At 46.3% G+C, this 120,254-nt stretch overlaps 1 protein-coding gene across 1 annotated transcript; it reads left to right on the forward strand.

The window, feature by feature from the left end:
- Nucleotides 1-24,188: 24,188 nt before the first annotated feature.
- Nucleotides 24,189-75,542, forward strand: LOC115082364 (caveolae-associated protein 1-like). Its single transcript, XM_029586598.1, has 2 exons — nt 24,189-24,795; nt 70,475-75,542. Exons 1-2 carry the CDS (start codon nt 24,337-24,339, stop codon nt 71,129-71,131), a joined length of 1,116 nt encoding a protein of 371 aa, XP_029442458.1. The 5' UTR covers nt 24,189-24,336; the 3' UTR covers nt 71,132-75,542.
- Nucleotides 75,543-120,254: the final 44,712 nt, after the last annotated feature.

Below are 120,254 nucleotides of genomic sequence, written 5' to 3' on the forward strand. Positions count from 1 at the left end.
CAAAAAAATGGTTACACACCATGCTAACAGATTAAAAGTATCAACATAGTATCAACAGCTGAGCAGAAACTTCAGAAAAAGAACATATGAAAAAATTGTGAATAAAGATTTTTAAATGGGGAATACAGAAAAGGGGCCTAAATTAAAAACCATGAAAAGGGTAGCATAGTCAAGAAATGTGAGTTGATAATTTGGCCACTGCAAGCAGAACACATGCTTTAACATACATCTGTACAATTATCAATTACTTTTTAGTTCACACTAGCATCCTGTTCAGAAATATTTCTTTTCAGTCTTGCGAGCAGAAAGAATCACACAGGAAAAAGGTGTCATTGCTGGTTAGACTAAAAGAAGTGGTTGTTAGTAATGCAACACTTTTAGAAATTAAGAATTATTAGTTCTCTTTTCAGATTAAACAGAAACATAAAACATGAAAAATAAAGACCATCAAACCCATCCAGTCTGCCTGTTCACACCTTCCACTTAGCTTTATAATCCCTCAGAGATCCCCTGTGCTTATTCCATGCTTTCTTGAATTCTGATATTGTCCCTCTCTACACCACCTCCACTGGGAGGTTGTTCCATGCATTCAATATCTTCTCAGTAAAGAAAGCTTTCTATATTTCCCTCCTTTCCTTCAGGGTATACATATTTAGATCTTTAAGTCTGCCCTCATAAGCTTTATGATTAAGACCACTGACCATTTAATAGCACCCCTCTGGACTGACTTCTCTGATTTATCTCTTTTAGAAGATGCAATCTCCAAAACTGTACACATTATGCCAAGTCACCAGAAACTTATACAAAGGCAATAGGATCTCCTTTTTCCTAATGGTTATTTCTCTTCCTATGCACCCAAGAGAACATCAAAAGCAAAGATATTTATACTCCTGTTTACCAGTATCCTGTTACCTCCCATTCAACTAAGAGGGAAAATGTCTGAGAATTAAAAATTAAAATCCCCAAAAGATTAAAATGATTTAATAAATAAAAAAATAAAAGAACACACACTGATTTTGTGGATCCCTGTGCTAACAAACAACTACTAGAACTGTTGTCAGCAAAACCTGGGACAAAGGTGAACGTAAAAAACACAACTAAAGAAAACGAGTGAAAGTCCAGACTGAGACGTTTCTGTGATGTTAAGGATCTACTGAAAGGGAAAACTGTTTAGCCAAAAACACTGCGACCTGTTTTAGAAGTCTGCATCTTTCCAAATCAGCCCCTTGAGGAGAGACCCTCTTTAAAGTGGTCACTTTTCTCGTATATTTATGACCCAAGTAATGACATTTCTCTTTCCCAATTGTCAGCTTTGTTGGAGGATGTGCCTTTAAACCACGAAATCTGTCACTGAGGAGTGCGCGGAATTAAGCCTCTACTCAGCATCGCCACGTTAAAAAAAAACAAAAACCCAAACCCCCCCCACACATTCTTCATTGGAGCCTGCAAATGCTGTAAATAATAAATACCACAAATAGTCTCATTTCAGGAAACAATACTATCCCAAGATGAATGGCCCTTCCTCAGCCGTTTTTTGTTCTCACAGTCTAGGGCTCAGATACATTATTTTTCCAAGATTTAAAAAGCATAGTCATAGTTGTAAAAGTATATATTTTACCACTTAGTAACCCACAATAAAAAAAAAAGGCATTGAAAAAGAAGAAAGCCTAATAAGAAATCATTTATCCGTGGGGACTTTTGAGAACATCTGGAGGAAAATATGAAAACCCTCCGAGAACTAACTGGAGGGGTGAGGGCAGGGGGTCCCCGGTTTCCCCAGTCATCAGCCATCAGCAAAAGGCCCCGCACCTGATGCAACGTTTCATCTCCACACGGAGAAAAGCTCCGGGGTCTGGCTTATCAAATATACAGTAATGAAGTGGGAAATTTTTAATTCCTCCCCCACGGCAAGTCAAAATGAATATCCATAAATAAATAAACCGTCCCCAGTGCAGGCTCCCCGTACTCCTCTTACCTGTCCCCCAGCTCTCTACACACACATCAGCTGCTCTGACTCGGCCCAGCTGACGTCAGCAATGACGCGACATCTTCTGAGCCGGGAGAGGGCGGCGAGCAGCACACGCGCAGGACAACCTCCGAGCGGAGGCCGAGCTCGGAGGCAAAGGGTGGGATCTGCTGTCGTGATCACGTGATCTCTCCCTCGGCGCTTCCCACCCTCGTTGCCGCCATTTTTAATTTATTAATGCTTTACCTCAGCAAGGAGAAGGAGGGGTCGTATCGAGTTTCTGTTATTGTGCTCAAAAGGCCGGTTGCACGAAAGGGCTTTTTTCTGTTTTGTGTCGCGCGGTAAAAATATTTACTACGCAGCGCTCAAAAGTTGCTGGGCAGGGAGGCGAAAAGTAAGCAATATTCAATTAGGGTTGTCAACTGGCTCCAGTTTTTCAGGTCAGGTTGATCCGGTCCTGGTTTTACCCCATTGCATGCAGGGACTAGGCACTGCAGTAGGGAAGTCTTACAAGTCCCTTGCATGCCGTAGGATAAAAACAGGACTGGATGATTATGAAGCCAGTTGGCAACCCTACAATATTCAGAGCATTTGAAAGCAACCGCCAACACAGAGAAGGGTTGAGGTTAGGCGATGGTGACTCACAACTGAGAGGCTACAAAGGGAGATTTCCAGCCAAAATCCCCCCTCCCTTCTGTGCTTTTCCTAGTATTTTTTTTTTCAGTATGTTTTCCCTTTGGTGAAATTCCTAAGATGTCAAAGGGAGGGCATTATGCTTCTGCCCAAGCTAATATATGTTAAAAGCGTGATTGTTCACAACCAGTTTTGCTTCCTACTCGCAGATTTTGTTCTAGCTTTCCTTACCTACTTTGCAGAGAACCCTAGGTGCCAGCTTCATGGGTGCTTGAGCTCCCCCAGTATTGAGGGGAGAGGGAGCTGAGCCAATCTTTTCACAAGTCTTTCCCCCGATCTCCCATCCCCTTCACTGATTAGATCCAGGAGGAAAGCCCTCCTGCCATCACTGCTGCTCATCTCTGAATGGTACTGACTATCAGCACTTCAACTCTTGCATTCCTTATGACATGAAGACAGGAACCTCCTAAATCATAAGTGCAGATTTTGGAGAGGCTGGGAAGGGGGTTTTCTTTTGAACATCAAGTGATTGGATGGGAGGAAGCAGGGCCAGCACTGATGCTGAGGCTGTGGAGAAGAATCAAATGGAGATCAGAGAAGGGATATATTTGGCTAATCCTGAGATGCACAGATACCAACCTAGATTTAAGCACCTAAACTTAGCCTGCTAATACTGAAAATCAATGTCACTGGCCAATTCGTCCATTAATCCCAGAAACCTTTTTTTTAAGATAGTCACTGCAGGAGTGGAGAAAACGTCCCACATCAGGATTCTTCCATTGGCAGTTAGCAAAAACTCTAAGGTCTAAGTAGACGCAAGCACTAGACAAAAAACAAAACAGTTATCTACACCCGAGTTGTGTTCCAAAAAAAAGAAATAGTTAAAGTCCAACAATAAGAAATTAGGTAGACAAAATAATCAAGTCACAAGAGGCCAACTTCTTAGTTCAAAATTTCAACTTGGTTACTTGCTCTCATACAGTTTGAGTCACCAAATTAGGAGAATTTTCCTAAAAATCCACCTCAGAACCTCATCCTTCCTCAGGTCCCAAAGACAGGGAACCCTCACCTCTTCTTTCCACATAATAGCAGCAGAATTCCCCAGAAAAATAAATGATGCCCCTGGACTAGGGGACAGTTCCCTCCGAATGGTCTGTGCATTGCCAGAGTGAGAGATGACAGTTCCCTAGCAGATCAGCGAAGCACCAAGGATAGGCAACATACTGGGGTGCCATCCCTGAGCTCCACATTAGGCGTCTTACTCTCACAAAACTTCTCAGAATTCCAAGAGCATCCCCCAGTGTCTCAAAAAGCACTTTTATATTCCATCACAAAATCCATCTCCTTTGGGCAAAGGGACCTCCTATCCATGCCTCTTTTACTCACAGTTCCCTGTACCTACCATTGCTGAAAAGTTCTCAGTTCTATGAATAGCACATATTCTAGTGGCCTAATAGGGGCCACACCAGGAATGCCACTGGGACTACTCAACTTGTCAGCAGCTAAATTTAGCCACTCGATATTTGTAAATTTTGAAAACAGCTAATATATTCTCCTAACTTTCAAAGTAACTGATTCACTAAGGGTTTTTCCCATAGACACAAAATGGGAGAAAAGCCTTAATGAATATGGCCCAAAGTTAGGAAGCTAGACCCTTTAAGAACATAAGTGCCATGCTGGGTCAGACCAACGGTCCATCAAGCCTAGCAACCTGTCTCCAACAGTGAAAAGTCTGATCAGATCCTAAATAGAAAAGCCAATTCCATGCTGTTCATTCCCAGAACCACAAGGTAGAGAGATCTAAGATTTTTCTAGCTAAATAATGGTTAATGGAGCTGCCCTCTAGAATCTTATCCAAACTTTTTAAAACTCAGCTATGCAACTGTCTTTGTGCACAATTTCTGGCAGCAAATTCTATAGTTATGTGTTGACTGAAAAAGTACTTTTTCCTGTCAATAAACAGGCTGAATTAGCCATGCTGTCTGGGACGTCCTTTGGCGGCCCAGGGCGGAGCCTCTTTCAATGATCACAGAGTTTCGGCTCTGTGCAACTGCATGTCTTCCCATGTGATTGCTATCTCTCCTCAGTTTTTTTCTTCCCCACTACATGGAGGGCATTCTCTCTCTTCTCAATAGGTTGGTTTTCTTCCTCTCGGAGTTCAACAAAAAGCACTTTTCAGTGCTGCCATAGCACCAAAGCCTCCAGTCTTCAAATACTGCCAATATGGAAAAATTATGTCCATAACCGACGGACATAATTACTGCTACATGTGCCTCAGGCCCGAACACGACCAATCCTCTTGCTGAGACTGTGGTCGGTTGTCCCCCAGGGCCCAGAAGCAGAGAGCTCAAAAGATTGCTTGTTTGAGGGAGGACGGCATGGGATCCTATGCTAGAATGTTGGAGCAGCTTTCCTCACATTCCTCCCTGGGGCTGAAGACCAACCGCCTGGAAAAAACGGAGAGCCTACTCCCTGGGCCCAGTTATTGCACACAAGGACAAGAGACAGGTGGGTCCTACTCCCATTGTGCCTGAAACCCATGCCCCAAACAAACTCCTGGGTTCGAGGGATGCGCCGCCAAAATCTCCGCTGAAATCGGCACCAAAAACCACCAGCATCGTTGACAAACCGACGCAGGCGTCAAAATGGACACACAACACTCGAGGCAAAGGTGATCTGACGCATGCGTCGAAGGTGAGAGACTACAACATGATGCAAAGATGCGACGCATCAAAGCGAAGCCCACCGATGCATAAAGTTACATCGACACAACAGATTGCCACAGAGCGCCTATCGATGACGCATCCGATGCACCTGGAGCATGCGTCGATCCCAGCATAAGGAGGGGCACCAGCTAAGTATAGGTCCCCCCGAACAGGGTCACCCCATTGTTCCCAGAGGAAGAAAGATCCTCAAGTGGGTTTTTTTTTCGCCTCAAAAGCTCCGGAAGATGGGTTTCTCTGATGTGGACCCTTTATCTTTCTGTGGGATCCTTGGGCTCCTCCCCAAAAGTATTCTCGGACATGTCTTCAGTATCGAGAAGCAGAAGGCACTCACCTCAGCTGCAGGAGCCTCTGGTGAAGAAGCATAAGCCACCTCGCCAAGATGAACTTCCCTGGCACAGGAACAAGGGACCGGATTCAACCATCCCGTTAGCCCAGTCCTTCCCCCATCCAAGAACAACAGGGACCATGACAGGTCGGGCCCAGCTGACAGGAAACAGTCACATCAGATCCCTAAAGATGGGGGAGGACTAGCTTCCCAGGCAATGTCCCAGATATCTGAGATCCTAATTTCTTCACTTCCCTAGAAAATAGCAAACAGGAATATCCATCGAATATCCATTGAGTCCCTTGCAAGAGGAGCTATCCCCTGAAAGGGAGTCTCCGTCTCCACACAACGATTCTGGACCGTCTGAGGTGGCAGTGAACCCCCATCAGCGATTCTCTCCACAACCTGACTTGGACCCCAAGGACTCCCCTCCGTCTTCCCCGGTTTTCCACAGGTATTCCGTCGGACCCACAAGAGAAACCTCCAGAGCTATCCTCGCCACCTGAAGACCTCTCATATTGTAAATTTATTGAGAAGGTAGGATCACTTCTCAATATTGAAACAAGGTGCCAGACCCAAGACCTGTGGTTTTTGGAATTCTAAAAATTTTGGAGGTCCCGGCTGAGCCTACGGCCTTGCCTTCCTACACGGTCCTGGACACGGGGATGGACAAGGCTTGGGAGTCACCTTTCAAAGCTGAAGAGACCTAACCTGTGTAGCTTCTCATGATAGGAAAACCATTCCATTCAATTCTACTATGGAACCCATTAATATATACTTATAGTTTGGATTTTTTCCCCATGTGCATCACTTTGCTCCTATCTGCATTACATTTCTGCTACCATTTTGTTGCGCCATTCGGCCAAGACTATCGTGGCTGATCGAGCTTACCTTCCCCGGCAGCAGGCCGCTTCCTCTGGGGTTGGTTCCAGCGTCGAGAGGCTTCGTTCGGCAGCAAGGCCGCCACCGCCGCTGAAGCTCTGCCCCCGACATCAGCTAGGGCGCACCAGCAGGACCGGCCCCTTTCTTAAAGGGGACAGCATGGGAAACCTTGGGCAGTACCCAGGGAGGACTCCACCCCTGGATACTGTATTTCAGTCAAGATGTTTAATGCTTGTAATGGTATTGTAAGAAGGTATGATGCTCCCAATTCTGTCACTCTAGGTTTTAATAGCAGAAATTGCTTTCTTCATTTTTGTGTCACTCTGGTCAAATCGGGGAAAACACTGACCTTTAAGTTCAGAAAAGTAACAGATCGATATCTGAAATACATTCTTAGTATCCATTGTTTATCTTCCTCCAAGAGAAAGGATACCACCAAAGTAGCTGGTGTAATCAATTTCTATTGTGATGTTTCCAAAATTTCAGTCACATTTAGCAATGATGGTTCAGTTGGTACCAGAATCTGAGCTCCCTTCTGATTTTTTATATCTTTCTTTTTAAATGGCGGTATATAAAATACCCGTGATATAAGAGGGAGGGCCTGCTCAGGTATTTTCAAAATTTCAAGCATATATTTTTTCAGCATTTCCTTAGGGGGTATAAATTGATCCCTGGGAAAATGTATGAATCTTAAATTTTTGGCTCGACTCTGGTTTTCCAACTGTTCCATCTTTGATGTTAACATTTGATTTTCTTTTATTAGGGAAACATACCTGCCTGCCTGCCGCCTGCCTTGATCCCGGTTTGCTTCAGCACTCTACCTGCCTGCCTGCCTCGATCCCGGTTTGCTTCAGCACTCTACCTGCCTGCCTGCCGCCTGCCTCGATCCCGGTTTGCTTCAGCACTCTACCTGCCTGCCTGCCGCCTGCCTCGATCCCGGTTTGTTTCAGTACTCTGCCTGCTTACTTGCAGCCTGCCTTGATCCAGGCCTGCTTCAGTACTCTGCCTGCTTACCTGCAGCCTGCCTTGACCCGGGGTTGCTTCAGCACTCTACCCGCCTGTCGGCCGTCAGCCCCAGTTACGCCTTACCTCTGTTCCCGGCTTGACTGCCAGCTGCCGGCCTAGACCCCCCTTGCTACTGGACTCTCCCCTTGGACGCTTGCCCTGACCTTGCCCACGGACATTTGGCCTTATCCCTGCTCAGTATCGAACTTCTCCTCGCAGCCTAAGTCCCAAGGGCCTGGGTCCCTACGGGCTCCTCCCAGGGGGATTCCGGGTCCCGGGTGAAGTCATACCTGGCCTCAGACTCCGCCTCCCGGCCTGCCAGTCTGTCTACCCTGGCAGACCGGCCCAAGGGTCCACTAACTGACTAGCACTCTGCTTGAACGCCAACACTTGGAGCAGAGAAAATCGATAGGAATTTAACAAGGAGAAAGAATAATTTCGGAATAAGGAATAAGATATAATTGCGATGGAAAGAATAATTTCGGAATAAGGAATAAGATATAATTGCGATGGAGAAGGTACAGAGAAAGGCTACCAAAATGATAAGGGGAATGGAACAGCTCCCCTATGAGGAAAGACTAAAGAGGTTAGGACTTTTTCAGCTTGGAGATGAGACGGCTGAGGAGGGATATGATAGAGATGTTTAAAATTGTGAGAGGTCTAGAATGAGTAGATGTGAATCGGTTATTTACTCTTTCGGATAGTAGAAAAACTAGGGGGCACTCCATGAAGTTAGCATGGGGCAGATTTAAAACTAATCGGAGAAAGTTCTTTTATACTCAACGCATAATTAAACTCTGGAATTTGTTGCCAGAGGATGTGGTTAGTGCAGTTAGTATAGCGGTGTTTAAAAAAGGATTGGATAAGTTCTTGGAGGAGAAGTCCATTACCTGCTATTAAGTTCACTTAGGGGTAGATTTTAAAAAATTGCGCGATCGTGTACTTTTGTTCGCACACCAGGCGCGAACAAAAGTACGCTGGATTTTATAAGATACGCGAGTAGCCACGCGTATCTTATAAAATCCGGGGTCGGCACGTGCAAGGGGGTGCACATTTGTGCAACCTGCGCGCGCCAAGCCCAGCGCACGCTGCCTGTTCCCTCCGAGGCCGCTCCGATTTCGGAGCGGCCTCAGAGGGAACTTTCCTTCGCCCTCCCCCCACCTTCCCCTACCTAACCCACCCCCCCCCGGCCTTATCTAAACCCCCCCCTAACTTTGCGCGCGCCGGCCGGCAGCCCCGCTCCGTGTTCTGGTCCCAGGGGCTGGTCCGGAGGCCGCGGCCACGCCCCCAGAACACCCCCGGGCCGAAACCACCACGCCCACGTCGCCACCCCCGAAACTACTATACGAACTGTGCTAAGGATCCTACGCAGTGTACCCCATATCTCGGGCCACTACCACCTTTCCTTCGATAAAAGTCATTCGGCTTCCTGCACTACAGAATATCTGCACACCAACTTCGGGAGCTACTTCAGGGTTCTGGCATCTCTGCCAGTGCTTCAACATCTACTATACCGACAGTATCAGCATACCCCACTCCGCGGGCCACTACCGGATCTTCTCATCTGTGGTCTCACTCTGGGCATTCCACATTGCTCAGAACTATACTATTACATCTGCTATTCTGTGGACATTATTGTTTTCTCCATGTATAATAAAGTCTCTACTTCTTCTAGCTGTGTTCCACGCCACTGAGTCTGCGCCTGCTGACGGCGAGGCTCACAGGGCTCCTCCCTGTGGGCGGAGACACCTCTCATCTCACCCTAGGGTTCACATTCTTCCATAAACATAACACTTGTAAAATACCATTATTACATTTTTTTCACAATTTTAATCTTTACTTACTGCATCAGTGAGAAATCTGGGTCTGATATGCATATGCAGCACAAGGTTTATTGATACAGACAAACTCTCATGCATTTCACTGTCAACCTCAGGAAGTTCTGACCTCTTCTGGAGTTTATACAGAGCAGGGCTGGGAAATTTCCCCTTTCAACTCACCATACAAAAAATATTCAAATTCTGGTATCCCCTCAGTAATAGTACTTCAAAATCCCTTCCCTGCCAGGCACTTTGTGAAATAACATGAAAACCTGCTAAAAATACATGTAGAAGTTATATAGCATAGCAGCCATACGATAAGAGTACTAACACCCAGGACTTGAGCAGCAACAGCCTTACCTATGAAAAAGCAAGACTGCAAATATAAAACAAAGCAAGCCAGACTGCTCTAGATCCCTACACAGAATCTACATCCTAGTTAGCAGAGTCCCTCAGCTCTGTCAAACATGCAGAATGCAGACGGACCCTTATCTAATATAGAATAAAAGACCATAAATTAAAAACAAGCATACAGAGAAAATCTGCAACTCCAAGATAGCCGGGGGGGGGGGGGGGTCATGCCTGCAACATTTCTAGCTTGGATTGGTGGTGGCAATGATGGCCAGGGGTGAGGGGAAAAGCAGGAACAGGGAGCAGTGATGGGGAATTTTAAGTACCCAGCTCCTTATTCTGCACCCTCCTCAAGCAGCAAGCACATGTGGCTGTTATAGAAAGCAGAGGCTTGCTATTAGGGATGTGAATCGTGTCCTCGATCGTCTTAACGATCGATTTCGGCTGGGAGGGGGAGGGAATCGTATTGTTGCCGTTTGGGGGGGTAAAATATCATGAAAAATCGTTAAAAAATCGAAAAATCGAAAAACCGGCACATTAAAACCCCCTAAACCCACCCCCGACCCTTTAAATTAAATCCCCCCCCCAAATAACTTAAATAACCTGCGGGTCCAGCGGCGGTCCGGAACGGCAGCGGTCCGGAACCGGCTCCTCGGGGCGCCTCGCTGAACGACCTCCTGCAGTCGATCTCCTGCCGGCGCCATTTTCCGTACGAAAACGATTCGCGGCGGGAAATCGCTCCCTGACCCCCGCTGGACCTCCAGGAACTTTGGCCAGCTTGTGGGGGCCTCCTGACCCCCACGAGACTTGCCAAAAGTCCAGCGGGGGTCCGGAAGGACCTCCTGCCGTCCAATCTTTTCATCTATGGCCGCCGCCATTTTTCGGCGCCATTTTGGAAAATGGCGCCGGCCGAAGACGACAAGATGCAGGAGCAGAGCCCGTTCCGGACCGCTGCCGTTCCGGACCGCCGCTGGACCCGCAGGTTATTTAAGTTATTTGGGGGGGGTTCGGGAGGGTGGGGATTTAATTTAAAGGGTCGGGGGTGGGTTTTAGGGGGTTTTAGTGTGCCGGCTCACGATTCTAACGATTTATAACGATAAATCGTTAGAATCTGTATTGTATTGTGTTCCATAACGGTTTAAGACGATATTAAAATTATCGGACGATAATTTTAATCGTCCTAAAACGATTCACATCCCTACTTGCTATGTCGAATGTTGGTGACGCACCTTCCGCCCCCTGGTGACACACCAGTGTGACCCGACACGCTGGTTGAGAACGACTGATCTAGAGAAACTGAATGTTTCCCAACCTGTATGTGGGTAAAAGTATGCAAGGGGATCAACAATGTGCATAATTTACCTGCCGGAAAAGTAGCTGGGCTCAGAGATGGGGTTAGGTCAGGGAAGGCAACAATGCCCGTAGGTTTGCATTTTCCACACCCTGCGCATTGTTTACCAGGGAAAAAGCATCTGCAGAAAAGCTGACACAAATGCGCATGTACTTTTCTCCTTGAAAACTGGTGCTAAGCCCATGGGAGAATCGTACCCATGGACTTAGGAACAATCCGCATAGTCTTGATTGCCCTGCTACTTATCAGTGAAAATGGCACCATAAAGGACAAAGACTTTCATAAAGAAAATGAAATCAAATTTAAAATAATCTAGCTTTCTGGCAACATCAATGAGCAAGAGATGGGGCAGGAAGCTATCAGGTCAGAATACACCCTGGGCATGCTACGTATTTATGCTGGAACAATGCTGTGCCTATTCTTACACGTCCTAGTGCATGCTGTACTAATCCATTACGGGGGTTATAAGTTAAAAGATTAAAACATCTTCATTAAGATCTTCTTTGTCAGTGTGACTGGAGGACAGGAGACACTTATGGAGAACAATGAACACCTCCAAGGGCATTTGTTACTGACAAACAGAAATCATTCTTTAATGTCTCTGTGATTTAATGTGCCTCCTAATATGAGTACCAGTGTAAATTTTGCTCTTCTTTTTTTTTGTCATTGTTCCTCCATTTTTCTTTTCTTGACAGTCTCTGCTCCCACGTTTCCTCAGCATATGCAAGCAACTTGCTGACCTGAGTCGAGGATTGTAGGGGGTGCCTGCACCCAAGTGCACCATCAACACCATTCATTGGCCTGCGGGAGCTGCCATGTAGTGTCCGCTGTCTCTCCCACTGCCTCTCTAGCCTAAGTGCATCACCTCTGCAATACTCCCAGATCTTATTGGGCTCCCCAGTGGATCGGAGATCCAAACCCGGATCCCCCATGCTGCAGCACTATCGCCTGAGCCACAGAGCCAGCCTGTTTCCATTACAGAGTTTAGAAAAGGCAATGACTTGTCTAGATAACCTCCAGATAAAACTGTCTTCCCAAAGTGAAGATTATCTGAACATGCTCAGGTGTGCAAGGAGGAACCTCAGCACCCCAGCTTCCTCTTTTCTCAACATTTCTCAAAAATGAATGACAAATAGGAAATGCGAACTTAATGGGCCTTGTAGCCTTCTTTTTTCCTATTATTATGTTACTGCAGTTTCTTACATTGTAAGTGCTTCAGAGGAGGAATTATAATATCCTAAACTCTGGCTATGATACAATATGACAAAGTATTTTATCTCTGCATTATGTTTGTATTTTATTTGTGATTTTTTTATCTTGTAATTCTGTGTTTACTGTGTGCACACCTCTTGGATACATTGTATGATACAGAAAGATGGTTTATAAGTACTGAAATTCAAGCCAATTGCTGAACCTGCTTGAATCTGCCTATCCAATCCTACTGTGTCCATTTGTTTTCTGTCTGGCCATTTCAGGCATGTACATCTCTACACAGATTCTGCTCAGTTTTTCATTTATTAAATTTTGTAAAATTTCAGGTATCTAAAAGTATTTATATTCTGTCAAAGGTAATCATTACACTCAGTTTTTCAAGTAAAAACACAGAGGTGAAGAAAAAGGGAAAATAAGAATTCCAGGACATTTTTCTTGAATCCCAAATTAATTTGTTATGCTGGCTTTCTCTTAAACCTCAGATGGGCACAGCAAGTCTGCTCCAATGGAAGAAGTATTATTCAAATGGCCTTATTTATTTATTAAAAGTTCTTATATACCGCCTATAAAAGCAACCATGCTAGGCAGTTTACAGTAATGCATCCATAATTAAACAATTAAAAAAAAACTAATATAGATGCAGATCACTAACCAAGACAAACAAAACAGCCTTCAAGTGAGGGAAACACCCGCGCTTACCGTAGTTTAGTCCAGTTGGTATCACAAATAAAGTACAAAATGCTGGGTTTTTATGTTCCCAATGATTTGATGTCTTCACTTAAAGGCAGATAGCAGATAAGTATTTAGAACAGACTATAGAGTGGCAGCAGGTCTTATCAAGTGCTGAAATGTATCATCCTCTATATTTAGATGCTTGCAAGGGAAGTGTTCTTTGAGTCTTTCTGGGATAGCCTCTCTAACCCAAGAACCTTGTATGCTTTCCACTCTATTCATTACCCACAAAGGCAAGTAGGGATATAGAAGCTTCCAATTGGACTACATGGTGGATCTGCTCAAGCATTGTAACTTGAAGCATCCAGGCATTCAAGGTTCCACCCATGACACTGACCTTAACTCCTCAGCAACCTTGCCAAGTAAATGGTGGTTGGAATGGGTAAACCCTTCTTGTGTAAGAGCAACTTTCCTGCTTTCTGTCTCATTCACTGAGATAATGAATTCAGTCTCCATCAGTTCTGGGGCAAAGTTGGATAGATTTGTAGCAGCTGGGCTCCAACTCACTGACCTGGTGTTGTGACCATCGCTGCCCAACAGCTTCACTCCACCTACTTTCCTTTTCTGCGACTCCTCTTGCTCTTGATGGACTTCTGGCTGCCGTGGCCATCCGTCTGCCGTCCTCTCCGGCGTCCTTGGACCGGCTTGGGTGCTGCTGCTCCCGCTGCTCTCCAGATACCTTAGGGCACACACGCCGCGTGGCCCTCATTCTTATTTCCTCATTGGCTCATTCCTCAGGGGCATTCCTCCTGTGATGACGTCACGCTGCTCGTATATTTAAGCCTACTGTTTATTGCTAGCCGTTGAGTTAGCAAGGGGGAATCTTACGGATAGGATTTGCTCTCCGTACCCAGCTACTCTGCCTTCCAACTTCCACTGGACTCTTTCTGCTAACGAGGTACCCGCTCCTTGGGGGCCTCTCTGCTTCTTTCAGGTTGCTGCCAGGTAACCGGTACTCGCTCCTTGAGGGCCCATGTTCCCTGACCCGCTGCCTGCATCTATCTCCTTCCTACTTGGAGGAATTCGCTACAGATACCATCAGTGAGTACTACTATCATCTACTCCTCAGAGCTGTCTCCCTGGAACCAGGTACTCGCTCCTCGAGGGCCTGCCCCCGTTCCAGCGCCAGTGCCATATCTTACATGGAACTGCTGTGTGAGTACTTTGCCAACAAGTCTCTCTACCTCCAGGGATCTGGTACTCGTTCCTAGAGGGCCAGCTCTTCCTATCTCGGGGCTTCTCCATACTTGGGACTCTGTGAATGTTCTATTGTACTCACTTTCTCAGTTCTCTCCACTACAGCACTGCTACTGGAGAAACAGCTGTTCCAGCGCCCTGGGGAATACTAGCCCAGCCTACATTTTCAACTCACTACTGCCACCTTTGGTGGCTTCTCTAAACTGTCTAAATAAAGAACTATCTGCCAGGCCGATTCAGTAAAGTCCGTGAGAGAGCGGACGAACGCCCGTTCTCCCGCGCACACCGGCCCCTCGCCGGTATGCGCGATGCAGTATTCAAATTAGGTGGCACGGTAGAAACGTGGAAAAGGAGGCGCTAGGGACACTAGCGCGTCCCTAGTGCCTCCTTTTTGACAGGAGCGGCGGCTGTCAGCGGGTTTGACAGCCGACACTCAATTTTGCCGGCATCGGTTCTTGAGCCCGCTGACAGCCATGGGCTCGGAAACCGGATGCCGGCAAAATTGAGTGTCCAGTTTTCGGCCCGACAGCCGCAGGCCGAATTCAAATTTTTTTTTTTACTTTTTTTACTCTTCGGGACCTCCGACTTAATATCGCTATGATATTAAGTCAGAGGGTGCACAGAAAAGCAGTTTTTACTGCTTTTCTGTGCACTTTCCCAGTGCTGGAAGAAATTAGCGCCGACCTTTGGGTCGGTGCTAATTTCTGAACGTAAAATGTGCGGCTTGGCTGCACATTTTACTTTTTGTATCCCGTGCGCATACCTAATAGGGCCCTCAACATGCATTTGCATGTTGAGGGCCCTATTAGGTGCCGCGGGTTGGACGCGCGTTTTCCTCCCCTTACTGAATAAGGGGTAAGGGAAAACACGCGTCCAAGAGCAGGCTAACAGTGCGCTCTGTCAGAGCGCACTGTACTGTATTGGCCTGTGTGTTTGTATGTCCAGAGCTAAGCCTGACCTGTGGCCCCTCATGGGACTTCCCCTCGTGGGCGTGGACAGCTGCCACAGTGTCCAAGGGTCCACCCAAACCTCACTAACTATAACAGATTGCTAACTCCATGAATCCGGCTAAGCTCAATGCCTTGCAGGCCATTCCCAGCCTGGCCCGGCGCATCGCTGAACAACAGGATGCATTGGAGAAACTCACTTCTGCATTTCATCAGCTGCACGCACAGAAGAATCAAAGCGCTGCTTCCAGTAATGAAGTAACTATAAAGACTATGGTACCTCTGGCTACTCCAGTTCATTTCTCTGGAGGGATTCAAAGAACTAGAGGTTTCCTAAATCAGTGCTGCATGCATTTCGCATTACAGCCTTCTCACTTCCCCACAGCCTATGCCAAGACTATTTATATTCTATCTTATCTTGATGGAAGGGCCTTGTCTTGGGCTTCAACGCTGTGGGAATGAAAGGATCCAATTCTGCAGGATATTGACGCTTTCTGGATTTGTTTAAATCCGTTTTTGATGATCCTGCTCGAGTGACTGTTGCTGGTTCTGCTTTGGTGGACCTGAAGCAAGGCAACCGACCACTGGCTGATTTCGCAGTAGAATTCAAGCCTCTTGCTACCGAATTATGCTGGGATTCTAAATGTCTGAAAACCCTCTTCTTCAGAGGACTGGATACTCGCTTGAAAGACAAGCTGGCCACTCGTGACTTGCTGGATGAACTAATGGCTTTGGCTACTAGAATTGACCACCGGCTTCGTGATAAGGTGAAGGAACTCAAGCCTAGTAAAGGACCAGTTCAGAAGGAGGTTCGTGTTAAACCTGCACTTCAGATGATTCCAGCAATACCTGTCGCCAGTGGAGAGGAACCGATGCAACTTGGTCACAGTCACTTGACTGCAAAAGAGAGAAGACTTCGGAAGAGGCATGGCCTGTGTATGTACTGTGGGCAAGCTGGTCACGATGTCCTGACATGCCCAATTCATCTGGGAAACGGATGGGCCTAAGTCCTGCAGGACGACTGTTCTTAGGCCTTACTACACCCTCTCCTCCGCTCTCTCTCTCAGTCTCCCTGATCTGCGGACCGTCCGAAATTCAAACTCTTGCCCTGGTGGATTAAGGGGCAGGAGGCAACTTTATACTTCGACGCCTAGTGGAACATTTGAGGATTCCCCTCGTCACTTTGAAGATTCCACTGCTCTTATCATCTATCCATGGAGAGCCTTTGCCGGGTGATGTGACCCGTCGCACCGAACCGGTAACCCTCCGCACCGAAGCCCTCCATACTCAGTTGATTTCCTTCTCTGTGTTAGAGAAGGCCATGCACCCTATCGTTCTGGGGTTACCCTGGTTGCAATCGCATCAGCCTCAATTCGACTGGACCACCTTGGAACTCTCCTGCTGGGGCCCAGATTGTCATGGCAAGTGCCTTAAGGAGGTTCTCCTGTCCTCTGCATGCCTACAACTCCAGTGATGCCAGGACTGCCGCCTCAATACGCATCATTCGCTGATGTGGTCTCCAAAGAAGCTGCTGACATCCTTCCTCCACACAGATCTTACGACTGTGCCATAAGGCTGAAACCGAACACTGAACATCCTAAAGGACGTGTCTATCCACTCTCTGCAATAGAGAATAAGGCTATGTCCGAATACATCGAGGAGAATTTACAGAAAGGATTCATTAGACCATCAAAGTCTCCAGCTGGCGCAGGCTTCTTCTTTGTGGGAAAGAAGGACGGTACCTTACGTCCTTGTATTGACTGTCGAGGTCTGCACGAGATCACGATCAAAGATCGATACCCCCTGCCTTTAATCTCAGAGCTGTTCAACTGGCTTCAAGCTGCCAAGATATTCTCGAAACTTGACCTGAAGGGGGCCTATAACTTAGTTCACATTTGCAGTGGCGACAAATGGAAAACAGCCTTCAACACTCGAGATGGTCATTTTGAGTACTTAGTAATATCCTTCGGCCTGTGCAACGCAACCGCTGTGTTCCAAAACATGAAGAACAACATCTTGCGGGACCTGTTGTACAAGAGTGTCGTAGTGTACCTAGATGATATCCTGATATTTTCTCAGGACTTGTCTACTCATCTAGAGGACGTCAAACAAGTACTACGAAGACTTTGAGAACATCGGCTCTACGCCAAGCTATCCAAGTGCGAATTTCATAAGGACTCTGTGCCTTTTCTTGGCTACATTGGGTTTAAAGATGGCTTCCAGATGGATCCCCAAAATTAGAGAGTTTAAAAATTGGTCCCAACCTACCAGCCTGAAGGCCCTGAGATGATTTTTGGGGTTTACTAATTACTATAGAAGCTGTATAAAGAACTATTCTTCTTTAATGGTGCCCTTAACTGCAATGACCCGGAAAGGGGCCAATGCTTCTAAATGGTCTGCGGAGGCCATATCCGCGTTTGAGGATTTAAAGACTGCCTTTTCCACTGAACCATGCCTGCATCATCCAGACCCCGACAAGCCATTCATCGTAGAGGTCGATGCTTCTGATGTCGGTGTGGGGGCTGTATTGAGCCAAACCAGAGACTCCAAATCCTTATGTCCCTGCTCCTTTTTCTCATGATGTTTCTCTCTGGCAGAGAACAACTATGGGATGGGAGATAAAGAGCTCATGGCTATTAAGTTGGCATTCAAGGAATGGCGGCCTTGGCTCGAACAAATTACCGTGTTTACGGACCATAAAAATCTAGAGTATCTCTGCCATGCGCAACGTCTTAACCATAGACAAGCCAGATGGTCCTTATTTTTTAACCGTTTTGACTTCGTGCTCAAATATCGTCCCGGAGACAAGAATACCAGAGCTGATGCCCTGTCATGCTCCTTTTCTCAGAGGATGTTCCAGAAGAACCTCAGCATATAATCGACCCAAAGAAAGTCATCTTGCGGCTACTCATACTGTGCTCTGTTGGGCACACGATTCCAAGCTGGCTGGCCATCCTGGTCAATGCCGTACCCTGCTGAAGCTCCAGAAGTATTATTGGTGGCCAACTATCAAGGAAGATACGCTCTCCTACGTAGCATCTTGTGCCAACTGTGCCAAGCACAAACCTACTTCTGGCCAACTGTGGGGATTGCTACAACTGCTTCCAGCTCTGGAACAGCCCTGGATGCATATCGCTACTGACTTTGTAGTTGATCTTCCCCTCTCTGGAGGTATGAATACTATTTGGGTCACAGTCGACTGCTTCAGCAAGATGGTCCATTTCTTGGCGCTGCCTGGCTTACCTTCAGCCTTGGAGCTTGTGAAGCTCTTCATAACCCACATCTTTCGCCTTCATGGCCTACCGAAGCACATAGTCGCGAATCGAGGATCACAGTATATGGCAAAATTCTGGAAGGCCTTGTGCAAACTCTTTGACATCTCTCTAGATTATACATCTGCCTATCATCCTCAATCAAATGGCCAAACAGAAGGATGACTAGGACCCTGAAACAGTTCATTCGGGCCTATGTGAGTTGCCGTCAGAATAACTGGGCCGAACTGTTACCATGAGCTGAATTCGCCATTAATTCTCATCCAGCAACATCCACTGGATCAACACCTTTTGAAGTGGTATATGGACATTCACCATCACCGCCACTTCCACTGAAACTCTCAGTAACGTCCCCAGCAGCTCAATCCACTGCTGATGATATCCATCAATTATGGACTCAGACGAAAGAAATGCTACTCAAAGCGAGTGATCGAGCTTCTGAAATAGTTGAGGGCCAGACCTAACTGGGAGCAAAACTTTGATCCTCCCAGTTCTTGCAGATTTTACAGTCTGCTCCAACCCATCCCCCGAGGAAAATTATATCATGGTTGAGATCTGCTCAAGACCTTCCTAGGCTGTGCCATTGAAATTGAAACATTGGGACCTCTCAAAGTCCTTTGGAACTTGCAACTTTATGGGGGTCACTGTGGTGAACAAAGGGTTTTATAGGCCTTGCAGTAAACTCCTTCATACATCTAGTCTAGGGAGTTTCCATACTCCACATTGTAATCTTAGCACTATCTGGCCATCCTTGACAGCCAGTCAAATCAAGCCTTCAAATCAGTGTGCCATTGCAGTGGTTAGCATCTTGCCAGAAAATAAACACCCACACGTTTCTTCACTCTTTCTTCACTGGATTTTATCCAGTGCTGGACATGGACAACAATCTTCCAACACCCTTCTTGCCTGTGCATGCACTCTATGCTCTTAGCGATCTTCTCACGCACAAGTTGGCTACACTGTAGTGATGCAGACCACACTATATTGGGCATGCTCACATTTTGGCATGCTGAGCTATGCCTCTTTAAAAAATGATGGGGGAAATGGCCATGAGGCATAAAGTCCCAACCTTGCAAAAACAAGGTTATAAAAGTCCTTAGCACTGGATAAGCCCCATGTTGGGCGCCATTTTTATATATCTCTGGTATTCATTTAAACCTCAAAGGGCTGCACACATTCTTGTCCATTAGGGTGGGGATGGGAAGAGTACTATCTTCAAGACCCTCAAGTGAGAGAAACACAATTTTTAGTTATTCCAGTTGATCATATCACAAATAAAGCAACCACCCTGGATTTTTTGGGTTCCCAAGGAGTTGTTCTCTACTCGAAAGCAGATAGCTATTTACATCAGCTGTACTTAGGCTCCTCATGAGGGCAGTTTTTCCAAACAGTCTGTACAAAATTGCAACATGGAAATTACTTGAACAGACATGACCTTCCTCTCTTCCAACACAAACTCCAACTGCTTCCTACTCAGCAGGTTATTTCTAAGAAGATAATGTCCTTTGCCCACCACTGGAATACTGGAGGATTGGGACTCTTTTCCCAAGCACATAAATACTGGCTGCCACAGAACGTGCTTTCTCACATGCAGTTTACTTACATTTTCAGTCCTGGATAAGTCTAGGAGTTTCCTTAATGCTGTCTATAAGCTCACATTGCAGCATATGGAAACATCATTGCAGCATATGGAAACATCATTCCTCTTCTTCAATCTACTAAGAAAGTTCTTAGCACTGTCCCTTTTATTTATTTATTTATGTATTTAAACGTATTAATATCCCGTCCCTCCCAGGTTCGGGTGGAATACAATGTAACATACATAATATCATTTAAAATAAGACATTGTCTTGAGCATCGGTATATTAAAAGAACTTAAATAAATAAACATAATTAAATAATAAACATAAAACATCCTTAAAATGATACAAAACACATATATAACTTGAAAACATAAAATAAACAAGAGATGAACTAAAAAATAAGACTAATTCACGTGACAAGTTTTGCATAGATCAGGAAAGGCTTGTATAAAGAGATAGGGTTTGATGGCTTTCTTGAACAGATTTTTATCTGGAATTAAACGAATTTCTGATGGAATGGAGTTCCAAAGTATGAGTCCGGCTACTGAGAATGCACGCTCTCTCGTGGAAAATAGTCTGGTAGTTTTTGGTGACGGGACTTGAAGTAGGAGTTTGTTTTTACATAAGAACATAAGAACTTGCCATCCTGGGTCAGACCAAGGGTCCATCAAGCCCAGCATCCTGTTTCCAACAGAGGCCAAACCAGGCCACAAGAACCTGGCAAGTACCCAAACACTAAGAAGATCCCATGCTACTGATGCAATTAATAGCAGTGGCTATTCCCTAAGTAAACTTGATTAATAGCCGTCAATGGACTTTTCCTCCAAGAAATTATCCAAACCTTTTTTGAACCCAGCTACACTAACTGCACTAACCACATCCTCTGGCAACAAATTCCAGAGCTTTATTGTGCGTTGAGTGAAAAAGAATTTTCTCTGATTAGTCTTAAATGTGCTACTTGCTAACTTCATGGAATATCCCCTAATCCTTCTATTATTTGAAAGTGTATATTAGTGTATATTATTAGTATAGCTGTGTTTAAAAAAGGATTGGATAAGTTCTTGGAGGAGAAGTCCATTACCTGCTATTAAGTTCACTTAGAGAATAGCCACTGCCATTAGCAATGGTTACATGGAATGGACTTAGTTTTTGGGTACTTGCCAGGTTCTTATGGCCTGGATTGGCCACTGTTGGAAACAGGATGCTGGGCTTGATGGACCCTTGGTCTGACCCAGTATGGCATTTTCTTATGTTCTTATGTTCTTACTCGTTCAAGACCTCTCACGATCTTAAAGACCTCTATCATATCCCCCGTCAGCCGTCTCTTCTCCAAGCTGATCAGCCCTAACCTCTTCAGCCTTTCCTCATAGGGGAGCTGTTCCATCCCCTTTATCATTTTAGTTGCCCTTCTCTGTACCTTCTCCATCGCAACTATTGAACCACTGTACACAGAATTCAAGGTGCGGTCTCACCATGGAGCGATATAGAGGCATTATGACATTTTCCATTTTATTAACCATTCCCTTCCTAATAATTCCTAACATTGTTTGCTTTTTTTGACTGCTGCAGCACACTGAGCCGATGATTTTAAAGTATTATCCACTATGGTGCTTAAATCTTTTTCCTGGGTTGTAGCACCTAATATGGAACCTAACATCGTGTAACTACAGCAAGGGTTATTTTTCCCTATATGCAACACCTTGCACTTGTCCACATTAAATTTCATCTGCCATTTGGATGCCCAATCTTCCAGTCTCGCAAGGTCCTCCTGTAATGTATCACAATCTGCTTGTGATTTAACTACTCTGCATGGGGTGCAAATGTGGGCACCAGACTCCTCTCTCTAGAAGGGTCACTTTCTCACCTCCAGTGGATCAAACTTCAGCTCCTTCTCTCATATAACAAAAGAAATAAATTGCTTCCCAGCTTCAGTGGTGGGGGGATTGGGAAGGAAAGAGCAAACTGCCCTCCCTCTTGCAAGGGAAGGGAAATTCAGCACTAGAACCTTCCACAGCGATTCCCAAACTTTTCACACCCGAAGTACAAAAACGTAGTGTGACACCCCAGCTTCCATGGAACAGGCAGGTCTGATATGAGGAGGACTCATTGCCAGAAGAAGAGCTAGGAAAGTACTGGTACCCCCACCATGCCCTCTTCCAACATTTTAAAACAAAGCGGGGGAAGATGAAATATATACCATGAACCCATCACGACGGAACCCGCTCCCTCTATATACAAAGTGTAGGAGAAGGCAGAATTCGGAGTGGTGTGGGCAGCCGACTCACAGGCTGATGCAATAATACCTGCAGGAGAGCTGGCGCTCAGTTTGAGCGCCCGCTCTCCCGACGCATGCCCAGGCACCTTTCCTGGGCGCGCAATTCTCTATTTAAATTAGGGCCCGCGCTAATAGGAGGCGCTAGGGACACCAAGCGCGTCCCTAGCACCTCCTTATTAGCGGAAGCGCGGCTGTCAGCGGGTCCAACAACTGACGCTTAATTTTACCGGGCGTCGGTTTTCGAACCCGCTGACATCCATGGGTTTGGAAAACGGATGCTGGCAAACCTAGGCATCCGTTTTTGAACTCGTGGACCGCGGACAGATTTTTTTTTTTTTAAGTTTTTTTTTTTTTTTTATTTTTTGGGACCTCCGACTTAATATCGCTATGATATTAAATCAGAGGGTGTACAGAAAAGCAGTTTTTTCTGCTTTTCTGTACACTTTCCTGGTGCTGTCTATGATTACGCCTGCCTTTGGGCAGGTGTTAATTTTTGAGAGTAAAATGTGCAGCTTGGCCGTACATTTTACTTTCAGTATCCCGGGCGAACCAACTAAATAGGCTCATCAACATGCATTTGCATGTAATGAGCGCTATTAGTTTTCACGAGTTCGGACGCACGTTTTCAAGGTGCTATTACCCTTTACAGTATAAGGGGTAATAGACGCGCATCGAAAACACGCAGCCCAATGGCCGCGATGCACCGTACTGAATCGGCCTGTCAGTTACTTACCGCAGCTGCCAGAGCTGCTGTCCTCATAACTGAAAGTGGAGTCCATCCAGTGCTCACTCAGTGCATCTCTCCTTGTCTCACTTATAGCCTGGGGATAGGGCCCAGGCTGGAAGGACTCTGGCTATGAGGTGATGAGAGCACAGCTCAGGCCTGGTCTGGCAGTGATGACTTTTCGGTGGGCACACCTGATCAGGTCTGAAGGCACAACAGGGTGCCAGGGCACATCTGTTGGGAAACATTGCTATTGAGTCTCTGCATGCCCTCTGGCCGATAGAGCACACTCTCTGCAACACTCAAAGGGGTGAACAAAATTGTATACCACGCTAAAATTAAAGAATGTATTTTTTTTTCTTTAGTAGTAAAGGATCTTTACTAATTCTAACTGCATGATTTTTTTTTCCTGAAAATAGGATTCACTCCAGAAAAGGTTTCCTTATTGCTGAAGCACATTTGGATTGTCCCAAAAGTAGGAGAGGTCTGGGTGTCTTTTATTGCAATCAATTTCCAAACTTCAGTATGGACTATATAGTGGGGAAGTTATTCTATAGCCTGGAGCAATCTCCAAACGAAATTAATTGGTAACAAAAATGTCATATGGAACCGAATAAATAGTAACTGTTTTTGCTGAGTGGGGGGGTGGAGGAGAGGGATTTTATTTACTGCAACCGTTTAGGGCTATGTAGGGTAAGGTTCATTCTCTCACTGCAGGGCTGCTGGCTGGGTAACACAGGTATCATTTTCATGGCTCTGGCCCTGCAAGGTACAAAACAGTCACAGTTAGGAGCCCCAAGAACAAGGAAAGCTCTATTTCTAGCTCGCAAAGCATCGTGCTCGCACGGTAAGACTTCAATCCAAGTGGATTTTAGCTTTTGGCTGTGTTTTTTTTTTCCACCAAACAGGGCCCTGGCTATCTCTCTTTTCCTCTTTGCCCTCCTGCACCCCCCCTTGCACATTCTCGGCGATCAGTGCCTGGCTTGCATGTCCTCAGCCTGCAATCGCCTCCCACTCACCCCCACCCAGCAGCTATTTGAATCGTCAGCTCAGAAAGGGTGGGATCGGGCAGAGGGTTTGGGGGGGCTGCGCTTCCCCCAGCCGAGGTGGAGTCAGCCAATGGTCGGGGGAGCCTGGTAAGGATTTTTTTTTCCTCGCAGGGAGGTTCCCAGCACGGAGCGTCCCAGATCCAGGCACGGGGCTGCGCGCCGCACTCCCGCTGGCTCCCGTCCCGGCCGACCCAGCCTTATAGCAGCAGCCTCGGGCCACCGTCGTCTTTTCCCTCCCCGATCCCTCGCGACCGTTACTCGCGCCTCTCTCCCCCCCCCCTGTGCCATGATGACGGACACCGTCCTGCACATCGTCGAGCAGCCGCTGCCCGCGGACGAAGCCGCGGACGAGCCGTCCGCCGCCGCCGCCGCCTCCGGCACCCCGGAGCCGGAGGAGGCGCCCATCAAGCCGGACCAGATCAACGGCGTGATGGTGCTGACCCTGCTGGACAAGATCATCGGCGCCGTGGACCAGATCCAGCTGACGCAGAGCCAGCTGGAGGAGCGGCAGCAGGAGATGGAGAGCGCCGTGAGCGGCATCCAGGGCGAGCTGGGCAAGCTGAGCAAGGCGCACAGCAGCACCAGCAACACGGTGAACAAGCTGCTGGAGAAGGTGCGCAAGGTCAGCGTCAACGTGAAGACGGTGCGGCAGAGCCTGGAGCGCCAGGCCGGCCAGATCAAGAAGCTGGAGGTCAACGAGTCGGAGCTGCTGAAGCGCCGCAACTTCAAAGTCATGATCTACCAGGTGGGTGGGGTGGAGGTGGGGGCCCGCTCGCTGGCTGCCAGCCCTGCTTTTCCTAGCAAACTATGCCAGGGGGGGGGGGGGGGGGTGGAAGAGCCGGCTGCTCTGTGTTGGGAAGCGATAGATTTGTTTTGGGTTTTTTTTTGCTTGCCAAGGGTCTGTAAAGTTACTTTTTTTTTTTTCCTACTCGCCTTACTCTTGTCATAATTTGCCCAGCGTGCCGATCGGGGCGGGGGGAGAGTCTGGGCGACAGCCAGTCTTGCAGCCCTTAGCTGGTCTTCGGGTGCGACCCGCAGAATACGTGTCTTTGCTTGTTAGATCTCCCGATGAAAACTTTGGCACGCCTGGCTGTACTCTCCAGGAGTGTCATCCACCCTGCCAGCCTGACCCGCTTTCTGCAGGTCCTTAAAGCAGAAGCCTATGGCTTGGGCACAGGCGGGCTGAATTAGCCCGAGTTTGAAACTGTTTTGAGCATGGGCTCGTTCTGGTTCTGTCCGCGTGGCTACTGAACGCAGGGATCACCAGGAAGGGTCAAGTTTGCACACTAAGTTGCAACTTGCAAACGATCGGGTCGAAAGCTGGTGTGCACTGTGCAGTAGTATCTGTCAGATGCAGGCAGGACCATCCCTCTCCTGTAGGAAAAGACGAAAAGTAAAGGCAGTTTGAACGCTCAGAGGCAGCGGCTGGAGTTTTACTCTCCTCCTTTATTCTGAAAGGAGATAGCCCGGTGGTGCAAGGCTGAGAGACTGAGCAAGCTGGAACACTAATTTAGTTCACTGATTCAGGGTGCAGCCATTCCTGGTTATATCACGCCTAAGAGGCTGAAGTATGCCTGGGAACATATCAGCCATTCTCCCCATGCTTATCATTCCAGAGTCTTCTTCACATTAAAGAAAAACAAACAAACTCCCGCTCGGATCCCATTTTCCTCATCAGACCATCTTGTCAAGGCTCCTGCCTTTTTATTACTAGACTGGCCCTCCAAGAATGTCTGTTCAAAGGTCTGCTGCAGTTTGTTTCCCTTAGGAATCAAGGAGACCCACAGCTGCCCCACCCGTTTCAAATATGGCGATGGGTGCCCCTGCAGTTACTGGGTACTAGCCCTGGCCACGCCCGATGGCCTCCTGCCACTTTCTCTAAAATGGCCAGGTCTACTGTATATGGAAGAAACGCCTGTTCTTCTAGGAGCACTCTCTCAGAAGGGCTTTTCACAGTCCCCACCCATTTATTCCTGATCCTTCTTCTGTCTAGGGAAAACTTTTCAGAGTCCTGTGTTACTACAGGAGAATATTAATAAAGTAGCACCACCTGTGCAAAAGGGCCCCAAAATATTCTGTATGTTATCAGAATCCAGTCAACCCTAAGCCCCCCCCCCCCCCCACTCAGTGAATACCCCAATTATGGGCGGAGTATAAGATCACAGTCCTAACTACATGTCGTCACCGTGCTAGGCAGTTCATCTGGTTGCAACATCTGTGCACCATTAGTGCAGCTTGAACACAGGGAGGTTAAGCGACTGTCTTAGGGGCCATACAGGGAGCTGTAGATAGGTAACGTTGGGGGTCTTCATTTCTCTGTGCAACACTGCCATTCTGCCTGTAAAGCCCAGGAGGGCCCTCTGTAAGCCACCTTACCTGGTCCTATCAGAGCAGTCTTTTCAGGGTGCGTCATGCTGAGGGCCTCCCAGCACTCTCTAGTTTTCCTAGGATTTTGCTGCAGTGGCATCTGAAGGGAAAAGGTTTTGGAGCCAGTGGCCAAGGGGTCACGAGGTCGCACAGAAGCTGGGGCATGACAGTATTTTCTTTTCCTCTTCTGTTTGAGCTGTCCAAAACCTGGGGAACTATTACCGCTGAATCCTGTTATTTTATCATGTACATTAGGTATTTCATTCTTACTGCAGAAATACCCCACCGTTATTTTATTTGCACAAAACTTTCTTTACTTTGAACGGACAGGGCCTTTTTCGAATTTCCTTTTGTAACAAACATTTCCAGGTGGAAGGCACTAGGAAGCGTAACTGCGCAAATGAGGTCCCAAATCAGTGACAGAAATAATAATCAGAGTTTAAAAAGCTGAATAGAGGAATTGTGCCACTCAGTGTGTAATACTTTGCATTTCTTTCTTTGTAATTCGATGTTTATTGAAAGATACACAAGTCATAAACAACCATAATGACAAAAGCAGAATAAGGAGCAAAACAAGTGTTCTGTACAAATTTTCAGATCTTTGACACCCCCCAGTACTTTGCATTTAAACACTAATTATATACCATTTGAGATAGGTTTGCCAAAAGAATTAGCCAGTATGTCATAATAATATAAATGCCACACTATAGGGGGAATATTCTGATTTTTAGAAACATTATTGGATCTGAGCAGAATAATAATAACGATCCCTTGATAGTGAAAATGTATGCAGAGTAAATACATTCATGTTAAGTATAACGGAATAGCTGGGACAGGACAGAGGAATATAATTTGTTTCACCATGGGTACATCACATCCAGTGGTGGGGGAGAGGGAATAAATTAGATGTTCCTTAGGTCTTTTGGCAAACCAGGGAATGGAAGAGCCTGTGATACAGATGGGAGCTTCCTTCTTCAGCCCATAGTAACATGACACTGCTTAACAGATCTATCTATGGCCCATGTGTAGGAACAGAGCCATTGCTCGTATTTGAACACGAAATGCTTTGCATCACTGAGCACCCTGGCCTGCAGTCTTTTTGATGGCTCTGTAGCTTGGGGACTGGACCTTTACTCCTGGGGGAATTCTGCGCACAAAATTTAAAGTTCTGCAAAATTCTGCATACTTTATATTGGTCAAAATAGCAAAATAAACATGACAGCCTTTGAGTAATTCACTTAAAATGTAATACAGAAAAATGATTACTTAAAGAAGCAGAGGGTTTTTTAAATATTTTGAGCAGAATTTCCCTAGAAGTACAATGTAAGAGTGTCCCTTCTACCCTTTCTCTCTACTCCTCTGGCCAGACCCCTTTCGCTTTGCCCTCTCAGGTCCCAACTCCTACACCCTCCACTATCTCATCCCTTCCATTCTATCTCCACGCCCAGAATTTGACCCCTCTCTTAATAATGCCCCTCAACAAGCTTTTTCTGTCCCTCTCTCTCTCTCTCTCTCACACACACACACACATATCCTCACACAGGCTCTCTCTCGCTCTTGTACACACTCTCATCCAGGTTCCCTCTCTCTCTTGCACACGCCCCTGCATACAGGCTCCCTCTCTCTCACACACACATCCCTTCACACAGACTTGCTCTCTATTTCACACACACACACCCCTTCACACAAGCTCCCTCCCTCACAAACAAAACACACCCTTCACTCCCTCACATATACACACACAATCCCTTTTTCACTATACCAGCTCCCAGTCTCTCACATATATACACACTCCCTCACAATCTCCTCACATAGGATTTCTCTGGCACACATACCCACGCGCCCTCACACAAACTTCCTGTCTCACACATACTCGCCCTTACACACAGGCTGTCATTCACTCTCACTCTCTCACTGGGCCTTTCACATCTTTGCCATGAGCAGGATGGGCTCTGCTAGCGGCACGTCGGGGCCTGTTCCACCTTTGCTAGAAGTGAGATGGGCACAGCTTGTGGCATGCTGGGCCTGCTCCAAATTCTGTGCAAAAAAATGGAAATGCTGTGTAGGAGGGGAAATCTGCGTTATTGTGGAGCTAAGAATTTGTGGAGAATTCCCCAGGAGTATACTTATTTTATTTTATTTTAAAACTACTTCTATTCCGACACTCAAGGTAATACTGCTGTGGTTTCCAAATGTAAAATCACATACATAAAATATCAAGCACAGTACACCATCTCTGGACTGAACACTAGCCTGACATGGAGTACATCTTGTAGTAGTCAGGGCGGGAAGATACGTTTTGTCAATTTTTAATTTGCAGAGACAAACAGAAGTGTGGGGTTCAGGTTTCCTGCTCAATGGGATTTGAGTGCTTTGTAAAAGGGGTGCTGTGCTCAAGTCTGTCGTACCTAAAGTATTTGGCACCCCCCCAAAGGTTCACGCCCCTCCCCTCCAGTGATTTCCAGTGCCCCTTTCCCTCACACAGACTTACTCTCTCTCTTGCACACACTCTCACAACCCCCTGCACAGCAGGCTCCCTCCATTTGTCTTTCCCTCAGACATACACACCCCTTCACATAGGCTCCCCCTCTCACACACAAACACGCACCCTCACTCCCATACACACACACACACTCCCAGTCTCTTACTTACATAGACACACACGTTCCATACACACATGCAAGCTCCCAATCTCTTTCTCACATACACACACATGCACACTCTCTCACTCCCTTCCCATACACACACACACAGGCTCCCAATCTCTTCCTCACATACACACACACACATGCACACTCTCTCACTCCCTTCCCATACACACACACACAGGCTCCCAATCTCTTTCTCACATACACACACATGCACACTCTCTCACTCCCTTCCCATACACACACACACAGGCTCCCAATCTCTTCCTCACATACACACACACACATGCACACTCTCTCACTCCCTTCCCATACACACACACACAGGCTCCCAATCTCTTTCTCACATACACCCACACACACACATATGCACACTCTCTCACTTCCTTCCCATACACACATGCAAGCTCCCAATCTCTTTCTCACATACACACACACACACACATGCACACTCTCTCACTCCCTTCCCATACACACACACACAGGCTCCCAATCTCTTCCTCACATACACACACACACACATGCACACTCTCTCACTTCCTTCCCATACACACATGCGAGCTCCCAATCTCTTTCTCACATACACACACACACACACACACACATGTACACTCTCTCACTCCCTTCCCATACACACATGCAAGCTCCCAATCTCTTCCTCGCATACACACACACACACATGCACACTCTCTCACTCCCTTCCCATACACACATGCAAGCTCCCAATCTCTTCCTCACATACACACACACACACACACATGCACACTCTCTCACTCCCTTCCCATAAACACACAGGCTCCCAATCTCTTCCTCACATACACACACACACACACATGCAAGCTCCCAATCTCTTCCTCACATACACACACACACACATGCACACTCTCTCACTCCCTTCCCATACACACATGCAAGCTCCCAATCTCTTCCTCACATACACACACACACACACACACACATACATGCACACTCTCTCACTCCCTTCCCATACACACATGCAAGCTCCCAATCTCTTTCTCACACACACACACACACACATGCACACTCTCTCACTCCCTTCCCATACACACACACACACACAGGCTCCCAATCTCTTCCTCACATACATACCCAATCTTATACACCCTTCCTTTCTCAATCACATAGGCTCACGGGTGATAATTCTGGCCCTCTGCCTCTTTAGCTGCCTGCAGCTACCTGGCCGCTGTCCTCACTGTCTTACACCACTCGCAGCTGCTGACCTTTCAATGGCAACCTCCTCCTGGCTGTCACCCAGGGCAGACCGCACCCCCACACCCCCCCTTAGTATGCCACTGCTTGGTATAAGGAAGGGGGATTGCTGAGAATTGCAAAAGTGACCCCCCCCCCTTCCTCCTTACCCCCGGAGATAGCACTGAAGGGGGTCTGCCCCAGAGGAAGCGTCGTCTCCAGCCACCTGCCAACATGGGGGCTTGAAGCACAGTAGATAAAAAGGATGGGTATCAAAGGGAGTCATATTTAAAGAAACAAAACAGTTGTCCAAATGTCATCCCTTTATTTGATTCCTGTCTGTTGGCCCAATGAAAGGTGACAGCCCCCAGCTTTCTCCAGGCCCAGTCTGAAAAAGCTGCATCAATTCCAGAAGCATGCAGAACTAAGCAGTGCCATCCACCAGGGCACGTAACGAGCGAAGAAGGATCTGAAACCGTTTCTTTAGGGCATTAAGACCCCCGTGCTGTATGGATAGTGCCAGTCTCCCGCTAGTACTAAGACAGTGTGCAATGGCCCAGTTCAGGAACTGCCACTGTGTTCACAAGCGAACCATGGCACGGGAAGCTCCTGCTTGAGCAGGAATAATTAACCTGGACCTCTTCACTTAAACAGAAAAAAAATGTTGCCCTTTTGGCGTATTTCATCAGTGTGATTCCCAGAGGGGAAGAAACAGGCTCAGCTTCTTTCCGCTTAATCCCAGAGGGGGTGAAACTTCCTTAAACATGAATATATTATAGGCAGGTCCCAGAAAAGTGCCTATGGTTTTTTTTTTAATTTACATTTCTATCCACTTTTCATTGTGGCTCGCATAACATTCAAGAAAGATACAAAGTGTACATAGAACAACATTAACTAGCCAAACTGAATAAAAAGCAAAATGAGACCAAGCCAACATACACAATACAGCATAGTGACTGCCTGAGGGGGCCTCTCCAGGTCTCCCACTCTGTGGTGCTTCCTCTGAGTGTGGAGTGCAATCTCCCACAGACGCAAAGGGACAGGCACAAAAGAGGGAGAAGTGATGGAGACTTAAGATCGCAACACAAAACTGTTCCTAAACTTACAATTTTTAATCAAGACAACAGGGGAATGGACAGGGAGAGCATGTACTGGTTGAGAAAATGTTTTTTTCCCCTTCCCACTGTCTTTCTGTGGAGTAGATCGAACCATCCACGTCCACTCTAGCCTGGTCCATAGAAGCCCAGGCTCTTACAGCTCAGTTGTCCGTACGGTATGTCAGCTGTCTGTCCACTGTACAGGTGGCTTCAGTTTTTATACTGTTTTCATGGCCCTTAAAGTATTCCCTGCCAGGAGAGAAGACGGACCTGGAAAACGTCGCCGACATCTCACGACCTCACAGAGAAGGATGAACTCTTCATGGTGGGAATAACGGAGGCTGGATGTTTAGTCTGTGCAGGAAATGGCATCTTCAGGTCTCAGCCAGAAATGCAAGCGAGCGCTATCCACTCAGTGCAATCTCGGCTTTTATTGGTGCGATGGGCCGAAGTGATTGGGTTAGAAATTAAAAACCCCAACAGAGGTTTCCAGACCCTGCCTGGGGGTTCGGTTTGTACCTTATCCAGTCAGAGGAGACAGAATAAGGTTATTATTAAAGTTATGTTTCTTTGTTTTTTCTCTTGGTTAGTAATTTTCTTTGTGTGGAAACCAATTCTATCCTCAGTCAGTGCCAAGCTAAAAGAGTATTCAGTCAGAACCTGTCCCTACTGCTTCCAAATGGATCCTGGTCCTGCTCCGGTCATGAAGAACACCGGGGCAGCTTCATCAAATTACCTTGAGCTCAGGTTTGGCCAGGGCCAACCTCTTGCCCTGCTGGCAGGCACCAAAAACCAGAATTTGGCGGTGCTTTCCACGGTGACTTCACCACCTACATAGGTAAGTGATGCCAGGGTCCGTGGCTTGTCATGATTTCAGAGGGTTTGCCTAAAGCGGCGGCTCTCTCAAGCCAGTCCTCGCAGCACCCTGACCAGTCAGGTTGCTTCATTTAATTCCACTTTCTTTATCGCATTATCAGCTTCCTGCTGCCCAGTGAAGTCTACCTCTATATACCAATAGAAAATGCTAGACATAGCAACAAAACATAAGAAACCTAAGCACCACTACTCCTACAACAAATCCCCTCTATCCCATGACCAGGCTTCAATATGGCCAGCTTAATCCTAATCGCTGCATATTCCTTGTAGGAGAAGAATCCTAAACACTTATACTGGAAGGATGCATGACCCCATGGCTCTTCAAAAGCCCCGGGATCTTTACATTCCTGCAGCCTCCCAAGGCAAAGAATTCCACCGGCACAGGGACGGCGTTCTCCCTCCTTCCTGCTAGCTTTGCTTCTGCAGGCATCGGCCACCCAACTTAAGAGGAAGGCAAGCAACACGTGGGATTGCAGGGATGGGTGGTTACCGAGTCTGAAGAGCCTTGGTCGGATCGTGCCTTTAGACATCGCTGGTCTGTTTTGCGTTCTGTCCTGGATGTTTCTTCTTGGTACTTCCAGCCCCAGGAGCTCTCATTTTCAACTCTCTGGTGATTTTTTTTCCTCCTTTGATATCCGCTCCCAGCTTGCTTTGGTCCAGTCACTACAGCGATAGTCCTTGGCCGGGGGCCATGCACCAGTGTTCCCTCCAGTGCCCTGCAATCACGGGCATTCGCCATGATTATCTCCTCCTCCATCCGAGAGGCTGTGAATGCTGTCTCTGCGGCATTCCTAGCCCCAGCCAACCCAGGGAGCAGCTCCAACCCAGGAGATCAAACCAGGGACCTTCCACATGGCAGTGCAAGGCAGACCAAACCATGGCTTCATAAGATAATACTAAGATCTTAAATTAGTTTGGGACTAATGTGATCAGTACAGTGACACTTGACCAACGCCCTTGGTGCCATATTTTGCACTGGTTGTAGTTTCTTTAGTTGACTCTATGAAAGACCCACATATAAAGAAGTTACAATAATAATTTCTCAAGATTACTAAATTACTGATATTTGTAGGCTGAATATGAGCTGTCTAATCATTCGGAAATGTACAAATTCTAGCTGGATCACAGAGGTTATTTGTGCTTCCGTAGAGAGCTTTGGGTCCCAGGTCTTACATAATCCAGTTAATAGGAAAGGATGAGTCCTTTATAAACCCTCAGAGCTCTTGCTTTGGTGATTCTGATTTGCCAGCCCAGAAGGTCTCCAATTTATCAGAGTTATGTCTGAGCTTGTCCCCTCTAAACCAATTTGTAATTGCGTTTATGAAGCTGTTTGGTGTAGCAAAGATGGTCTCTATCTCTTTTCCCAAGGGGAAATAAATCTGGCTTTCAGCCACACACAGGAAGAATTTAAGTCCCAGTTGCTTGATGATGTTATAAGATAAAGGCAGAACAGTACAGGAGAAAGCAGGAACCCCTGCAGGACACCACATTCAAAGGGCCAGGAATTCCACAGCAAATATGCAAAAGGAGTATTTGCATGTATGGGATGTCCAGCGTCAATATGTCTCATGCATATCTGTATACATTGGACATGTTATATATGCAAATATCTTGCATGCATAATCATTACGGTGTGACTGTTGCGGTCCTGGGCCGTACCCCGGTCCCTCCTCCTACCTCGGGGCTGATCCGGGACGCTGCAGCGTCGCTGGGGTCTGGTCCGGCCTGCCTGGCTCCTGTCCGTGGCGTCCCTCCTCAAGGGAAACGCCGCCAATGTGCTGCAGCTGGCCTCGCCCCCATAGCGTGCGTGCATGCGTAGGGGCTCAGGATTTAAAGGGGCCAGCGTGGGAGATGTAGGACAGCCCCGAAGATGACGTCAGATGCCCTCAGGGTTTAAAACCATGCAACTAGCTACACTCCTGGCCTTGCAACGAGGTTGACTCCTTGGAGTGTGCTAGTTGCTGTTCCTGCCTTGCTTCATCCACTGGCTTCTGACTTCGGCTCGGCTTCTGACTTCGGCTAGTCTTCTGGTTTCCCCGCTCGCTTGCCTGCCTCGAATTTGGTTCGTCTTCATCTTCTGCTGTCAGCTGCCTGCCCCTGAATCCTGGTTGGTTCCTTCCTTCTGCTGTTCTTCATCTGGACTGCTCCGTCCAGGAGGCTTCGCCTAAGTCCAAGTGGCTCGGGTCCTCAAGGGCTCCTCCTGGGGGGACCTCGGGCTTCCAGTGGTGAAGTTCCGGTTGGCTTCCTGGTTCCATAAGAACATAAGAACATGCCATACTGGGTCAGACCAAGGGTCCATCAAGCCCAGCATCCTGTTTCCAACAGTGGCCAATCCAGGCCATAAGAACCTGGCAAGTACCCAAACACTAAGTCTATTCCATGTTACCATTGCTAATGGCAGTGGTTATTCTCTAAGTGACCTTAATAGCAGGTAATGGACTTCTCCTCCAAGAACTTATCCAATCCTTTTTTTAAACACAGCTATACTAACTGCACTAACCACATCCTCTGGCAACAAATTCCAGAGTTTAATTGTGCGTTGAGTAAAAAAGAACTTTCTCCGATTAGTTTTAAATGTGCCCCATGCTAACTTCATGGAGTGCCCCCTAGTCCTTCTATTATCCGAAAGAGTAAATAACCGATTCACATCTACCCGTTCTAGACCTCTCATGATTTTAAACACCTCTATCATATCCCCCCTCAGCCGTCTCTTCTCCAAGCTGAACAGCCCTAAACTCTTCAGCCTTTCCTCATAGGGGAGCTGTTCCATTCCCTTATCATTTTGGTTGCCCTTCTCTGTGCCATTAAAGGGGGGTAGGTCTAGCCTCAGGGTAAGAGCGGTTTCTGAATGTAAGGTGACCCAGTTGGGGAGGAAGACATTGATCTGGTCTTTGTTTTGGAACTACTCATTGCAGTTTTCATTTTTGGATTTATAATTGGGCCAGCCCTTCCATAAGGCAGATTTACAGTAATTTTGTGGGCAGTGCTTGGGACCACACAAGGCTCTGCCCTGATAGTGCCCCAACCTTAGGCAACAGAGAACAGGCTTCTCCTTCCTGTTCCAGCCCCTCCCCTCCCACACAGTGTGCAGGGAACAGAATGGGGAGGGGTGAGCCTAGAGCAGAGCAAAGAAGAGGGACTCTGCTTCCTAAGCCACCCCTCCCTTCAGTCATTCAGGGATAAGAGGGGAGGGGGTGAACCTTGCATTAGATACTGCAGAGAAGGGGTGGGCAATTCTGGTCCTTGAGGACAGGAGGCCGGTTGGGTTTTCAGGATATCCTTAATGAATATGCATGAAATAGATTTGCATACAAATGAGGCAGTGTGCATGCAAATATCTCATATGCATATTCATTGGGGATATCTTCAAAACCTGACCAGTTTATGGTCCTTGCTGCCCACCCCTGCCGCAGAGCCAAGAATAGCCACTCTGCCTCCTAATCCAGCTCCTCCTTTCCTGTTGTTTTCACTTTCTCTCCTGTGCTGCAGGGATCAGGAGCAGAGGGAGGTGAGGTTGGAGTGGGGAAGAGTTGTGTTTTTGACTGTATACATCTATATATTTATAGTTACTTACTCTGTATTTGGTGAGGGTTTTTCTGCGTTCTGAGTGTGACCAATATGAAGTATTCTGCTAACCTGTAGTTTCTGTGTACTCCAACTCGTTATGTTTTCCCCATAGATTAGCCTGCCATGTCCAATAATGTATTTTTAGAATTCAGGTACAATTAGTCCGTACCTCAATGATCTTACAATCTAAGTGGATACCTGAGGCAATAGGAGATAAAGTACTTGCCCAAGGTGACAAGGAGCAATGGTGGAATTTGAGGCCTGGATTTCCTGGTTCTCAGCCCATTGCATTAAACAGTAGGCCACTCCTTTTTTTTCAGCTGGGAAGAATAGTAATGCTTTTTTTAGGGTCTGCTATAATATTTGCATTGTTGCCTTTTCTTAGGTAGGGTTGTTGCTGTTTGAGTTCTGGGAGTTAGTGCTGTTTTGGTATGGCGGGTTTGCTAGAGAGGCCGAGACCTTTGTTTTCAGGTTTGTGGGGCTGTTTTTTAGAATTTTGTGTTTTTTACAATATGCTTCGTAATGGAGGGAGTTTGTCTCTGTTACTGAGGTGACAAGCAAATCTGACTTTTTTTTTTATGGTGAGTAGTTTAGCCAGCCTTTTCAGAGATTACCTTCAGTCTACTCCCAGAATCACAGATGACACATTCATCAGACACTGTGACATGATTTCTGAAACATATTTATATACACATATATCTACACAAAACAAAGCTTAATATTTCAAATTTAAATATTTTTCAAAACTGTATGTTTTGGTGCGAAATCCACAGTTAAAGTATCAGTTCTCAGAGGGAGAGTATAAGCATGCTTTTGCTTTTTCTGCGTTTGTGTGGTTTTAGGAGACAATGGGGAGAGCAATTTTAAAAAAAAGTCCTTTCCCCAGGTAAATTGGTATTTTGTCTTCCCTATGTCCAATTATACGTTTTTAACCCTTTTGTTCTGGGAGGGATGGGGATAGAGTCATCATGATTGTTGAATTTAATGTCCCTAAGCAAATCTCAACTACAACTGCATGCACTGGGACAAAACCAGAAATGGATCAGCCTGTTTGATTGAATTGGAGGTTAGGTGGTGACCCTACATCCACATTTTCTTTTTTTGCCTGCGAGCATGATCTGTCCAGATGCGTTGATGTCCTGAACTTCTGTCTGTGACTGTAAAGCCTTAGCACAGTGTTTCTCAACCTAGTCGTGTTTCAGGATATTCACAATTATTTATTTGTTTATTTATTTTTATATACCGATGTTCCTGTATAATATACATATCACACCGGTTTACAAGGAACTAAAACTGTCGCCTCGGGGGCGGAATACATTGAAACATAATAACAGTAAATAACTTAAATAACTTAAAGATACATAAAAGGCGAAAAATAACTGAGATATAGTACCTACTCAGAACGTATGTACTAGGGAGATAGGGGATCAGGGACTATGATGTCATTGTATTCCTCGGGTCTTAGGTCTCTGGGAATGCTTGGGTGAACAGCCAAGTCTTTAGCTTCTTTTTGAAGGTCATAGCGCAGGGTTCTTGGCGCAGTCTGGAGGGAGCGAATTCCAGAGTGGGGGACCCGCAGTGGAGAGAGCGCGTTTCCTCAGTGAGGTTTTTGCCGGTTGGGAGAGTAGAGTGTTCTTGTATGCACTTCTAATCTGTCTCCTCTATCATGGTGGCTCCAACCCAGGCCTGCTCGTTATACTGACAGTGATGTTGGGGACTTGCTGCACATCCCACTATTAACGAAATGCTTGGGCCTCCCTCCACATGCTACTGCCACTCCCAGAACACTCAGATCTCCCTCCGTATGCTGCCACTCCCAGAACACTCAGACCTCCCTCCGCATGCTGCCACTCCCGGAACACTCAGACCCCCCTCCGCATGCTGCCACTCCCGGAACACTCAGACCTCCCTCCGCATGCTGCCACTCCCGGAACACTCAGATCTCCCTCCGTATGCTGCCACTCCCGGAACACTCAGACCCCCCCTCCGCATGCTGCCACTCCCGGAACACTCAGATCTCCCTCCGCATGCTGCCACTCCCGGAACACTCAGACCCCCCTCCGCATGCTGCCACTCCCGGAACACTCAGACCTCCCTCCGCATGCTGCCCACTCCCGGAACACTCAGATCTCCCTCCGTATGCTGCCACTCCCGGAACACTCAGACCCCCCTCCGCATGCTGCCACTCCCGGAACACTCAGACCTCCCTCCGCATGCTGCCACTCCCGGAACACTCAGATCTCCCTCCGCATGCTGCCACTCCCGGAACACTCAGACCTCCCTCCGCATGCTGCCACTCCCGGAACACTCAGATCTCCCTCCGTATGCTGCCACTCCCGGAACACTCAGACCCCCCTCCGCATGCTGCCACTCCCGGAACACTCAGATCTCCCTCCGTATGCTGCCACTCCCGGAACACTCAGACCCCCCCTCCGCATGCTGCCACTCCCGGAACACTCAGATCTCCTCCGTATGCTGCCACTCCCGGAACACTCAGACCCCCCTCCGCATGCTGCCACTCCCGGAACACTCAGATCTCCCTCCGTATGCTGCCACTCCCGGAACACTCAGACCTCCCTCCGTATGCTGCCACTCCCGGAACACTCAGACCCCCCCTCCGCATGTTTGCCACTCCCGGAACACTCAGACCCCCCCTCCGCATGCTGCCACTCCCGGAACACTCAGACCTCCCTCCGCATGCTGCCACTCCCGGAACACTCAGATCTCCCTCCGCATGCTGCCACTCCCGGAACACTCAGATCTCCCTCCGCATGCTGCCACTCCCAGAACACTCAGACCTCCCTCCGCATGCTGCCACTCCCGGAACACTCAGATCTCCCTCCGTATGCTGCCACTCCCGGAACACTCAGACCCCCCTCCGCATGCTGCTGCCACTCCCGGAACACTCAGATCTCCCTCCGTATGCTGCCACTCCCGGAACACTCAGACCCCCCTCCGCATGCTGCCACTCCCGGAACACTCAGATCTCCCTCCGTATGCTGCCACTCCCGGAACACTCAGACCTCCCTCCGCATTGCTGCTGCCACTCCCGAAACACTCAGATCTCCCTCCGTATGCTGCCACTCCCGGAACACTCAGACCCCCCTCCGCATGCTGCCACTCCCGGAACACTCAGATCTCCCTCCGTATGCTGCCACTCCCGGAACACTCAGACCTCCCCTCCGCATGCTGCCACTCCCGGAACACTCAGATCTCCCTCCGCATGCTGCCACTCCCGGAACACTCAGACCTCCCTCCGCATGCTGCCACTCCCGGAACACTCAGACCCCCCTCCGCATGCTGCTGCCACTCCCGGAATACTCTGACCTCCCTCCGCATGCTGCTGCCACTCGCGGAACACTCAGATCTCCCTCCGCATGCTGCTGCCACTCCCGGAACACTCAGACCTCCCCCCGCATGCTGCTGCCACTCCCGGAACACTCGGACCTCCCTCCGCATGCTACTGCCACTCCCAGAACACTCAGATCTCCCTCCGTATGCTGCCACTCCCGGAACACTCGGACCTCCCTCCGCATGCTACTGCCACTCCCAGAACACTCGGACCTCCCTCCGCATGCTGCTGCCACTCCCGGAACACTCGGACCTCCCCCCGCATGCAGCTGCCACTCCCAGAACACTCGGACCCCCCTCCGCATGCTGCTGCCACTCCCGGAATACTCTGACCTCCCTCCGCATGCTGCTGCCACTCCCGGAACACTCAGACCTCCCCCCGCATGCTGCTGCCACTCCCGGAACACTCAGATCTCCCTCCGCATGCTGCCACTCCCGGAACACTCGGACCTCCCTCCGCATGCTGCTGCCACTCCCGGAACACTCGGACCCCCCGTCCGCATGCTGCTGCCACTCCCGGAACACTCGGACCTCCCTCCACATGCTGCTGCCACTCCCGGAACACTCGGAACCCCCTCCGCATGCTGCTGCCACTCCCGGAACACTCAGACCTCCCTCCGCCTGCTGCTGCCACTCCCGGAACACTCGGATCTCCCTCCGCATGCTGTCGCCACTCCCGGAACACTCGGACCCCCCTCTGCATGCTGCTGCCACTCCCAGAACACTCGGACCCCCCTCCGCATGCTGCTGCCACTACTCAGGCCCCTGGACCTTCTTCCACATGCTGCCACCACTGCTGGAACACCTAGGACTCCCTTCACTTGCTGCCACCGCCAGAACAGTTGGGCCTCCATCCGTATGCTCTACACATGGCGGTCTCTCCGGTTTTGCACATAACCTAGTGTCCCCCTCTAATGATGCGCAGGTCCTGGTATTCTCCTTACAATGATGTACTCCCATGGGCTCTACATATGTGGGAGTAGTGTTTGTCTAGGAAGTATTGCATCCGACATGCTAACGTTCACATAGCATGCAATAAACCACCTTCCCATCCACCAGTAGATTTTAACACACACACTACAATGGACCAGCATCTGTTAAAACCCATTAGCATACCTGAAACAAAATGGACCCAAATGGATGGCAACCCTCTGCTCCCCCCTCGCAAAATAAAATATTAACTGTCTGATTCACCTAATACTAGCTCCCCACTCCTGCAGGCTCTACTATCACATTAATCCGTGCTCAGGTATGAGTCCTGAAACGAGATCACAGAAGGACGGACAAGATTTACCCATTAGGTCGAGGTTGCAAACTCCAAGAGCCACGGGCAGGCCTGGTTTTTCAGGATATCCACAATGAATATGCATGAGATGGATTTGCATATAATGGGGGCAGGGCATGCAAATCTCTCTCATACATATTAATTATGGCTAGCTGCAAACCAGGCCCGTGTGTGTGGCTCCTGAGGACCGGTGGTGGTCCCCTGTCCATTAGGTGCTAGCTCTTTCACTTCAAAAGACACCCACAAATTCACTAGCCCCGCCCCCTCAAGAACATTTGATCGTAAGAAAACAAACTGTTACAAGCTTTAACATACTTTTAATCCACATTTCTTAAATAAGAATGCCGTTTTAAACTTTGAGATCTGCAGGATGAGATTTTTATTTTTTTTTTAATGTAGAACTGTCACCAAAGAATGCAGCAGTTAAACAAGAAAAGGAAGGGATTTTGGTCCTGTCCAGCTCAGTGTCCGGGAGCATTTACTTTAGAAGTAAAATGTTTTGAAAGTGTTGTAGCAACTGGAGCAGTGTGCGAGCCACCAAATATGGCAGTAATTCAGTGACTCATCAGAAGGGAACGCAAACAGAGAGGTTTCCCATCCCAGTTACTGAGCTTCTGCTCAGATCCTGCATTCTGCGGGCAAATGGTCGTGTAAGCTGGGAACAATCTCTTTGTGTGTTTTTTCAGAGTTTCCGAACAGTGTCAGCGCAAGAAAGTGGTCTTTGTAAAGGCTGTCGGCTAGATTTAGGGATCAGGGCAAACAGCCCCCTGCAAGTTTGTTTTCAGCTTGGGCATATTTTATCCCAAGGTTTTCATTGCTTGCAATTTCAGGAAGGGAAAAATTCCTACAGGGTGAAAAAGTTGGAGTGACCGAGTGCTGTGGCGCAGGCCACTTGAGATGGGAGGGAGGGGATGCACTGGATCCCAGGGGTGGGAGGGAAGATTGCTTTCTTACTGCAGCAGCCCCTGCCGGCCCCAAACATTTCCTGCCAAGTGACCCAGTGCAAAAAAAGGGGGGATTATAAACCAGTCCTGGCTTTCCCCAACCTGATGCATTCTGGCGCACACAGCGCTGATTTAAAAATGGCAGATGCAGAGACTACAAATCCCACAATGCAACGGGATGTAAGTTCAATAACCAGGACTGGCCCAGAACACTCCCTCCTGGATCTTAAGTTGCTTGACAGCTCTGAGAGGGATTTTCTTGGAGGCAATGACCCTCCAGCCTTGGGCTGCTGAGGGGGCCCCATGCTGCCTCGGGTGGGAGGGTCACAAATGGAGGGACAAAGGGAATGGGGACGAAGATAAACTGAGCAAAACATTAAGGGATTTTAGCACCTATGGCCTAACTTTAAGGATCTGTAGCATCTGCAGTTCTTTTCGGTCACAGTTTTTTGCTTATGTAATTTTGTTTTTCCCAGAAGTTGCAGGAAACACTTTGCCTCTTTTTGTAGTAAATACCCTCCCTGCCTCATGCTGGTAAATTTGGTAAGATTTTGGCTTAGTACAGGGATAGGGAAAACTCTGGTCTTTGAGCGCAGCAAACCGGTCGGGTTTTCAAGATATTGACACTGAGTATTCATGAGAAGCAGTTGCATGCCCCACCTCCAGCGCATGATTATGCATCTGTGGACATCTTGAAAACCCGACCAGCCTGCGGCACTCGAGCACTGGATTTGCCTTTTTCCAGGCCGATCTCTCTCATGCATATTCATTGTGGATATCCTGCAAACCTGGCCTGTTTATGGCTCTCGAGAACCGGAACTGGCCACCCCTGATATATTCTATGGTGTGGGAGAAAGATCGCAACTTTTACTGATACTTTCTGGAAAAAGTGCAAGGATTCAATATTCAGAAGGTTTTGTCCAGGTAACTGTTGGAGTGACCCAGACAAAATCCAAGATTTGAATATTTCCCTCTAACCCCCCCCCCCCCCCTTCACAATTTTCTCTGGGCCACTCATTACCCACAGAAAACTGAGCCAGGTAAGAAGAGGCAGTGCTGGAGGCGTCCCGGGCACAGCTATTCAGTGCTCTCTGGATAAAGTTAGCTCAGTAAGGTTGGTCAGAAAAATACCTCCTAAAGCAGGGCTTCCCAAACCTGTCCTGGGGACCCCAGAGCCAGTCGGGTTTTTAGGATACCCATCATGAATATGCATGAGATACATTTGCATATGCACATATTCATGATGAGTATCCTGAAAACCCGACTGGCTGTGGGGTCCCCAGGAAAGGATTGGGAAGCCCTGTCCCAAAGTCACCCAAGATAACCTTATCTGTGAATAAGAACATAAGAAATTGCCATGCTGGGTCAGACCAAGGGTCCATCAAGCCCAGCATCCTGTTTCTAACAGAGGCCAAACCAGGCCACAAGAACCTGGCAATTACCCAAACACTAAGAAGATCCCATGCTACTGATGCCAGTAATAGCAGAGGCCATTCCCTAAGTAAACTTGATTAATAGCCGTTAATGGACTTCTCTTCCAAGAACTTATCCAAACCTTTTTTGAACCCAGCTACACTAAATGCACTAACCATATCCTCTGGCAACAAATTCCAGAGCTTTATTGTGCATTGGGTGAAAAAGAATTTTCTCCGATTAGTCTTAAATGTGCTACTTGCTAACTTCATGGAACGCCCCCTCATCCTTCTATTATTCGAAAGTGTAAATAACCAAGTCACATCTACTCATTCAAGACCTCTCATGATCTTAAAGACCTCTATCATATCCCCCCCTCAGCCGTCTCTTCTCCAAGCTGAACAGCCCTAACCTCTTTAGTCTTTCCTCATAGGGGAGCTGTTCCATCCCCTTTATCATTTTGGTTGCCCTTCTCTGTACCTTCTCCATCGCAACTATATCTTTTTTGAGATGCGGTGACCAGAATATGGCTGACGTATCCCACTAACTTTCCTGCTCACCGGCCCGCCAAATATCTTTCTAACTCAAGGCATTTGAACTGACAGCTAAGTATAGAAGTATATTTATTTTCTTTATGTAATATTTTCCTGAAGCAGCAAGTGGATAACTGTCCTTTGAGTAAAAACGTTAGAGCAGTGCTTCTTAACTCAGTCCAGGGGCACGCCTAGCCAGTCAGGTTTTCTAGATCTCCATAATAAATATGCATACGAGAGATCTACATGTGTAGGCAACTGTCTCCTGCATATTTATTGTGGATGTCCTGAAAATTTGACTGGCTGTTGGGTGGAAGCCTGGCATTATGTTCTGTTTGGGTTTGCCACCTGGCTCCATTTTGTTTCCTGATAGGCTGATCCAGTCCTGGTTTTACCCCCCCCACACACACACACACACACACACGGACACACTCTCTCTGCTGCTTGCATAGAGTCAAGGTTCCTGCAGAACTACAAGTCCATAGATGGCAGCAGGGGTAAACCTGAATTGCAAAAGCCTAATGGCGGGAGGGGGGGGGGGCGGGAGGCAGATTGGGCTGGCAACCTTAGTAGGTTTATCATCTATAGAGCAGATATACTTTGCACAACAGAAAGGAAGCACATTACGAACACCCCCCGCACACCCTCCAGCATAAAAAGAGGAAATTCCACAGTTAGGCTCAACCTTCCTGCGAGTCCCAGCCACAGAGATCGGGAGCTGTGCCTTCGGGGAAGCTTCCATCCATCCAGGCAGTCCGTAAATCTGGACCTTTTATACCAATTGTTTGTTTTAATTCCCTGGGTTTTTCTCCATAAAGTTTTCTGCACTTGCTCCCCTTTCTCCTCACTTAGGGGCCGTTGCAATATGAAATGCATGCATGGCACCCGCAAGGGGGGGGGGGGGCGCCATGCAATAAACAAATTAGGGGGTCGTGCTAGCAAGGAGGCGCTAGGGTCGCTTGCGCGACCTTAGCGCCTCCTTGCTAACTCGACCCTGCAGTTACCGGCAATCTGCCGGTTATGAACACCGATGCTGATAAACTCTGTGTCGGTTTTCATAATGCAGCCGGCCGGGTATGAAAACCCGACGCGGAGCATCTCGGCGTTGGTCTTCAATGTGGCCGGCTGAGGCTATCTCATTCACTCCGCGTCAGACGCGTGTTAAATAGGCGCTAATTCAGCGCCTATTTAACCTGTGTCTGACTGGGGGTTGTGCAGTGCCCTCAGCTGAGCGCACTGTATTGCATCGGCCCCTTAGTGACTGTTCCTGAGCCTGGCCAGGCCTGCCGGGGTGGGTGCAGTGACAGACAAGGGGGGTGGGTTCTAAACCCAGATGCCCAGTGCATAATGGCCTGAACTAGGGGACAGCCCAAAATCTCCTTTTTTTTTAAATAAAAGTAACTTGATTTCTTACAGGGGGTACCATTTTAACAGAGAGAGAAGTGCAGGGAAAGGGAAATTGTGTCCTTTTGCAAAAAAAAAAAAAAAAAAAAAGAATTACATCTTAAGACACAAAGTAGCTGCACATCCCAGCAGAAAAATAAGCAGCTGCTATCAAAAAAAGAATCAATTACAAATAACTCATTTTGTTTCAACACTGCCAGTCTGTCTCAATTAAACTTGTATCATGATAATCTCTATAAAATGGGATTCTTTTTTTTTTTTTTTTACAGATTATTTTTTTAATTTAAAAAACTTCTCCTCTCTTGGAATAGATTGCTAATAAATGCAGTTGGTAGCGAGGGATGTGCTGTATTCATTTTTCAGTTAGGCCTACTTACGCCTCAGATTACAGCAAGGTCCGCCAGGTGAGGTAACTTTACGAAAGCATGCAATGCAGAAATGCATCACACAAAGCAAGCAAACAATATTTACTTAAAAATATTTACTGCTGTCTGCCGCTAAAATCCCAGGCAAGTTACAGGCTGCACACATTAAATGGAGAACATACAAATAAATAAAAAAAATCAGCAAAAAATGCAAAATCCAGGAAATGCTCGTAAAGAAAAATCTGTTTTAACCCCCTTCCTAGTCTGCACAGACTTGGATTTCCAAGGGGAGCAGGTTCCGCATGTGTGTGTGTGTGGGGGGGGGGGGGGGGATCTATCCAGCGAGTCCGCACTGGTGTAATAGCCTTAAAAGAAGGATCCCGAGCATTGCTGCTGGGGAAGATCATAAGAACCAGGAAGGATTATAGGGGGCAAGGCAATCCTTCACTCATCTAGCTCCAGATCTTGAATAGTTTTGAAGGCCAGGCAGGTGATCTTAAAATGCAATAGGGAGCCTTTGTAACGTATGCAGAGTAGGAGCTATCCTATCCCTGTAACTGCAGCTGGATATACCCGGCGTCGGAGGAAGAATAGGACCTGCCTGGCTGTAACAAAGGCATGGACCACCTTGGTTGGATCTTCTTTGCAGAGGAAAGGCCGGCATTCAAGCAGGCGAAGGCAGATAAAACAGGACCTACAGTGCAATTGAATATGAGGTCATCTCTGCAAGCTTGCGGTCAGTGGTCACGCCAGGATTTCAGATGCGCCGGTGACGGGAAAGAGATGCGCAAAGAGGAATCGGGATCACATGTCCCTGGCCTGTTTTGGCCAGCCTGAGCTTCGTGCTTTTAAGGCTACGGCAGCTTTAGAGTTGGTGGAGAGGAGCGTGAAGGGGAGTGACTTTATGGTCACTCGCATGTTTCTCTGAAGTTTTTACATTTTGTGTTCCAAGGCACGGGGAGTGAAACAGTAATGTATCTGACTTTATTCTCACTCACCCACCTCCACAGTCTATGTGTTAACGCGCGTTGATGCCTGGTATTAATAAATAGGCCCCATCACAGTGGTAGCTGCAATCAGTAGCGCACATTACCACACAAAGTTGTTTGATAAGTTGACCTCCATATACTCTTTAGAGGCCTCACTCCTAGCAATCAAAATTGCCCTTTCCTCAATGCCACCTATAACCCACCTGGCTACGTCTTCCCATTTGTGGCCTTGCTATTTTAACTCCAGGCCTCTTGTTTGTTTTGTTACCTTGAGTCTTGTCTGTCTGTCTGTCTTGATTAGATTGTAAGCTCCGGAGAGCAGTGCTGCCTCTTGTGTCTCCATGTACGCTTGAAGGCCTTATAGAAAGTAAGAATAATAAATATTGCACCAGTTGTAACACTGCCCAGTGGCTGAAACTGGCAGAGTGCAGGTAATTATGAACATACCAACAGCCTGAGAGTCTCCTCTGTAGATGTTGTGCTCCCAGGACTCGCTTGCTTGACGTCTCCAGGATGGAGAGCGATGTTCTGTTTGGGCCTTCTAGGCCTTGGATCTTTCCTCTTTCTGTTCTGTCTGCACCCGTTCATTTTCACTCACCTCACAGGCTGGGACTGTCGATTTGAATCATTGTGCAGGAGGCAGCCGCTGTTGGACAACAGATCCCAAACCTGTCTTTGCAAACCCCCCCACCGCCAGCCAGTCAGGGTTTTCAGGATATCCGCAGTGAGTATGCAGGAGACGGCTTTGCCCACACTGGGTCTCCGGTTTACGTACCTCGGAGGGTAGAGAATCGGAGAGGGAGACAATTTGGTGAAGCAGTTGGGCCTGATCTGCTGCCACCTGTTCTGCTACAGTGTCTCACGTACAGCCCAAGGAAGGGAGCGAAGGGGCAAGGAGGCAATTCTCCTGGGCGTGCGTGTCAGAAATTACCCCGGGGATTATAATACGGGCACAGAGCATCTCTGTCAGGAAATGACACTCAGCTGTTGTGTTCAGCTTTTTTATTTCATATTCTGGTGCACAGGAAAAACCCCCTCAAGGCCCCCATCATCATGAAACCTTGAGTAACTTAGTGCACTGAAAAGTTACTTATCTCCATTTCCTTAATCCAGAGCGAGAGTGAGTTTCCTTGTCTGTGGGTTCCAATTGCTTGGTCCTTTGGCAAGGAGTTGAAAGCACTGCGTTACTTAAGTCCACTTGATTTATATTCTAACAATGAGAGGAAAAACAATACAGCACTGAGCAGAATTATTCCTTTGACATACAGTGCTGTCTCCATCAGGATTTATTTCCTTTTTTTTTCCCCTATTAGTTACCTTATTATTCAGTAATTATCACAGAATTCCCAGCCTCTTCCTAAGCACTGCAGTAATTAATAAGCACTTTCTCTGCTCACCCGTTAGGGTGCATTGTGCTGGCCCATTCATGCGAGGGAGCTTCTTTGATCTCTGAAGGAAAGCAGTACTGGCTCTCCAAAGCCTCTAATTCAGCTTCTGCTTGGGCCATCTCAGCAATGGTAAATGTCATCTACCCCTGCCCTGTGTATATCACCAGTAGAAGGTAGCCATCACCCCTCTATTTTTCCAGATGGTCCTTCCCAGTCCAGGGTTTGCCTAACCTCATTGGCACCACTGATGGCAGGCGTTAGCGAGCTCAGGTTGCACACTCCAGAGCTGAGGGCTGCGTCACAATCTTCCAGGTCTGTCTACTTGACTGGAGTCTTCTGCATTTTCCGGCCCTGCATTCTGCTGCGTTGTTTGGTCCCAGGATGACCATCTTTTTCCTCCTGCTCCTGTGGGCTTCCGGCTCAACCAGCACCAGGGCTGGGATCCAGCATCATGAGCCTTTGTTCACTACTACCCAGGGTCTTTCCCTTATTTTTCTCTCTCGTTCCCAACTCACTTTACTCAGTCATTGTAGCAACCTTCCAGAACCTGGCTAAGGTAGGTCCTAAGTCTGGCCACTAGGTGTCACTGTTGTACAATGACTGAGACAATCCCCCCCCCCCCCCCCACCCAAACTCCAGGGGCAATGAATGCAGCATCTGCATCCCTGGCGAGTCTGGGGAGAAGAAGACAAGAGCCAGGAATTGATCCCCAGTCCTTTCGCATGGCAGCATGCAGCACTTGGCACAGAGCCAGCAGGTCGACCACCATTCTGCATAGCTCTGAAGTCTCTCCCTGCATTTTGGTGACTTTTTTTGCATTTTTCAGCCCCTACATTTTGAATTTTTGCTGTCCTCTCTGGACATTTTCAGCCTCTGAGTTTAGCATTTTGCTAGTCTCCAAAGGTTCTTCTGGAAAGCCGTCCTTGAGGCTGTACATATCCACATGCTCTAGGTTGGATGCCCAATGCAAACAACCTCCATTACATCATGCAGGCCCTAAAAAAGTAGAACCTTACATGACACTTTGCCGGCAAGGATGGATGGAAAACACCAGAAAGTGTCCTCCCGAGGAAGGGAGGAGGCAGGCTTGAGGCTTTGGTGACATCTTCACTAAAAAAAAAAGAAGATAACATGAATCAAAATGTGCTTTTAACCTGTGGATTTTTTTAGATTGTGAGCTCTCTCTTTGTCAAGCTGGTCACTTTGCAGTGCGGTCTGTAGCGTTGCAACAGGAAAGGAAACAGGGCAGACCAGATGGGCTGCAGATTCTCTGTCTCTGCACAGTGTAAACACAGAATTCAAACAGGTTAAATTGCTTTGCACAAATAGACCTTCTGGGAGTCGAAAACATGTGGATAAAGGTGAACCGGTAGATGTAGTGTTCTTGGATTTTCAGAAGGCGTTTGACAAAGTCCCTCATGAGAGGCTTCTAGGAAAAGTAAAAAGTTATGGGATAGGAGGCAATGTCCTTTCGTGGATTACAAACTGGCTAAAAGACAGGAAACAGAGAGTAGGATTAAATGGTCAATTTTCTCAGTGGACTTACTTTTCAATATATTTATAAATGATCTGGAAAGAAATACGATGAGTGAGGTAATCAAATTTGTAGATGATACAAAATTGTTCAGAGTAGTTAAATCACAAGCAGATTGTGATAAATTGCAGGAAGATCTTGTGAGACTGGAAAATTAGCATCAAAATGGCAGATGAAATTTAATGTGGATAAGTGCAAGGTGATGCATATAGGGAAAAATAACCCATGCTATAGTTACACAATGTTAGGTTCCATATTAGGTGCTACCACCCAAGAAAGAGATTTAGGTGTCATAGTGGATCACACATTGAAATCGTCGGCTCAGTGTGCTGCAGCAGTCAAAAAAGCAAACAGAATGTTGGGAATCATTAGAAATGGAATGGTGAATAAAACAGAAAATGTCATAATGCCTCTGTATCGCTCCATGGGGAGACCGCACCTTGAATACTGTGTACAATTCTGGTCGCCGCATCTCAAAAAAGATATAGTTGCGATGGAGAAGGTACAGAGAAGGGCGACCAAAATGATAAGGGGAATGGACAGCTCCCCTATGAGGAAAGACTAAAGAGGTTAGGACTTTTCAGCTTGGAGAAGAGACGGCTGAGGAGGGATATGATAGAGATGTTTAAAATCATGAGCGGTCTAGAATGGGTTAATGTGAATCGGTTATTTACTCTTTCAGATAATAGAAAGACTAGGGGGCACTCCATGAAGTTAGCATGTGGCACATTTAAAACTAATCTGAGAAAGTTCTTTTTCACTCAACGCACAATTAAACTCTGGAACTTGTTGCCAGAGGATGTGGTTAGTGCAGATAGTGTAGCTGTGTTTAAAAAAGGATTGGATAAGTTTTTGGAGGAGAAGTCCATTACCTGCTATTAATTAAGTTGACTTAGAAAATAGATACTGCTATTACTAGCAACAGTAACATGGAATAGACTTTTTGGGTACTTGCCAGGTTCTTATGGCCTGGATTGTCCACTGTTGGAAAGAGGATGCTGGGCTTGATGGACCCTTGGTCTGACCCAGTATGGCATGTTCTTATGTTCTTAGTTTTTTTTCCTGTAAAATCATGATCCAGCGAGGAAGGCATTTGCTGGACTCTAAGGGGCCGATGTACTATGTCTGTTAATGGTAATGCAAGTGTTAACACATGTGGTATGTCTGCGCTAATGGAGGCATTTAGTGCATGTTAACTGCATGGTTAATGCCTGTTTGCTAGCTTACATTAATGCTAATGCACAGTCTATGCCAATGAGGCAATGAGATGTAAAAACTGGTTAAATACCTCATTGTCTATTAAGGCAGCGAAAAGTAATATGCTTTTAAAACAGGCAAAATTTTACACAGACAAACGGGCCGATACAGTACAGTGCGCTCCGGTGGAGCGCACTGTTACCCCGCAATTGAATGCGTGTTTTGGACACGCTAGCTTTACCCCTTATTCAGAAAGGGGTAATAGCGTGTCCAAAATGCGCGTCCAACCCCCCCGAACCTAATAGCGCCCGCAACATGCAAATGCATGTTGATGGCCCTATTAGGTATTCCCGTGCGATACAGAAAGTAAAATGTGCAGCCAAGCCGCACATTTTACTTTCAGAAATTAGCGCCTACCTTAATTTCTCCGGGCACCGGGAAAGTGCACAGAAAAGCAGTTTTTACTGCTCCGACTTAATATCATGGCGATATTAAGTCGGAGGTCCCGAAAGTTAAAAAAAATAAGTAAAAAAAAATAGAAAAAAAAATAGAAATAGGCACGCTGCTCCGACTTAATATCATGGCGATATTAAGTCGGAGGTCCCGAAAGTTAAAAAAAATAAGTAAAAAAAAATAGAAAAAAAAATAGAAATAGGCACGCTGCTCACGGGCACCCGCACGGACACCGGCAAAATTGAGCGTCGGCTGTCAAACCCGCTGACAGCCACCGCTCCTGTCAAAAAAGAGGTGCTAGGGACGCGCTAGTGTCCCTAGCACCTCTTTTTACCGCCGGCCCTAATTAAAATAAATTAAAATACTGAATCGCGCGCACAGGAGAGTGGCCTGGGTGCGCGCTGGGAGAGCGGCTGTTCGCCCGCTCTCCCGCGTTTTTACTGTACCGGCCCGTATGTTAGTGCAGAAACGTGATTACATCTCAGGAGGTGCAGTTAACTTTTTGCCCTGACGTTTACATCAGCACGGATACTTTACCAGATACCTCATTTGTATTTCATTAACATTGGCTGCTAACGCATATGGCAGACACCCTGTGAGTGCGCAATAATGGCTGGCGTTGACACACTTTAATATATCGGCCCCTAAGGCAGCCTCTGTGAGCTGGAAAACTGTGATAACCCCCTACCTAATGAGGGAGGGTGTGGTGATAGATCCCACATCTCATGAGGTTCGACTAGTTTTTCCTGGTTTCGTCAAATACCTCTTTTAATCTTGCATGCAGTACAGCAAGATTGCTCAGCACCACCCTGATGTGGGTTGGGTCGTACGACTGAAACATTGGTAAGATAAAGAAATTGAATTTTTACATGTCTCATAAGAATATATGTTCTCTCAATGCAAGTCTGGAGGTTTCTAAGCATCCCAGAGTTTCCCTTTTGGTTATTTTCGGTGGCGTGAAGTACAGCGCAAGCCTGTAAACAGAGTAGCGGGTGGCGCTTGGGGGATGGGCTGGAGCCATACATGGCCGTTGACCCTCTTGAACTCGGTTGTGTGCTTGGGCCTTGGCACGGGCCGGTTTTTTTTGGGTTCCCACGGAGCAATGATCATCTCCGTTTCCAGGATGTGGCTGAATTCCAGCCCTTACCATGGGAGAAGGGGCATCTTTTGTTCTTGCTAGTGCTGTTGATCGAGAGGAAGGAAAGCCACTGGAGTTCCTCTTCCCCCCCCCCCCCCCCCCCCCCCCGTTATTATAGCCGGGAAGCTCGGGAGCAATCTCCGGCAGCCTTAGACTGTACAGAAACAAGGGGAAGGTGAGTACTGACCTCAGTACTTGGGCTGTAGAATGTAAAGCAGGGGTAATTTCCATTGAGAAACTGAGGCTTCCAAAGGTTCGGCTACCCTGCTGCCACAAGTACAGAAGCGTTGCCTTCCACCAGACTACATTTATTTATTTATTTATTTATAACTTTTCTATACCGAAGTTCAAATAACAGCGTTACTTATCACTACGGTTTACATTGCAACCATAAAACAGACAGTAACAATAATTGTCTTACAATGAACAAGGAGGAAATAAACTTGGATACAACATAAGCAAGGGGAAAAGCTAAAAGTGTCAAAACTAGTAAGAACTGGATTATTGGGGTAGTGGCCAACGGGTAGGGAGGTTGACTGCTGGAGGGGGTGAGGGAAGATGGTTATTACAGCTTTATTGGAAATCAGAATTGTACTGCAGGGAAAGTCACGCTTGAGGTGCTAAAAGTGATCCTTCCCTTGCACGGGTGCTGCAGTGTGACCCCACTTCTGAGCACCACAGGGTGGGGGCCTCGGGAGAGCAGCATCCTGTGCGCCTTAGTGGGAAGGGGCACGGATTCCTTCTCACCCATGAGCTCTGGCTTCTGGCTTTCAGGAGAAGCTTATGCCTGGCGGGCTGGAAATTCACCTTTAATTCTTACTACATCTGAAGAAGCTTGAGTACATCATCATCCTTGGATAATTCTTAGGCCACACCCTAGCAGTCATCCTTCCTCCCCTCTTATATATATACGCCAATCCTCTCTACTCTTAGACCACTACACTGTCTCACCATAGCAGCTTCAGCTTCCACCATTCTGCTGTCTCTGCTCTTTCAGGGTCGATGGTCTCCCTGACTATTGTGTTGGCCCCATCTCAGTTGCTGCTGTTTGTAGTACGCAAATCCCCTTGCGCAATCTCCCATTGCCCAGTGAGAAATCTTTGGGCCAGAAGGAAGGCTGAGCCCAGGGCTCCTAGCTCAAAGGAAATAATCAGACAGGGCTTGCTTTCAACTAGAGCTTGCTTCCTGGTAGGGTTCACTTCCCAGCCAGGGCTCACATCTAACCAAAGGGTAGGGCTCACTATGCAGCCAAGCCTCGCTTCTGATTAGTGATTTAATAGGACCCTAAGACTGTGCATGGGATTGTAGGTGTGAAGTGTATGTGTGTGTGTGTGTGTGTGTGTGTGTGTGTGTGTGTGCATGATACACAGGAAGGGCTTAGGAAACTGTAGCTTGGATATAAGCACTAAACAGACGGACTGGAAAGGTTAATGGAACAATGAATCACTGGTTTATAGAGCATTGAGCTGATTGATAGGGCAGTACAGTCTTCCAAATCCTCCTGCCTTAGAGCTGAGAAGGAGCTGAAACGGACGTGCAACTAGAACTGGCTTCCAGGTAGAGTTTGCTTCTAACTAGGGCTCGCTTCAGGTCAGAGCTCACTTCCTACTCATCCAGAGCTAACTCACCTATTACCTCTTGTGCATAACGATGATCTGAAAATACGTTATTTGTTTGTGTAAATTGAGGTTTAGTTTAAAAGGAACTTGAATTAAACCTAGAAAGAGTCACATTTTCTATGGTTTGTACTCACCATCTCACTGGGAAAGGGAGGGGCATCATAGCAGAGCTCTCGGGCCTCCCCCTCTCAGACTGCAGGACATTGAAGACCTGTCCACATTGGCATAGGCCAGCACCTTTGGGTAACATTGGGGTTTTGCCAGCAGCACTGTGAATCCCATCGTTGGTTTTACGATACACAAGGCCCAGCTGTCAATCAGGGAAAGCTGCAGGCAGCGAGCAGAAACTGCCCAGAAGGCAAGGGGAGACTGAGAATGGACGGGAACCCATTCATGCTGATGACCCATGTTGGGTTGGCACTGGACATCTAATGCATTCATCTGGACAGTCGCAAACCCCTCCTTCCTCAGGTCCTCCTGCAGCTAGTGTGGACCAATCAAAGGCACGCATTCCTGGCTTTTCCCTGACTGGAGGGTGGGCGTGAGAGGGTTCCTTGCCCACAGCTGTGTCGCCTCATTTAGGGTCAGTCTATTTCCAGCCTCAGCTGAGAAGAGGCGATCAGTTTCTGAGTGCCGCCAAAGCCGAAAACGTCCCTTCAGCCAGATCAGCGCCTTCTCCCTGCTTTGTGCATTTTTTTTTTTTATGGACAGGGAAACCTGGAGACCCCGGGGGACAACTGTAACTGATAACTGGGCAGATTGGATGGGTCACTTGGGTCTTTCTCTGCCAGCATCTGCTATGTTACCATGGGGAGAGCCTCAATGCAGCCCATCAGCATACTCTAGGTTACGAGGCATTGAAAATGATGTTCTGGGCATCCTGGAACTACCCGGGCCCTGAAGGTCAGCTGAGGTGATAGCGATTAGCAGGAGACATTCGGAGAGATATAACACAAGAAGCAGGTTGACTCATTTAGCTGATTGTCTGCTGCACGTTACTCCCTAGCACTACCGTAGCTTCACTTGTGCCCTGAATTTTTATCACATCTCCTGTTATGGCTGTCAAGGGGACCCATTTACTCGCGGACCATTGCAACTAAGGAGGGAGGACAGAGGGAGGCCACCTCACTCTAGGTCAACCGAACAGCTGATCCAGGCCTGGTTTTACCCCATTGTGTGGCCGGATCTGTGGTTCTAATTTTCTCAGGTAAAAGTAGCACGAAAATGCAGAAACAGAGGTCCCCAAAAAAAATGCGCCAGGTGATCCAGGAAGAATCTGTGTTGACATGATGAAGGGATATAAGGCCCAAAAGCTAGTCAAGAAATATATTAAGTTAGTATGATTAAAAAGGTATCTCCTTTTTTTAAACCTTTATTTCTCTAATTTTCTTAGGAAAATCAATGGAAAAAAACCAGAACTACAAATACCTGCGTGCGGTGGGTGAAAGCCGGGACTGGGTGAGCCGCGGTGAGCTGGCAACCCTAGTTGTTTGCCAAACCCCGACCTCGTCCAATCAGAATGGGCTCTTTGACGGGTTCCATGCTTCCTCGTCCTGGCAGGGATAGGAGAGGTGGGGGAGCTGCCGGGTCCTCCTCTCTGATGTGCTGGAAGAGTGCCTGGGCCTCGCCTCTCAACTCGTCCCCTTGTTCTGTCTGCCCCGGGAACAGCTCACGTTAGCCAGATTCAGAAACACGCTCCTGCTCGTGACTGAGAGAAAACAGCCTGCTTGGTGCATTAGGCAGCCTCTTCCAAAGCTCACGTGGCAGGCAGTGAGAAATCTCTCCCTGGATCCGTTACAGCCCAGCCAGTCTCTCGGATGAGGTTTTTCACTGCTTTCCCAGGCTTGCCAACTGGCTCTGGCTTTTTTTTTTATTTTTCAGGAGAAGCTGATCCAGTCCTGGTTTTTCTCCTTGCATGGACTGACTTCTAGCTCCTGCATTTCTTTGGAGAAAAGAGAAGCTTGAACCTGTGTGCGCACTGGGAGTGAAACCAGAACTGGATCTGCCTATCCCGAAAGCAAAAAATGGAGCCAGTTTTCCACCCTTTAAATGACGGCGCACCGTATTCCTGTATTTCCCCAAATGCCGTCACCTGGCCTTTTCCCGCCTCGGCTGTGCTGGACGCCTTGGGGAATTTTGCTGGAGACAGCTCCTGGTTTTTTTTTGGGAATCTCCCGCTCAGGTCCATAGAGAAGGGATTATATTTGGTGAGGGATTTTTCGTCGCTGCTTCAGTAAAGTTCTTGTTACAATGAGCAATGTTTTGCATACACAGACGTTGTATATGAAGTGTTTTAACATGAGTGTATGTGTCCAGAAAATACAGCCTGTCTGTTTCTTGCGCTGGCTCTGACCTTGTTGGAGCACTGTCCGTTCTCCAGTCGTTACGGATGTCGGTCCCGCCAAGTTCTGGAGTTCTGGGTTCTGTATTACTAAATCAAACCACCCAGTTACAGCCCCCCTGAGAGGAGGATCGGTCCTCCCTTCTAGTTCGATAAAGTACTGGCATGTTCATACTTTCCGCCTTGCCTTTCCTTTGGCCACGGGAGAGTCCCAGGAATGTGCTGTGACTCAGCGCTGGAGTGCGTGGGAAGGAGGCAGCACCTTGAAGAGATTGTCTCCAAGCATTGTTGTAATTCCTGAGCAAATGTTCAGTAATATTTCTGTCCTTCTATGGAGCCTGTAGGAGTCTGCATTACTTGGATATCCATGGCCCAGTATCAAGAGAATTAAAGTGGAGAAAAAAATTCTCTTATTAAATTCAATAACTTTTTTTTTTTTATTTACTGACTAGAGATAAATTAGATTAAGTTGAATGCTTTGTTAACTGGGTGCCAGAGGCAAAGTGACTTGTCTGGGGTCACACTGAGTCGGTGGCAGAACTGGGATTAGAAATGAGACTCAGAGATGAAGTGGTGGGCCTCGAGGTCACACACACAGACCCAGCAGCAGTTTCACTCATCTCCTTAAGCACTATTGGGGCTCTCACCACTAGACCACATTTGCTCCCTGAATTTGAGGGAGCTGTGGTTTAAGATGAGGCTATCAGAACCTCACAATGTGGTCCTCAGCCCAACAGGTCACCGCCAGCTTCTACAGCTAAGTCACAACCTCAAACCATGTCCTTGGGAATTGAGCATACCTTTTTAAAAATGTTATTCCGCCTTTTGTGATGCTTCAGAGCAGATTGCATTCAGGTCCATGAGGTAGTTTCCCTGTCCCCAGAAGGTTTACAATCTTAAAGGCTTGATTTAGGAATCATTTTCCCCATAGATACAGAATGGGAGAAAAGCCGTAGTAAAACAGACCCTGAGGCAATGGAGGTTAAGCGACTTACCCAAGGTCACATAGAGAACAGTGGGATTTGAGCCTAGGCTTTCCTGATTTACAGCCCACTGCTCTAACCTCCAGCTACGTCTCCACTCCATTAAAGTAGAGCACCATCATGTCTGGTTGTAGCCATGTGCCTTGAGAAAAGCAAGAGCAAAACACTTTTGCAAAGAAATTAACATTATTTTCCATTTTTCAAGATCTTTTCAAGGCATGTTGACATGCAGTTCCTTTACCTTGGAGAGCACTTGTGTCTAAGAACTGTGCCACGGGCAATACTGCTGCGTTGTGCCTCCTATAGCCCGTTGAAGCCCCGGCTTCTTACTTTCTCTCCATTGTGCCCATCGGTGGCGAACAGAGAGCCCAAAAGATGCAACAGCGAACCAGAAAAAGATATAAGGGGCTGTTGCTTAATTATTGGAGCAAGACTCATGTCACCAGCGTCTTTGCTGGTGAACAGAAAGGACGCTTCTCTGAGTTAGCGGAATTCGTTAATAAAACCGAAAAACTTCTACGCCTTTCATTTCCTTGCCTAGCGACTTGCGATTGCAGCTGTTGCCCACAGCCCACACATCTGCCGGCTTGAATGGTTGGCATTGTTTTTCTAAACATTGTCCATTTGGTAGTTGGTGCAAGAATGGCTGAGAGGGGTTCTCCGGTGGCTAAAGTTTTGGGGGGAAGCTGTACTGCATGGGACCCAACCAGCTCTTGCAGAGCAATGTCTAGCTTCTCGTTCTTCCCAGCTGCTGCGTTCCTTTTCTGCACAAAGAGTTAGCATGTGGGAACTGCCCATGTGTTTCTTGCCAGCCTCACTACAAGCACCGGGAAGGTTTCCATTGAGTTCTTGACTGAAGTGTTTATTTTTAAATCCTCTGCGTAAATTTGCACTCGATGACTGGTGTTTCCATCCCCCCCCCCGTGGACTGTGTTGTCGGCTCGAGACATGCAAGACTCCGAGCTGTTGGGGGACATCCATGAAGAGGAAGGAGTGCCAGCAAGAGCAAAGGGGGTGGGCAGGTGCCTGGCACAACTGGCAGACATCACGCCTGATCATGGAAAGCTTTTGTGACTGCCCATGGTGACAGATCTGCCCTACAGAGGGGGATGAGGAAGGTCAGATCATCATTTTGCTTTGTCCACTCTGTGCAGATAAAATATTATTACAGTCTGTGGGGTCCATAGAATGGAGCTTGTTTCCAGTGACATTTCAAATAATCAGGGGTGTTTGTAGTAATCTGGCAGCAAATAAGGAACGTTTGTGCCCGTTAAGTCAGCCCCAGTTGCTCCCGCCCTCGGGGACCCCCCCCCTTGCGGGTACAACTAGCCCCTTTATCTCTATATCAGTGCCACCTATGCTGGCATAGGTAGCAGATAACAAAAGACTACCAGGGATTATAACCGCCAGTCCATCCAGCCTCACATTTCACCTAGTCTTCCCTTTCCTCATCTCCCAGACAAACACACAGGCAAGGCTTAGGCGTAAATAAAGTCATGTGCGTGAGTGAGAGCGCCTGGGCCCGGCGCCAGCAACAGAATGGAAAGTTAGCATCAGGGGGCAAAATGGGAGGCAGGCAGCAGAAACCGATTGTTCCAGCAGGGGCTTCCGAACAATGGGAAAATTCTGCCTGGACAGATTGCCGCTGGCAGGAGCAGATGGAGGATCAATTAACTCCAAAAGGGTCAAGCTTATTGTTTTTCTTGCTTGGAACGCTGGCTAACGGCAGCAGGATGGAAAAAGTCTGGCTTGCACGGCAAATGTTAGCTCATGCCTTAGCGCATGGAGGATAAGGGGGTGGAAGGCAGGAAAAAAACAGAAAACGTGGGTCCATGCACTCTAGAGAGTGGACGGGGGCTGCTAAGTTCAGTCCACTCTAAACAAATCCATTTCATGTGGTCATTGACGTTTGGAAGCTGCTCCAGTTCTGGTTTTCCTTAACTCCCCACCGGTAACTCTGCATGCTGGGACTTGAAGTCCTGTGCTAGGGAAAGGGGCAGGACATAGAAGGAGGAGGTTTGGCCCGTCAGGATTAGGTGGCAATGGTTTCATCTTTGAAAGGCTTCAGGCTGGAGAAACCATGTCCTTGATATACATTCTCAGGGACCGGGGAGAGACCACTTTACCAGAGAAAGGCCTGCAATTGTGGGCCAATGTCAGATCTGCTTTCTGGGCATTCTGGGATGTGTAGTTCTGCTTCTCTTAAAGCCTCACAGCCACACCTGCACTTGAAAGCCAGCTCCCCTCTAAATGTAAATTAATGCCATTAGCTGACCCTGCAAAACATTTGCAGTGAAATGAGTGTCTTGAAAAACCCTCCTCCCACTACTCCTCTCCTCTCTTCACCATTTCACCATTTCACTCCTCCCTCCCTTACCCCTCTTCCTCTTAACCCCCTAGCCCCCCCCCTAACCTCAGCTCTTTATCCCCATTCCCAACCCATCCCTCTCCCCCACCTGACGACAGCACTCCGCCTTCCCCCCCCCCCCCTGAGTCCAAACTACAGCACCAGCCCTCTTCCCCCGCCATCCTACCACCGCAGGCCGCCCCTGTTCCTCCTGCGGCCCAGCAGGAGTTCCCTCTAAGCTGAGTGACTGCTCATACATGTCAGAGCGCCACTCACAAGCTTTACCTAGTGCTCACATAAATTTTCCTTTGTGCTGTATACAGAAATGCAGCGCTAATACTGACACTCAAAATTGTTGGCTTAAAAAAACTGTTGCTCGCACGAAACAAAATGTGCACACACCTAGTCATTCTTTGGAGAGAGCATTGCCCAGTACAGTGCCTTCTCTCGTCCATCCTACCTCCGCCTCTTTCCAGTCGCAAGAGCCATGTGTCTGCTATTTCTTTGAAAATGCGCAGACTTTGAATTCATGAAGGCCATATGTTTTGAGTGAGTGCTTGTTTTGTTGACAAGGGATGTCCTTTGCAAACAGTGAACAAGGGGGCGGATGCAATAAGGTGCGCTCTGCCCAATGAGCAGTTTAAACTAGAGTTCTGCACGCATTTTTTTTTTTAACGCACAAACTTTACCGCCAACACAGCAAGGCGTTTTGTTGCATGCAACAATGTGCGTCCTGCTTAGCGCCCCCTCATGCAAATCCCATGCTAACGAAGGCCTTAGCTGTTGCCCCCAGCGCAGAGAGGCGCGCTGGCTCATCTCGGGTTTTCTTAGCACCGGAAACTTAACTCCGAGCCCAAGGTGGACTAAAGTTTCCAGGGCTAATGTTAGTCCATGAGCCACTGACAGACTTTTCTGTGCAGAAATCATGTTTTATGCACACTAAGGGCGCGCGCATGTTATAAAATCCGGGGTTGGCGCACGCAAGGGGGTGCACACTTGTGCACCTTGTGTGTGCCGAGCCACGCAGCTTTCCTCCGTTCCCTCCGCCCCCCCCCCCCCACCTTCCCCTACCTAACCCGCCCCCCAGCCCTAATAAACCCCCCTTTACCTTTAACTTAGAAGTTGCGCCTGCCTCCGGGCAGGTGTAGGTTGCACGCGCTGGCCGATGGGTGGCCCGCGATTCCGGGCACAGCAGCAAATGGCCGCTGTGCCTGGAGGCCCCCGCCCCTGGATCAGACCGCCCATGCCCCGCCCCCTTTTTCAAGCCCCGGGACATACGCGCGTCTCGGGGCTTGCGCACATCGCCGGGCCTATGCAAAATAGGCTCTGCACGCGCAGGAGCGGGTTTAGAAGGGTACGCACATATATTACATGCGTAACCCTTTTAAAATCCGCCCCGCAGCATTTTCTTTCCACATATTTTCTGGTTTGTGAGCATTTTTTAACTTCCCATGCATTAGCATACCATTAGCTCACTGCATTGGGAGTTACAATTTTTTAGCATGTGCATTAAGAAATTGTGCACTGAATTTCTGCACAAACTCTCAGCTTATTACATCAGCCCCACTATTAGCAAAGTCTGCAGGTTGTGAACAAGATAGCATGGGCTAAACCCCTGCTCTACTGGAACATCAGTGACAGACATGTGTACCAGTCCTCAAGCCTGTATAATAAATAGAGAGAGACAGCCAGACCCCAAAGGTTAAAAAGAGACTTGTGTCCATATTTTTAAGGTTCTTGTGCCAACAATTCCATGTCTCAATGGACAGGTTAATTTAGTCCTGGTTTTGCCCCCAGTGCAGGCATGGAGTTGTAGGTCTGAGCTGATCAACATTCAGAAGTGTACTTGTTACATTTAAACCACTCCCAAATGTCTGATGGAACAGGACTGGATGCACATGTAAATATAATGCTCTGCCAGCCTCATGCCATGCATTTTAGGAACCCAACCAGCCTATTCCCGGGCTGCCTGTGTGCGGAGTGCAGCTGTTAGGTTGTTAACAACGTGAGAGCAGCTGCAGGCCAGGCCCGGCTCCCTATGAAGTGGGAGCAGCACATCTGCGCCCCCTGCAGGACACACCCCGCAGCTGGCCCATTTTAGTTTTGCCAAAAAGCTATTACGCGGCGGCATGAGGAAGGTATTTTTAGGGGGTCCTGATCACGCAGACCTGGCTGAAGAGCGGATCTGTAGTTTGAAGTAGAGGGAGACTAGTGAATGAGCAAGGCAAGCCCTAGATGAGAGGGAGAGAGCCCCACCCTCAGTGCTGAGTTTTGTCTGAGGCGTTTGAAAAATTTCCATTTCAGGAGGAAAATTTTGAATTTACATGGTGGTCCCTTTATAATGAGCTCAAGGGTGAATAGGAGCCCATCCCATTCGTCCCCCATGAATGTGCATTCCCGCCTATATCACTAACTATAAAGATATCAGAGTGTTGTATGGGCTGAAATTAAAATCTACTGTAATGGGCTTTAGACGGAATCCGATCCCAACAGCTCCGCAAATCAAATCAGTTTCACACCTTATTTAAAGCCCACTCTCAAAACGAACTTTATTTGCCAAAGACAAAATGTTTACTTCTTTTCCTTTGCAGTCTAAAAGAACAGCTGTAGCTTAATCTGCGACTCGCTAGCCCGACATCACGATGTTTCAACAGCCTACAATCTCCTTCAGGGGGGTCAACTGCAAAAATAAAAAAATTACCAGAAATCAAGCCCTTTCAAACAATAAAGATTTTAAAAACTCCAACCTTACTACTTCTGACAAGAATGCTCCATCTCCTAAGCATTTCAAAATGTCGTTTCAAGTTCCTTTTGATTTCTGGTGCTGTTAACGATTCTGTCCAAGGCCCACTAGCAGACGTAAGAGGACAGATTTTAATTTCAGCACACACAACATTCTGATACCACTTTGGGGGAAAGGTTGTGATATCTGTTTGTGTACAATTTTTCACAAAAAAACCCAAAAACAAACAACCAACGAGGAAACTATAATAATATCCTAACTAATGGGAAGTTAGTATCAGAAAAAGTTGTGCTCTATGCTGAATAATCCACAGGCTCTTGCCCGCCATGGGCTTCAACCAGTATCATATATTGGAGCGCTCCATTCACGTCACATACCACTCCCATATCCATCAACTTCAGTTTATTACTCAGTCTAAAAAACTAAAAAACTGTGGAGCATAGAAAAGGAATTGGTTTGATCTTAAAAAGATAGAAGCTAAGTATAGTGAAAAACCTTTTAGATAATAGTTTTTTTTAGACAGTAATAAACTGAAGTTGATCGATATGGAAGTGGTATGTGACGTGAACGGAGCGCTCCAATATATGATACTGGTTGAAGCCCATGGCGGGCAAGAGCCTGTGGATTATTCAGCATAGAGCACCACTTTTTCTGATACAAACTTCCCATTAGTTAGGATATTAATACATTTTCCTCGTTGGTTGTTTTTGGGTGACTATATATACGTGAGGAGTCTGGCCAGTGATTTGATTGTGTACATTTTTCCACATAGTGATCGCCTCCTTTGTGCCTTTAAGTGTTTTGTGAGTTGTGAAGGATTTTGTGCTCTTTTGATGTGGTGTTGTAGCCGGCGTTCCCCTGGGCGCCCAGGACCCTTCTGACATTCCTGTCAAGGAGAAAGGTTGTCCTGATGGCCATCAGCGACAAGCCGAGCCAGTGCTGGCATTAACAAATCCGTCTATGGATGCGTAGTCCCTGCTCGAGATACTGAGCTGCATGTCCGTTGACTGGGAGGGGAAGAGGGTAGCATAACCAGGACTGGCGCAGCCTGTCGCTGATGCCCCCTGGAGCCCTCCCATTACCCTGGTCCTGACTGATATATCCCATTGAAATGATCTCCAGCCGTGTGTTCATGTGGAAGCAAATTCCTGCTGTGACGTTGCCGCATTGGCAGCTGCACGCAAAGCAGGCCCTCCCTGCCACCAGCCGTCTCTGGCCAAATCATTATCAGTTTTCCATTGTCTCCCATCCTAAAAAAAAAAAAAAATTCCAATGGATTTCCATGGGACTTAAAAATCTCTTAACTCTTCACCAAATTTCCCCCTCAGGAGATTTCAAATGTTGGCAGTCACGAGATCGTTCCATGCACAAGAACTGCTAGAACAGTAAAGGCGGTCAGGTTTGTACCAAATGGGGCCTTACCTACCAGCATCTACCTTGTTACTGTGCTATATATAGTTTGTCTGAATGTACTGATCTGTGGAAGAAGCACTTCCCTTGCTAAGAACAAGGGGAACATTTGTGCCTGCTCTGCGTTTCAGAAGGCAACCAGCAGGTGGCAGAAGACGACACTGAAGAGTAGACTACAAACCTGAGTAACCGTTCTTTTCTTATTCAGCTATTGTGGGCATTTCCGCACGGCTGCACCAGGGGATGCTCTTTCACTTGCTCAGAATGCTGCATCCTTAAACCAGTTTGTAAAAGTTCCCAAATTCTCTCTTAGCCTGAAGATGGCAGGTTTTTTCTTAATTAGTCCTTATTTTCTTTAAAAGTTGTTTTTTTGGGTTTTTTTTCAATGCAATTTTCTGCCTGAGGTCCATTGCCTTCCACAATTTTCTGTAAATGCCGAGCAAAAGAACTTGCCTAAGGTTTCTGTAAATGGCAGAAGACTGGGTAGGCCACGGACCTGAGGCAGAAAAGGAGACTGATACATGTGAAATCATTACAGACTTGGTCAGCTAGCTGGGTGGCACGGGAACAGGACAGACCGTGGTAAATTGGGTGAGGAAATGATTGAGCGGCTGGATGGAAAGTGGTGGTAAATGGGAGTCTGAAGAGAAAATGACAAGCTGGGTACCTCCAGGGCTCAGTTCCTTTCAGTATCTTAATTACCGACAATGCTGAGGAGCTTGAGGGGAGAATTATGTTTGTTTGCAGGTGATCCAAAAATCTGTAATGGAGCAGACATGCCAGGAGAGGGGGGAAGAAATGAAAGTAGACTCCAGAAAATTGTTAAAAATGCTCTAGGGTTTGGAAAGGAGCTTTAGCGCTAAAAAATTAAAAAAAAGTAAAATCCTGCGTTTGGGACACAAAAATCTCTTAGCCATATATTAATTATAAAGACAAGAACTAGAAACTGTTAAACAAGAAGAGAGCTTAGGAGGCATCATCTCAGGTGACCAATGTAAGTAAACGACTGGGACAGTGTGCCTGCCCGGCTGCTTAAGGAGAGGTGGCAGCAGCGGGGAAAAGGAAGTGGCCTGGCCCTTGTGCCGCTCACTAGCGAGACCCCCACCTCCAGCACTGCTCAGCTCTGCAGGCCGGACCTTTGTAGGGACATCGAGAGGATGGGAGCAGCTCTGAGGAGGGCCGGCAAAACGGTACAAGGCCTGCGACAGGAGCCCGAGAGAAGACGGTGACATGTTCCACAGAAAAAGGGGGGTCACAATCTGACGTGGCAGGGAGGAAGGCTCAGAGGAAACACAAGAGAATCCTTTACTGGGAGTGGGGGGGGGAGGGGGGGGGTAGATGCCTGGAAGTAACATCTCGGCAGAGGTGGTGGAAACCAAGGCACTGTACCAGGACTCAGGCAGACTTGGTACAGACACCGAGTGCAGTGAGAAGGGCAGCTAGGGGCGGGTAACAGAAGACCTGAGGCAAGGGGCTGGAGTGTTTGCTCGGTCCTGTGAAACTGTGAAGGGTCAAAGAGGGAAAGAACACAAGGCAAGAAGCCTGAGGCAGTGGGACAGGATGGTCGGATGCTTCGGACTACGGCCTCGCTAGTTTTAGTGGCTTGTTTGGCTTATTACAAAGCTTGGTGATAATGATATAGGAGAGGGCCTGGATTAAGTATGGGACTTGTAGACAAAGAAAAAAAAGAAAGCGACAATGCCAGCACTGTAATGGGATTTAAATGGGATTGGGACCAGAGAGAGAAAGGACAGTGGTAGGAGCAGGTTCATAGGTCATGGGAAGGAGGAGCTGGTATTGATATACAAACGAGAATCTATGTCCATCTGCCCAAAGTGACACAAAAACCAAAGAGGGAGAGAACAGGGCAGACTGGATGAAACCAAACACAACACGACCCTATAAGTCCTCTCTTAAATCAACACCTTATAAGCCCACAGGGGACTATAAAACTTTATGTACACTGATGTCCGGTAGTTCTTCAATGGACTAAACCATATATTGGTAATAGTCTCACTATTGGAATTACCTTTTTTAATTTGTAATTAACGTGATATTTTTTTTAATAATTTTTTAATCAATAGTGTCCCAATCAAATCATATTATTGTGATGTGAGTCTTTTTTAACCATCTCTTTTTGTCATAATAAAATTCTCTATAAATAGCTCTCTCCTACAATGTCACCCTAAATCGCGTATGCTGATGATTCCGTTCACTTATCTAGTCTTAATGTAGGATGCCATCATCTCATGTTGGATACATCTTTTACCACGAAAGTGGAGCCGTCTGCCCGACACTGCCAGTATTTCGACGATCCCGTCTTCCTCGGGTTATTGGTCCTTGTAACATTGAAATAGCACATAGTGTTTTTGATGTGCCGTCCGACAGATGCACGGAGTTACACAAGGGAACAAGACGTCGGAAATGTAAGTTTTAAGAATTATATGTACACAGATATGATGTAACCGGAAGCCAAACGAATTTGGGAAAATTTTAGATTTATTTTCATATAGCTCTCCGAATCCTTGAGGTGATTTATTAAGCTCCAGAAGCTTTGGTGATCCCCTGTCTCTTTACTTCAGAACCTTTCCATTCTAACTTTTTTTTTTAAAAATCACACATTAAAAAAAAAAAAATCTGTCCCCGTGATGACTCAGCAGGTTGAGCGGAACGTGACTTTGAGATGAGGGCTTCAGGGTTTGTGGTCGCTGGAGCTTTTACAGAAGTTTGTCTTGACTGCATCATTCAGAGAAATCTGCAGTGTTCTTGGGCTCCTATGGCCAGAATATTCTATTTCTCTATGTCACCACCCCAAAAAAAGTTCCCTTGATTGGAAGATTAAGATATTTCCCCTCACATACACACCCCACCCACCTCAGCTTGTGCTGTGTGACTCAGCTGTGACTTTTACAAAAGGCTGCAGACATCCTATGAGATGTGAGGTCCTGCACGCTGGGGGTGTGATGCTCTCGGGAGGAGTGGGGGGCGGGGAGTGGAATGTACAGTATCTCATTTCACAATTCAAAATGTGTCTTTTGTCGCGACCCGTGTGTGTGAGGTGCAGGACTGCTCCATCTTCCCCTTTGCCACACAGTCATACGCACGTGAACTGTGCATGAAAAGTCACACAGTGGACTTGTGTGCTGCAGCAGAGATCTGAAGGCTGCAATCTTGCACCTTGAGGAGGGTGTACGGACTTCCAAGAGGTGACTTGTGGGCCAGCTCCTTGAAGATAAGAAGTATTTGGGGTTGGTTTTTTTTCATTTGAAGCACTTTCCTACGTGGAGGGCTACTGGCTCAGTAAAAGTGGACTAGTCCAGCTGCCCTGTGTGCTTCCGCTTGTGATATCATCAGATGATGGCCAATGGCTAATGCCCTGAGATGTCATCTGCATGGAGAACAAAGGCTGAACAGAATAGCTCATTGTCAGTGGGTGCTGGATGGATGGGTACAAATGGGCTGTCAACTAGCTTTGGGCTACATTTTACAATCTGTAGCCATGGCACTGCTTCAGAAGCTGTCAAAGTCACCTTCTAGTCATCGGGAGGGTACATTTCAAAGGGACTTCTGTGGATATAATAGTGGATTTTTCCTTTAAAAACTGGTGTAACTTATATGCGGATTTTGCTGTCTAAATTATGCAGCCTGTTACCAAATTGCCACCTAAAGATTTTTGGTTAAGTTCTTTGGGCAACTACTCAGCCATTCTTCAGCCCTGGTAGCTGTCATGGTAGGGAGAGACTCCTATTACCAGGAGCCGATTGACTTGTCCATGCAGGTATTTCCCCTGCCTCCAGAGGGCTTATAATCTAAGGAGAGAAGTGACTTTGCCCAAGGAACATCAGCAGAATTTGAACCCTGGTTTCCCGCTTCTTGGCCCACTGCTTAACCACTAGACTGACCCATGATGCGCAAAGTACTGGAATCTGCTCTCTGATTAACAAAGGCCTACTACATCTGTGCCAATTTTGTACCAGTTCTGTACTCCAGAAGAGAAACAAATCTGACCCAAGAATTCACAGATTCCACTCATTGCTTCACACTAGTGGAGACCCCAATTTCTGCAGTCCCTAGTCCCATCTATGTTTTTAGGGCTATCCTTGGTTGCTCCTCTGTACATCATCTCAGCTCCCTCCCCTGCCTCTCCCCCCAAAACCTCAACAAACCCTAAATCACAACAGAAATTCATTGGCAACCTAAGCAATTGTGTTACCAACTGACTCCAGGTCATCAAGGGCAGGCTGAACTTGCCTTGGGTTTTCCTTCATTGCAAATATATATTTATATATATATATACATACCTGGGAACTTTTGACTTCCAGTCACCCTGAGATTCCCATGGATTTGCGGGGGGGGGGGGGGGGGCAACTGCACAGTGGGACCAGATGCTCACAAATTTGCTCTCATAAACACTCTCACATGTTCACACTTACTGTCACTGCTCATTCTCTCCCATTCTCACATGTCCATTTACACCTTTACTTCTGCCATTCTCCCACCAATACACACTCACTCACATCTCTCCCTCTTCCATACACCATGCCCACTCACTTTCACACCCATGCTCACTTGCACTCAGCTCTCTCCTACTCACCTACATACACTCTCAGATCTCTTCTTCCCACACATATACACACTCACTCACTCTCTCAGACCTGCTCATTCATTCTCTCTCTCTCCCCCCCCCCCCCTTTCAAAACGCACTAGCAACAGCAGACTCTGACTTGGGCTCCTGGAGCAGCAGCAGCCTCTGCCTTCTCCTCCTGTGCTGCAGAAGTGGACGCTGCCTGTTTCTTACTCCTCGGTTGATGCACGGGCAGGAAATCACAATGTCGATTGGCCAAGGCAAACAGGATGGGGCGGGCAAGTGGCTGGACACAGGAGCAGGTGGTGTCACGAGGAATCGAAGTTAAGAGTTAAAAAGGTCCGGAGATGGTAGAAATCACTGTCGAGTGCCTCCTTCCTTTTTCAGCCGCGCAAGACCAGTGACGTTCCTTTCTTCTTTCCGGGTCCAAACAGATGGGTTTTGCTGCAGCACCCGGAGATTTCCGGTATTGGCCCGGAGACCCGGTAATTCTTTTAGAATTCCAGAGTCTCCGGGCCAAATCCGGAGAGTTCCCAGGTATGTATATATATTTTAAACATAAAAACTGACGATAGGACATGTGCATTTACACTGACTATGGAGGTTAAGAAAATCTTTTAGCTAAAATGCAAGAGGGACAAAGCATGAGGTATTGGCACATCCAAACAATCTTGTGGGCTCTGGGCGCATCAAGATTTATCCCATAGGCACAAAGAAAATAAACTCTTAATAAATCAGGCTGTATGTAGAAACATGGCGGCAGAAAAAGATCATACGGCCTATCCAGTGCCTATTCACGCCAAATGCTCAGCTCTACAATCCCTACCACTCCCTCAGAGATTCCCTGTGCTTCTCTCATGCTTTCTTGAATTCAGATACTGAGAGGTGGGAGGCATGCCACATTTCATGTGCTGAGATCTAGGCATTAAATAGTTAACTGGTGGAAAATAAAAGCAGCCAAAACCTGCTGAGGACAGTAAGAACAGTGACTCACATATTTGGATAAGAAATTCTAGGTTTGTATTACCTGGGGCAGATCCAGTGTCTGCTCATCCCCTGTCTGTTACCTTATTTGTTTTGTAAGTCGTCTGTTCCTGACAATTTCTGATTCTACCTCAGAGCTCCACGCTTGATCTTGGGGACCTGAAGCCCAACCTAGCGTAAGCCATGGGGCATCTAGTTATATAAACTTACCTGAAACAGCATTGTTGTAGGTGCCCCTTTTGCACCTGAGTGTTGCTTGCCTAATGCATATTTAAAATTCCAATGGCGTGTAATCAAGTAGTAAAGTTTAAACAAAAGAATACTTTTCTCGATTAGCATCTCAACATCAAGCTTAGATGGGACAGCTTCTAGGGCAGGGAAATACCTATTGTAGCCATTTGTAACACCTCGAGCTCGGGTTTGGAATGGCGAGTAATTGAATCCAAATCCAAGGAAGGGGCCCCTGTGCCTTGGGAAAGCTCATTACATCTTTATGTTGGTCCGAGAAAAGGTATCACATCTTACACAATTTACAGTTCTGGACCAACCCAATGATTCAGTGGCAGTGCCATGTACTGCCATGCAAAGGACCTAGATTTTGACTCCCAGCTGAGGTCTTCTGCTCCCCAGGACAGCTGGGGCTGCACAGACAGCCCTCGTAGGGGCCGGGGATGGGTGGAGGGAATCATGGTCGTATCTAAAGGGCGACCGGATGCAGAGCCAATGATTGTAGACCTCTGGGAGGAGCCCTAATGCTTGGTCCTCAGCCAAGGACTGTTGATGCAGTGACAGGACTGGGGATGTTTACAGGGGAGGGACACAAAAGAGGGAGAAATGGCACAAAGATCCCAGCCCTGGAGGCCCACAGGAGGGAACTGCAGAGTCAAAGTAAAAAAAAAAAAGATCCTAATTTTCTCTAGGATCCAATACATCAACTACAACTCTATGTTTCTCAGCAAAGTGAAATTAGAGTGGGCCCTCCTCATGAAACTGCCATCAGTCACTCAAATGGCTCTTCTCAATCATTTGGACTGAATAGTAAGTGTGCGGTGTTGGGCTGGCCCAAGTGGAACATAATGTCTAACTTAACTCCTGATTATTACTTGCTCTCTGTAAAACTCCTTGCTGTTTTGAGTTACCTGTAAACTGAGATGATGTTCCCAACGTATCCCGGTATATAAAAACACTTAAATAAATAAATAAATAAATAAATAAATAATTTATTGCACTCACAGCCTTATTGATTTTAACCATTTTCTTAACAATAGAAATTCATAAAGTCTTTTTTGCCCTGTATGTTTGTCTTGATTAGATTGTAAACTCTACTGAAAAGGGATGGTCTTTTATATGTTTTTTGTACAGTGCTGTGTACATCGAGTAGTGCTATAAGTGGTAAGCAGTAGTAAGGGACATGATGGATGGGCAAACTAGATGGGTCCTAGGCTGACATCCTATTCTATGTTTTTATAACTGCAACATCGTTGACCTACTGGCAGGCATAGCACAAATGAGCTCAGCTTCATCGAGGGAAGGAAATGAGGGTAGAATATATGCAACATTAGAAATTGTAAGTGAAAATGATTTTGATCACCTTGCTTCATGACCTGCATGGCATGCTCATTTACACTGACCATCGTATTTTGTTGTCTTTCAGGATGAGGTGAAGCTTCCCTCAAAGCTGAGTGTTAGCAAATCCTTGAAAGACACAGAAAAGCACGAGGAAGAAGGCGATGCCAATGTGGAAGAGGAGCATGTGGAAGAGGAACAGATCCAGCTGTCCTCAGATGAGGAGGTGGAGATAGAAGAGATCATCGAGGAGTCAAAGGCGGCGCGCATCAAGCGCAGTGGCCTGAGGAGGGTGGATGATTTCAAGAAGGCCTTCTCCAAGGAGAAAATGGAGAAGACCAAAGTGAAAACCAAAGAGAACCTGGAGAAAACCAAGCAGAACATAGAGAAAACCCGGCACAACATTGAAAAGAGGATGAATAAGCTGGGCACAAAAATAGTGACTGCAGAAAGGAGAGAGAAGATGAAGACTTCTCGGGAGAAGCTGAAGAAATCCTTCACCCCAGACCATCCCATCTACGCCAGGTCCAAGACCGCAGTCTACAAGGTGCCCCCATTCACTTTCTATGTGAAGAAGATAAGAGAAGGCGAGGTGGAAGTGCAGGCTACGGAGATGGTAGAAGTTGGAGGAGAGGAGGGTGAGAATACGGAGCTCATGAGAGGAGAGAGTCCTGATGGGAACGCAATGCTGGAGGTCATGGAGGACACAGATGCCGTTTTAGCGGAAAAGAGCGATAGCGATTAGAAGGAAGACAAACCAAAGTATTTTTCCCTCGGGACAGCTGAATTTTTGTAATCTTTACACATTTCAAGCAATCTTTCTTTGCACCAGCAAGCAAACGAGAAATTGTATACAATCGATGTATTATTTTGAAAATGGTTGAAGCTAATTCCTTGTATTTTGAAGCAGGTATATTTATTTTTGCTTTAGCACCCAGAGAATTCAGGACACATTTATAAAATGTCACTTTTTTGTTTTCTTAAATGGTGAAATGATTGGAGATCATTCCTTCCTTTCTTTATTTTTAAACATTCATTTACACCAGGTGCGTATTCATGCACCCAATAGCTTTTCAAGTGCCAAAGCCAAAGTAAATGAGCTACCTCTTCTGAAAATCAGTAGGAACCTGATGTCAAAAATGTTTTCTGTTTGGTTCATTTGAAAGTTCAGGTAGATGTTGCCCACTGGGTACCATCAGTCTAGGACAGGGGTGGGCAATTATGGTCCTCAAGGGCTGCTAACCTTTCAGGTTTTCAGGATAATCCCTTACGAATAAGCGTGAGATCGATTGCATGCAAAGCCCTGGAAGACCAAAATGACTCAGCCCTAGTCCAGGATTCGGGGTCAAATGACCAATGTGAAAGAAGCAAGTTATGGTTGGCCCCAGAAGATGTACAACATCTGCTCCCTTCCGGCAGGCACACCTTTAACCCTTTCATTCACACGGACCTTGTTAGACAAACTAGTGGGGTCTGGCGGAATCAGCAGGCAAGCAATGAAGCTTGAATATGTAAATGGTAAATGTTAGGGGTCGGGGGGCACACAATGTTTTCAAAGTGGTGGTCCTTCATAGTAGTCCATCAGAGAAACAATGATACAAACACAACACAATGCATGCATTCAAGAGAGTGTTTTGTAATGTTTTAAGGATAGGGATGAGCAGAATGTCTGTCCAGCAGCTTAGAAGGGCAAAGCCAAATGGACCGTCACCTTCTGAGAGTTGTCTGTCAATGCTGTTTTTACCTATCCATAGTACAGTGATCCTATGTTGGCCTTATGAACAACATATGCACCTCATAAACCATCTAACATGAATCAAGGAACAGCCCTTATAGGACTGATCTCCATCATGTGATGGGGTGATGCATATGCCGTGACTTTTCCACTTAGTTTTTCACCAAGTCACAACACCAGGATTTCACTGAGTATTAAAAGGCATAGGTCGCAAATCGACAGTTTTGGTCTCTGAAATCTCTTTTAATATGATCCAGCTGCGTGAGGATCTTTTTACTCATCCCACACCATGCTTAATTATGCATCGTTCCGGTATCTGCAGTGCCTGAGGCCATCTGTGCTGAGGTTGAATTCCAAAGCTCCATCAGAGCCACAGCGCATTAGCAAACGATCAAACATGGGGTCCGGTGAGTTCAGAATGAGAATGTGCGTTGCAGACCCAAGTGAAACTGAGTCGCATGAAGAGGAAAGTTGAGAGGAGGCTCCTTGCATCTAGCAGAGTCCATGCTTATGAGCTATTAGTTTTTGGATAGATTGTGGGGAATGCTTGTGTGTCCTGTTGGGCTATTTTGAAGGGTCCAGGCTAATGTTTGAGCAGGTCTTGCTGTTGCTGGTTCGGAAAAGAAAGGAATCCCAGTTTTTCCATCCCTCCCCCTCCCCGGTGTCATAGCCGTCTCTATCCCATCCCATTGATCCAGAAGGTGATGAAGGTTTTGATTTTGCAGCTTCAAGCCAACAAATAAGATCCACGTTGACCAAGCAGGAAAGGCCTAAACATGTCATATGTGCAGAGCACGCACTAATGACAGAGTAGAAGGACATACAATCAGACTAGACTGGTTGAAAGGGGGTGGTTGACGGGTAAGCTGGATAACAAGAGACTTGAAGGATGGTTGTTGCCAACCAGAGAGCAATTCTGACATCAGTATGTTCCAATCCCTGCTTCCCCAAGTATTCCTTTGCATATAAACAAGCTTTTGTATTCTGTATACAAGCACAATAGAATATATTAAAGTATATCTTTCTACCTGTCTAGCAATAGGATAGCAATTACTAGAGAGGCCTGAGGCCTAGAATCACTCCTTGCTTCCATGTATGCGCACACTCCTGGCAGTTCCAGCCCATCCCTGCTGTCTTCAGGAAAAAGAAAGCAATTAAGATTTGGATGTTTTTGAATGCTGACCTCATTGTTATCCTCACAGGCAGCAGAGGCTTGAAGGATAGAGACCGCATTCAGCTTGGACCCGACAGTTTTAATGGCACCCTCACGACCCAGGCTCCATGCCCCTTCATCTAAAGACAAGCCAGGCTCCTAGAAACCTTTTTATTGCTAGTGTTATGCATAGACCTAGCGCTTTCCTGCTCCTCCTTCCAGCTCAATTAGAACCATCCTCTGTTGATCTACGGTGCTGAGTCTTTATTCGCAACTACGCGGGGTTTTCCCATATTTTTGTAAATTCTCCCCACCAAATCTCCCTTCCAAGTAGCCCAGCCATTGCAGTGACTTTCCTTGGCCAGGGACCACAGCTTCTTCCAGAGCCCAGTATGTGTGGCCAGTAGGTGTCACCTTTGAGCAATGACTAAACCCTGCCCCCCTCCATACATCCCTCAGGGGTTGTGAATGCTGCCTCTGCAGCATCCCCTGCCCAGCCCGGGGAATGGAAGACCTGACCACAGCTCTGCCTCCAGGCCACCCACTAAATCTAACTTTTATACGTACAGAATTCAGCCATAGGACATTTTAATCTGTAGCTTTTAGCTGGAATAATCTGGGCTGCCACCGAGTCAGACAGCAGGAAAATGATTGCTTGGATGGAGTTCCGAGAAGCTGTTGCCCTGCTGAAAGTCAGTAGAGTAGGGGTGGCCAACTCTGGAGGCAGTGCATGCAGATCTCTCTCATGCATATTCATTGTAGAAAACCTGGCCTGTTTTCTGTTTCTCAAGGACTGAAGATGGCCGCCCCCGCTGTAGAGCCTTCCCATGGGTAACAGTTTTGTATTATGGCATCAAAGTTGGAATCTGTATTTGCTGGGTGAAGCTGTTCTTTTAAAGAAACACAGTTAATGCACATTCGTTGATACTGGTCATATCTGCTATAGATTGGGAATGGGTATTATTGGCTACTGTTTATTCTAGAGCTTGAAGCCCATGATGCTGAGTTCGTATGAAGACTTGCCATGAACTTGAAATTTCATGCACATGTCCTGCTGTTGTCACCATAGGAGTGTCTTTTAATAATGCAAACATTTGGTGCACCACTTATCTGCCATTACTTTCAAAAGATTTTCACAAAGCAGATTATTTCCTATAGACTGTTTCCTATAGGACTTCTATAGAAGTAGGAAGACTGGCACAGTGTCCCTGTCACAGCTGTAAATTAGGAAAGGGCAAGGGAACAAGAAGGGAGAATATTTCTGTACCGCTCGAGAATTTGCATGATGGACAGAGACTATCCCCCGTTCTGAGGGACTTCAGATCAAAGTGGATAAAAGTCCTTAACCCCAGTTCTTAAAGCATTCATGGCGAGTCTTCCTCTCTTTGGCTCATTAAAGTGCGTCCCAGAAGACCAACAAGAAGGGAGAGCAGAAAAGCCTCAGAGGCTATGGCTTGGCATCCCAGTGAGCCCGCCACTTACCTAAGGAGAGCCGGAGGCTGAGGCTGCAGAAACCAGGTCAGTGACCCAAACTGCGAGGGCACCCTCATGAGCTGTGTTACAAAACCTCCTGGCACCGCTAGGGACGACTGAAGATAATACCATGCCAGCCTTCCTCGGGGGTGGCATTCCAAATCTAAGATGACTGGAAGCCCATTCATATCCCCAGCGAGCAGTTACTGACACCACCACACGCCAGTGGCTACATGTCCTGTGTCGGGTCGACCATTAAGATGGCCTCCAAAACTGGCTGCCCATACCATGGAGGAGTTAGAACCTTCTGCTCAGGGAAGAGTAGGTGCTCCCTGTTAGTAACTACATCGCAGGTACTAGGAAAAAAGAAATCAGTACAGAAGGGCGCCCCTTACAAGAGATGCTTCTCAATTTTGACTGAGGAAGCGATACTCAAAAATTGCCATGTCTTTTCTGAATTTCCAGGAGTTTGGCCTTTTTTTTGCAGGGTACTTGAAGACTTTTTTGTTTTTTTAAATAAACTTACAAAACAAGATAGGAACTGAAAGACAGTAAGGATCTTTTTTTAAAGGAGAGGGGGCAAGTGAAGAATGGAATCATTCACAGGCCGATTAGCGTTGTTTAATAATCAGAAAAATTGAGAAGTCTTTTCATGACCAGGGGCGGAGAATGGCTTGGCCCAAAACAGAGGAGAGGGTGATCAGCGTCAGCTATGAAATGGGTTACAAGGAGGAGTTTCACTTTATACAACTGTATCCTGGTGATCAGCACAAATAATAAAGCCTCTTGTAAAAATAGTGTGTCATGGGGTCTTTCTGAGTCCATTGCCAGGGACGAGAGGTTACGATATCAGCATAATCCTGCAGTCCATTTTTTTTTTCCATCTTTACAGAAAAGTTTCTTCTTGCTTCGTTACTGAGCTGAAATGAAAATGCAGCGAATAAAGTTAACAGTGCCCCGTCCTTCCCCTACCCCTCCCTGCACAGCTAAAAATCCACAGGGCCCGGACTGAGCAGCACACGTTTTTAGGCCGGGCCCAGTGGCAATGCTGTGCATGTCCCTATAGACCCTCAATCCCTGAGCTGGGTGTTCTGCTCCCCAGGTCTGTCTGGTTAATGGTCCTCCAATAACTTCTCCAAAGCTTTTTTAAACTCGGCCTTGCTACTGGTCTTGAGCCTGTGAGCACATCCACTGGCATCCAATGCCACAACTGAAGTATACTTTGACTGAAAACATAATTTCTTAAATGGGTTTTAGATCTGCCACATTTCACGGAGTATCCTTACACCTAGTACTGTCTGGAAGAGTAAATAACCCTTCCCTATTTAACTGTTCCTTATCACTCATGGTTTTGTAAACCTCTATCATATCCCCCATCAGCCATTTCTTCTCCTAATCTGGTCAGCCTTTCTTCGTATGGGAGCTGTTCCATCCCCTTTATTATTTTTGTATCTTTTCTAGATCTGCTCTACCTTTTTGGAAATGGGGAGACAGCACTGCACCCGGTACTCAAGCTGTGGCCGCACCATCAGCCTATACAGAGGCATGAGGACATGCTCTGTTTTAGTGTCCATCCCTCTCCGAATCATTCCTTAACGTTCTGTTTGCCTTTTGGACCTTCCCTGCACACTGAGCCGAGGATTTCAATGTTATTGCTCCTGGAGGACGCTGAGCTCCTTTTCCCGGGCGCTGACTGCTGAGAAGGAAGTGAGCAAGGTGCACTCATGGAGGGCTGATCTTTCAAGGCGTTTCCGCAGTGAATTAGTTGGCTGAAAATTACCATCCCTCAACGAGAATAAAAGGCTGCATATTGTTCCACGTTAAGAGGGGGGGTGCCCAGGGAGGGGGCAGGATTATTTAATGAATTTATAAGCATTTGATATTTTTCAGAAAAGGAGGCCCTAGGCGGATTACATAAAGAGGTGCTGAATACATAAGTAATGGACACATACAGATATAAGTTTAGATTGCGAGAGAGAAGACGTGGGTTATATTAAGTAGTGTTAAGGAAGCGGGGAATAAATTGCTTATATATAGTTAAGGCCTCAGTTAAACATCATAACATGCATAAAGCAAACTTTTTAGTTGCATTTAAATTTTACACACCAAGAATGTCTTGGTAAGAAATCAAGAAACAAAAAACTAAATTCCATAAGTAACCATGACCCCAGCATCTGAGCAAGCTATCATTTTCCCCCTAAGTCCACCAGTATTAGGTCCAAGCAAGAAAAGTCCTGAGGCAGGGATAACGACAGGAAAATAAATGCAGTTTCAAATCTACATATGTTATTTTCCGTGCAAAAAAACTCCCACAGAAACAGCAAAGCTATGCCCGCACTCCCACTTTGAAACAAGGGGAGAAGGACCCTCGGACTCGATCCCAAAATGCACAACTTGAAAATTGCTCTCCTAGTTTGAATGATATGTCCTCATCACCCCACCCCACCTACACAATCGCTTTGCACTTGTCCACGTAACATTTCATCTGCTGTTTAGGTCTCCTCATTCCCCACTCCCCACCCCCATCCAGACTCACAAGGCCCTCCTGCGATGCTTTGTGACCTGCTCGTGCCAGGTTGCTCCTGCTCTTCCTGTCAGCATGGCCGCTCCCAGGGTTTCAAAGTTAAGCCTCACAAGGGCAAACGATTACTCGGTGAAAGGCCTCGAAGCTGGATTTCCTGCCACACAGGCTTTTGAAATACAACACATGGCATGGCGGATATCCCTGCTCTCTGTAAGCTCTCTGGGGTAAGGACAATGTGCCTGAATACTAACAACGCTGTAACTTGCCTTGAGCATTATTTGAAAAGAAAGGTAAAACTCCAAAATTATTACTACTATTAATACCTAGAACGAAAAAATACCATGAGATATACTGCCAGACTTCATTAGCACAATACAGTGTTGAGAGAGGCTTAAACCATTTTCTTAAGTCCTTCATATGCCATTTATTTAAACGTCAGAGTTATTTTTATGTTTCTAGAATTAAAAATAATAAGATTCAAATTAAAAAAAACCAACATTTGGAAGATCAGTTCCATGTATTTGTTTACTTCTGAAAGTTTTTAAATATAAAAATCCTCTTAATGGAGGTTAAGCTCTGGGTGTTCTATTTTGATGTCTCGTCTTTTTTCCCGCTTCCCGCTGCTCGTGTGCCCACGAGTTGTTCCCTGTTTTTCATTCTGTTGCTAAAGTTTTGGCCACTGTGGTGTGGCCATGACTCAAAAGGCAAAAATCCCCTCTTCCTTATTCCCCTCCACTCCTGTCACCACCGAAAATCAGCTTCTCTTCCCATCAGTACAGTGGGTGATGTAGAAAGCCCCCATCCCCTGCCCTTGGTGTGTCTCTGCTGCAGAAGATGGAGAAAGCACTGCGACGTGAGGCTTCAGCGCCCAGGACAGACGGATGAATCAGAATTGAAAAAAGGTTACACCTTTTACAGCAAACTGGGGGCAACTGCAGACAGCCAAGAGTGGAAGGGTCTCGGCTCTGAGCCTTGTGGCCCCCCCCCCCCACACACACACATACACACAGGCAGGCCTTGAGGGCCACCAACCAGTCCTCTTTTCAGGACAGTCCTAATGAATATGCATACAGACACTGTCTCAGGCATTAGGGCTATTCTGAAAACAACCGATTGGTAGTTCTTGGCTGGAATTGCCCAGCCCTGTTCTAGAGCACAGGATGCAGCCAGGCTTTCTATCTTATTTCCAGTAATCCTGCCCATCACCCCCACCTTCCTCCTCTCTGTCCTAGATAGAAGTGCCGGGACCAGCTTTTTCTGCCCTAGGGCAGATCTTCATGCCCCCACCTCTCCTGAGTTGCAAGTAGCTGTCTCAGTACAGCACTCTCTCTGGCAGCAAAGCACAGCTGTCCCTCTGGTGGCAGTGACTTCAGCAAATCCCCCGCCCCACTCCATGCCCTGCAGCCCCCTCTTCCTCTCCCCGCTTTCCCTGGATCCCTTTCTTTCTCCTTCTCCACTCCTTGCCTAGCAGCTTTCCCCCTCTCTCCTCCAACAGAAGTCCGCCCTCCCTCACTTCCTGTCCAGCAACCCCTTTCTCTCCTAACCATCTGCTCAATAACAGAAGCCCCCTATCTCCCCCATCTCTCTGTCTCCCTTCTCTGTCTCCCCTCTTCACCCCATGCCCAGCGGAAGTCTCCTTCCCACTCCCCCTTCTTTCTCTCCTTCCTCCTACAGGCTGCCGGGCCTTAGACCTTTGTTCCTCAGCCTGGGGTCTGTGAGGCGGCCCCCAGCCCCTCTCCCACACCCGTTTATTCATCGCAGGTGTTCTGAGAGCCTTACCGGCTGGGGGTCTCCCAGGACAGGTTTGAGAGCCACTGTCCTAGGTGAAACTTCAGCCCTGCCCCTTTCTCTTCTCCCAGGCCCATAGGCCCATCCTGAGATTCTGATAATTACACAATAATCCTGGAGAAATCACGTAACTGGACATCATACTTTTAAATATTAAACTTTGTTTTCTGGCAGTCCTTTGATCTTTCCAACATTCAGCTTCATACACACACACACACACACACCCACCCAGAAATATGGTCAGAATTCATTTCACTGTCTGATGGACGTGTCATCTATGACTTTTTGGTAGAGGCTGCAAACCCACCTCTTCACCCCAAGAAATATCTCCATTAATCAGTTAAAATACATTTATATTACATTGTTGAAAGTGATCTCTGACATGGCTGGCTGGGCTGAACTCAGATTTATTGATTTATTTATTTAGTGATTTTTTTTTTTTTATATATACCGCGGCACGTAAAAAAAAAAAATCACCTCGGTTTACAATAAACAATAAATTAGCAACAGGCTTTACAGACAATATGACATAAGGTGGACATAATAAGAATCAATTAAGACCAATTTAAGAACAAAAAACATAATATAAATCAAGAACGAAACCAGTTAAGAACAATAAGCAATTGAATTGTTGAGAGTCATATTCCATTAGTTAATGGCAAGTCAAAAATCATAAACGAGGGGTGGGAGGGTGAAGAGGCGAAATAAGTAGAGAGAAATTAGCAGAGAGAAAAATAAATTGGGGAGAGGAATAGGTCCAGGTAGACAGGGAGCATGTAAACGGCATTTCAGAATAAGAGGTGTTCTTATTCAGATGTTTCTCCCTTCCTACTCACCAGAGGAAAAAAAAAAATCAAATTATGGTGTCATCTTAGTATCAGTGACACCAAGTCCCTCCGTTACCAGGAACTTTATGAAGTAATGTAAAACCCTGCAAAAACGTCAGGAACCGCATGGGAAGCAGCAGCCCGAGCTTCCTTCATCCCCCGCTGCCTCGCCAGCATAGGCAGGTGCAGTACGAACTTCCCATGTGCACACGGGCCCCGACACAGGACAGATACAGAGGAGAAGGGAGGCCAGTGGCAAATTTGAATAAATCCATCTCGCAGAAATTTGTAACTTAGGGAATGAGGGCTGGAAAAGACCAAACTGGCTCATCCAATCTGTCCAGTGGCGATGATGAGCATCTACATTTTTATGAGCAACCCAACCCCAGCCCTCTACCCTCCCATGTCTTTTACATGAACCTTTCAACCCCTTTCCTGCCACTGCCCTCGAGATCATGCCGCAAATCTGTTACCAGCCTCACCACTTTCACAAATAGGGTAATGTCAGGCTTCTTACAAGACCAAATAGTAACTCCAACACCCAGGTCCCCTTCCACGTCTTATTAGAAAGTTTTCTAATAATCCACCAAGCTGAGAAAACTAGAGAAGCCATTGTCCAAAACATCGGCCATGATGACCCTAACAGCAGTGGTGTGTCTGCATTGGGTTTCCAGGAAAGAATTGGGGTAACCTGCAGGGAGTGGCCAAGGTTTCAACCTAAACTTCAGTGAGCACATCTGGGAACTTTTGATGTCCTGTCACTCTAAGATCGGGATTGGCAAGGGGAGAGAGGATAGCGGTATGTGCTTAGACTTTCTCCTCTCTCATATACACATACTCACACGTGCGCTCTCACACTCTAGCTCACACACACTCACATGCTCACTTACATTCACTTCTCTCCCTCATGCACATGCATGCTTACACACGTATGCACTCACTCACATGCTCACTTACACTCACTTCTCTCTCTTCCACATGCACATGCACACTCACTCACATGCTTACTTACACTCACTTCTCTTCCACATGTGCACTTACACACACACATTCGCACACTTACATACACTCTCTGATACTCATTTTCCTCCCTTCCCTCCCTCCCCACACAAAACACACCCTCTCTCAATACATGCTTACTCATTCTCTCTCTCCATGCCCCAAACCCACCAGCAGCAGCACCCTTCCCTCCCTCGTGGCTGACGGGGCTCCCATCTGCCTGTGCGGGGCCAGGAGATTTCTTCCTCCAAGGCCCACACAGGATGCTTCAGCAGCACCCCAGCACCTGGAGTTTTCTGGTGTTTGCCTGGGGACCCGGCAGTTCATTTAGAATCAGAGTTTCCAGGTGAAATCCAGAGACGCCAGGTATGCCAATGCTCATGGAGAGGCCAGACTGAAGGTTTGGACTGCTGGCTTCACTAGCTTTGGTAGCTCTTTGTATTATTAGGAAAGCTGGTAATAAGATATGGAAGGGTATGTGAGCGCTGGATTTAGTTTTGGCCTTCTCCCAACCAGGACCAAAGCTCCTCCTGCGGAATACACTCCATCATAATCCCCTAATCACTTCCCAAAAGTCTGCCTGTCTTATTTAAGAGGTTTTGACTGGAAAGCCAGGCAAGCATCCAAGATGCAAGTCACAACATAAACATTTGTCTTTGATGCTTCCTGGCTTCCGGTTATACCATTGTCAGGTTGGGGTCCCCTGCAAGCATTAGCCACGCTCAGATTCCAGAATTCCAAACAAGGTGTTATTCCCATGTTCACATAAAAGTAGGACCTGGCTAGGTTTTCAGATTCAGCAGTGGCAGTACCGGAGAGGATTTCTGGTTTAAGGCTTCACAGATCTCCTCTGGGTTCTCTTGGCACGGCCCTCTAGCCTTAAAACTGCCGGGAAAGCCCTTCTGGCATCCCAACACGAGTTCAGAAGCCCTAAGGATCAATCTGGTCATCAGAGGCAGATGGTCCAGGTCCCTGGGTTGCGGGCTGTAAGCAAGCCCTGGCTGCTCACTCAAGTTCCAACCATCTCAGCCACCTGGAGCTCCAGTCTCCTGGTCCAGCAAGCCTTCGATTTGAGGCCAGCCAGAAACGTTTCTTGCCTTGTCAGCCCTGAAAATGTCAGGTTGGTGGTGTCTCCCACATTAGTGAGTTACAGTAGGAATGGGATCATGCATTTCCTGTTCCTGATAACCCCCACAGAAATTACAGCAGCCAGTCAGTTTGCACTTCCAGGGTCAGGGAGGCTGATTTCAGCTTGCTCTAGTTTAATTTGGGTATGATTTTTCTCCGCGTTTTTAACACCTTTTCACCCAGGATGCCGAGTGTGACTCAATTCCCTTTGCTGGCCAAGGCCTGGAGAAGATGTGTCGTTTGTGCGTTTAAAATCTAATGGTGGATGGTGGCGTTTAGACCACCCTGTCCAGAATTGTTTTCCTAACCTGAAAGATAAATGTTTTAGATCAGGCCACTTTCTATCGTTCCAGTTCCAAGGCTGCCTCGTCTCTCACTCGTCAGGGATTTCAAAGGCCAGTGGGTGGCAAACAGCAGGGCAATGGTTTCGCTCTGAATGCTTTCTTATCTGCGAGCCTCTCTGTGCTGCAAAATTCTGCACAGGAGTGCTGCGTTTCCTTGAAATTGTATTTCTGTTCTGATAAGTCAGCCACCAGAATGGTGAGCGCAGCTGTACTGACTGAGGTTGCTTCAGAGGCCGTGGTGAGCCTTTTTTGGGTTGGCACTGTCACCACGTACCATATTTATACATCAATTTCCAGTATGGAGGAGGCATGAAAGTTCATACAACCTGGGAATTTGCATGGCCCTTAGGATTGCCAGAGACTCACTCTAGCCTCCACATAGTGTTTTATTAAGGGAAATAAATTAATTAGATGTTCCTATTACTCAGATTCCATTGTGCCATTAAATAATATATATTATATTGCATCATATATTAAACATTATAGCAAGGAAATTAACTCTATCAGAAGGAAGAACTGATATTGCTAGAGAACGAGGAGCTGAAAGGGCAGTGAGTCATGATTCACTGATCTGTGAAGTCACCCCTAGCTGCTTTCGTAGATTTTGGAAGGGCTGGGCTGACCTGGGGGTGGGGGGTGAGGATACGGTGTCTTTTATTATTGTAATTTTGTCCCGGCAGTTTCCTCCTGTTCCTTTGGACTGCCAGCGTAATCAAAATCAGTTTCTCTGGGGCCACAGTGCCATGAGCCTTCATTCACAACAACCTGGGCTGGAGTGGGTGGGGGTCCTCTATTTTTATAACCTTCCCACCTCACCCAGCTCTTGCGGTGATGGTCTATGGCCCAGACGGCCAAAGACCACAGCGACTCCCTCTGGAAGCCAGTATGCAAGTGCTCCAATTCCAGACAGTAGGGATCCCCACTGAGTGACGCCTGGGACTCCCTCCCCTCACCGGGAAATCAAAAGCCAGACCCAAGAATTGGGCCCGGCTTTTCTGCACGGCAGTCTATGGCACTGCTGCCGAGCCACCAGGACAGCCCGAGGTGGGCTGTGAGCTGCATGGCTTCAGCACGGATAGCGACTGCCATACAGACCACATCTGAAAGAGCTACACCGACACAGAGAGCAATTGGTAGCGCAGCCACCTCTGGGATGGAAACAAGGCATCACGCCATCTTGTAGAGTGATATGGGGAAAAGAAGATTAAAGCAAAAAGAGAGGGAGGATTTAGCATGATTAAAGTGAAACATCCTTCTCTCACATACCTTACCCGCTCCACCTGCCCTTGCCTTGCATAGAAAAGACAGAAGGGAGGGTGGACTCAAAAAGTGACTTTGGTGCTCAATTTCACTTAAAAACAATCAGTTTTTATATTCTCAAATATGCACATATGGCTGGTGACTTGCTGGCTACAACCTGGTGGAAGGGCAAGGACACATGGGACAAACATTACTATTGGATATGAAGTGACGTTTCCCAGAAGCTCCTATAACAGGGGTGGCCAACTCCAGTCTGCGAGAGCCACAAACGGACCAGGTTTTCAGGATATCCACAATGAATACGCATGAGATAGATTTGCATGCATGCAAACGACCAGATCTGAAAAGGGGCAGGCTCATCCAGTTCTGGTTTTTCCCTGCTGCTTGCATGGACTACCTTAGGGAAAGCAAGAACTGCACCTCCCTGCATGCAGCAAGGTAATAGGACTGGCTCCATTTTCTTGACATGGAGCTTTCTGTCCACCATGATCCCTTCCAGTAAGCAAAACTACAAGAGGGCCAGGATCAGCAAAGATCATCAAAAACCTTTTTTTAAAAAAACCCAATTTATTATTGTAAGTGACCTGCTGTCAGTCCGTTTCAGTTTCTTCTTTTCAAGGTGAGAGCAGGGTCATGTAAAGAGCAGAAACAGTGAGTAAGCCGTGGGAAGGAGATTCTAATCTTAGACCCTGAGGTCTGATCTCTGCTGTGGGCCAGCCCAGGGGAAATTGAGGAAATGTTTTCACCCAGATAACAAGTCAGAAGAAAGTCATATCCATTCCAAAGATATCAAATATTCTTCTAGTCTAGTACATGCTACTGAGTGAGATGAGAAAGGTGAAAAACCTGAAGACATGGGAGAAGAATGGGAGAGGAGAGGAGAGAGAGGAAAGAACAGAGAAACAAAACATAAGAGGCATAAAGAGAAATGGGAGAAAAGGACAGAAGAGGAGAGAAGTATTTATAGTACTCATAATGAAAATATAATAATGATTTAAATTTGTTGACTGGGAAAGCCAGATCAAATGAAATGTCTCATTTGTAACTGGATCCCAAGAGCACATGGAGATATAAAGACCTGCCCAAGGTCGCCCAGAATCAACGGCAGAGCTGGGATTAGACCTGAAATACATGGTGATAAAATAACCTACCCAGGGTCCCACAGAGAGTCAGTCACAGAGCTGGGATTAGAACTGAGACACAGGCAAAAGATACCCATAGAGAAGTAGGATGCAACGGAGTTTAATAAACTTTTAAAAGACTATTTTGAGTTAAACAACACAGTGAGACAAAATGGCAAGAATCTGAGATGCTTTTAAAATTGAATTAAAAGGTTTTAATTGCTAAGGCTGGTAAGAAAAATTATGATATGATAGCTAAAATTAAGATATGGAGGGTCCAAACTAAGGTTTTAGAAATGGTACATAAGAGATTGGGATCTATATGGTATTAACATAGAAACATAGAAATGATGGCAGAAGAAGACCAAACGGCCCATCCAGTCTGCCCAGCAAGCTTTCACATTTATTTTTCTTATATTTATCTGTTACTCTGACCGCTGAGGTTAGGGCCCTTATTGGTAACTTTTTGGTTCTAATTTCCTTCCACCCCCACCATTGATGTAGAGAGCAGTGCTGAAGCTGCACCAAAGTGAAGTATCAAGCCTAATTGGTTAGGGGTAGTAATCACCGCAATAAGCAAGCTACTCCCACGCTTATTTGTTTACCCAGCCTGTGCAATTTAGTCCTTGTTGATTGTTATCTGAATATAAATCATCTTTTCTTCATTCCCCCTGCCCTTGAAGCAGTGAGCTGCACTGTATATGCTTTCCAAGTGAAGTGACAGGCTTAATTGGTTTGGGGTAGTAACTGCCACAACAAGCAAGCTACTCCCATGCTTATTTGTTTACCCAGACTGTGCAATTCAGTCCTTGTTGGTAAACTGGCAGTGGACACTGGAAAAAAAAAACTTCCACAGGCTGTATATGTATTCAAAGTGAAGTATCAGGCTTAATTGGTTTGGGGTAGTAACCACTGCAACAAGCAAGCTACTCCCATGCTTATTTGTGAAAGCAAATCCTTTTTCCCACATTTCCTCTTGCTGTTGAAGCATAGAGCAATGTTGGAGTCGCATTAACCGTCTGTATGTTTATTGAATAAGGGTATTAATCATCAGGTAGTAGCCGACATTCCCGCAAGCCTCCCCAATGCCTCTTCTCTTCATTCACATCCTCAAGACTTTATGGATCCATAGTGTTTACCATGCCCCTTTGAAATCCTTCACAGGAAATTAGATATGGCAAAAGGGAATCCAAATCAGTTCCTATTAGATGAGACTGATTTTGAGATGACAAATAAATGTACTATGCATAGAGAAACAAAGCAGAAAACTTTCTAGCATTTAAACTGCAAAAATAAAAAAATGGACAGAAAGATTAAAAAAATTAAAAGAAAAATTAGTCATGGAAAACTTCTGATAAAATACAAGGATGTTCGGAACATGTTTGCTGATTGTCTGGCAGGTCTCTATATCAAAGATGCCTCCTCTATAAAATAAAAATATGATATAGAGCCCTCTTTAAATTCTATTCCTAATACACAGGTTAATCTATTCCTAATACTATTCCTAAATTCTATTCCTAATACACAGGTTAATCAAACTAATTTGGAAATGCTGGACAAGGAAATTTCCCCAGAGAAAATTTTAAGGGTGATTAAAAAAAACCCCAAAAAACAGTAAAGCACCTGGCCTTGATGGTCCTCCAGCTGAATTTTATAGTAACATGGTAAATGACAGCAGTTAAAGATGCTTTTTGCTCGGGCAACCTATTTAGCCAAGTTTTCAATTCTGATCTGGGGGCGACAAGATCTTCCATCATTGATGATGGAGGTCTGGATAACAATGATACCCAAGAAGCAAAAGCATATGACAGAATATAGATTCTAGTATCCAACATCTTAATTTAATTTGCATATTAAACTGTAGCTAAAGTTCTAGCTAATACATTAGCTGCAGTGATGCCAACTCTTGTTCACTATAATCCATCCTATTCTCCCATTTCTCTTTCTGCCTCTTATTTTTTGTTTCTCTGTAATTCGGGACTTCAATGCGACCGGAGCCGCCGCCGCTGCCACCATCTTCAGTCTCGTGGCCTGGAGGCCGCAGTCCCCGGGCTTTCTTGGCAGCTGGAGCCGCCCTCAGTGCCTCCAGCAGTGGCAGGAGCCGCTGCTGACATCGGGGCCTGTGCAGAGGCCCGGCTTCTCCCTGCACTGCTCCTGCAGCATGGCCGCTGGCCATGGTTCTGCATAACTTCCTGTTTCCTAAGGCGCAGGCTGCGCCTCCTTCATAGATTTAAAGGGCCATGGCCGGAAATGCCATGGACCCCACCTGGACTCCTCCCAGGGCGTCTCCTGATCTTCAGCCCTATATTAGGGCCCAGCTTACAGTCCTTAGTTGCCGTCGCAAGGAGTTAGTTCCTTTCCAGAACTTCTCGTCTTCGCTCCTGCTGGTATTTCCTGTTCTTCGTGGGATCCCTCATTGTTCTTCATGTTCCTTGTCTCTTCTGGATTATCCCTTGTCTTCCTGATGTCTCGTGGTCTTCCTGATGTTCCTTCCTGATGCCTTGTCTCCGCTTTTGCTTCCTGGACCCTTGGTTCCTCATTGCTACCTTCTCTGGCATGTCACGTTGCGTCTCGTCACCTCGTGGCAAGGGCCTGCCTCCTCGTTCGCAGCACTAGTCTCTGGAGGGTCATCTTCACTTGAAGCCAAGTCTCGACTTGGTCCCATGTTTCATGCCTAAAGCCAAGTCTCGTCTTGGCCCCCTACACTATGCTCGAAGCCAAGTTTCGTCTTGGTCCCTTACCCTGGAAATCATCTTGGCCCTCAGATGTTCTGGTGGCTGCTCCGTCCACGCCTAGGACTCTGACTGAACCCTTGCCATTCCAGTGTGGTCTGTGACCAGCCCCAGGCGGCTGTGTAGGGCGCACCTTGGTATAGGCTTCTACTGAATCTTTGCCATGTTCCGGCTTCAACTACCATGTATTCGTCTGGAGTCTGCTTCGCACTTAAGCGAGATCTGCGACCAGCCCGTGGGCTGTGAGCTGTGTAGGGCATGCTGCGTTGCAGCCTCAACCCAGTACTTGACTTTGTTCCTGAACCTTGATCCTGAGTCTTCGTGCTTAAGCTTCTCGTCTGAGTCTTCACATCCCAAGCTTCACTTCCCAAGTCTCCTGTCTCAGTCTTCATGTTCCAGAGCCTTCATCTGCCCTCGTCTCCTGTCCGGCCTGCTGCCATTGCCGGTCCCAGTGGCAGGTCCAAAAGGGCTTGGAGTAGTCGAAGGACCACTCAGAAACCAACCAAGGGTGGTTGGTCTCACTGAGGTATGCAGGTTGGCAGGAGCCTGGGCTTGGCCTCTACCCAGACACGGATCTGTCTCACCAGCCTCGGTGTTTCCCCGGAGCTCCTCTCTGGGTTCACCGAGGTCCAAGAGCATACATCTCCTATTCTCGTGCAGCAGCTGCTCATGGCATCTCTTGCTACATCTAGCCAAAGCCTGCCTGCACGTAACAGTTTGCGAAGGCCTCTGAACTTTTCCATGCTCAAGGCCTCCCTTCACATAACATGCCCTTGGTATAGACTGGGTTAGAAACTGGCTGAATGGGAGGCGAGCAAGGGTAGTGGTAAATGTAGTTTTCTCTGAGGAGGGGGTTGTTACTCAGGGTACCTCAGGGATTGGTCCTTGGACTGGTTCTTTTCAACATTTTTGTGAGTGACATAACAGAAAAGTTGTTGGGAAAGGTGTTGCACTCTGGGGTAGACCCTTGGCCTGGAGCAAGGGTGGAATGGCTCCTGAAAGGAAACAGGAGGTAACTGGCTCCAGGGGACAGAGCACTGAAGGAGACAGAGGCTAGGTAGAGCTTCACCACTGGAAGCCCGAGATCTCCCCAGGAAGAGCCCGTAGGGACCCGGGCCGCTTGATCTTAGGTGGGCCTCGTAGGGTCTCCTAGGAGAATGATAGTCCGGTGTGCCCACAGACACAGAAGGAGCGCAGTCAGGTTCGAGCTGGAGCAGGGAGAACCAGAACAGAGTTGGTGATGACAAGATGAGGAACAGAGCCAGAATCTGGAGGCATGGTCAGGTAGGCGAAAGGTCAATGTCCATAGATCAGTCCTTGGAGTGATCACCGAAGTAAGGGTCAGATACCGGAGGTCAGATGTAGTCAGAGGCAAGCAGAGGTCTAGAGGCAGGCGGCAGACAGACGAGTAGATCAGGAACAGACTGAGGTCCTTGAGGCAGGCGACAGACAGACGAGTAGATCAGGAACAGGCTGAGGTCCTTGAGGCAGGCGGCAGACAGATGAGTAGATCAGGAACAGGCTGGGTCTTGAGGCAGGTGGCAGACAGACAGATGAGTCAGGAACATGCCGAGGTCAGTACCAGAAGTCAGTCCGAGAGTACTGCCTGGCAAGGCAAATAGACAAACACAGGAACAGGCAGGACTCAGGAACAGAACTGGAACAGAAGGATCCTGGAACAAGACTAGGAAAAAGCAGGAACAAACGCAAAGACAATCTAGCAGAGTACTAACCTGATTGCCAAGGCAAGAAAGTGAAGTCAGGAACTTCCTTATATCGTAGCTCAATCAGGGCGCGCCGCGAAACCCGGTCCTGCCCTCGGCCCTACAAGTCTCGGGGCAGGCCACGCATGCACGTATAGGCATGGCTAGCATGGAGGAAGACGCCGAACCTCGGCATGAGGCCTGGCACGCAGTAGAAGGTCTGGCAACCGCCGGGGCCTAGCTGGACTAGCAACCACCACGAGGGAGGTTGTCCCAGGACCCGCTGAGGAACTATGCAGGTGAGCGGTCCCATGCGCGGGACAGCCACGGGCGGGGCGCGTAACAAAAGGTTTGTCTTTTTGCCAATGATACCAAAATTTGTAACAAGATGAGCCTCTTTCAACAGAAAGGAAGCTCTAGAATGAGGGGTCATGGGATGGGGGGTGAAAGGGGGTACACTCAGGAGTAATCTTAGGAAATATTTCTTTACAGAGAAGTGGTGGATGCATGGAACAGCCTCCCAGTGGAGGTGGTGGAGAAAAAAGTTGTATCTGAATTCCAGAAAGTATGGGATAAATATAGGGGATCTCTAAAGAAATGATGTTAAATTAATTGGATGGATTGTCAGACTGGATGGGCGATATGGTCTTTTTGTACCGTCATGTTTCTATGTTTCTATGAAAGATCCCTCCTACTCCCCCCAAAAATCTCTATTTACAAAAGAACAATTTTACTGTGGGTGAAAGAAGCCAGTTTGCTAGCACTGAAGTTCTCAAATTATCAACCATGTGAGTCCAGCAGCAGTGCAAGCTTCTCTCACATGTGCACACTGCCCCAACACAGAACAGGTACAGCAACAGTGCAAGCTCCCCTCACAACAAATGGACGTGCGTGCACCCACCCACCCACACACACACACACACACACACACACTACTACACCACAAAGCAGATACAGCATAGGCAGCAACAATGCAAGCAACATAGACAGACATCCATCAGAACAGGTATAGCACAGGCAGCAGTATTCAAACTTGCGTCACACACTCATACTGCCTCATCGCTTTACATGTACAGCAGAGACAGCAGCAGTGCAAGTATCTCTCACACACAGACACACACACTGCCCCGTCATACAGCAGGTCCAGCATGGGCAGCAGCAGTGCAAGCTTCCCTCATTCACACACTCACACACACAGAACAGGTACAGTAATGATGTAATGTAAGTGACTTCTGTTCTCCCTAGTGATCAGGACCAAGGATAACTCCTAATCACGCCTAATGCAATAGGGGGAGTAGCGCCTATTTAACACGCGTCTGACGCAGAGTGAATGAGATAGCGCTCATCACATGCAAATGCATGTGAATGAGGCCATTATTCATTCACTCCAATGCAAAAAAATAAATGTGCGTCTTGTTGCTGCATTTGAGTTGGCCTTTTGGCTCTCTCTCCTGATAGATAGGCACATGTATTTGCACACCATATGACCGACTCCAATTGTGTTGCCCAGGCTTCTATTTTAATGAACGTTACAGGAGAAGTCATTTCAATTTAGGCCTAGTAGCCATGGAAACGAGTAAATCATTATTACCTGCACCTTTATTAACTCCCACTGTTCAGCTATGGCCCTTGTTCTCACTCTCTTCATCTCTGACCTGGTTTCCCGTACAGTCAGTTCCCAGAATCAGCCACTTCTGAAAGAAGAGAACATTTTAATCACTTGGAGAGCGTTTGGAACATTTGTAAATTTAAAATAAAAAAAAGGTGCATTTTCCTCTCCATTATCTCTTTGATTATTTCATCTGTTTCTCCAGTCTCATTAACAGTCTGTTACTCACCGCAACACAGCCTACTGCAGCCCTGATGCATCCTCAATAAGATGACAAAAGCACAGCAGGCTCCAGGATACATCCAGAATAAGAGGGCCACTGGACTGGCTGTGTCCAATTACCTCCTCTAGTCTCACCTCAGGCCCCGGTCAAAGGAAAAATCCAATCATCCAAAACTCTTCAAGATGGCACGATCAAAACCAAGCAGTGAGATGTTGCCCAGTTCCCCGGCCACAGCCACAGCCACGCGCACATCGCTGCAATCAAGCGACTTCACGTCAGCATGCGTGATTCACGGATGAAAACGGAAACGCTGCCAGGGTCATGATTTATGTTACAATCTTCATTCAACTGCTGCTTTGGATATTTTATTTGTCCAATCAAAAGACAACAGGGCCGGTGCTTCCATTAGGCCATCTAGGTAGTCACCTGGAGCGTCAAAGAGTTTTTGAGCCGTATATAATTCTGCCAAAGAAGGAAGCACCTTGCTGGAGTCACCTCCTTCTGTAGGAGGAAGAACTGTGCTGGAGCTGCCACCAATAGGTACGTTCGGGGGCAGGGGGTGGGGCATGACTGAAGGTTCACCTTAAGCGCACCAAATACTCCTGCACCGGCTCTGAAAGACGATGCAGAATGCAGATGCTAAATTGATCACTGGTGCTGGTCTGAGGGATCACATTATATCGGTTATTGGTTCAGCAACATGCCCAGTTCAGATTGATCGCTGTTATTGCTAAAATTCTTTACTATTGTGAAAGATCTTACTGTATTACAAAGTTATTGGTCTTCCATATTTCACCAATGTTATTGCGCTCCTCCAGGAGCAAAACTTTGTCCCTGCTCTTCGTGACGTTAAGCTACAAGAAACTCCTTCCGATGCAGATTCAGTGTATTAGAACATGCTGCCCAGTGCTGTTAGAGAAGAGGCTGTCATGGCTATGGAAAACCTCTCGTGGCTTGAGATATGGGAAGCCTAACATGAAGACTTTGGCTCAGACTTTGGTTCACTCAGCTTATCCAGAATCCTTTGCTGTCTCGGCCTAACTGAAACTTCTGGCATACAAGGAACTCAGACTGACCCGAGCTTGCATGGCTTCTGGGAGACATCTGGAATGAATTCAGACCTATTCAGATATGATGGAGGGTCATGAGGTCACAACGAACACATGGACCAGGCCATGTTCTCACAGAATACTGTCTTGACTTGAGGGGCCCAGTGTAACTGGAGATCCCCATGAGATTACGAGTCTGATCAAAAGACTGGAAAGAGTGACAGAACAAAGGCCTAGGGTATCCTAGGCCTAACTGGATCTCAATATGGGAGGCAGGACCAGGGAATCTTAGACATAGGTTTTCTGATTTGGACACAGGACACGTGGTACCTGATACTCTGTGAAGTTCTATTAGGGATCATGGTATGTTTTACCTATAAAAAGTCAGCACTCATTGACAAACGCTAAGACACGCAGGGAAAGTGGAGCTCACACTCTGAGTCTTCCAGAGGTCTCATATGATTGGCTTTCAATATTAAATAATAAACTTAAATTTGTCTGTACTAGTGGATCTCTGTGTGCGTTCTTGGGGCAGCACCTTAAAGCTGATTTTTAAAGTTTCAACAGGCTTTGGAATAATGACACCGCCACACCAGATTGCATCATTCCAAAAAGTGAAAAGAGTTTACTGTGAAACTTGCTGAAAAAGAGGACAAAAAACCCCTCCACATTTTTTTCTGGCGATATCCATATATTATGTAGAGATGTGAATCGTGTCCTCGATCGTCTTAACGATCGATTTCGGCTGGGAGGGGGAGGGAATCGTATTGTTGCCGTTTGGGTGTGTAAAGTATCGTGAAAATCGTTAAAATCGTGAGCCGGCACACTAAAACCCCCTAAAACCCACCCCCGACCCTTTAAATTAAATCCCCCACCCTCCCGAACCCCCCCCAAATGCCTTAAATTACCTGGGGGTCCAGCGGCACACTAAAACACGGCACACTAAAACCCCCTAAAACCCACCCCGACCCTTTAAATTAAATCCCCCACCCAAATGCCTTAAATTACCTGGGGGTCCGTAGCCTTAAATTACCTACGTAGAGGCGGTCCGTAGCTAAATCGGGGGAAGGGGGAGAGCAGGAAAAGCGGCACACTAAATCGTGTAGTCTTCAGCCGGCGCCATTTTGCAAAATGGCCGCCGCAAAATGGCGGCGGCCATAGACCAAAACGATTTGACGCAGGAGGTCGTTCCGGACCCCCGCTGGACTTTTGGCAAGTCTTGTGGGGGTCAGGAGGCCCCCCCAAGCTGGCCAAAAGTTCCTGGGGGTCCAGCGGGGGTCCGGGAGCGATTTCCTGCCGCGAATCGTTTTCCGTACGGAAAATGGCGCCGGCAGGAGATCGACTGCAGGAGGTCGTTCAGCGAGGGTTCACCCTCGCTGAACGACCTCCTGCAGTCCGCGGCAGAAATCGCTCCCGGACCCCCGCTGGACCCCCAGGAACTTTTGGCCAGCTTGGGGGGGCCTCCTGACCCCCACAAGACTTGCCAAAAGTCCAGCGGGGGTCTGGAACGACCTCCTGCGTCGAATCGTTTTGGTCTATGGCCGCCGCCATTTTACGGCGGCCATTTTGCAAAATGGCGCCGGCTGAAGACTACACGATTTAGTGTGCCGCTTTTCCTGCTCTCCCCCTTCCCCCGATTTAGCTACGGACCGCCTCTACGTAGGTAATTTAAGGCTACGGACCCCCAGGTAATTTAAGGCATTTGGGTGGGGGATTTAATTTAAAGGGTCGGGGTGGGTTTTAGGGGGTTTTAGTGTGCCATGTTTTAGTGTGCCGCTGGACCCCCAGGTAATTTAAGGCATTTGGGGGGGGTTCGGGAGGGTGGGGGATTTAATTTAAAGGGTCGGGGGTGGGTTTTAGGGGGTTTTAGTGTGCCGGCTCACGATTTTAACGATTTTCACGATACTTTACACACCAGAGAAGCTCCTTCTGCACCCTTCCCTTGGTAGCAGAACTTCCACAGCTGCAGACATGCTGGAACTTGCACTGATCCTTCATGTCCCCTACAACTTCATAAAAATGCTTCAAAGGATGAATCTAGCAGAGCAAGGAGCCACCCATGCTTCATCTGCAGATACCTTCCTGAAGCCCCTCACTGGCTGCTCCAGGAACTCCCTTCTTGACCCCCAGAGGATCTCTCCTTGAACTCTGGATCCACTTTATAGAGAACCCACAACATTTTCTGAGCCACTGCTTTTGTTACTCTTACAAAACCTAGGCAGCACCCATTGGGGTGTGTCTGTATCACACTAAACTCCTCTCATAGCATTATTCACTTGAGCTCCCTAGTGGAGAGCTCCCTAGTGGAGACATATGTTTACCTGATAACATAGAGTAGCGCCCCCACCAGGCGACGTGGGAAGAAACCTGCCACCAATAACTGGAGTTGTGCTGCAGCAGAAGACCCCCTCCAGCCCCCATTTTCCAGCCTCCATCTGGCCCCATAATAGGGCCAGATGGAGGTTGCGGGTTCTTTAGATACTGGGGGAAATTACCCGGGCACTCTGGATTCAATGCAGTTAGTACCCCTGTTCCTGAGAAGATGACCCAGGATACACCATGAGATGCTGAAACTTTCAACACAATTTTACTCTTTGTAAAAGGCGAAGAGACATAAATGCAATGGCAAGCAAAACAACAGCAGAATAATTCCCTACAGTAACAAACAAGAATAGCATCCTGCTAACAATAGCAGGATGTCACTTTGATAACAACAGCAACCCCAGAAAATGCAAAAGGCATGCAAACAGCCTCAAAACCCCAGTGAAAGCTTCTAGAAATAAAAATGGTTTCCCCAGTCCTGGTGGTGCATGCACAAGAAAAAAAAACAAATCAAAAGCATGACAGGGTCCTGGAGTTCCTGAATAAACCAAATTACAATACAAGACTGCTGTGGAAATGGGTTTAGTTCAAACTGCGTGTTTGTTTGTGCAGGCAGCCACTGTTAGTCCCAGAATTTACAGCACAGAGGGTTTCTCTGGATTGAAATCCTCCTGCAGTCTGCTCTCCTGTAGTATTTGCAAATATAGGGCAAAACTTCTAGCACAGTACACCTTTAGGGAACACCTTATGATGCTCACTATTAAAGTTAAGATTTAGATTGTTTTGTTGGCTGTTTACTTATCTCTGTTGGCTCCTTCAGCAGATGAATGATACCCCTCTCCACAGAAACTACAGCCAGTATCTCCTGACCTAGGGAAGAGTTTATTCCCAGCTCGACTCTGTCCCCCATTGAGAGATTCTTTCCTTTTCACTGGAGATCAGCAGTGCTCCTCATGGTATAGCACACCTCTATGAGTTTTTTTTGCATGGGATTCACACAAAAGCCAAATCCTGGTCTCCTTTCACTGCCAGCTCCCTGTTGCTTCTGTTCTTTCCTTTCAGCTGAAGCCCTCATCTTTCCTTTTCCTCTCTCCCCATTGCTTCCTGGGTAGTTCTGAGGCTCTCATTCTTCCAACATACTTCCTGCAACATCACAGCTTGGCTGTCCTCAGAAGGGGAGTGAACTGCATTCACTGTCAGTTCTCTGCAGGTTTTCTTGCTAAAGATCATTTTTTATCTCAGTAAAGTGCTGTCATACTTGATGGATACTTTTCCTGCATGGAACTTCAAAGCTGCTTGTTAATATTAAGTCACTTAAAGTCCTTGTGCTGCTCAATCCAGAGATAGGTACCCTTGTCACAATAGCAACATAGTAATGACAGCAGAAAAGGACCAAATGTTCCATCCAGTCTACCCAGCAAGCTTCTTACAGTAGTATCTGCCATGCCATGCAGATTACCCCCATGTTTCTGTTAAGTGTAGTAACTGCTGCTCCGTGCAGTTATCCCCAAGCCTTATGATAAGGGTAGTAATATTTACAATCAGAACCAAGCAACTGTCAAACCCATAACAAAATTACTGCTAGCAACATTTTTACTGGGTGAGGAGCCGCCTTGAAAACTCAGGCAATGCTGTTTAATTTACTTTGCTTTTGGACTTGGCTGTAGAGGCAGTCCTGTCTTTTTCCCCTTATGTCTGCGTATCAGTATCCCAGACTGTAAAAGTCGGGGGCCTGTGTTGGTTGTTGTCTGAATCCAATTCCCATGGTAATGGACATGTGGGTAGCCTTACACTTATTTCCTTGAGGGTGTTGTCGTTCACATCTGTGGGGATGAATGATTTAGGGACGGGAGACTAGCCGCAGGTATCACTGCGAGAGAAGGGAGGGTTAGATGGGTTGCGCTGATAGATTGGAATTTGACTAGAATTGTATGGTTTAGCCTCTGTGGTCTTTTTCTCTCCCATGCATCATCCTTTGACCTGCAGTCACAAATGTATTTATTTATTTAAAAATTCTTGGAACCTGCTTATCTAAGCAAATAGCCATTCAAAGCAAGGAACAATTATATATAACTACAGAGCATAAAAACAGATAAAATAAACAAGTTAGCCAAATGCTTATACAAATACTTTGCAAAACCTAAGCTGCACAGCCGCCCAGAGATCTACGTAGTCCTGAGCAGCATAGGATCTTCCCATTATAAGCAGTTCAGCCGAATGGCATGAACCACAAAATTGAGGGGCACACCTTGCTGTGACATAAACTAGTCTGATTATTTGAATCCTGGTGGAGATGGGCCAATAAGAGGAGAGTCATAAGCATATTGGTCAATCACCATGTATGCATTATGTCTGATTGGTTGTGACGCTCATGAGTAGAACTTTCAAATTCTGCTACTTTGGTCGCTATGAGAGATAGCGAGAGTAGCTTTCCTCCAAACGTCAACCCATGTCGGGCTATAACGAGAGATACTTTGTAAGATAAGTTATTTTCTTTACATCTAAGAAAATAAAAAAAAATAGTTGGACATTTAGACTGATGATTGCAATTGAGGGATAGGGTCTACCTACCAATGTCTTTTGTATGATAGTCCATGAAATTGTATTATGGACCAGTATTGTTTAGAAGATCTGTCTCCCTCAATATATTTTTAGCGATTCCAAAAAAGGTTGTCAGATTCAAACAAGTCTTAATAAGCATAACTAGGTTGATTTCTGTGATTTTGACTTATATTGGGACTCCTTTTGTTATTGGTATTTACCAGGCTCTTCCATACTCCCGCTGCCCTCCTTTTGTCTCTTTCTCTCTCTCTCTCTCACACACACACACATACATCTTGCTCCTCTTCTCTCCACCACATCCATCCTTCCCCATCTCTCACATATGACTTTTCTCACACACATCTCACATCTCTTTTCCTCATCTCTCTTCTCTTCCACCGGTCTTTCCTTCCCTCCCTCATCACTCACCTCCCCATCACCCTCCTTACCCCTTCATCTCTTTTCCTCCCTCCACTCCCTTATATATCTCCTTTCCACCCTCATCTCTCTCCTTTTCCTCCTTTTCCTCCTTACACCCTTCCCTCTCATCTCTCTTCTTTCCCCTCCTTCTCCCATCTTTCCTCCACCCTCTTTCCTAACTCCTCCATCTTCCCTCACCCCATCTCTCTCCTCCCCACATCATCCCTGCCTAATGTTCCATTTGTCACCTCCCTCTCCTCCATTTTCTCTTCTCCTTTCCCAACTCCTTCTAGACTCCAGCAGTATAGAAGGCTGAATCAGGTTGTTGCAGGACTTGGCCTCAACAGCGAAGGGGAGGAACCTGAACAGTACTGAGGAAGGAACGAATCACATGGGAAAGGGATACAGCAGTCATTAGGAAGGGGATTTTCTCTGATTTGAACAAACTGACTGGTTTTCCACTGTCTCCCTGCAAAAATATTCTCTTCTCCAAATCCATTTCATGACATCAACATCATTCCTCCCTCAAATCTCTCTCTTAAGGTAGAGTTTGGGGGCATATAAAGAACTATGTTTGTGCCAGCTGGAAGGCAAAGAGGAGGCCACATTTTCATCAATCTGAGAACTGGAAGAAGGAGGATGCTGTGTTTGTCTTGTGACGACTAGGTGGTAGGGTTAGGACAGAGGTTCCCAACCTTTTTTATACCGCGTCACACACCCAGCATTGGGTTCACTTTGTCACAGCACACCATCACTTTTCTTCTGCCACACCTCACCTTCTCTTCTATCCCTCTATCATTACCATCCTATCCCACCTCTCTAGCATTACCACCTTCCCTTATCTCCTCATTACCTTCCCATGCCCCTGGTATTATTCTTTCTCTTTCTCCCTCCACCCAGTATGATCATCACCCCTTCCCTTTCTTCCTGGCATCACCATCCCTTCCCTCCTCCTTCATATGGCATTAGCATCTTCTCTTCCACCTGCTGGCATTGCCATCATCCCTCCTCTCCCTCTCCTACCCTTGGCATCATCACCTTCCATTCTCTTCCCCTGCATACTGGCTGTACCACTTACTTTCCCTCCCATTCCTTGGCATCCGCATTCCTTGTCCCCACCCCATGGCATTTACCATCTTCCTTTCCCTTCCACCTCGCTGGCCTTACCACCATCCCTTCCTCACGTGGAATCTTCTCCCTCTAGCATAAGGAATGTGGTGAGCAGCACACTTTACCTCCTATTGCTACTACTTCCTTCTCTGTTGCCTTCCCACTGAAGTTGGAAACCACACAGGGCTGCCAGCTCACATAATTCTGACTTCAGTGGGAAGCTAGCAAAGGAGAAGCAAGGGTAAGCAGTGCTGCTTCTGACATTGGAAGGCCACTGTGCAGAAAATGCAGAGGAAAGAGAGAGAGGAAGATGTTTGTGATGAGCAGCGTGAGATTGAGCCCTTGTTGCTGTGGCGTAGTTAATGCAGCATCATAGGTGAACCTACAAGGCCTATATCAATAGCTGGCCCCTATGCCAGCTGCCTCCCCGACAGGTTGAGCCCTTAGGTTCCGGAAGCCGGCAGGACATAGATGTGTCCCTAGGGCAGTGGAGGGAGCAAGAGTCCAGAGGCATGCCAGGGTCAGGACAGGCAGCACACTGGAGAGACTGAAAACAGGCCAATGGTCGGGGCAGGTGGCAGACAAGCATAGACAAGGTGCTGTGGGGCTAGATGGGCAGCCATACCCTGAAGATAATTGGACATTTTATTCAGTTGGTCTTGCTGTGGAGACCTGGGATAAGTCTGCCAAGCTCATGGCCTCAGCAAACTGTGATGAGCTGCATGAGAGTGAGCCCTTGTTGCTGTTTATGCAGCCTCTCAGCCAAACCTACGAGGCCTACGCCCACAGTTGGCAAATGCAGCCTGAAGCGGGACAGACTGGAACTTTGCCCATACCAGCGGTCTCCCCTGAGCCCTTGGGTTCTGGCAGTCGGCAGGACTTAGGTAGATCTCTGGGGTGGTAGAGACAGCAAGAGTCCAGAGGCACACCAGGGTCAGGACAGGCAGTAGACTGAGAACAGGCCAATGGTTGAGCAAGCGGCAGACAAGTGTAGACAGGTTCAATGCAAGAGGTCAGGTCCAGGAGATCAGGCCATGGATGGACATCATCTGAGGGCACCATGGGGCTTTTCCCACTTTGGGCCCTTTAAAAATCCATGCAACTGAGGTCGAAAAGGAGGCTGAAGCAGAACGACATGCAGACTGCATCAGGGCCATGAATAGAACAGGGCCTTGCCAATGCATGCGGTCCATTGTGGGAGAAGGCCGTTGCATAACGAGTGGAATGGTAGACCTCGTGACATGACTAGGTAAAGGTTCTCTATGAACCTACGAGATTGTGAGCGCAGTGTTCAACAGATGGTCAGGATCCCAAAGTGATGTACCAACGACTTGTGAAACTGCCTCTATCACTGGTATCAAGGAAGGTTTGTGCATCTATGGGTGTTCTGAATGAGAGACATACTGGTGCTAGAATTTGTGGAGAGGTACACAGTTGACTTAAGGTGGCCTCTACCACCAGACCTAGGTGTAGAGTTTCCTAGCTTGGCTGATTTGTGAAGTGCCCAGGTGTGGCACAATATAGACACAAATTGAGGTGCCTATGCTTCTCCTCAGTGGACAACTTGAGGCGATCTATCTACATGGACTCTTCTTGCACTGATGCTGACCTAGGTGGTGATCTGGAAACCACTGGGTGCTGGAAACTAGGGACAAGGCAATGGGGTGACAAGCCAGACCCCTCCCTCAGACAATTTCTTGAAATCTGAGGTTCAGGTGTATGGCCAAACTGATTTGCCTCTCCAGCATGTCAGGAAAATCCCGGCCAGCCAACTCATCTTTGATATGCTCCAAGAACCCTTGCCTGAAGAATGCTCTGAGAGCCCTTGCCTGAAGATGGCTATTAAGCTGTCACTATCCCATTGGAGTTCAGATGCCAGTGTTCGAAAATGAACCGCATACTCTCCAACAGGCCGAAAGCCTTGTCTGATACGAAGAAGCTCTAACGTCATGGAAGATGTGTGGCTGGGCTCATCAAATAACATGCAGAATTCTCGTAGGAAGTTTTTCAAATCATCCAGGAGTGGGTTGTCTCTCTCTCAGAGGAGTGAAGCCCAGGATAGGGCAGAACTGACCGACATGGACAAGAAATATATATTATCTTGACATGATTAGACGGGAAGAGAGGGTACTTCAAATTGCATCTGGCATTGATTCAAGAAGCCTCTATGTTGGTGGAATCCCCTCGTACCTCGAAGGCAGAGGTAAATGAAGCCACAGGGCTGGATGGGCAACTTACCCTGAAGATAACTGGCCATTTTATTCTGTTGGTCTTACTGCTGTTGTAGCTAATGAGTTAACTAGCAATGGAGGAGGCCTGAGATGAGCCTGCCGAGCTCATGGCCTCAGCAAACTGTAATGAGCTGAATGAGAGTGAGCCCTTGTTGGTGTGGCTTAGTTTATGCAGCCTTGTAGGCAAACCTACGAGGCCTACGCCGACAGCTGGAGAACGCAGACTGGAACTTCACCCATACCAGCCAACTCCCCTGCAGGTTGAGCTCTTGGGTTCTGGTGGCTGGCAGGACTTAGGTGGATCCCTAGGGCAGTGGAGATAGCAAGCGTCCAGAGGCACACCATGGTCAGGACAGGCAGCACACTGGGAACAGGCCAATGGTTGGGCAGACAGTAGACAAGCATAGACAGGGTACAATGCAAATGCTCAGGTCCAGGCAGCAGACAAGTGCAGTCAGGTTCAATGCAAGAGCTCAGGTCCAGGTGGCAGGCAATCGTGGTCAGGTCCAAAGCAAGAGGTGAGCTCCAGGAGATTAGGCCAAGGATGGATGAAGACACACAGAAGACACTGGACGAAACAACTGGGCTGGGCAAGGCAAGCCTGGATGAGACGGGCTGGACAAGGCAAGGCTGGGCAAGGCAAAGCTGAAGCACAAAAATGCAAGAACAAACATGATCAAAAAGGAGGCAAGACAATCAGGGACACAGGAGCAACACGTGCTGCTCACGGCAGGAGACCAGTTGATGAGGCAATGAGTGGCAGCATATGAGGACCTTAAATATCCCAGGCCAGTTGACATTATTTGAGGGTGCCACGGGGGCTTTTCCTGCTGTGGGCCCTGTATGAACTGATATGCCTCGCATGTGCGCCTAAGGGGTGCCCAGGAGGAGGCCGAAGTAGAATGGCATGCAGATGGTGTCAGGGCCATGAGTGGCGCAGGGCCTTGCCAATGTGTATGGTCCGTTTCAGGAGAAGGCCGTTGGTGTCTGGGGTAAGTACAGCAGATCATGGGGATGTCCTGTGGACCGCCAAATGCAACAACTTTAGTGCCAGCAGTGGCAGTAACCCGCTCCTGACTTCTCCTCACAGGGACAAAAATGTTGTAGCACATTGCTTGAGAATCTCTGAGTTAGAGACTGGAGGGGGCCAGTTTGATGGTGAGGGAAGGGTGTGTGTGCTGTGCTGGGGTCAGGGAGGAGAAGGAAGAGCAAGTGGGGTGGGGTGGGAAAGGAAGGAAGAGAGGAAGGGAGCTCTGGAGTTGGGTGAGGGGAGTGTGCTGGGGTTAGACCTAGAGAGGGGGAGAGAAAGTGAGTGAGTGAGTGATGGTGGGGGCAGGAAAAAGAGAAAGTTGAACCCTCTCCTCCCCTTCAATTTGACTTTCCTACCCCTTGCCGTCCTGCCTCCTCTGCCCCTGAAGCAAAATAAGTAGTTGAACTCTGCCTATGTTAAAGTGTTTTCATATAAGTACAGCATAAAGGTCAGAGATGACACTGGTGTCATGCATCGCCATGTAGACTTTATTTTTAGAGGGGCTGTAATTTTCCGGACAGCTTCCATAGGCCTTCAGAATTTGGCATCTTCCAACAGAGTTTACCAGGAATCTCAGGTCATATGTAAGGTTAACAGGAAATGCAGGCTGACGTCCTTGTCCAAAGCAAACTGGATAAGATAAGGCTTGCCCAGATCATCCTCCTCCCCACCCACTTCAAAGGCTGAGGCTCTTTGTGGGAATTATTCCTTGCCCACATCCCCTGCATGATGAACTCGACAGCACCAAATCTGACACTGAAAAAGGGAGGGTATATTATTAATTTGTCTTCCACAAAATGAGAAGCCTTCTGAATTTGGAATACATAGACATTTTCAACACACAGCAGTGTTCCTCTTAAGGCTGAATTCAAGACTTAAGAACATAAGAAAATGCCATACTGGGTCAGACCAAGGGTCCATCAAGCCCAGCATCCTGTTTCCAACAGTGGCCAATCCAGGCCACAAGAACCTGGCAAGTACCCAAAAACTAAGTCTATTCCCTGTTACCATTGCTAATGGCAGTGGCTATTCTCTAAGTGAACTTAATAGCAGGTAATGGACTTCTCCTCCAAGAACTTATCCAATCCTTTTTAAACACAGCTACACTAACTGCACTAACCACATCCCCTGGCAACAAATTCCAGAGTTTAATTGTGCGTTGAGTAAAAAAGAACTTTCTCCGATTAGTTTAAATGTGGCTCCATGCTAACTTCATGAGTGCCCCCTAGTCTCTCTACTATCCGAAAGAGTAAATAACCAATTCACATCTACCCGTTCTAGACCTCTCATGATTTTAAACACCTCTATCATATCCCCCCTCAGCCGTCTCTTCTCCAAGCTGAACAGCCCTAATCTCTTCAGCCTTTCCTCATAGGGAAGCTGTTCCATCCCCTTTATCATTTTGGTTGCCCTTCTCTGTACCTTCTCCATCGCAACTATATCTTTTTTGAGATGCGGCGACCAGAATTGTACACAGTATTCAAGGTGAGGTCTCACCATGGAGCGATATAGAGGCATTATGACATTTTCCGTTCTATTACCCATTCCCTTCCTAATAATTCCTAACATTCTATTTGCTTTTTTGACTTCTGCAGCACACTGAGCTGACAATTTTAAAGTATTATCCACTATGATGCCTAGATCTTTTTCCTGGGTGGTAGCTCCTAATATGGAACCTAACATCGTGCAACTACAGCAAGGGTTATTTTTCCTTATATGCAACACCTTGCACTTGTCCACATTAAATTTAATCTGCCATTTGGATGCCCAATCTTCAAGTCTTGCAAGGTCCTCCTGCAATGTATCACAGTCTGCTTGTGATTTAACTACTCTGAATAATTTTGTATCATCTGCAAATTTGATAACCTCACTCGTCGTATTCCTTTTCCAGATCATTTATATATATATTGAAAAGCACCGGTCCAAGTACAGATCCCTGAGGCACTCCACTGTTTACCCTTTTCCACTGAGAAAATTGACCATTAATCCTACTCTCTGTTTCCTGTCTTTTAACCAGCTTGTAATCCACGAAAGGACATCGCCTCCTATCCCATGACTTTTTAGTTTTCGTAGAAGCCTCTCACGAGGGACTTTGTCAAACACCTTCTGAAAATCCAAATACACTACATCTACCGGTTCACCTTTATCCACATGCTTATTAACCCCTTCAAAAAATGAAGCAGATTTGTTAGGCAAGACTACCCTTGGGTAAATCCATGTTGACTATGTTCCATTAAATCATGTCTTTCTATATGCTTTACACCTAGAGGCTTTCCATTTCAGTTTTGTCTGCATGTTTATTTTTAATTTGTAGTCCCTTATTCTGTCTTAGGTAAGGGTCTGACTGTTGTGCATGTGTGACAGAGATGCAGTATTTTGGCTAGCACCTAGTTTCTCTGTAGGGATTTGTAGCAATCTGGTTTGTTCTGTTTGCCCATTAGGTAGTATATTAGAGTTCTAGGGCTTGGTGTAATGTTTGCCTTGCTGCCTTTTCATAGATAAGGTTGTTGCTGAGTCCTGAGAGTTACGGCTAATATGGTTTGGTAAGGTTTTATTTATTTATTTATTTTGCAGGGTTTGTGTAACTTCACAAGTGGCTGTGAAGGGGAATTTGTTTTCCTGTCACTAAGGTGACACTGGAATTTTATTTATTTATTATTATTTTTTTTGCATGTCCTAGGTCTGTTCTGCCTGTTCCAAATCTTTTTATGATGGTTATTATGATTATTGTTGTTTTACTGTAGTTTTAAGCATTTTTTGAAAGATTCATAAAAGAATGTATTGATTTTTATTATATGGTTGGATCTTGTTTCTGAAGTGTTGTTTACTATTTTACATGATATTGTGCATTTATAAACTGCAATAAATATTAATTTCGATTAAGGCATTTTTAATATTGGTGTTTGAAGTAATAGAATTAAAATATTTTAAAATGTTACTCATGCATGATGACTGTTGCAAACTACTCAGAAATTCATTGTACGGTGCATTTTTAAAGCTTTATTTATCATAAGAACACACTAGTAGGGCCTAGATCTGTAGGTCTACTGCCCACCCATGTTAACCTTGGGCCCTTCCCAAAATTAAATTCTGGCTTCGCCACTTCTGAACACTATGCAAAGCTTGGAGAGGCTAAGAAATTATTATTTATTTATCTACACACACACATCTGAATTTTTTTTAACTCTGCATTAGCTCCTATATATGTGGTGGGCTACCCATCAGACCCTGGCACTTGCACTCATATCACGCGACAACAATTTTCCCTTTTAATATTGATGGGGCCCTGACAGCGCGGACTGACGTCACCGCTGCCAGTAATTCTGCTGATTCCCGCAGGACATTCCGTCATTGGCCTTCCCCCCCGCCGGCGCGCGCACTAAATCGACGTCACGTCTCGCTTCGCCCTGAGAGACAGATAATTGCCGCGGAGGGGCGGTGGTCCCAGCCGGCGGAAGAGCGCGTTGAACGCGTTTTCTCTCGCCGCGCGACACCAGCACGTCTCCTCTCACGCTTTCCGCTGAGGCATGGGAGGTGGAAGGGGTGGGGGAAGGGCTCAGGCGCGGGGCTCATGAATATTCAACAAAGGAGGCGGTGGCGAAAAACGCCTCGATTGGCCTCGCTTTGCCCTTCCGCCTCATGGAGTACGGTCGCTCTCGCGCTTTGATTGGACAGGTTTCATGTCGGTTCCGTGAGAGGGGCGGAGCTTGTGGCCGTAACGTTGGTTCTCGACCCTCCTCCGGCGTAGGGTGAGGAGGAGACGGAAAGTGGGCAGAGTTTGTTTCGGTCTTTGGGGTGGGTTAATTCTCGTGGTGTCCGGGGGGAAAACTAGAAAGAAAGAAGCTTTTCGTGGGAGGCGGTGGAGACCTAGCGGCCTCCATCCCGTCTGCAGCCTGTGGAAGGTGAGCGTTTCCTCTGTTAGAACAAGGCCTTCGCCGGCTTCGTGATACGGGGCCACAGTTACTGGGCTGTGCTGTTGTTGGTTTTTTTTTTTGTTTGTTTTTTTGTTACAAAGAAGGCTAAAACGTGTATGTGTATCAGGGTGTATTATTCCCTCTGATTTTGGTTTGCAGTGAGTTTCATCAGTGGCTTAAGTTTGGTAGTTCTCAGTACCTTTTTCTGCGTCTGCTGCTTTCCTCCCGTCCCCCCACCCCCGTGCTTTTTAGAAATGTTGTTTGTTATCAGAAGAGACCTAGATGTCTAGCTTTCTTGTTTTCTGAAATCTGTTTCTGAACCAAAAGAAAATAAAGCTCTAGTTGCTTCCTGTCTCTGCTTTTTATTTTGTATTTTTAGAGCTGTCGTAAGGCCGGGCTGGTCAGTTTCTAGTCCCCTATGAATTTTGCTTAGGATCACTGCTTTTTTTTAAAAAAGTCTTGCATGTGGAGGTTGTCACTCTTGTAGCCATAGGTGCCTTCTCTAGGTGTTCGAGCATCCCCAATTGAGCAAACACCTTCACTGTCACCAAGGAGGGGCTATATATATTATTTTGGTCCTCCTCGCAGTCCACTTAAAAAAGTTGGCTCTTAGGGCTCCTTACAGGGAGGGGGCAAGTATCTACAAATGGGTTCGTCTTGTACCTATGACATGAATGAACCTCGCTGGTACCTGGATCTCTGATTTACCGCTCGTGCTCTTTTAAATACTTGCATTGTGCCAAAGGTGGAGTTTATGTCAACATATCAAAGTGCGCTTGGAAGTTCTTTTTAATCAAGCTGTTGGTGCCCAGTACAATTGGAACTATCTTTTTTCCCCATATTTTCTTGGTCTCTGATTGCATCTCTCAGTACTTTAAAATCTTCTCTCTCTCCGTATATATTTGGCTCTGGGACACTTGCTATCGCTTTATTTTCAGACTTGTAATCCACCTGGTTGAGGCTACAAAGCGGTAAGCAAACGAACATTTTGAAAAATGTGTCTGAAATATAGAATTTGTTCAGTGAAAAAAAGGGCTTGTCTAACTTGCGTGCTGGTGGTGGTTTGTGTCTTTTTTTTTTTTTTTGTTTATTTTTCTGTCATTTGTGGGAAAGGTGAGACGAGAACGTGCAGTCCTTTTATCTTGCTGAGTCACTGAAATTGAGGTTTTGTGACTTTCAGTAGCTATATGTAAACCGCTTGGGTCTACTCCCATTGTTCAAGCGGTGTATAAGTTTTAAAATGTTTGTTCATGAGATTTTTTCAGTGTCCTCTCTCCCATTGCTTGCTGGCTGTATGGCACACTTGTTTTTTCCTTTTAATTTTGTAACTTGAATATCTTGTTCTTCATTGGTAAGAGTGAACGAGGTCATTTAACACAACTTGTTTCAAGCTTAATTAAAAGTACTTCCCGATCACAAATTATAGGAAGCATTATTCTGCAGAAATGGTATAAGCAGAGCCCCTGGTTTCCTGTGGCAGACTTTAAAAAATTGTGGCAAATTTGCATAAAGTTTCACACTGACTATGCAAGAATACATTTTAAATTGAAAACATTCATATTGTCTTTTTAAACTATTGTAAATTATATACAAATAAAAATGTATCAAGTACAAAAACTCAACAATGTATCAAATTAAGACCAGTTAAACTGTGAAATGTCACTTTTGTTTTGAATTGAAAAAGTGTAACCATCTTTTCTTCTTAAGAAAGTACTTGAAAATGTCTTCAGTATCAGCAGTTAGCCATGTTAGCTACACAGAAAGATTTGCGCACATATATTGGACAAATGGTAATCAAACAAAAAAAAAAGATTTGAATTAGCACAAGTTATAGACTTTCAGAATACCTTCAGGTATTTGTAAATTGTGTATGATTTAGTCCCATATGCAGGTGCAAGAAACCTTTGTATAAACATGAATTCTTTTATACGTACATCCAGGAATTATATCAAATCATCTGTACTTTGTGGATATAAGTGATCTTTGAGGGATCAGACATAGAGTGGCCAGAGAAAGCAGTCAAACTTCACTCCTGTCCTTCAAGAGGAAGGTGGGGGGGGCAACTGAAGAAGGCTTAAGGGCTAGGGCCAGAGCAGGAGATTGAAGGCAGCAGGTAAGCTCCCTGCTGCTTTGTGAAAGGATTGAATTAGAGATGCTAAAGCTTTTCAGAATGTTGATTCTGTGGCCAGATTGTAAAATTTTGTGACATATAGATATTTAGATATACTGTGTGATTTCTATTTGTTTCAGGGAGATTACTTACTGTTAATCATGTTCTCGAATGCTATTTGACTGTAAAATTTGTTTCAAATGTAAACCGGAGTGAAGGCTTTCGCCAAACTTAGTTATAGAAGAAACTTCAAATAAATAAAATATTGATGTAGCATTATAATATGCATTGAGAATTAGAGTAGGAAAAATGACCGTAGTCAAATGGTCACACCAAGGCAAAGTAATCCATAAATGGAAATGATGATAATGGGTTACTGGGACATGTTGTTGTTATCCTAGAATGTTTTGAACTTATGGTGTAACTAGAACACAACCTGCCTGGATGTGGATTGGGCAAATTAATGTCATTAGAAAAGATGGGGGGGGGGGTAAGATAACACAGGTAAAAGCATTAAAACTGGAGTCAGCACAGTGGTGGATCTTTAGCAGTGAAGAAGTGAGGGGGAAACCAGAGGTCAGCTGGAGTCTGTGGCACCAGGAATGAAATTGGGCAGACTAGACAGGCCTTGTGCTACTTATCTGCTATTATATTCTGCTTCTATGTAAACCGAGAAACATAATGTAACAAAAAAATAAAGCAGACCATACGTAATGCGCCTTGATCAGTAATTGCCTGACTAAAGCCAGTCAATGCATTGAGATTTGTGAAAGAGATTGGATGCATGTTAGTATAGTCCAAAAAAAAAAAAAAGAGCCACCAAATAGCAATCTGCATAGACTTTTTTTTTTTTTTTTTAGGTGATCCAAAAATATTACCTTATCAGATGCTGCAAAGCTTGGTACCTGTCCTTTTTTCCTAGTGTTTCCTGCTTATTGTCATGAACTGTATAGTAACTTTACTTACAGGGAGGCTTTTGTTTTTTGTTGTATGTCAGGCTTAACTTATTTTCACTCCTCGTCCAAAAGACATCGGTTACCCTGTGGGAAATATGGGAGCAGAACGTTATGGATTCTCCTAGATGAGAGAGAGGCAAGTCTCGGAGACAGTAATGATGTCAGCAGGTGTATTTCTATGCATAAGAACTGCCATACTGGGTCAGACCCAGGGTCTATCAAGCCCAGCATACTGTCCCAGCAGCGGCCTAAAAGTACCTGGTAGGATCCCTCATGGTAGATTCCATGCTGCTCACTCTCAGGGATAAACAGTGTCTTTCCCAATGTCTTTCTGGTTAATAATGGTTTATGGACATTTTGTCTTGTAAATGTCCAGTCCTTCTTTTTAAACCCAGCTACGCTAACTGCCTCTTCTGATTAGAAGTAAAATAGTTTAAAATGTGATAACACAAGAGTTATGAATAATATCCTGTGGCTACATCCTTGGATGACTCAGCATCTCAGAGTGCTACAGATAAGATCAGAGATGGGCACATGCAAGGCTTACCAAACAGAACTATTACCCCAGCAGTAAATCAAGGTCACTTGCTGTCAGCAGCAGGGATTCTGCTGGGGATAAAACGGATCCTAATATTCTTGTGTCCTTGCTCCTCACACCATTCTTTTACCTCTTTGCTTAGGCAATGGCTTTGTCCAAGGTCGGCCAAACCATTGGCAAAAGGACATCTTTTCAAGTAATTGACTTATTAGGTTTGCATAGTTTTGGTATGTTGCCACAGTTGCAGACGTAAGAGCCATTGTTCATTATGTCCTAGCCAACTCCAGCATGAAGCTGACTGAGACCGTGGCTTACGAGCTACATCTGATCTGTGTTGGTGGAAAGTGGAACACACAAGGTTGTAAGGTCACTCTTTCCAAGCTATGACTCCATCCTGCTAAAAATTCCTTCTCTTTGTCACTGCTTTGAGAAAGCATGAACTCTTGAAGGATGTACACAAAATCAGATTAAATACTCCACTGTGGCATTCGGTAGTTCAGAACAGTGGTGCACAAAACATAAACACGAAAGGAACCTTTACTAAGGGAGATCATATAAATAGGAATGGAAGACCAACTTCCATTAGTTCAATGATCATAGAAACATAGAAATGACGGCAGAAGAAGACCGAATGGCCCATCCAGTCTGCCCAGCAAGCTCCTCACACATTTTTCTCTCATTCTTATCTGTTTCTCTTAGCTCCTTGTTCTATTCCCCTTCCACCCCCACCATTAATGTAGAGAGCAGTGATGGAGCTGCATGCAAGTGAAATATCTAGCTTGATTAGGGGTAGTAGGGGCAGTAACCGCCGCGATAAGCAAGCTACACCCATGCTTATTTGTTTTACCTAGACTATGTTGTACAGCCCTTGTTGGTTTTTTTTTTTTTTTCTTCTCCCCTGCCGTTGAAGCAGAGAGCCATGCTGGATATGCATTGAAAGTGAAGTATCAGGCACATTTGGTTTGGGGTAGTAACCGCCGTAACAAGCCAGCTACTCCTCGCTTTGTGATTGCGAATCCTTTTTTTCTTCACCCTGTCGTTGAAGCTATGCAGGATATGCGTGAAGCATCATGTTTTTGTTTTTGTTTTTTTTTTTTTCCCCCTGCCGTTTGAAGCAGAGAGCTATGCTGGAAATGCGTGATGTATCAGTCTTTCTCCCATGCCGATGAAGCAGAGAACCATGCTGGATATGCATGGAAAGTGAAGTATCAGGCACATTTGGTTTGGGGTAGTAACCGCCGTAACAAGCCAGCTACTCCCCGCTTTTTGAGTGCGAACCCTTTATCTTCTCCCTGACCTGATCATAGTCTCTATAAGTCTATAAGTGTGCATAAAACAGTGACAGTTAAAGGGGATCCATTTTATAAATCTGGTGAAAAACCATCAAAGAATATCTTTCAGCAAAGTTTTAAAAAATCTGACATGGTCCATGTTGCAGCATTATACCTGCATCAGAATGCAGAGAGCTTTAAAACAATGATTTATCAGTTGGGTGATTGCCTCCTGAAAGCTTGTAATATGTCAACCAGCAGGTAAGCTGGGAAACGTAGTGTTGTGAATATGATTTGAAGGTGTCAATCAGCATTCATGATTATGCATTAGCAATAAAAGGGCCTAGAAGCAAAACATTTGCATTGGCAAAAGTTGACATACAGACATAGAAAATTGGAAAATTCAGCGTTACATGTGTTATATCCAGACTAGTCACAGACGAAAACTGCATTATATAGACACACTGGAAAAGAATACCAAGAAATATCTCACTGAAAATGTTAAGCATATGTAACATATATTTAGGATTCAGGTACTCTGAAAAATGGAACAATTGGAGGTAGACTCGAGATTCCCCCACAATTTTCAGTGGACATCCACCATACCAATTTTCAGCCAAATTGGTTTGGTGGATGCACTGCTGAAATGTGTGCAGTACTAAGTACTGTGCTGAATGTGATCAATTAGTGACAGCTATATTAAGAACAGTATTACTGTTCTCATTGATGGAAAAAAAATTGTAAAGAAGTGAACTCCGGGATCCTGGTTCACAGTGCTTATCCCACTGGTCTATAGACGTTGAATGACAGATTGAAATTATGCAATATATAATCATAGTGTCTTAATCCAAATGCTTATGAAAAAAATCTTATTAGATATCCAAGTGGGAAAAATTGGTCAACATTTTTAGGTATTTTTAAATTGACATTTTTTTCCTTAATTTTAACTCCATTGTTTTTAGACCCTCTTTTTTTGGAGGGGAGGATTTTTTTTTTTTTTTTAATTTTTTTGCCTTTTCCTTCCTCATCTCCAGCATCTTCCCTCTGCTTTATCTGTGCCAGCATCTCTTGCCAAGCAGACCCCACGTCTCAAATATTTTTAGGAACCTGGGTGACCTGGTGTCTGGGGTTGTTCCAGAACCACAATCTAGTTGCCACCTAAACCTTTAACAACATAAGGGTATTTTTTTTTTTTTTTTTTTTTTTTTTTGCCGCTGGATTCGGCGCTGTAAGAAGTGAGATGTCTGGGAAACTGAATCTGCCAATTGCTAGGATAAGAGTTTATTTCCTTATGTAAAGCAGCCTATGCAAACCAGATATTCACTTATGAAAAAGAACGTTAGTTAATGAGCATCAACTACAATCAGATTTTATTATTAAATTCCCGAATGCTTATATATTTTTTTAAGCAATTTAAATGAAACACAAGGAGATGTGAACCTTTATGATACTGCTTTTTCCTCCTTTTGGTATAAATTTGTACATTGCCATAAGAATATAAGAAAATGCCATACTGGGTCAGACCAAGGGTCCATCAAGCCCAGCATCCTGTTTCCAACAGTGGCCAATCCAGGCCATAAGAACCTGGCAAGTACCCAAAAACTAAGTCTATTCCATGTTACCATTGCTAATGGCAGTGGCTATTCTCTAAGTGAACTTAATAGCAGGTAATGGACTTCTCCTCCAAGAACTTATCCAATCCTTTTTTAAACACAGCTACACTAACTGCACTAACCACATCCTCTGGCAACAAATTCCAGAGTTTAATTGTGTGTTGAGTAAAAAGAACTTTCTCCGATTAGTTTTAAATGTGCCCTATGCTAACTTCATGGAGTGCCCCCTAGTCTTTCTACTATCCGAAAGAGTAAATAACAGATTCACATCTACCTGTTCTAGACCTCTCATAATTTTAAAACATCTCTATCATATCCCCCCTCAGCAGTCTCTTCTCCAAGCTGAAAGTCCTAACATCTTTAGTCTTTCTCATAGGGGAGCTGTTCCATTCCCCTTATCATTTTGGTAGCCCTTCTCTGTACCTTCTCCATCGCAATTATATCTTTTTTGAGATGCGGCGACCAGAATTGTACACAGTATTCAAGGTGCGGTCTCACCATGGAGCGATACAGAGGCATTATTTATTTATTTATTTAACAGATTTTTTTATACCGACATTAAAATGCACATCATATCTGTTTACATTATAACAAAGAAAGAGATGGAAATGAAAGTTACAATGAACAGGGGAAAAGGGTAACAGGACAAAACAAAGGAGATTAAAGTAAAGGCAGAAGTGAGATTAAAAGAGTGGTACAAAGGAACGAAAGGTAAAAACTAATGGAAAACAAAACTATTTACAGAATGCAGCGAGAGGCATAAAATTACATATTTAAAGAATTCAGCAAAGTTGGTTGGGTTAAGGTTACATCCGTTGAGTGCAGGTGAGCAGGCATAGGGGACAATGAGAAAATTAGTCTGGGAAGGCTTGGTGAAAAAGCCAAGTTTTTCGCATTTTTTGGAATTTTAAGGGGCATGGCTCAAGGCGGAGATGGAGGGGTAAGTATTCCAATGGGTGGGGCCCGCGATCGAGAAAGCACAATCTCTTGTGGCAGTAAGACGGGCTTTCTAAGACGGGGGGGATTTGCAGTGTGCATTTACGGTTCATCCTAGAAGGTCGGGAGGACTGGGAAGGTTTGAGTGGTTCATTTAGCCATGAGGAGTTTTGAGTGTATATGGCTTTGTGTAAGATGGTATGGATTTTGAATAGAATACGGTATGAAATAGGGAGCCAGTGTAATTCCTTCAGGGCAGGTGTTATGTGGTCAGATTTATGAAGCATTACTAATCAACCTAGCTGTCGCATTTTGGAGTATCTGTAGTGGTCTGATAGTGGATAGGGGAAGGCCAAGGTAGAGGGAGTTACAAATAATCAAGTTTTGAGGATAGGGTTAGATTGAATGACAGTTTTTGAGATCGTGTGTGTGGAGAAGGGGTTTGAGTTTTTTAAAGACCATAAGTTTGTAAAATCCCCCTTTTAAGACTGATGTAATATGGTTTTTCAGATTTAGGTGTGTGTCGACTAGGACACCGAGATTACGCACTGGTTGTTGGGAGGTGAGGGTGGCAGTCATGGGGTCGAATGAGGGGGAGACCTTGAGTGACTGTTTGTTTGGAATGAAAAGGAGTTCAGTTTTGGCAGCATTGCATGCAAGTTGAATGGAGGTCAAGAAAGTATTGATGGAGAGGATGCATTCCTTCCAAAAATCTAGGGTCACAGTTAGTGAGTTCTGTATGGGGATGACGATTTGGATATCGTCAGCGTATATGTAGAATTTGAGGCCGAGTTCTGAAAGGTGGTAGCAGAGAGGGAGGATGTAAATGTTAGAGTGGAGGAGAGGGAGGAGCCTTGGGGGGACCCCCTGTGAGAGGGTGAAGTGAGAGGAGTCAAAGGTGCCTAGTTTAACAGAGAAGCATCTATTGGATAGGTAGGATCTAAACCAAAGGAGGGCAGTGCCCGCAATGCCGATATCAGCAAGGCGAGAGATAAGCAGATCATGGCTAATGGTATCAAAAGCCACAGAGATGTCAAGGAAAGCAATGAGAGTTTTTACCTTGATCAAGGCCAATAAGGAGGTAGTCAGAGAGAGTAGGAGGGTTTCAGTACTAAGGTTCTTACGAAAGCCGAATTGTGAGGGGTGGAGGACGTTATTGTTATCTAGGTAGTCAGAGAGTTGTGTGTTAACCACTTTCTCCATGATTTTTAAGATGAGTGGGAGGTTGGATATGGGACGGTAGTTGGCTGGATTTTTAGGGTCAAACCAAATAAGCCTGATACTTCACTTTCAATGCATATCCAGCATAGCTCTCTGCTTCAACGGCAGGGGAGAAGAAAAAAGGATTCGCACTCACAAAGCGGGGAGTAGCTGGCTTGTTACGGCGGTTACTACCCCAAACCAAATAAGCCTGATACTTCACTGTCAATGCATTTCCAGCATAGCTCTCTGCTTTAACGGCAGGGGAGAAGAAAAACAACCAATAAGGGCTGTATAACATAGGCTGGGTAAAACAAATAAGCATGGGTGTAGCTTGCTTATTGCGGCGGTTACTACCCCTAACTAATCAAGCTAGATATTTCACTTGTATGCAGCTCCATCACTGCTCTCTACATTAATGGTGGGGGTGGAAGGGAAATAGAACCAAAGAGCTAAGAGAAACAGATAAGTATGAGAAAAATGTGTGAAGCTTGCTGGGCAGACTGGATGGGCCGTTTGGGTCGTCTTCTGCCGTCATTTCTATGTTTCTTGAGAAGGGGTTTGACAATTGCGTGTTTAAGGGGGTTGGGAACTGAGCCGGAGGAGAGGGAGCAATTGAAAATCTCTGCTAAGGGGGGGGTGATGATGGTAGGGATGGAGAGGAGAGATTTCGTAGGTATGGTGTCAGATGGGTGGGAAGCGGGTTTGGATTTCTTAAGGATTGCCTCTATTTCCTTAGAGGATGTGAGTTCTAGAGTATTGAGTGGATTTTTTAGGGGAAAGGAGGTGGGTGATTGTTCAAGGAGGGGCCGATGGGGGGGTAGTCGTTTGGGGGAGGGTGAGAAGGAGGTTGGTTATCTTGTTGTGGAAGAACTGAGCAAGTTCTTCACATTTTGAACTTGTTTCAACATCTGTGGTAGAGGGGGTGGGGTTGAGGTAAGGGCTTGCGACGTAGGAGAAGAGGGCTTTGGGGTTGAAGTGTATTGATGGATTTTAGCAGCGTAATAGTCACGTTTGGTATTTTGAATGGCTTGGTGGTATATGAGTAAGTAGGATTTGTATGCAGAGGAGTGCTGTGAGATGGGATTATTGCGCCACAATCTTTCTTTTTTGTCTGAGGTTGTGTTTCATTTGAAGCAGCTCCTTGGTGTACCAGGGTTTGTTGTTGGAGGTGGTGGAGCATTGCTTGCGTGTGTGATGAGAGGGCATATATCATTGGCTATGTTCTGGGTGCGGTTAACCCAGGATTTGAGTGCGGTATCAGGGGTCGAGCAATCGAGTTTATTAAGAGAGTCTGTTAGAGCTGAGGACAGCTCATCAGTTGTACAGGATTTATGGTATGAAATTGGCTTGTTTGGGTCTGGTTGCAGTTCGTATCACTAACTGCGAGGTGGGATTCTATGATAGAATGATCAGACCACGGGACAGGGGTGTAGGTGGGGGAGAGGTGATTTGGAAGCCAGAGTTAACGAAGATAAGGTCAAGGGTATGACCTGCCTTGTGAATAGGGGCTGAGAATTTGTGTGAAGCCTAGGGCCTGAAGGGCAGTCAGGAAGGTTTCACAGGATGATGATGAGGGGGATAGTGTCTACATGGAGATTAAAGTCACCCAGGAGGATGGCTGGCTTTTCATTGTTGATGCTATTGGTAAGGAGTTCGATGAGTGGGGAGAGATTATGTTCCAGGAGGCCAGGATGTGCGTATATGAGGCAGATTTGAAGGATCGGGGAATTAAATATGGCAACTTCGAGTTTGGGAGGGGGGCTGATTTTTTTATGCGTGAGTTTAAGGCTTTTTTAGCAATAAGGAGAAAGGCCACCTCCCTTTTTTTGGGGGGTCTAGGAATGGAGAAAATGTCATGTGAGTAGGATGGGAGTTGGTTTAGAAGGACTGTCTGTATCTTTGAGCCACGTTCAGTGACTGCGCATATTTCAGGATTGAGATCTTGGATAAGGTCATCAAGGAGGTGCATTTTTTTAGATATGGACTGGGCATTGAAGAGGATGAGTGATAGGGTAGTGAGGCTGAGTAGTTGTGTTATCGGGGAGATAAGGATGGGGAGTAAGAATTTGTGCTGGAATTGATGGAGTGGGGGGCGAGAGGGTGGTAGTCTGAGTAGAGGGCGGGGGATGGGAAAGGAGTTGGGCGAGGTGTTGGAAAAGGGGGGCATATTGGGGGGGAGGATATGAGAAAAAAAGGAGGAAAGTGTATAATGGAGCTGTATCAAGGAGAGCAAGCACTAGTGGAGAGTTGTATGCAAAAGGCCAGTGAGGGGATAGTTCTCGGCTGAAGGAATTTGTGAACAAACAAAGTAGATTTATACCATAATGAGAACAGTCTTTAGCAAAAGCTGTCATGGGTTTATACGTTAACAGATGAAGAATAGGAGAGTAAATTTGAACATTAGGGCTTACACAGTGCTGAGAGCTTCACATAAGGCAGGAAACAGGGAAAGGTACTACAGGGAGGCATTATGACGTTTTCCGTTTTATTCACCATTCCCTTTCTAATAATTCCCAACATTGTTTGCTTTTTGATTGCCGCAGCACACTGAACCGACGATTTCAATGTGTTATCCACTATGACACCTAGATCTTTCTTGGGTGGTAGCACCTAATATGGAACCTAAATTGTGTAACTATAGCATGGGTTATTTTTCCCTATATGCATCACCTTGCACGTATCCACATTAAATTTCATCTGTGTTATGAATTTTTTATATTAAATACATCATATTTGAGAAACCATTTTCCTTTATTGGAAGCTTGGCAAGAAGTGGTGTCAGCTGGTGATCACAGGTATTAATCAATGGTGGGGCAGCTTTAACAGTGCTTGATGGCACTGCAGTGTGCTCTGAGCTACCTTAGATTTCAACTGAGCTGGCTTGTTTCCTTTTAGGAAAGAAAAAAAGGATATTTTAAAAACACTTTTGACCTGGCAGTTTCCTCCTGCTGCTTGTTTAGCTTCCATCTTAACTGGAGCCAGAGCTGGGATATGGCGCCATGAGTCTCCATTCGCAACTGTGTGGGGATTTGTCCACTTCCAGCTCATTTAAATCCAGTCCACTGGAACAACTGTTCTTGTTCAGGACTATACACTAGGGTCCCTTCCAGAACCCTGCAATAATGGGCTAGTCTCTAAGCTTCGGAAGGTCCTCTTGTAAATTCTCATAATCTGCTTGTGATTTCACTACTTGAATAATTTTGGGTCACCTTACTCGTTCCCTTTTCCAGATCATTTATAAATATGAATATAAACCCTATCAACCAACAAGAAGCATATAAGATAGGAGTCTCAGAGCTTGTGTGTTCCTTCATTCAAGCAGATAAGACTGGACAAGTCTTGTGAGTGATTATTCCGTGCTATGGAATAGTCTATCAGGTAACATCAAGGCTGAAGCCCTATTCATAGGTACAGAAAGATGATCAAGGTGCACATTTTAAAACTGGCTTTAATCCATTATTCAATTTTATATCTAGTTTGTGCCACCATCAGATTTCCCAGAGTCTTGTAAATAGTGATCTTCTAATTGTATTTCATTTGGTCATCTGATTGTAAATGTTGTACTTGTGGTGTTTTTTTTTTTTTCTCTTTACATTTTATTTCCATAGTGTCATGATTATTTTAATTTTTTAAATTTTAATTCCTGTTTTATAATTCTATGAACATCTAGTTGTAAACCACTTAGGTTGATAAGCAGTCTAGAAATGTTAAAATAAATATTTCTTAGTGTCTAGTCAGGTAGATCCAGAACAAGTGGGTTATGCACCTCTATCAGCAGATGGAGATGAGCAAAGCTGACATCACAGTACACCTACACCCCTGCACTGACATCAGCCCGCAAGTATTCTCAGTCTTCTGCAGAGGGTGGATGTGCATCTCCATATTGGAGATTACTTAAAGTTTTTAGAAGGAGAAAAGAAGGAAGATAATTTGCCCTGCTCTCCTTTGGTGATACCATATGGTCTCTTCCTCAGTTGAGAATTCCTGAGGTGAAATATATTGAATTCCTCCCTCAGATGAGTGCCTTGTCCGGTAGCTGGTTTTCAGCCAGTGTGGACTTAGCTGTAAAAAGCAGCTGAAAGGCAAGCGGGTGCAGGAAGCAGAGCACAGCGGTGATGGTATATACCCTCTCCCCCTTCAGCTGGAGAACAACTCTGTGCTCAGTTGGATGGGATGGGGCTGAGCTTGGGTAAAAAATAATAAATTTAAAAAAAAAAGTGTTTTTAGGGATTTCTCTTCCCTTCAGGCTCTGTGTGATGGTCCAATGTCGTTCCTCTGCCTCTGGAGGAGCTTGGCAGCTGTGGGCAGCCTGGCAGGTTGAGTGGCCATTTTTGGCTATGCCCTGCTCTCAGGTTTTAATTGTTCACTGCAGCGCATTTCGCATGCTTTTCCTGCGTATTAGGTTGCCCTCTGCAGTTCTTTGGCTGTGTGTCCAGTTTGGGCACACAGTTTGGGCTTCTGGTTGGGCGTCCAGTGTTAGTCCAGTCATCTGAGTGTTTTTCGCACACACTTACCTATGCGCACAATCTGAGCAGTCCTTCTGGGAGTTCAGTTTTTGGGCACTCATAGAAGCACAGGGTTGTACACCTAGATTTTAGACTCCTTTTTTTTTTTTTTTCCCAGCACGGATACAACTGGACACACACTTCTCAGTTGCCTGTTAAAAGCATACTGACAGACTGATGGCACTTATAATGAAGAAACATAAGCGCTTTATCTGCTGTGCTGCTCTATCTACCAAAAGGGGTTAATAAACATGTGGATAAAGGTGAACCGGTAGATATAGTGTATATGGATTTTCAGAAGGCGTTTGACAAAGTCCCTCATTTTCTACGAAAACTAAAAAGTCATGGGATAGGAGGCAATTTCCTTTCGTGGATTACAAACTGGTTAAAAGACAGGAAACAGAGTAGGATTAAATGGTCAATTTTCTCAGTGGAAAAGGGTAAACAGTGGAGTGCCCCAGGGATCTGTACTTGGACCGGTGCTTTTCAATATATGTATATATAAATGATCTGGAAAGGAATATGACGAGTGAGGAAATCAAATTTGCAGATACAAAATTATTCAGAGTAGTTAAATCACAAGCAGACTGTGATTCATTACAGGAGGACCTTGCAAGACTGGAAGATTGGGCATCCAAATGACAGATGAAATGTGGACAAGTGCAAGGTGATACATATAGGGAAAAATAACCCTTGCTGTAGTTACATAATGTTAGGTTTCCATATTAGGAGCTACCACCCAGGAAAAAGATCTAGGCATCATAATGGATAATACTTAAAATCGTCGGCTCAGGTGTGCTGCAGCAGTCAGAAAAGCAGATTGTTAGGAATTATTAGGAAGGGAATGGTTAATAAAATGGAAAATGTCATAATGCCTCTATATCACTCCATGGTGAGACTGCACCTAGAATACTGTGTACAATTCTGTTCGCCGCATCTCAAAAAAGATATAGTTGCGATGGAGAAGGTACAGAGAAGGGTAACCAAAATGATAAAGGGAATGGAACAGCTCCCCTATGAGGAAAGGCTGAAGAGTTTAGGGCTGTTCAGCTTGGAGAAGAGACGGCTGAGGGGGGGATATGATAGAAGTCTTTAAGATCATGAGAGGTCTTGAACAAGTAGAATTGTGACTCGGTTATTTACACTTTCGAATAATAGGACTAGGGGGCACTCCATGAAGTTAGCAAGTAGTACATTTAAGACTAATCGGAGAAAATTCTTTTTCACTCAACGCACAATAAAACTCTGGAATTTGTTGCCAGAGGATGTGGTTAGTGCAATTAGTGTAGCTGGGTTCAAAAAAGGTTTGGATAAGTTCTTGAAGGAGAAGTCCATTAACAGCTATTAATCAAGTTTATTTAGGTAATAGCAACTGCTATTAATTGCATCAGTAGCATGGGATCTTCTTAATGTTTGGGTAATTGCCAGGTTCTTGTGGCCTGGTTTTGGCCTCTGTTGGAAAACAGGATGCTGGGCTTGATGGACCCTTGGTCTGACCCA

Source organism: Rhinatrema bivittatum, unplaced genomic scaffold (assembly GCF_901001135.1).
Source record: "Rhinatrema bivittatum unplaced genomic scaffold, aRhiBiv1.1, whole genome shotgun sequence".
In the NCBI taxonomy this organism is placed as follows: Eukaryota; Metazoa; Chordata; class Amphibia; order Gymnophiona; family Rhinatrematidae; genus Rhinatrema; species Rhinatrema bivittatum.

Coding starts and splice junctions, on each gene's coding strand:
- LOC115082364 (XM_029586598.1), top strand. CDS start 24,337: ATGATGACGGACACCGTCCTGCACATCGTCGAGCAGCCGCTGCCCGCG. Junction 24,796..70,474: donor TCAAAGTCATGATCTACCAG/GTGGGTGGGGTG, acceptor GTTGTCTTTCAG/GATGAGGTGAAGCTTCCCTC.